Source organism: Theobroma cacao, chromosome 3 (assembly GCF_053813885.1).
Source record: "Theobroma cacao isolate CCN51 chromosome 3, ASM5381388v1, whole genome shotgun sequence".
NCBI lineage: Eukaryota > Viridiplantae > Streptophyta > Magnoliopsida > Malvales > Malvaceae > Theobroma > Theobroma cacao.
Genome location: NC_142641.1, coordinates 7,675,477 through 7,788,044, shown reverse-complemented (window position 1 = coordinate 7,788,044; position 112,568 = coordinate 7,675,477). Strand labels below are relative to the sequence as shown.

Sequence of the window (112,568 nt, the reverse complement as noted above, 5' to 3'; positions counted from 1 at the left end):
TATTTAAACTTTTTAAAATAATTCATGAATTATTTCAAGCATTATGTCTTTATATTAATAAGAATAGATGGTATTTTTATGAAAAAAAAAAAAAAAAAAAAAAAAACTAGAGACAAATAGGTGTTTTAATTCTGAGATTAGAAACGAAGACAATATGTTGGTAATTGTATTCCTCGGTAGTAAAGTAATAGATCCTTTTTAGAGCAATATACAGCAAATTATATTCCACGAGTTGATTACGCTGTGAGAAGGCTTTTGAGCAGTGAGCTCATCCATGGCTATGTAAAAGTGAAGAATTCCTCAAGCATCACCCCTTTAGACAGACAATGCAGGTGGAACCCAAGCTATGAGCGCTTTTATTACACCTTGGGCCTTTTGTTTCTATAAGTCCCCAGTGGACAAATTTAGAGAAAATGTGAATACAACTTTAGAAAACTTTTGAAACGTCAAATGGAGGAAGGAATCAGCACTTTCTTTGTCAAAATAAATAAAAGGAAATAGACTTCACCTAAGTGAAAAAGAAAAGCGCAAGTGAAGTTGAACAATGTATGATCATTTTTTAAAAAAGTTTTAAAATTATTTAAGAATTTTTTGAATATTTTTTTATTCTTTTATTACGTTTAATTAAATTTATGTTTTTTTTTTATTTTATGTCAAATAAATTTGTATGATCAACGGTTGACTAATTATAATTGTCATTTTATACTATTTAATTCTGACGTAAATAGTAAAAAATGTGATATGATCATGTCATAATACCACATCAACATCTATTATGAAATGTCAACATGTCATAATATAGAATGATAAGTGGCATTTTCTCTAACAAAAGTTTGTGAATTATTAGTTATAAAGATTTGTTTGACTCAAATAAAAATATAAAAATTTAATTAAATCTAACAAAAAAATAAAAATTTATTTAAATTATTCAACATGTCTAGAAAGGAGGGCATGTTACTCCTTACAGCGATTCGATCAAAATAAGTAATAGAAGAAAAGGAAAGAAACAAGCCTAAGTTTAATTTTGATTTTGTGGTTGCATTTCATTTAGTTGGATTGCCGAGCAAATTATCTTTCTTGAGCACATTTTTTCCTTATCTGGTGCCACAATATCCATTCATATACATTTCCTGGACTGGAACAGTGGAATTTGGTCAACGGCAGCACATTCCTCTCTTACAATAAGAATAGTAAATAGTAATGAAGCTTGTGAATGAATGAAAGAGATGATGGAATATTGAGAAGCAAATCCATTAGCTATGGGGTGTGGGGTAGGAATAACCACCTCAGCTAACTTCATTTCTTTTCCCTAACAAGCCAAACAAAGGGTGCAAGACATGCGAAATATTTCCAGTTTTTCTTTGTCTTTGCCAGAAATGAAAATGTAGTCACAACATGATTGCCACCGGATTCTTCTAATTTATTCTCACAAGTAATTCTTCAGTCTCTCAATAATTTTCTTTTATGGGTTTGGACCCTTAAATGCTGATGGGCGTTGAGCCTAGACTATAAGAAACCTACAAGAGAAGAGAAGAGAAGAGGCAACCGACAGTGGAAAAAGTTAGAATAATATAATAGGCATAGCTTTCCAACCAAAGGTGTCTCCTAACAGCTAATATCTCCCCATGGCCTTTAATTGAACAAAACTAATTTTGTATTATTTTCTTTCATTTGGTTTTGTTGTTGGTCTAACCACATTCTCCATTCTTTTATATCTCAACGGTAATTTGCACTTAAATTAAAGCCTTGAATATGCTGCCTCACCTTGCCATCTGTCTCTGAGTATCAAATCTTTCGTTTTCTTTCTTTCATCAATCATTTTCATTCATCGGTGGCTTGGAAATTATTATATTATGGTTAGGTTAGGTCATAGCTGGTCCTACCTTGAGATTGAAACTACTACAATATTATTCCCATCAAAGGATCAACCAATACTCCATGCTTTAAATATGCCTGCATTGCCACTTGCTCCTTTGAACAACGAATATCCATCAAGGGAATTTCTTATACCATAACTAGAGGGTGGCACATGCGTATATCTGATCAAAGAAGCATTAGGATAAATTTTTATTTGATAGTGATTAAAATAATATATGTAGAAATAATGGTGTCATGATCATTTCTTTTGCAAAAAGATATCTTGTTTCTTAATTTAGTATGAACAATCAAAATAAAATAGAAAGAGCAGCGACCAATTTATAAATGAAAGCAAGAAAACATTTAAGTTTATTAGATAATTTCAGAAATGAACTATATGATTAATTTACTTTAAAGAATTGAAAATAGCATTAAAGAAAAATATAATAAATTATATAACTTTCTAATTTGTAAATAGCAGTTAAGTTAGAGTCAATTTTTTTGGCAATACGCTAAGGATTGGAAGAGGTTGTAATTTTTTTTTTTTTTTGGTTAGCATTGTATTGGCAATTTTTTAACTAAGTTGACCTTTTGATTATGTTAAATGATCAAACTGGTTGTGAAAAAATAATGGATCTTGTTAATAAAAAAAATGAAGAGATTAGAACCGGGGAAGAATTATAGATTTCTTAATTATAGATTAGTCTCTTCTTATGTTAACGGGGAAGAATGATGTTCTTTTTAGAACCGGACGATCATAAATGAAGGAACCGAACATCGATCCATTAACGAAAATGAAGGATTATGTAGAAATAATATAAATAATCTCCAACATTAAAACAAATATATGACATAAGTTCGTTAATACATTTAGGATAAAATATTTCGGCAGTACGTTTCAAACTTATTTCCATATATATATATAGATATTTAACCTTTTTTTTGCAACAATACATAAATAAAAATAAAAGGTTACTGCAAAAAAAGTATGAAAACAATAAACGTAGCAAACTCATCAAAAACAAAAGAATACTTCATGACTATGAGAATACAGATGTTGACTATATTTATTTGAAATATAAAAACAAAAAAAAAAAAAAACAAAAGAATTAGAGAAAGACAGTAATAATAAGCATCATGATTATCGGTAAAACAATAAAAAGATATTTATCCCAAAAATAAGAAACACGTAAAATTACAACAGTCCGCAAAAATCAGAGAAAGCAAGAGAGCAAAACAAAATCATTTCCAAAACAATAAGAAGAGAAGAAATAAAGCAAAGAACAAAGCACCCAAACACAAAAAGACTTGAATAAAAAAGTGAGAGAGAATCGTAGAAGACTAAAAAGGTCATTCAAAATCCAACAAACACGTAATACTTGGACAAAGGAAAACGAATATTAGATACAGTCATAAAAAAATTATTAATTTTAATGATGAAACATTATTTTTCATTTTAATTGACCCTTAAAAATATTAAAATCGAGTTCAGAACCAACAAGAAAAAGAAGAAACGAAGAGAAAACTCAAATCAAAACACAGGAAAACAACCCTGCAAATCACACAAAGCAAGAAACTGAAAGAAAACCATGAGAAGAAAGCAAACAAAAAGAAAAGAAAAGTTTTAGAATAGAGCAAAGAAAGAAATAAACGAAGAAGATAAAGAAAAAACAATCTAGAATCGAGTAACAAAAGAGTTCTGGAATTGGTAAAAAAGGGAAAATACAACAATGTCGTAGACAAAATATTAAAAATCCAAAAGCACCTTAACCAAAACATATGAAAAGAGCCAACAAGCCCTTCAAACTCCAATAAAGACCAAAGAAGCCAACAAAACATCTCCAGGAATCGGGCTGGTCAAATTGCATCCAAACTCGTTGAACTCGAACCGCCCAAGGCTCTCGAAACGCCCTCCAAATCCTCAAATTGGAAAGCAATGTGGCCTTCATTCAGCAACCCACGTGGCAAGCAATATAGAGCCTTCCAAAACAGCTCCTTTCCATCCCAATTAAGTGCCATTAGGAGTGCCAAATGTCAACCAATTGCCCCCTTCAAGGGAGACTTTTAATAAATAGGTATAGATAATACAAATTATATATATATATATAAATTTATGCACCCTCAATAAAGTTTTTAAACTTTAAAAGTTATATGAAGATATTATAATATGTTTTTTTATTTAAAAAGAAATAAAAGTAGAATACTTGAGTCAAAATAATGCGTAGAAATAAAGTTATCGTAACATAGCTTAATAAAATTGAAGCACTGCCCCGAAAAGGTTCCTTGAGAAGCATCATACTAATAGGATATTGAAATACCACATTCATAAGAAAATTCGCTAAACGATTGGATTCGCGATATACATAAATGATACCGATTTGTCATTTCTCTTTTAAAAGATTTTTAATAATCAAAATCAAATCTGAATTAATATTTGGCTCATATGTTTCCATTTGAATCACCTGTGCAATGATTTTATCATCCATAGCCAAGATCATCTTATGGCATTCCTCATCCTATGTCATCAATAATCCTCATAACAATTTTCGAATTTGACCAAGAAACTGCATTTTCAATTCCTAAAGTAGAGACACCTCTCGTAGTAGATTGATGGCATGAAGGTCAATCAGCTCCATCAATGTTGAGTTGCAAACCAATCTTGAGGCGACAGAGACCATCCGATCAACAACTCCACGCTGGGATCTATTGACACCAGTACTTGTAGGTTAAACTTGTTCAAATTAAATTTATTACTAAAATATTAATAACAATTTTTAATTAATATTTTAAAATTAAAATTAAATAAAATATTTTTTATTAATATAATAATATCTCAAACCCAAAATACCATGTCTACCATTTGACTCCAAGCCGAGATGAACCGGTCCATTGTCAAGAATGCAAGACTTTTATGCCAATAATTTAATAAAATCTATTTTTAAAATGGAAGTTAACCCAAAATTTTGTCAACTTGAAAATGGATAAAAATAAATTGGTACATAAAAGGTCGTAATCAAAAAGCCTAAAAATCTTATTTATTAGCATTGGTTGATAGGTTTTTTATTTGTCAGTATCCATCTTTTTTCCCAAAAGATTAATGCTTGTTTAGCTTGACTTTTTTTTTTTAACTTATCTATTTCTTAAAAGCAAAAACCAAGCTAAACAGGATTTTGAGAAGCTCTTAAAATAAAAAAGTAACTTTTTTTAAAGAATAATTTTTTTAAAAAAAAGAAAGCTTAAAGAAAAGCTTCAGATAGGAGCTTTCTCTTCTTTCTTTCTTTTTTTAAATACATCAACTTTTAAAAAAATATCCTTTCTAAATTGATCTCCCTCTCCTTTCCCTTCCTCTGCAAATCATCTTTCTCCAACGCAAATTGCAATTTCCCTCTCCTTTATTTTTCTCTATAAAAACTATTAAAAAAAACAAAAAATTAGTAACAGAATAACAAAATCTGAGATTTTTTTATTCTTACAAAGATTAAGAGAAAATAAAACTTAAAATTCAAAGCTGCATTCAGATATTATTTAAAGGTTTTTCTTTTTTGTTTTTGTATGAATTTTTTTAATTTTAACATTTGAAATCGTATATAAGTTTGAAACAGACTTGCTCTGTTTTGATTTATTATGTAATTGAAGATGGCATCAATACCCTTTAGGATAATTTTAACAAAAATTAAAACTTATATAATTTATTTTATCAAATAGCTTACCAAATAGTTTTAGCATAATTTTAAAAGTTATTATTTTTCATAAAAGGTTCATAATAATTTTTAAGTTAAAAAAATTTAGGCCAAATAGGCACTACTTTATGTGGTAACTAATTAATATCAATTTTTCTAATGAAGGGTCCAAAGTCAAAACACATAATACAACTTTCTGGTAAAGAAAAAGATGAGCATAATTTTTAGGATCCAATTGCCAAAGGAAGTTACTTTATTTAGGGTAAAGCAAATTTTTAGATATAATGCTTGAAAAAACTTTTTAATTATTTAAAAAAGATTTAAAAATTTTTATTTTTTATTATGTTTAATCAAATTTCAACATTTTTATTTCAATTAGTCGACCATTAATTGTAAAATCTTATTTGGTCTAAAATAAGAATACTACAGTTTGATTAAATGTAACAAAAAAATTTTATTTGAATATTTTTGTATAGTTTATAATTTTTTTTGAATATTATGCTAAAATCTTTTCTAACATCTAAGCACAATTGAATGTAATCCATTTTCATCTCATAAAATTCATTGAATTTATTTCAAGATTTGAAGTGGAGATTGTGGAATCAAAGCTCAAACTTTAAAATGAGTTAAATAAATGAAAGAAGAGACAACAACGAGAAGCAGGAAACCATAATCCGGGGGTCCGCAAGTGGGGACTTGGAATGGAGCCTCTTCCCCGACAATGGATGCAGCAATCAATCAATAATAAAATAATAGTACACTATAACTGTTTTTCCTCCTACTCTCTCACTACTTCCTTTTTTTTTCTATACTTTTCTATCTTCAATGGTAACCATTCACCACGAAGCCAATATTGTTCACCACTCCAAAATCTAATCTTTGCAAAGGCCCCTCTGAAAAAGGATAAAAGGGTTGATGAGTATAAAAGAGTGAAGACTCAAATGTGTACCATAATGTATTTTCAATGTTTAAAATTAAATAAATATATAGTTAGGGTTTTGAGGTGTCCAAAGGTTGAGCTGTCGAGAGATGAAGTTAGCCAATTTTTATTGAGAGGTCAAAGATAAAGATAAATAAGAGTTAAAAAATTTTAAAACTAATATATTAAACTTAACTAACAATCAAAATATTCATAATAAATAATAATTTTATATAACATGTAAATAAAAAAGAATAAAAAAAGAAAGACTTACAATAATTTTTTAGAAAAGTTGTACTCGACTATATTTCTTATATTCAAATTCATCAATTATTGATTGTATACTAAAAAGGCTAGCAATGTCTTTCGTAATATAAACTATTAAATAATCTGCAAGAAACTCATCATCTATTTTGTTCTTGAATCTTATTTTCACAATTTTCATTACTAAAGAGACTCTTTATAGTTGCTGCAGAAACTGAATGAGTCAAAACAAGGCCAATTAATCTATCAATCAAGATTAATAAAAAAATGATGCATTAATGAAATTTTAAGTAAGTGTAACACTATAATTTATATTCAAGAATTACATAATAATTTTTTAATTTTTAAAGACTAAAAATATAAAAAATATAATCACATAACAGAAAAAAAAAAAGAAAAACATGGCAAATAGAATATTGAACCCACATAACAAAAAGAAAGAAGAACATAGTTGAGGGTTTATAGAAATTTGGAGAAGAAAATCTATGGAAACTTATAACATATGAGCAAACAAAATAGAAATGAAAAAAATAAACAAATATAAATAATAATAATATAAATAGAAAGACAAAGACAAAAGAAAAATTTTACCTCATCTTAATTTAATTTCACACATTGGTGGTGAGTGGTTCTTGTCTTTTGTTATCCAAACTGACAAGTTCATAAATTTCTCTTGAAGAATGAAGTATGTTTTGATGGTGAATTATAGAGAAAAGAGTAAAGTAAAAATGAAAGGATAAAAGAGAATAGAAAGAGGAAAAAAAAGAGGGAAAAAGAGGCGTGGAAAAACTTAAAAGTTTAGGTAAAATTGAGTGAGGCTTGTGAGATCATTTTATTATTCTTTATTTTTCTTAATTATTAAATAAATAAATTATTTTAAAAAAGCATTAAAAGAAAAAATATATAATAAATAAAAGATTTTAAAAATTTTAGGGGCACAGCCCCTCATAAAAATGCTACCATCTACCACTAGAGTTGTCCACCTAAGCCTAAAGTCTCGACTCGAGACTATTATTATTTTCTAAATAAAATGTTTTTGTTTTATTTTAATTTTAAAATATTCAAATTACAAAATATAAAATAAACAAGTGGATCAAACTCAAGCCTCGATTTGGGTTTTTGAAGTGTTATAAATTGGCACAAGTTTATCCATAGAGACCTTAAAAGTCTAACATGGACGACAATGGGTAGGTATTTCACACCTTGCGCCAACCCCAATCTTATCACCATATAATATAATCTTGGATTTTACATTAGGGAAAATGGGTAATTTGACCCAAGCATAATTTCTTTTTTTTTTCTTAGTGAGCTTAAATAAATACTTTAGTAAAAGTAGCTCACAAGTCCCTATATTATAGGTTTTTTCGTTAATTTAGTCTCTTTACCCAAAAACTAGTTAATTTAGTCAATGTACTTTGAGATTTTGTGCAATTGAGTCCTTCTTCCTAATTTCGTCCAAATTGACCGTCAGTAGTGTGATATGATAGAGGAACAGAACTAGGTAAAGGGACTCAATTGCACAAAATCTTAGAGTATAGGAACTAAATTCATTAATTTTGGATAGAAGGAAAAAATTGATGAAAAACTTATAATATAGAGATTTATGGGGTACTTTGACCTAAATACCTCATATTTGGAATATTCAAATTTTATTTTTTGGAAACTTATGTTATACTTTGTTAAAGGTATTTGGAGACTAAAAAGAAAGAAAACACAAAAGGAGGACTTTTTCATAAAAGGTAAAATCGTAATTTTCTCTACAAAGACAAAATGGTAATTTTGACAAACCTAACATCTTCCATTCACCAATGGCATATTGGTAAATCTTTACAAAACTTCCTACTAGTGAAAAATGTGTAAATTTTGAGGATTTCTTCATTAGGGCAAAATTATAATTTTTCTAAAAACCCTTCATATTCCCTTGAAAAATCCTAATAGCCCTAAAACCTTCATTTTCTTTCTTTGTCCTCCCTTTATTGCTTCCCCTTCATCTTCCTCACTATGTCTTTCTTCCATTTTCATTCCTTCATCATTTATTAACCAAATTTCATGTTCTTGTGTTCTTTCTTCATGGTTTCTTTTCTTCTTTCATCTCCACACTAAATCTTCTCAAAAAAAAAAAAAGCCTCTTTCATCCCATTTTTGTGTTAGTCGAAATTCTTAGAGAGAGAAATTCTCTCTTTCTTCAAATTTTTTATTTCTTTCTTAAAAATCTCTTTCTCTTCCATCCAATTTCAATATTTTGGCTTCAATTTCAAGTTTGATTAAGGTGAGAGAAAAACCCCAATTTTGATTTTTAATTTAGGGTTTAATTGCAATAATTATTTAAATTCTAACAATTAAATGGTTTGTTGATGGTTGGATTTTAAATTAAGCTCACCCACGAGCTCCCCAAAGTAAGTTGACTTGAAATTGGTGTAATTGAGGTTATGAGTTTGAGTTTTAGAGTAGACTTAGGAGCTGAGTTTAGTTGAATTGATACTTGTATGACGGATATTGGGGATTTTGTATAAAAAGGATTAATTAGGTTGAATTAGAGGCTAGGTTGTGAAATTGAGTAGAATTACTTTATGGGTTTTCTAAATTAGAATTATGTATGGTTAAATTGAGATGGTTGTGATGGACCTGCATATTTTAGGTTCCACTAAGGTTCCATAACTCAATTTGGTTGCTAATTGTTGTAGATTGAAGTTGGCCAAGAGGAATTCCAACAAGTTGTCAATTGATATGTGTTTTCAAACCTATTTTGATATGTTAAACATGTATATTTTGAATGCCAATCATGATATGGAAATATTGTTAAACACATGATTTATAAATTCTTATGAAATTTCCATACATGTTTTTAAGTTATTTTCTACAATTTCAATTCATGTTTGTGTTGGGATTCGACCTCATAATCAAACATGAAATTAATCATGAAATTAAAAACTATAACACAGTGGAAAAATAAACTAGCATTTAATCAAAGAAATAGCCAAATCCTACAGCATCAATGTTTGTGTCTTTTCATGTCATTTTTAAAGTAATTATGAACATGCATAAGTTTAAGAGTTACATACCTTGCTTTAGATATCATAATCAAGAGCTAATTAAATCCAAAAGGCTTGTGATGAAGTAAGAAACTCGAAAAGAGAAAAAGACAATCTAAAATCCTACAATTGAAATCTTTGCTTCTTCATCTTTAGGATTTGTCAAATTTTCAACCACTCAAGTGTTTGGCCTCTAACAGTAATTCACACGGTGACCGAATAAGACCTTTTCAATGGTAGGATTTTACTTGTACTAGCAAGTTTTGTTTCTAAAACAACAAGACTAAAAGTTCTTGTCGAATCTTATTTCTGTCAAACAAAGAAAACTATTTTTCTTTTCTTATTTTTATGAAACGGCTAAGAAGTGGTTGAAGGCTTAAAGTTTTAGTTGGCTAACATAACATATTTATATAGCCAAACTAAGTTGTAACCCTAGATACAACAGTTGTATTTTTATTCAATTAAGTCTTTGTGAACTTAATTAATTGTTTCACTTTATTTTGGTCTGTTTCAATTAAGTCCAACTTAATTAAGTTCTAAACCGCTTGCTAGCAAAAGTTACAGTGATAGTCATGTGTGGTGTAGAGAGAGAACACATGACTAAAGCCCAAAGTTGTTGTCGATTTTATCACGCAAGTGTGCGTATTGTAACAAGTAATATAATAGTAAGTAGAGAATCGAATCCAACAGAGAATTGTACCAACTTTTGCTAAATACTAAAATTAATACACCTTAATCTTATTCAAACAACCGAATTAAATTGATTAATGAAAGGCAAAACTAAAACCAAATAATAACTAAATCAATTCTAAAAGTTGATGGGCAAAACTTCACTAGAAAAATTTAACTAATAAAAAGCTGAAGATTACAATATCCTTCAACACTTCATCTGAAACTTGTTTCTTTCTCTAAACTTACTTCAATGGATTGAGTTGCTAACCTAGAGTCCCAATTTATTTATAAGTCTTTGTTGAAATTCTTATAAAAATATCTCTCCCAATTAATTTACTATATGTTTATGCAAATTCAATTGAAGAAAAATTTATTAAGTTTGTGTTATAATCTTGGCTACGTGCGACACATAAGTATATGTCTATCTTATATATAAATTAAATCATATATCAACTAAGTGAATTTGAACACATGTTATTCCATTCATGACCTAATCTAAACTCCTTTCATCAAGTTGTATTTAGATATCCAAATTAATCTAATCGGTGATCAAGTAACTAGAAGCATTAAACACAAAATTGGAATAAACAACTCTTATTCCATTGATCATAAGCAAAAAAGAGATGAAGTATTCAAATTAGATGTTCAGTTCAATCATAATCATAGAAAAAATAAATTAGTTCATAATATCTATTGAAACATCATCCAAATATAATCAACCATCAATCCAAGTCAAAAAAAGTGAGAAAAGAACAAAAGTTGAAAGAGAAACTAATATTGAAGCTTTCGAATCTCCATTCTTCTTTGATTTTCCTTTACTTTCTTCTTTTGTTGACAGCTTCTTTTTCTCTAGAAAAGTTGCTACGAATACCTCTTTTGAATCCCTTGAAAAAGCCCCGTTGAATATCTTTCAAAAGCCCAGAATTTTAAAATTTTGTACAGGTAGAATTTTATGGTGATGGCACGGTGCAGCGGTTTTCCCCGTTAGGTGTTGCGATGTCCTACTCATGGATGACAATATGGTGCCATTCTTCTTTCAAGTGCCTAGGCCTTTCTTTAGCACAACTGCGACACTCTCTTCTTTGGTCTATGTATACAGCCCTGCTGCCTTGTGGCGTCACGACCTTGGCTCTCATGTGCTACCTTGTGTAGACTTAACTACAACTTTTCCTTTTGCAATGCAATTTTCTCCTTGATCTGATCTGAATTGGGTAAAATGGTAAACATAAAAGTTGAAACCTTATCTCTTAGATTTTTAATGGCTCAAGAATCACGTTAATTGGACTTCTAGAGTGCAAGTTATGCTCGAAATACTGAAACATGTACAAAAGATGCACTTAGCCATACTTGTATATTTCATCACCAATTAAGGCCTTTTCATTTGAGAATCTTCAAAAACAAAAAACTAAATTAGTAGTAGCTAAACTTAAGACAATTTAACATAAAATTAAACTAAACAACTTGAATTAAATTGACTTGACATGATTTAAACTAAATTAAGAAAATTGACTAAAACTACCTAAATCCGAACCTAACAATCAAGAACTTAGCTATTTTAGTACCCAAAATGTGGCAAATAACTCTATGTAATAGAGTTATCAGAAGTTCCCTCACTTATTATTATTACACATATCATCGGTCACTATATGTACCGAATTATTAAAAATGTTAACTTAATGAATCAAGTAACAAGAACATCTAAGAAGGGGGGTGAATTAGATTTTAAAACTTTTGGAGGTCCTAAAGTAATATAGTCAACTATGGAGAAGCTCTAGTCAACTATGGTTGTGTTTCTCCTTAGTAAAACCTTTTCAAAAACTATTTAAACAATTGTATAGTTGACTATAAAGGCTTGATAGTCAACCTTAGATCATAAACTTGTTTTGAAAGCTCATAAGAAGAATTTCAAAGAAGACTATGATGAATATGCAAATTTTAGTTGAGTCTACTCAATCAAACATAAGCAAATGATCACTTGTAAAAAACTTAAAATATTTTCAAATGTAACAAGAATAATCTTAAGAAATATGTTTCGAGATATCTTTTCAACAAGAAGTGAATAAGTAAGGATAACAAAATGGTTTTTAACAAAGAAGCAAACCAAAATGTAAAGAGTATAAATCTAGACATAAGCAATTTATGAAATGGGTTTTCTTGAAATCAAGTGCAATAATTCAAGGTAAAAATAAAGGTGAAGACATAAGAAAATTTATAGAGGTTCGACTTTCTCAAATGCCTACATCCTCTCCCTTAGCAAGTTAAGGAGTTTCAAATCCACTCAAGGAAATGTGCTTTTTAACAAGATCGAGCATTAAACCTTTACAATGGCTTTTTCTTAGAGCAATCACAACCCTTACAAATGCCTTTTAACAGGAGCAAGCACAACCCATAGTTTTTAACAAGCTCAACCACAAACCTTTCAAATACTTTTTAACAAAAGCAAGCACAACCCATGGTTTTTAATGGGTTCAACAGCAAACCTTGCAAAGGCCTTTTAGTGGGAGCAAGCAAAACCCATGGATTTTAACGGGCTCAACCACAAACCAACACTAACTTTTCAAGGATAAGTTAGAACCTTTACAAAGAATAGCAAAAGTGCCTCTAAAAGGTGGATTTTTCTAGTTTGGTACAATAGTGGAAGAATGCCTAACAATGGATAAAAAGATTGGAGTGTAAGCACAAAGAAGCTTTAGCTCAAGTAGGCTTAGTTTTGCTTGGTTTTCTCTATTTTCTTTTCAAGACCATGATTTTCAATATTTTAACCCTTTTCTTTCTTCTTCCTCACCTTGAAATGCTTCCAAATGGTCCTTTTTATAGTTAAAGAAGCCTTGGTGTTGTTGGTGGTGATTAAAGCAAGAAACTAGTCATTTTCCTTTTGAATTTTATGTACAACGGTCATTTCTAGTTGAGTATGAAGTTTTTTAGTCGATCCACTTTCAACAAGCTTGTATTTTTGACAACAGAGCTTGGAGGGTCAACTATAACTTTGTCAAGGTCAACTATGGCTTTTCAAATCCTTGATTTTTTCTTGTCTTCTATCTCAGGGTCAACTATAGCTTTGTTAAGGTTGACTGTGGCTTCATATTTTTGTGATTTTTCATCCATCTTGACACAAGGTCGACAATGGAGCTTATAGGATCGACTATGCCTTCTATACTTCATAATTTTCAACCATTCTTCAATCATTCTGCCATTGGATCAATTTGCCTTGCTTTAAGATCGATGCTTACCTTTGGATCTTCAATTTCTTTATCAATTCAGCATGTAACTTTGGCCATATCTTTCTTGTGATCAAATGTTGAGTTGAGAATAAGCTTCTTAGTTTGAAACAACTTTGATGTTGTGAAGATCAATGAGTTTCTCATCTCGTGCACCTATCTTGCGACTTAGACATCTCAAGCGTGAACATTAGAAAGATTAAAAGCACTCATACAACTAAATCATACTGGCTCGTAACTTCAAGAATTCATGCAATTAAAGCTATTAAGCTTGTAATCATATAAGAACAAATGTATGAAAGTTAGTCATTTCAAGAACTTGTCAAAGGTCACTCTAGTAGAGCAAATGCAAATTTGAATCATTTTGTGATAATCAAAACTATACTAATTTTCAAGCTAACATGAATGATTCTAGATAGTTGCGGCTATCATCTTAGTCTCAAGTTGGGTACCCTTGGATTATCTGTTTGTTTCTAATGATCTTCTTGAGTAGTCTTTACACGAAATGTAAAAAGGTATTAAATTGAAATTTTAGTCTTTGAAATGATTTCTTATGTGAATTTAATTTGAGTTCAAAGTTGGTTCTTCATTGGTTTTTATGCTTGAATGAAGTCTCAAACTTGAGTATTATGCATAATGCATGTTAATTTTCTTAAAGGAATCAAATCTAGAAAGTTTGAATCCAAAAATCTTGTTTTTATCTAAAATTCAAGAAAAGTACGAATGAGGTATCAATACCTTTGAAGTAGGTATCAATACCTAACAAGCATAATGCCCATAAGGCATTTCTAGACATGAAGTATCGATACCTCATACTTAGATGTCGATAATTGTCGAGCAAAATGACCCAAGAGGTATTCTGGACAAGAAATATTGATACCTACTTTTGTTTTTCTCAAAAATACTTTGTTTGAAACATCTTTTCATACCGAATCATTTGCTACTTCAAATTACTTTTCTATTGGGTTTATAAGCTTTTGAACCCATCAAAATGACTTAGCAAAATATTGTTTTCACTTGTTTTATGCATAGATCATGAATCATTTTGCTATCTTAAAATATACTCCATTTTGACTAAGCATTTCCTACAAATGTTTTGCTATTTCAAATGTTGAAAATGAAGAGGTTTACATTTACTACAATTTATTTATATGACACGTTAATATTACACACTTACATTGTTTAGTAATGCTTTCTATAACAAAACTCATGCTTATGGCTTGTCTCCCCTCCCATGTCTATTCACTGGGTTTTTATAACTCACACATGTAAATTCTATTTTGTTTTCAAATTAATATAGTGATTGACTCTTCATTCTTAGAGGACTCTCCAACCATATCTTGGTAGGTGTCTATTGTGGCATTCAGTAGGCGTCACTAGTTATCTACGAGTCTGCTTTATTGTCCATGTCTGTTTATATTTTGTATTTGGTAAAGTGTGGAGTACACTGTTATTTAGCCATGAGATGGCATATATAATGAGTTTACCTATTTTCTTATATTTGAGCACACAATTGTGTATTTACTTATCTTACGAGATATGGATAATGCTTAATGAAATATATTTATATATGTATGATGAGTTGCTACTCTTATTATTTTGTTATTGTATTCACATCTATTTGTCTATTTCTGATACTTGCTTGAGTTTAGTGGGCTTGCCTGCTTGGTCATTGCACCAATCATGGCTTGGGACTGAGTCGTAACATTATAGTTTAAATACATTGGGAAAATGTTGAAGATACTGCATTCCCTCTAGCTCCTAACACTAACTCACTTAATTTGGTGGTGTAGGCAAAACATCTTTGTCAAGAATATATATCAAGGATGGGGTATTTCAACCTAATTAGACAAGCACATCCTTTTTTTTTTTTTTTTTCTGATTGACTAACAACTCAATTAGCAACCTTGTTGGATTTTCGATTCAAATATTGCACTTTCACATCTTCAAACTTTTTGAAAAAACCTTTAATGTTTGTTATCATATGTAAAATTCTCCATTCTGAGCAATGCTTGTTTGGTTGAAAACTCCTATAAATAATTTTAAAATCAATCTCCATAATAACTTTTTGAAAGTTTTCCTTTAGAACAAGTTGAACTCCCTCATTCATTGCTTGTCACAACATAAATTCGGGGCCATAATTGGCACAATGGTATCGATGGGAGTGACCTTATTAACCCATGCAAGCCTGAGATGAACGAAATAATCTAAATACTTATACGAGCATCATAGGAATACTCACTATGGAATCGTACATCAAACATGCATGAACATATTATATCACAAAGGAATATATCATATTAATTTGCATGCTCACGTGCTTAGAATGCAAAAGCAACACATATCAAAATAACAAGTATGGGCCATCTTGTGACAAATACAAGTGTAGCCATACCATGGCATATCTCAAATACAAGTGATTTAATACAAGACATAAATATTATCTTATCTATGATAATCAATCAGAAATGATCAAACCAAATAAGACTAGCAGAGTACGACTTGAAATAAAAGGGGCTGATGCCTACTGGATGCCTTACTAAACACTTATCAATATTGACTGTGGAAACAGCTCTTGCCAAGAACAATAGACCAAGCCAACTACTGATTTGCAACAACAAATGCATCTTACATGTCTAAGTTATAAATAACTCTGTGAGTAGATACGGGGAGGGGTAACAAGCTAAATGAGAGAGTGTTTATCAAAGATACTTTTAAATAATGTAAGTAATCCATTTCAAACAATATCAAAGTTTGCCTTTTAACCATAAAAAATGTCCAAAGAGTTTGGGAATTCAATCCTCCAGCAAAATAAAACATCCCAAGGTGCGAGTTATGTGTCAAGGATGATTAATTATTCAAGAGATCTTCAATCTTCGTCTCGATGGATACAAACTCATTTAAAATGATTTTATATGGTTTTGTTGAAAGTCCATTCGTAAGGCTTTGAAATGAGAATAGTAGTTTGCAAAATGCTCAAGTATTTCCAAGAAAACAAATAATAAATATCGGGTTTAAAAGCTTTGCAGTAGATGTTGAGGAAAATAAAGGTTTAGTTTCAAAAATGACATAATATCATTACCTTTAGAAAACCCCTGAAGAAAACTAATGGATATAAAAAATAATATAATCCATACTAAATTGAATAAATCAACTCTAAACACTAGAGTCACAGTAAATACCCAGTCCGAAGATCAAGGTCAAGACAAATACCAAATCCAAATGCCAAAATCGAAATAAATACCAAACTCGAGTAGCTAGGTCAAAACAATTGCCAAATTTAAAGACCGAAATCTAAACAAATACCAAATCCAAAGTCCAAAGTCGAGACAATGTCAATTTTAGAGTCCAAAATCAAAACAAATACTGAATCCTAATTCCATAGTGTCAAATGTCATTTCAAATAGATCGTGGAGTGCTAAATAGCACCAAGTGGTTGCATACATGATATTCATCAACTATATATCAAAAGAGGTAGTATTGTATCAACTAACAATCGTATATCAAAAGGGTAGGACTCCATTAACTACCCAATCAAAGTTAATCATTGTGCACAATGGCTAGTCGCTAATGCCACTAGCTACAGGTTCGTAACTCGAGTAAGCTCCACTAAAACATTTTGTGTTATATTTCTAAATATTCAAATGTTCGTTTCCAAATGAAAGGTTCCATCCATTCACCATCTAAGATCAAAGGGTTTCGAAATATAACTAATCAAAGTATCTAAAGAACAATTCCAAACAAAAGGTGAATTCAATCATCAACAAGATCAAAGTTCAAAACAAAGACCAAATCAAAGTCGTTAATCATGAAGACAAATTGACCCAATGCTAGGTTTATGCAAAACTAGTCATTTTTCATTCTAAATTTTCAAATCATTAATAATCCAATTAACCACAAGAAAATATCAATTTTAAGGCATCAAACATTTGAAAGGTTTGTTCCTCGTGCTTAAATCTAAATATGTAACAACATATTTACATAATATACTTAGATTTCATAAACAAGCTTAAAACTATCGTTCACATCGCAAAGTTGATTAAAATACATTTTAATGCGAGGTGTAGAATAAACATGCTTAATTATGTCAAAACAAATTAAAAATGCCATATATACCCACCTCTAGGAGAATGCCTTTTTCCTCTTAGCATCATTTGTTGAAAGCTTAACTTCTTCAAAAAACTCAAACTACTCCCATAGTACCTCAAATTATGTTTAATCATTAATATTTTCAACAACCCATGAAAATTTAATAATACATTAAATACCCATTTCTAGCTCTATTTAATCTTCACTTATTTCTAATAACTTTCATCAATCTTCCATCCAAACCTCATACACATTAACTAAAGAACTTACTTTACCTATTTTTCCTCCTTGTTGAGCTTCTAGTGGAAGGATCTAGCCAAATCTTGAAAATCTAGAAAAAGTTTCTAGCTTTTAGAGAAAGAAGATAAAAAAAAAAAAACAAGTTTTAGGAGTGAAAATCCTTACCTTTAGCACTTAGAATCCAAGGTTTTTTAATGATGGGATTTTGTGGGTCTTGAAAGGAGTGAAATTTTAGAGAAAATGGGTGAAAGAACAAAGAGAAGTGATATAAATGAGTGAGTCTTTGGTTTTAGGGCTTTTAAGCCCATTTAAGGATATCTGGGCACTCTAGGGTCAACCCTAGACCAAAATGTTTGCATTTCTGCCAGTTTTCCTTCACTGGATCGACCTTAGATCAAATTGTATGAATTTTCTCTATTTTTCCTTCATAGGGCCGACCTTTTATGCATTGGGGTTGACTTTTCAAGTCCAGGCTTGTAAACATTATTCCTTTTAAAGCCTAATTCCATTCTAACTCCTTTACACCACCTCCATAACCTTTAGTTGTGAATTTTCAACGATGAAATTAAGGTTTTTGGCTAGTCCTTACATTTCTTAAGCTCACCAAGTTAACTAGTTAATTTATCCAAGTAATGAAAATTACTAGTTTCACATTGCTTTAGCTTCAGCTTCAGTTTTTAGAGTTGAAAAAGCTTTTACTTTTTTTGTTGGTCCCAAAGAGCGTGCTAGAGGGGAGGTGAATAGCACTTTTGAAATGACATTAAAATTCCTTCCACGTAAAAGGCTGATTAACAGAATTTGAAAATGGAAGTTTAAGGCTTGTTGTAGGAATGATTTAAATGCTAAGAGTAAGAAAAAAATAAAAGAAGATAGATAAAAACACGATGATTTATAGTGGTTCGGTCCTCTTGACCTACATCCACTACCTTGATCTCCCAATCAAGGATTTTCAAACCAATTCACTAAAATCAGTGAAATTCCCAAGCTTTCATCAAGCTTTTACAATAGCTTTTTACAGGCTCAGCCATAACCTTTAAAAATGGTTTTTCATGGGATCAACCAAAATCCAAAATTAACTTTTCTAAGGCTAAGTTAGAACCCACCACAACAACCAAGCTAACCCAAGCTTGATCAACCCTTTAGAGTGTTTCTCACACTCTAAGTAAACAGAAAATAGAGAAAAGATGAAGTACAGTTGATCACCTAGCTGATCTAAGATGTACAAAGTTAAGCTCAAACACTTTTTCAAAGGATAGGAGTGAAATACAAGTGTAAAGAGAAGGTTTTTGGTCTTCTAACCTCAAAATCATTATAGATGGCTTCTCTATCTTGTTTTTGACTATTGGAGAGGCTTTAAATACTTGCAAAATCAATTTTAGCTGTTGAAGACAGAAAATAGTCGTTTTTAGCAGTTATTTTGTCCTTTTGTGCTGAAATTCAAATTTTCTGACTGTGTGCTCTTAATTGACTAAGTGTGTTTCTTAGTCGATTAAGTCATCTTTGTCTCTGAACTCAATTTTTGGCAGTAAGCTCTTGGTTGACTAACAATGCTTCTTAGTCAATTAAGTTTTTTATATCTCGTAATCCAGATTTCTGGCAATAAGCTCTTAGTTGACTAACGATACTTCTTAGTCGACTAAGTCTTCTTTGTTTCTGAACCAGCCACCTCCATTTTTGAGTTTTAGTTGGCCAACTCCCTTAATTATTTGACTAAGTGGCTTCTATTTGTATTCAGCACCCGCTTGACTGATTAAATCTTGTGTTAACTAGTTAAGACTAATCTGTCTTCATTTAAGCTTTTTCTTCTTTGCTTGTTTAACCAACTAACCCATTGTGCAACTAAACAAACATCTTTGACTTGCTTTCATATATAAAATATATTAATGAACAATATAATTAGACATCAATGAATGGAAATATTTTGCTATCATCAAAAACATAGAGTCAACATTCTCTATTTCTTATTTTTGATGATAACAAAACACTCATAGATTAAGAGTACAATGTCTATGTTCAATATGAATGCTTCAAATCTTTGTGTGTAATGAGTTGCTCCCCTTTAGTCAATGCATCTAGTTTTCTTTACATAATATTCAACAAAACCAAAACTGAGCATCACACATAAATTAAACATGAAGACCTATTTAACTATATTTAACTTAGTCTTCTTTTCTCTCCTTTTTCTTTTTCATCATTAAACAAGATATTCAAAACTCCCCCTTAATGAGTGCATCAAGATTTTCCTTTAATCTTTAAATCAAACTTTAATGAATGAGAATCATAAGCACTCATACACCTAAGTAATACAAGCTTATAGATATAGTTCAATAACTTCAAGAGTCAAGCTTGTGTCTATGTAAGAACAAATGTATGGGAGTTAAATCATTTCAAGAAATTGTCAAAGATTACTCAAATAATGTTCAAGCAAATTTGATCATTTTTTCATAATCAAACTATAATAATTTTAAAGCTAACATTTTTTCAAATTCTGCTATCAATTTGCCATGACTCTTTCTCACCATAATCACAATTGCAACTGTTGTTTAAGAGTTGTTAAAAGCTCCATTAACATTCACTTTTTCACAATCATTCTTTGATTTTTTCATTCTCATTTTTTACTAAATTTTGTTTAGTTATCTTCAAAGCATCCTTTTATAGGATTACCTCCCAAAATTTAGCTACAACCCTTATAATTCTATCTACCTTCTTCCTCCCATCAAGCATCTTGCTTTCAAAACTAGCTTTGCATCTTTCTTTCCATATATGCCAACAAGTAAATGAAACTGGTATAGGCAAGAACATTCTTTCCTCATTACTCATCATTTCCATCTTCATAACTTTTTGTATTTACTATTGTCGGTTTAATACATATAAGTGCATGTAGCCATACAAGTAATATAAAGGTAAGTTAAGTACCATTTCCCACAAACATTTGCACCTATTCTTACTAAGTATTAACTTTATAATAACTGTTATCCTATCCAAGCACTCGATTTTGAATGATTGATTAAGCTAAAAATTATTATTAAAACTAAGTAAATAAAAAAGAATAGAATTTCACTAAGAAAAATATTAATTCAAAAACCTAGGATTATGGTATCTCTCAAAATTTCATCTGAATTTAATCATTCTCCTTAACTTAAATTAATGGGATATATGGCTAACCTAAAATCCATATTATGTATAAGTCTATGTCGAGATCTTTTACACATACCTTTTCAAAACTAACTCCATATGTCTATGTAAATTAATTAGAAACTGTTCATTGCATTTGTGTTCTAATGTGGCTGCCTAAGGTATTTAAGTATATGTCTATCCTAAATACAAAATTATCACCTAATTCTAAAGTGAATTGAACTTAGGCTATTCAAAACAATGATTTATTTTAAACTCCCTCTGTCGAGTTACATTTGAGACCCAATACATTTCAACTAGTGATCAAGTAGTGAAAAGTAATAAGTACATAATTGAATAAACCATACAAAATCCATTAATACTAAGCAAAGAGAAATCATATATTCAAACTACATAATGAAATAACCCATAATCCTATAAAACAAATTTAGTTCATCATTTTTTCTACAGCAAATATAACCATTTCAAAAGAAAAGATCATTTTTATAGAAAAAGAACAAGAAAGAAATGAAAAAAAAAAAAGAATATCAAAGCCTCTTTCGATTCTCGATCTTTGGTTGCCTTCGATTTCTTCTCATTTCTTTTGTTGGAGAGCTCTTTTCTTTTCTCTAAAAAACTACCGTTTGTTCACTCTAAGTCTTACCCATTCAGCTACTGAAAATCACATATTTATAGCCTCCAAAAAGCCCTAAAAATTCAATTCCCAAATAGTTGAATCCTATATAAACACGTCAAGCCATGGCGACTTTGCTTCTTAGGTGCCGCGACGCTCCACACTTGGATATTTTTTTAGTGTTTTCCAATCAGTGTCGCAACCTTCCTCCATGGGTGTTGCAACGTTGAGCTCTTGGGATTTAGTATGGGAGTAGTGCTGCTTCCCTTGGGCACTACGACCTTGAGTCTTGCAAGGCCGCAGTGCTGCTCTTTGTGCTGCCTTGGCGTAAATAGTTGCAGTACCTCATCTTGAAATGCGATTTTCTCCTATGTCAAGGATGCTCTGGGTGAAATGATAAACATAAACTTTGTAAGTCTGCCTCTTAGCTTTCCTAGGGTCTAAGAATCACATTGATTGAATCTCTGTAGCTTAAGTTATGTCCGAATTACAACAACATGTTCAATGAAAATATGCACTTAGTTTCCATTGCATAGTTCATCACCATTTAACTTTATGCATTTGAAAACCTACAAACACAAGGATTAATTAGCATTGGCTTAAAATAGGACTTTCAACTTGAAAATAAACTAGAATTACTTGAATTAAACTAAGTTAACATGCTTTAAACTAATTAACTAAAAACATAAAAACTTTTTAAAAACTACTTAAAACACAAGGACTTAGCTACATTAATATCCCAAAATATGACCAAAAAAATCCATATAATAGAGCTATCATTTACCTATCAAAAGTTGTAACTGTTGTGTTTTCCACCTTGTAACAACAATTCATATTGGACAGCAGTGGCAGATTTAAAATGTTAATCAAGGGCGGTTACCATTTTAATAAAAAAAAATCACAAATAAATGAGATATCAAATTATGATGCATATATATACCAAAAATACAGTGCTTTCTTTAGGATTGAGGGACCAGCATTAAGGGAAAGAAAGGAAGTGAGGCGTTAAGACCTTAATGGAAAGAGAAGAATTAAGGCGTTAAAGGAAAGTTTAATATTTTGTATTGTACATAACATTTTGTATAGTGATGTTTAAACTTGGGCTCAAGCATAAAAGTGTTTTTGGCTCAGAGTTTGGCTTGTCATATTGTACATAATATGTTGTATAGTGATATTTAAAATTAAATAAATATCTTAAAATATTAATTTAAAATATATTTTAACAATGAATCTTTAAATTTCAATGAATCTTTAAATTTAAAAAAATTAAAAAAAATTCAAGAGGGTCCATTACCCCCTTTTCCCCTATTAAATCCCCTAAAAATATATAAAATATATAATATATATAACACTAGCTAACAAAAATTCAAAATGGGTCCACTGCCCTTCCTTCTTGCTCTTATGCAAATCTGCCCTTATTGAACGCATAGGACTTGAGCTCACCTTTCTCTTTTATAGATTTAGTAAAGTTGCCATAACATTTAAACAAGCTCTAGAAAGAAATTTCTCATTTTATATCATTTTCTAAACTTCCATATCAATAATATGAGATGTGGATGGTCTTGTTATGCTTTCCTTGCTAACACACTCTTCAAATAGTGATAACATGAGTTAATATTGTAGATAACATATGTTGTGTAAGACCATATGATTCTATCAAGTCCACCCTCTTGACGAATTGGAATTTATGGGATAACCATTCTATTTTCTACAAAACATATCATTTTGAATTTGTTGGTCTTGAAATGAGTGCTAGAGGGGGGTTGAATAACACTTAAAATTATTTTAAAGGATAGCTCTTGAAATTTAAAATCCGTTTGGAGGATATAAGATGGATGGATCGAAAACTAGTTAAGGTTAGCAAACACCAATTAAAGAGAGTTTAAGAGAAGTGGACAAAATACAATATGTATAGTGGTTCGGTTGGTTTGATCCACCTAACCTACATCCAATATCTTGATCTTCCTAATCAAGGATTTTCAAGTAAAATAAGTGGAATTAACAGCTTCCATTAAGCTTTTACAAGGTGAGCTTCTAAGTCATGCTCCAACTTTTTTACAACAAGTCCTAAGCTTACCCTAACTTAGACTACCCTTTAAAGAGCCCTGCACACTCTAAGTAAACAAGAAATAAAAGATAAAATGAGGCACAAATGATCACCTAACTGATTTAAGTTGTACAAGCTTCCGCTCAAACACTTGAATAAAGATTGGAGTGGAATACGAGTGTAAAAGATAAGGTTTTTGCTTTTCTAAGCTCTTTCAAAATCTTTGGAACTTCCCCCAACTCTTTATGACCGTTAGAGATGCTTTAAATTCTTGAAAAATCACTTCTGGTCGTTGGAGACAGAAACTAGCTGTACAAAAAGTTTTGGGCAGTTATTTTGTCTTTTAGTGGTTAAATTCAAATCTGCTAACAGTGTTTCATTAACCAGTTAAAGACAAACTTTAACCCATTAAGCTTTCTTTAACTTTCAAATTGTTTCACTATGTTAACTAGTTAACAGCAGGTTTAACTAATTAATAACTTTCTATTTTCAAACAACTTTAAATATTATTTTTCATCAATCATTCTGTTTTGCACTCAATATATTCTTAATCAGTTATGCCTTTTGTTAACCGATTAAGGCTTTTCTTCTTTCCTTTGATGTAATGCCATGTATAACCTTGACTGATTAAGGCTTCATGTTAACTAGTTAACATTACACTGGTTTGACTGATTAAGGCTTCATGTTAACTAGTTAACATTATTCTGACTTTATTTAGTCCTTTGTTCTTTGCTCATTTAACTAATTAACCATTCTTATAACACAACAAGCTTCTTAACTTGCTTTCAAACAACAATTCTATTAATGGATTTAAACTTTGTCCTACACACCTAAATAATGTAATTAGACATCATAGAATGAGAAATGTTTTGTTATCATAGAAAAAAAAATATGGAGTCAACATTCTCTCCAATTTTTGATCATGACAAAATACTCCTAGATTAAGAGTATAATGTCTATGTATTCTTTATATGTATGTGCAGTTAAGGGATTACTTCCCCTTAATATGTGCATATAACATTAACCACATATGTGCAGAGATTTATGAACAATCATCAACAATAGATATAACATGACCAATACAGGAATTGTTCAAAAACGATTAACCACATATGTGCAAAGATTTATGAACAATCATCAACTGTAGATATAACATGACCACTCAAGCAAATGTTCAAAAACAAACACAAAATAATTGAAATGACAATAGATAAACACATTACATTACATCTTATTTCTTCTCCAATCTTCACCCTCTTTTTGTCATCATTTAAAAATATATTCAAAACTCTCTCTTAATGAGTGCATCAGAAATATAGCAACAATAAACATTCAATTTCAATAAAGTCATAAGCTACATTAAACACTCAATTTTGGTACACACAATAGAATATTTGACCATAATAGCTAAACGTTTAACCATAACCACAATCTTAGTTCCTTTTCCCATTTTTTGTCTTTATCAAAAGAGGGGTAAAAAGTAAAACAGGGTTAATTCAAACATGATGCAAAAGGAGAATGGATAAATGATATAATCACTTTAAAGCATATTCTCACTCCCCTTTAAACAAATAAGTTTCCAATTGTTAAAACACCAATTGTTATGAGAGAAATCATGAGCCTAAAATGGATGAGTATTTAAGTCTATATTCAACATGTTTATCTAATACTCAAGTATTCATGGAACTAGATAAGTATGAGCATTTAAATAGATGTTCAATATATGCATCAAATACTCAAATTTTCACGAAATATTTACAAAGTAGTTCCTAAGCGTGTCTAAAGTATCATTAGTCATCAAGCATCGTTCTCAATAGTTATAAAATATTATCAATAATTTTCTAATTCATATATGAAAATAGCAACTAAAAGAGAAATTACAAAAAAAATCATCAATGAGCATTCTTAATTACCATTAAATATTTCTTTAGCAAGCATTCCAAGAAATATTCTCCAAATCATGAATGAAATTATCAACTCAAGAAGAATTTTCACATCAAAAAAATATTATTATTTTAATAAAGCATTAACAAAGCATTTTGCATTTATTGCAATCATGTAAAAGAATACTATGATCAAGTAAGCATAAACATGAATCAATTCTTTATTCTTGAGGTGTTGGTTTTTCTTTAGTCTAGAGCTTTCTGCTTTCAAAGAATCAATTCTTTATTCTTGGGAAGTTAGTTCTTTTTGTGTAAGAATCAATTCTTTCTTCTCTAAATATCAGTTCTTAGCTTCAAGACCCAACATCTACCTTTCCAAGAATTAATTCTTTGTGCATGCAAGAATCAACTTCTTGGCTATTAGAATCGATTCTTAAGCTTCCAAAAGCTTGTCTAAGTATTCCATTTTGCAAGAATTGATGTTTCCTTTTCAGCAATTGATTCCTCTTGCTTGAACTTAAGATTCAAAATGTATAAAATAAATTTCCTTTCACAAAACAACTTCAAATACAAGTTCAAATGTTAATCAAGTAAGGAAACATAAAAACACATCAAAAGCATTCAAGAATCACTCAAGTTTCAAGGATCACTTAGACAAGAAATTTTGATCATTTTTTGTCATGTCAAAACTTTAATCATTTTCGAGCTATTAAAGCTAACATAATCCCTTGCTAGCACATTAAACAGCTTAGCAATCCCACTATAACGTAAGGATTCACAAAATCATTGTGTAGATGATCATTAGAGGCTATGCATTTAGACAACTTTTATTTGCAAAAACCAAACTCTATAAAAAGACTTTATAAAGGTTGATTAGTGTTATTAGGACAAGAAATCCAACTTTTCTTTGCTCTTAAGGTAATGATCAGATCATACCTTTAATATATTATATTATAAATCATCCAAAATTCAATGAAAGTGACCTTAGGAGGAGAGTCGGTTCCTAGTTTCAATTTCGCTATGTTCTTATATTCATATTTATTGTATTTTTGTTTCAACTATTGATATGGCATGATTAAACCCATTTCCCAATACTTGAAAAGTATTTTTCATAGTGAATTTAAAACTCTTAAGCTTGCTAAGGGAAAGTATGTAGGCAAATGAAAAAATCGAACCTCTACAAATATACTTGTGTCTTCATTTTTGTAATTGTTTTGATTTGCTGCACTTTATTCCAAGAAAACCATTTTCATAAATTACTTGAAGTTTTCACTTACACTTTTCACTTCTTAGTTAAGCTTTCTCATACCATTTTAGCTTATTTCTTGTTGAAAAGATTTCTTGAAAATGGTTCTTGTTTATGTTTTCATTGGTTTGTCTTCAAAGTCATGTTAATCATTTCAAATGTGATTTTAGCTTATATTAGATTGTGTAGACTTGCTTATAATTGGCATATTCATCAAATTTTTCCTTGGAATTTATTTTATAAGACTTGAAAGCTAGTTTCTAGTCTAGGAACAACTATAGAGTCATTATAGTTGACTAGTGGGTTGTTCTAATAGCTTTAAAGAGGTTTTTTCAAGAGGAATCACTAGCATAATCGACTAGGGATCTTTCATAGACGACTACAGCACTCTGTTTTAAGTTTGAAATATTTGTTAAAGTCTAACTCACCCCTCTCTGGGACATTCTAGTTACTTATTTATTAAGCTAGCATTTCTAATAGTATCGACACTTGTTCAACAAAATAATTTAGGAAGGCATTTTGGACAAAAGGTATCGATACGTTTACCTAAGGTATCAAACCTTGAAAGCAGAAAGCATTATACTTGAAAAGTATCAATACCTTGGATATAGTTATTGATACTTAGCTATAAACTTGATGATTTCTACTTTATTAGAAGGGTTTTGAGCTCCATTATGTTTAGATTATCTCTCTTAATACTTAAGAGGTTTTGTTGGACACTGTAATGTCCGAAGGTTGAAAAGTGTGGTTGATTGAGCGTCGGTCGAGGATTGTGCATATTTATTTAAAATGGTATTTGCAAATACTCCTCATTTTAGTTTATGCCCCCTCCCTATTTCTGCTCACTGAGATTTTATATCTCACCAAACATAAAATCTTCCTTGTTTCAAATCAATAGACCATTGATTAACATTGTTGGAAAGTCATCCTTCCATCCCCTCTTTGGAAGGTGGTTGTTGAGGCTCCCATTTGGTTAAAGTGCTCCCCTAATGGTCGAGTCTTTTGCTGTCAAATGTTTATACTTGATATAGTATTTGGTATTAGCCAATGTATGGCTTGAGATTTTGGTGATTTATAACTACAAATTTATATTGTCGGTTAAGTACAATCAAGTTGGATTGTTTTGAATCTTAAATGTTATCAATGAGATATTTTGATATAATTATAATATCTGTATACATGTACATGATGAGATATGTCTCTCTTGTTTGGATTAAGTGGTACTACAAATGGACTGTTTGAAAGCTTACTTGGGTCTAATGGACTATATTTGTGTGGATCATTGCGTTGGTCATGTCCCCAGGAATGGGATGTGACACCAAGTGAGTAAAATTACAGAAGTCACCAATGATAATGATATGGACTACAAAGCTAGTGATGATACATGGTTAGAATCTAAGAGGAATAAGATTGAAATTGGCAGGAAATAGAATAAATCATAATTGGAGAAATAATTGAGTTTAAATGAGCTTGATGCAACAATCGATGGTAATGACTTTGATGTTCTCATTTGGTGGAAATTCAATAGTGAAAGGTATTCTATCTTTGCCTTACTAACTCATGATGTATTAATGATTCCCACATCCATGGTTGGTTTGGAGTCAAGTTTTAACACTGATGGTCATGTGCTTGATGCATGTAGGAGTTCTTTACTAAGCTTGTGCAAGACCTTATTTATGCTCAAGATTGACTACGTGGATTTTCCCACCTGAATGACATGGAGAATGATTTAGTAGAGCTTGAGAAAATTGATCTTAGTAAGTATGTTATCTATACCATCATTTTGTTTTTCTTGATTCAATTGTTATTGCTTTATTTCTTTTAGCTTCTTGTTTAAGGCTTATTTTATGTTATTTGTGTTTATGTATTTTTTTTTTTTTTTGAAAAGGTGTGTTTATGTATTTTAGATTTGTCAAAAATTGCATTGGACCATGTAACTAATCAGTAAGAGAGAGGTGTATTGATTTTGAGGTAATGTTAGATAATATGAATATTTTAGCTTGTTTTAACTAAAATTTTATACTAATTTGATTTTATTTTTCTCAACATTTTAGAAGAATGTGCAGAAAGCCATGGGTGGAGGTCCATCTTTGAAGACTATTGTTGATTTGTTGGTTGTTAGAATCTTTGAAGACTATTGTTAGTTGTTGGAATTTTAATATTATTGTTGGAATTTCTTGAAATGTTGGAATTTTAAGACTATTGTTGTTGGAATTTCTTTATTATTGAAATGTTAGATTGAATTTTAAGTAGGTTGAATTTGTTTTAGAATATTGTTGAATTTGCTTAAAATATTGTTAAATGTTGTTGAATTTGTTCAAAATGTTGTTGAATTTACTTGAGTATGTTAAAATTTATATTTAGGGGTGTGCAAATTCAAATCAAACTAAATAATCGAATCGAATCGAATTGAGTTTGGTTTTCTCAATTCAATTAGTTTGATATTCGATTATTTCTGTTAATTAAGTTCAGTTAGAATGGTTTAATGGTTCGCTCTTTGATTTGAAATTTTCTCAACCGAAGTAACTAAACCAATCGAAGTGAGTAATACTTATATAATGAGGAGTAATTTGGGGTTTTCCTAGCTTAAGGAATTAAAGAAAATATTTTTCATATGCAATGTCTAAAATCAAAATATATAATATTAACTCCATATTTTCTGTTGACAATGCCTTAATTAAAGGAAACAGTTATAATAAGAGTGAACACCGTGTGTATACATTTACTTGAAGAAGATATGTAAGACTTGAGTTCAAAAAACAAAAAAAAATTCTTTATTTCTTCATTCTTTATTATTCAATTAAAAAACAAAATAAAAGAAAATCTCACCATGGGATCCAATAAGAAAATGTCACATCCTCATATTTTTTCCCTCCATCTTCATTAATCAAACAAAACTAACCGAAGTAGTTCGATGTTCGATTTTTGGTTACTACAACTACTTTGGTTTGGTTTCGATTTTTTTAGAGGAGGATTTCGGTTTTTTTGATTTTGAGATTTTTAGAATCGATTTTAGCAAACTAACTGTTTGCACACCCCTATTTATATGTACATGTATTGAAATAAACTTAGGTAAAATGTTAGGCAAAAAGGTTGTTGAAATTCAGTTTTTAGAAACCGATTGAACTCACGGAAATAGTTCGATGTTTGATTTTTTCGATTAATGATACTAGTTCAATCTGGTTCGATTTTTCTAAAAAGAAAGTTCAATTTTTTTTTTTTTTAAATTTTTTAACACCAAACTCATTGAAATAACTATTTACATAACTCTTCTCCCGTCAAGACTCTCCAAAAAAGAATCTAACAATACTGCTTGAATCTTTTGCTACCCTGCAATTTTTCGTGACCCAAATCTCAAATGGATCGAGAGAATTCAAGAAAAATTCTTGGACTGATTTTATTTTGGAAACCCCAAACTACCACAACCAGACTTAAAAAATTGGATTAGAAAGTTGAAAAGGGTTGAATTAGACTGTTAAAGAAAAAGGGAAATTTGGGTGAAGAACAAGAAAAAATTTAGAAGAAATAATTTGATTTTGTATGTGTGAGTTAATTTGATTTGTGGAATAGAAATAATGACGAAACACATGTGAAGCAAGAGAAGAAAAAAAATAAAGAACTTAGATTCTCAAATCGTAGAGTGCGACACCCTCACAATTAGAGAGAGAAAAAAGACCCCACCAAATCAAATTTCTACACGACTTTAATTCCAAAGATTCTTCACTTTTCTCATCTTTCCCAAACCGTTGAACTATTGTGTAACTACTTATACCATTAATTTCGAAGTCATTTTTAGTTTTTTTTATTTGTTTAATTTTTGGTATTAATAATATTTTTATTTTATTATTTACGATTTCTTTACATAATGTGAATTTATGTCGTATACCTTTTTTTATTTTTTTTAATGATATATAGAAAAAAGTCAATTTGAAGTTGGATAAAAATTAGAAAATTCCTAGTAGCTAGAGGAATGGTGATATATTTGAAAAGTTATTATGAAAATTAGACTAATTAAGTGTATAAAATTTCTAGTAGAGTTAAGAACAGTGATGTAGAGAAATGTGCTTTGTTTATGAGTTGATAAAAGCTTATAATTTTGAAATTTTGTTATTTATATTGGTATATTGCTTGCACATATATACACACATTATATTCTTTTTATTTTGGTAAATAAAATAAAATTTTATGTATGAAAAAAAGACCCAATATAAAATGTAATTTTAGTTTGACATCCCAAAACTGAAATGCCCAAATCCTTTATTGATTAGTTAGATGAATTTAACATAAACATATAACAAAATTCATACATGGTGAGACTTGAATTTGAGATGAGATCAATATTTCATTTTTCTTTTTTATTATTGAAATTTTTTTCTTTTTGCTTTTAAAATCAAATGGGACTTTTGAAATTATAAGAAGTGGTAATAATGGCTGAAATTATAAGATTGAAAAATGTAACTTGCCCCCTTTTTTTTTCTTTTAGCCTACTAAATTGCCCTTTATTTACAACTAAAAGAAAATGTAACTTTAGGCTTTAGACTGTAGTGGAGCCGGATGCTCATGTTCCCCACCCCCAACCATAATGGCTTTGCGAAAACCGAAATTTGGGTAAATTACTTTTAAGGCCATCCACCTTAATTCTTTGACCAACATCACTTGCCAAATAATGCAACGTCGGAGTGCTCCATATGCACTCTTTCTATTTATCGCCTATTTGCTTTTACCTTAATTAATATATTACTTTTTTTATTATTATTTTTAACTTGTTACCAACATGGTATGCAACTGCTTTAATAAAACAAATGAAATACCTTTTTTATAATATTTTAATGATTAAAAACTCAATTCTAAATAAAAAATCTCAAAGTTGAATATTAAAAATAGTAATTAGGTTTGTGATATAAAATAAATTAATTATTTTCGATTATGTGTTTTTTGTGTTGAGGAAGATAAAAGTGTTATAAACTCATATTTTTAATTCAAAAAACATACTTATTCGATAAAAAAAATTACTTACAAACCTAATATCTACCTTATCTTTTTGACAAAAAGATCCGAACTTATCTATTAACGAGTTACATATAGAATATGCATCCGAGTATTTAGTTTATTAATTGATATATTATTACTTGCTCAAAAAGTAAAGTTGAAATCTCTTTTTCCAAATTAAAAAAAAAAGTTACATATAAAACATGTCAATTTTTATTTATTCAGAAAAAGAAAAAGTGTCGATTGAATATGTAGTTATGTACATGTAGTTCCTTATAATATCATTCTTTAGCCAATTAAAAAAAAACTTAATGCTGATTTTAATTTCTAGTTACATAGATTCTAACAATTAATTAAAAATTGTCAATGAAAAAGTTGAGAGTACATTAATTTGCTTAATTGGTGCTATTTCTATTTAATTTCACTTCTTTCCTTTTTGTAAAAATCCTTATTTATTTGTTTGTTTACCATTTTTTAGCAGAAGTGAGCTAAAAGGCAGAACCAAACCCTGTGCTGACCAAAACCCAACGTATCATAATGCAACAAGTTTGATTAATAAAATTACGTCATTAATCTTTAAATTTTATCTAGAATTAATTCTTATACAATAATTTATAAGTCCTCTCACTTTTTAAAATTAATAAAATCATGTTCATCATAAACAGTTTCCAAATTTTTACATTATTTATGTTGACACGGTACTTAATAGTATTATCATAACATTAAATTTGATGACGTGATATCTAAAAATAATAAAATAATTATTATACATAATTAAATGTTGATCTTGAGTTTTAGTTTTGGATCTTAAATGCCACATTATCATATTCAATATTATGTCAACACAATCAAATATCATGTTAGTATAGATAAAGGAAAAATTTTAATACCGTTATTTGATTGGATTGAAATTATCAATTTTAAAGAGTACAAAAACTTACACCTAAACATTTGTAATGTGTGATTTCCTAGTTGAAAAGTATGAATTAGAATTTCCTTTTTCAAAAAAAAATAAAGACTTAATTTTAACAAATTATTCCATCAAGAAAATCCATCACTTGTTCTTGGAATTTCTAGTGGGACGGGGAGGGGAGGGGTTGAACATAATAAACACACAGTGCTACATTTCCAAATTAAGAAAGGGCAGCCAAAATAAAACTCCCCGTACAGAACAATAAAATATACTGAAAAGGAAAAAACCATACCCACTAACTCAGCCGCATTGAAAAATGCTTTTATTTATTTATTCATAGCCAAAATAAATAAATAAATAAAACAACTTAATTAAAATATTATTTAGCATTTAGAAAATAAAAAGACAAGAAAAATATCAAAGGCAAAAACAAACAAAAAGCAGAGAGGAAACCCGGTTGACCCAGCCAGCAACCAGCTAGGGTTTGCCTTTGTCTACATTCTCTCTCTCTCTCTCTCTCTCTCGCCCTTTGTATTCCTTTCCTTGCCATCACCACTCACCCACTCTTCACCAATCCACACAGAAAAAATGCTCTCGCATTAACACTTCCTCTTCTCCTTTCTTTTCTTTTCTTTTCTTTTCTTTTCTTCTTCTCCTCTCTCTTTCTTTCTCTCTCTCTCTCTCTCTCTCTCCCTCTGGAGTCTGTACCCTCAATGCCTCCGGGTTAAACAAGAGAACAAAACAGGGGTACAATCCACCCTTCATTATCCGCATTATCAAATCCTTATCTTCCTTGTCTTGAGCAAAACACAAACAACGGCAACCAACAAGAAAATGCAAACCCAATTTTTTGTCATTGCCATTCTTTTCTTTGTCCTAGTCCAGGTAACCAAACCAGATCTTGCCACCGACAGAGCAGCGCTTTTGGCGCTTCGCTCCTCGGTCGGAGGCCGAACCCTGTTCTGGAACATCTCCAACCAGAGTCCATGCTTGTGGGCTGGGGTCAGGTGCGAGCGGAACCGCGTCACAGTGCTTAGGCTACCTGGTGTAGCACTCTCTGGCCAACTCCCACTCGGCATTTTCGGGAACTTGACTGAACTGCGCACTCTGAGTCTCCGTCTCAACTCCTTAACCGGACAACTCCCTTCGGATCTTTCTCTCTGTGAAAATCTCCGAAACCTTTACTTGCAAGGGAATCGTTTTTCGGGTGAGATCCCGGAGTTCCTGTTTGGCCTTCATGATTTAGTGAGGCTAAATCTTGGCGTTAATAATTTTTCTGGGGAAATCTCTGTTGGGTTCAACAATTTGACAAGGTTAAGAACTTTGCTTCTTGATAGCAACAGTCTTTCTGGGTCGGTACCTGATTTGAGTTCTTTGCAAAATCTTGATCAGTTTAATGTGTCAAATAATTTGTTGAACGGGTCTATACCAAAGGAGTTACAGAAATATGGGTCCAGTGCTTTTCTGGGAAATTTGCTTTGTGGACAGCCACTTGACAAGGCTTGCCCTGCTACTGCTGCTGTTGGCAATGCAAGTGAGCCTGCCAATCCAACGGATGAGAATCAACAAGAGAAAAAGAAGAAAAGCAAGTTGTCTGGGGGTGCCATTGCAGGTATTGTGATTGGATCTGTGCTGGGATTTCTATTGATTGTTATGATTTTGATGATTTTATGTAGAAAGAAGAGTAGCAAGAAAACGAGGTCAATTGACATTGCTTCGATTAAAAATCAAGAGTTGGAGATTCCTGGGGAGAAATCAGGTGGGGAAATGGAGAATGGTGGGTATGGAAATGGGTTTTCGGTGGCGGCAGCAGCAGCAGCGGCCATGGTGGGTGGTGGTGGAGTGAAAGGAGGTGAAACCAATGGGGCCGGAGCTAAGAAGCTGGTTTTCTTTGGGAATGCGGGGAGAGTGTTCGATTTGGAGGATTTGTTGAGAGCTTCTGCTGAGGTTTTAGGTAAAGGAACGTTTGGAACAGCGTATAAAGCAGTGTTGGAAGGAGGAAATGCAGTGGCTGTTAAGAGGCTTAAGGATGTGACTATTTCTGAGAGGGAATTCAAGGATAGGATTGAAGGGGTTGGAGCTATGGATCATCAAAATTTGGTCCCTCTCCGAGCTTACTATTTTAGCAGGGATGAGAAGCTCCTTGTCTATGATTACATGCCCATGGGAAGCTTATCTGCACTTTTGCATGGTGAGCAATTTTTTTGTTTTATTCAGAGCAGTCCCTTTTGGATCATTTATTGCTTTTCTTTTTGCAGATTTTATGTTGGTGAATGGTTGTTATCATTTCCATTCGATGATTACTGAGTCTTTTTTGTGTTTCTACCTTTTTTTTTTATTCTCTTATTTGTTGTGGTTTAGCTCTTAGACTCAAATCCTTTTTGAAGATAATCATGAACTGCACTCCACTATAGTTCTTTTATCATTTAAACACCGATTAAATAGGTTGCTTAAATGAGTGGAATTTAAAGTATATCTGCATTGCTTCTTTAGAACATACTCAATTTCATATAGTATTCATTCTTCTTAGGTCAATGATGTTGCATCGGTCTTGTCCTTCTGCCATTTACCTCTCTCTTTTTTGAGCAGAATTTATCTTTTAATCAAGTGTTTGTCATCATTTTTCAGCTATTTCTGGAGATTCCATCATATTCTCTGGAGTGATAGTGCTGTATGTAGGTTTAATTTTTCTTTCATTATTCTCACTTTTTTAACTTGTGGGATTTAGGGAACAAAGGAGCAGGAAGGACTCCACTGAACTGGGACATTAGATCTGGAATTGCTCTTGGAGCTGCCCGTGGAATTGAATACCTGCACTCTCAAGGTCCTAACGTGTCTCATGGAAACATAAAATCGTCAAATATCCTCCTCACAAAGTCCTATGATGCTCGAGTTTCTGATTTTGGGCTAGCACACCTTGTAGGGCCTTCCTCAACTCCCAATAGAGTGGCTGGATACCGAGCACCAGAGGTGACTGACCCCCGCAAAGTATCTCAAAAGGCTGATGTTTACAGCTTTGGTGTGTTGCTTTTGGAGCTATTAACTGGGAAAGCCCCCACGCACTCGGTCTTGAATGAGGAAGGAATAGACCTCCCAAGATGGGTGCAGTCTGTTGTTCGGGAGGAATGGACTTCTGAGGTTTTTGATCTTGAGCTCCTCAGGTATCAGAATGTGGAGGAAGAGATGGTTCAACTCTTGCAACTTGCTGTAGATTGTGCTGCTCAGTACCCTGATAGACGCCCCTCCATGTCTCAAGTGACAATGCGAATTGAGGAACTACGTCGTTCCAGTTTGCCAGAACAACTGGATGCACAGCCTGATAAGGTCAGTGATGCAGCTGACTCTCGATAAGTTAGCTCAGGCCGACCACCATACCGTATTCTCCTATTGCTACATGGGTTATCCCTCGCCCTGCTCTATTGTGTCCATAATTAGCATGTTAAGTTTGGTGGCGGTCTTGTTGTATGCTGGACCTCCGTCTAATGTTCCTTTATTAGGTGCCAACTGGGTTTTATCGTTTTCTTTTCCCCCCCTAATTCCCCATTGTACCAGTTCTTTTCTTTTCCATTTTCATTTATACTTTGAGGTGGATACCTTTCCACATGTTCTTGTTGGGTGGATTGGGTGGATCTTGGTGGTTGTAATTATTACTTTTGCTTTTACTTTTCTCAGCTTTTTTGCTTTTGATGCAACTTTTGATCTGTTTAGACCTGGCTGTTTTTTGTTGCTTTAAAAGGTCGGTTGTGATGTCTCTAGTAAACACGAGATTTGCCATTGTTAACAAGAAATTACCAAGGGAATACACATGGTTAAGTAAAGAATGGTGAGAGAATAAAGGAGTGTTGATATTTATGGGTGGGAATGTCATATGGGGTTGTTGAGAGGTGAGAAAGGAGTATGTGACAGTGATGATGATGATGGAAGCTTTATGGTGGACCAAACTGCAAGAAAAGCAAGCTCTCATTCTCAAATGGTGGTCCTAATTGTCTGTCTTATCACCCATTTTGATGCCTAAAACTTTGTTGGCATCCAAAGCCTAGATGAAGAGTGGGAGTCATCGAAGAAGTAGCAGAGAGTTATCCATACTACATTACCCTAACCATTCTTCCCAACATGGAATCCTTTGTCCTATTCACTGTCTTTCTTCCAAAGGGGTTTTGACTTAACATGAATACAAAAATTGGGCACTCCTACTACACCATGGACCAATAATTGTTATCTACCAACGGATGGACTCTTTTTATGTCCCTTGTTCGGACCAGAATTTCTCAAGTATGACAGAATGCAATGTCTTACAAATATTTCATTGTTATAAATATTTTTTTGAATATCTATTTATTTTATCTACATCTAAATTTGATATAAATTAGATTGGATTAGAATCTAATCCATCTAATCTTTAAGTGTTATTTTCATTTTGTAAATTCTATCAAAATAAGAGAGTTATTTACCTATAAATAGGTCTCCTCAATTCATTTGTATATATACACTTCAATAATATCTCTTTTTCTCCCTAAATACTTTCTTTCTTCTTTTTAATTGTTCTTTCAGTTATCTTTATTTATTCTTTTAAGTTATTTTTCATAAAACGTTATCAGTACGATCCTCTCTAATCTCTCAAGTTTTGAAATTATTTTGTTTCATCATTTTCAAGCTTCAAAAGGATTTCAATGATTCAGTTTTGATTTATAGTTTTAGCAAATCAGGTAAGTGTTGCTAGTACTTTGTTTTCATCATCTCAAAGCTTTAAAAGGATTTCAATGATTGGTCTTTAATTTTTTGTTGTAACAAAATCAGGTAAATGATTTGATATCTCTTTAGTATTTCTATTTTCTTAAAATCAACCTGAATATGAATTTTACTATCATATAATACATATTATATTCTATCTCTTAATTGAAAAGTGAATTTGCTATTATATAGCTATTAATGAAAAATCATAATGTCCATTCCTTGAAGTGAATGTGACAAACGAGTTACTAATAAAACAAATTATAAATTTGTTCATTTTCTGAAGTGAATACGACATCATTTAATAATTATGATCATGGTCATAAATCTATCTATTCCCTGAAGTGAATGCCACATTATTTAATAATTATAATCATGGATATCGAAGAGGCCGTTATAATAATTTACACTATCACTATTTTAATTCTAATTATAATTTTACCACCAAAAGTGGATAATAATTTTACTATCAGAATTTAAGGATAATTTTGCCATCAGAAGTGGATGGACAATTTACCACCAAAAGTGGATGAATGTCGTAACCTACTAAAAATGTATAATCCACCAGTAGTGGATAACCCATCACATGTGGATCACCCACCAAAAGTGGATATATACTTGTAACCTACCACAAATAGATGAATACTTTCAACGCACAAAAAGTAGATGGATACCTTAAACCACTAACCCACTAGAAGTGGATAATCAATCAAAAAGTGGATGAATACTTGTAACCCACAAGAAGTGGATAAATAATGAAAAGAATAAAAGAAATATAGAAAACGTATTGTTATTGATGTGGCATGAAAAATCATTGATCACGTACCTATTGTACGTCTTAAATTTTATCAAGCATCACTGAAAATTAAAACATCTTGTAATAATTTTAATCATGGCCAAGTTGGTATAGCACATCGAGATATTTGTCCATATTGAAAAAAGAATTGATTACATGATTGGTAATAGAAATCTCTGAGAATGAACTTAATTGTAATTGGTATATTTAGTATAACTATATTATGAAGATACTTTAATATTTTTCATTATATTTAAATGATATGTTCTTATTATGTATTTTAATTTTATATTTACTATTCTTTTATGTTAACTTGCAAGTTTCTTATTGTATATATTTTTTTATTGAAGAAAATATAGATATTGATCTTGTTGGATCTAAGATCAATAATGTAAATATATGTCTAGCAGATATTGCTATAACACACACTATATTTAAAGACAAGAAATATTTTTCCTACTTGACAACGAAAAAAAAAGCCAAAGTCAATTAAATATCTAGTAGTCTAAAATTAATTGAAGGCTCCAGAAGAGCTAATATTTGTTTATTAGACTACTAGATAATTCAATATCTGGTAGTCTAAAATTAATAGAGAATGTATTATTTTCTATTAAGTCTCAAAAAAGTTTATTAAGTTTTAAAGATATTTGTTTGAATAGATATCATATTGAGACAACGAATGAAAGAGACACTTAATACTTCTATATTACAATTATATCAAGTAGAAAGTGTGTATTGAAAGAAAAAAAATTACTCACTTTGTTCTCAGAATTAAACTATACAAATATTAGAATAATTGAAACTTATAGTAAACTAGAAGTTTACTAATGATTTTAATGTTTGGCATGATCGGTTGGACCATCCCGGATCAATAATGATGCAAAAAAAAAAAAGATTCAAAATTTATCATCCATTGAAAAACCAGAAGATGTTTCAATCTAATGAATTTATGTGTTGCTTGCTCTGAAGGCAAATAAATTATAAGGCTACCACCAACAAAAGTTGGGACTAAATTTTCTACGTTTTTGAATAATATTCAAGGTTATATGTGGATTCATACATCCATATTATGAACCATTTAGATATTTTATGATTTTAATCGATGCATCGACTAGATGGTCACATGTGTGCTTGTTATAGCTTGCAATTTAGCATTTGCAATCATTCATTTGCAAGCACATTTTCCTGGTTATGTAATCAAGATTATTTGTCTTGATAATGCTGGTGGATATACATCTCAAGCCTTTAATATTGCATATTAGTTGGAATAACTATTGAACAACATATTGCTTATGTTTATACACAAATGGTTTAGCAGAATTATTTATTAAACACTTCCAACTGATTGCAAGCTTATGAAATTCAAACTCCCAATGTTGACTTGGGGGCATGCCATTTTGGATGCAGCAGCATTTGTATGCATCAGGCCAAACGAGTTATTATAAATTCTCTCTATACAATTGGTTTATAGTCAGGAATCAAATATTTTCCATCTATGAATTTTTTGAATGTGCGGTATATGTTTCAATTGCTCTACCATAACGCATAAAGATGCGTTAGGAATATATGTTGGATACAAATATCCATTTGTAATTAAATATTTAGAATTATCAATAGGAGATTTATTCATGACAAAGTCTGTCAATTGTTATTTTGATGAAACAATTTTTCCAATATTAGGGGGAGAAAATAAGCAACTGAAAGAAGAAATTTCTTACAGTAAATTATCATTATCTAGTTTTGATCCTTGCACAAAACAATATGAACTTGAAGTTCAAAAGATAATTATTTTGCAAAATATAGTAAATCAGTTGTCAAACGTATTTACTGACCTAAAGGGAATAACTAAATCTTATATACCAGTTGCAAATGCTCCTATTAGCATTTATGTCCCTGTAAGACAAGGCACTCTAGAAGCGTGGAAATCAATTGGTTCCAAAGATAAAATCCTCAAAAAAAAAAAGGAGCAAATATTTAAGATGGTCAGAAAGAGAAAGTAGAAACTCTAAAAGAGACCCTTGACATAATTGAGAAAAATTTCAGAAGAAATTCAGGTACCTGAAATCATTAAAAATGAAAAGATCTCAATCAATTATGTCATGATGGAAAAAGATGGAACCAGTAAATAAACATCGACGATATTTTGTATATAATATAGAGCTCACTATTATGAAAGAAAAATGAGGATCTTTAACTTATATAAATTATTGGCCAATGTGGAAAGACGTAATCAAAGTGAAATTGAATTTAATTGCAAAATGTGAAGTTTTTGGACCTGTAGTCCGTACATCAAATGATGTAAAACTAATGAGATATAAATGGGTATTTGTGCGAAGACGAAATTAGAAAAATGAGATTATGAGATATAACGCACGGCTTATCGCACAATGTTTTACCCAAAGATCTGGTATTAAATATGAAAAAAGATATTCTCTGTGGTGGACACAATTATAATTATATATTAACTAGTTTGGCAATAAATGAGAAAATGAAAATGCGTCTAATAAGTGTAGCTACAATCTATTCATATGGCTCATTTGATATCGATATCTATATGAAAATCCTTGAAGGATTTAAGTTGCCTGAAGTACAAAATTTGAATTCCCAAGAAATTTATTTAATTAAATTAAATAAATTTTTATATGGATTAAAGCAATCCAGACACATGTGGTATAATCCCCTTAGTGCAAATTTGTTGAAATAAGTCTATAGTAATAATCCTATATGCCCATGTATTTTATAAAAGGGTTTAGATATAAATTTATTATAATTGTTATTTATGTTGATGACTTGAACATTATTGAAACTCTTGAAGAGTTATTAAAAGCCGTTGATTACTTAAAAAGAGAATTTGAGATGAAAGACCTTGGAAAAAATAAAGTTTTGTTTGGGTCTTTAGATTGAACACTTGGCAAATAAAATTTTTATCCATCAATCAAATTATATCACAAAATGCTAAAACGATTTTATATGGAGAAAGCATATCCGTTGAGTTCACTAATGGTTGTAAGGTCATTAGATGTGAAAAAAGATCTTTTCCGATCTTGTGAGGATAATAAAGAACTTCTTCGTCTTGAAGTACCGTATCTTATTGAAATTGGAGTACTAACGTATCTTGCTAGCAATACATAACTTGATATATCAATTGTTGTTAATTTATTAGCAAGATAAAGTTCTTCTCCAACTTGAAGACATTGGAATGGAATTAAACATATACTTTGATATCTTCGAGAACAATGGATATAGGCTTATATTATTCAAATGCATCAAAATAAAATTTTATTCGTTATGTAGATGCAGGATATTTATTTGATCCACACAAAACTCGATCTCAGACAGGTTATTTGTTCACATATGAAGGTATGACTATTTCATGGCATTTTATAAAGCAAACTATAGTTGTTATTTCTTCTAGCCATGCAGAAATTTTAGCAACTCATGAGCAAGTCGTGAATGTGTCTGGTTAAGATCTATAACTTAACATAGTCGAGAAACGTGTGACATGTCAACCAAGAAGAAAATTTCAACAATGTTATATGAGGATAATACTGCTTGCATAGCACAGCTAAAGGAATGATATATTAAAGGCGATCGAACAAAACACATAGTTCGCCAAAAATTCTTCTTCACTCATGATCTCCAAGAAATTGGTGAAACTAGTGTTTAACAAATTCAGTCAAGTGACAATTTAGCATATTTGTTCACTAAAGTCCTTTTTACTGTAACATTTGAAAAGTTGGAATGTATCATTTTAAATATCTCTATAATGCAGTCATCAAGGGAGTAAAATACGCACTGTACTCTTTTCCTTCATCAAGGTTTTTCCCACTGGGTTTTTCTTGATAAGGTTTTTAACGAGGTAATATTTCATAAGCGTATTCGAGAAAAGAATTATGTACTTTTTTTCCTTCACTCGGATTTTTTCCTATGAGGTTTTTTCTTTGCAAGGTTTTAACGAAGTATATTCTTAATACAATGGATATTCAAGGGGAGTGTTATGAATATTTTTGTGAATATCCATTTATTCTATCTATATCTAGATTTGATGTAAATTAGATTGGATTAAGATTTAATCCATTTAATCTGTAAGTGTTATCTTTATCTTGTAAATTCTATCAAGATAAAGGAGTTATTTGCCTATAAATAGGCCCCTCAGTTTATTTGTATATATACACTTCAATAATATCTCTTTTTTCCCATAAATATTGTTTTTCTTCTCTTTAATTGTTCTTTCAGTTATCTTTATTTATTCTTTTAAATTATTTTTCATAATATCCATTAATTTTTTTATTTCTTATTCAAATCTATACCCAAACATTTTAGATACGATCCCTTAAATATCCATATGCATTAAATATATTTAATTAAAACATATTTAAAATAATTATATTATTAACAAAAATCAAATTTAAAATCATATTTAGAACAATTAATGAATTTTATCAAGTATTACATTAATTATAAGAATTTTATAAACAAAAAATAATATATAAAGTTAAAATTTAATAGTAAAAATTATTGTTTATAATTGAGTTTGGATAATTAGCATCTTAATATCATTTCTCAAATCTTACCAGAAATCATGACAGGTGGTAGCTTTACTATCCAAACTATACCCGAACTCGATTATAAGATACCCATTGATATCCTTAAGAATAACGAGAAAAGAGAAACGTATTGGTGGAATGAAAATTTTTAGTGGATAATGTAGACAGTTTTTTTTAATAATATAAAAATAATAATAAATAATAAATAAAATTAAAAAATTAAAAAAAAAGAAAAAAAAAGGAAAAAAAAATAGAGAGGCGTGGTCTCCATTGTCAAACCGCCTTCAGAGCATTCAATGCTCCCTCGGGCAGTTGGGATTTGGGATCATTTTCGGTGAATTTTTTTACGTGAAGGCCACCCATCCAGAATTCATGCTGAGAAGAGCATGATTGCCTTTCTGATTGTCCAAAGATTTGGACAATCGAGTTCTATAAGAACCCTAAAAACTCTTGTTCAAAAGAGGGGAAAGAGGAGATTTTTTGAACAGTAAAGAAATGATCTAGAAAACTGAATCTTTCAAAAAAAAAAACACAAAAACCATCAACAAAAATCCCTAGCTTTCTAGCAACCATTCTACCTTAGCCACAATAATAAAAAAAATCAAAAAAATATGTATATAATGAAAAATGAGAGAAGTAAAGTAGCTTAGTTTTAAGATTTTTTTCGTTTGGGTTTTTAGGAGTAGATTTTTAGAGGGTTTTGGTGGTTGGATGGTCGATTAAAAGAGCGAAGAAGTTTAGGGAGCTTTGCTGCTGGTTTAAACGAGAGATTGGAAGCTTAGTTGCTGCCAAAAGGAGAAAAAAGAGAGACCGATAATATGAGTGAGAGAGCTGATGAGAGAGCAGAAAAATGGAGTTCTTAGAGAAAGGGTAGAATAGGCTGTGGAAGAGAGAAAAGAAAAAAGTAAAAATCAACTTGTATAGTTAGAGAAAGGGTTTCCAAACGACGTCACATTGGCTGGAGAAGGAAGGGCTTTTCCTTTTCTTCCAAGTGGTGCAGCAAGAGCAGACTTGTCTTCAATGCACCATACGGTGCGTTTCACGAGGCTTGGGCACTTGGAAGTGGAGCAGACCGGTACTGCCCCTTGGAGGTAGAGTAAGCTTGTAGTTTACTTTGGAAAGATCAGTTTTTGGACATTTGGTTAGAGCCCATCAAACCAAAGGTCTTTGGTCTTGTTTTGGCCCGCTAGGTAATGGACCTTTTCCTTAAATGTTGACTTGACTTATTCTTGGGTTTGGCATTTTCTTGTTTGCATGTTTATGATTTTTCCCTTTGTTTAGAAATTATGCAATAGTTTCCATTTTTTTAATATATTTACACATATGTGTTATAAGCACAAGATAAAATTTTGAAATATCATGAGTCATAAAAAAATAGACCAAGTAAGATAATAATAATAAAATATATAACCACATAGAAAGGAATTAAATAAATAGAGGAGAAAATATATCTAATAAGAATAAATTAAGTATATAATAAATAAAAAATACATGATGTAAATATAATTATTATAAAAAATGAAATCATTATTTTGAGTGACCCGATAATAGAATTTCACTTAAAAAAGCAAAGAGTTGTCTTTTTCGAGTGGATTTCTTAGGTGTTGAGTTTGAGACGGATTTTCACCGAAGCGTCGGGATAAATCCGAACTCTATGCTCCAATACCCATTAACTCAAATAATCATTGTTAAAAAATAATATATATTAGAATAAATAATAATCAATGGTAATAAATATATGAACAAGGTAATAAGTCATCCTAAATTATTAAACATATTGTTGCATGAATTACGAACCAGCTAACTTAATAAATGCGTTCATATAGAAATCATCATTTTATCTTGTCATCGCATGCCACGTTTATCCTGTTAACGGGGCGGGAATACCGATGATGAGATATCCATTTGGAACACAAGAAGTCACAATTCTAAGTGAATTTCCTTAGGTTAAGATTTCGATTAAGACTCCACCAGTACGATGGAAGGGTCTTAATTTGGAATTGCGATGTTCCTAATCTTAAATAAATAAAAACTATACATACTTACTGACCAATTAATCACAATATACAAACAAAAGAAATAAGGAATTAATGGTAATAAGAAATTCGGTAATAATAATAATAATACAAAAAAAGAATGGATAATATACATATAAATAAGTAACAATTATGAAATTAAAAAAAAACTTGGTCTAAAAATATGATTTTGGAAAATTTCATACAGCAAAATAAATAAGCACTTATATGGCAAAGTACATAACGAAATAAAAATGGAACAATAAGTAAATATAAGATATTTAGTCACAGTATATATGCTCATAAGAAGGAACAAACATTAGAATTACAAGTGCATCATGTACCATGGTTGCACTGTTAAATGTCATGGCATATAGATATATTCTGTATACTGGTATTAACTTCGATGATGAGACTTTTCGAGGAAGCTTGCGAAGGCGAATTCCTCCAGTAAACTCCCTAAGGGATCCCACTAGTATGATGGGAGGGTTCAAAGAAATATTTTTAATAAAAAGCTTTTACCTGTATTAGGATTTACATTTATGAAAACACTGTTTTTTCACTCACAAACTATTATTCCGATGATGGGATTTACTCGTTAAACTCGCGAAGGTGAGTCTTCCAGGTAATTCTCTAGGTGAAAGGATATCTTCGGATCCCACCAGCATGATGAGTGGATTTTATGCCATGCATTTCACAATTTGCATCACCGGGTACGTCACAATAAAATAAAAGATTAAAAATAAAAAAAAATAAATATAATAAAAATAAAAATAAATAAATAATAATTAAGGAAAATATAAAAATAAAATCAACAGGGTAAGATAATATATGATTAAATGGTACCGTTCGTGGAACGGGCGTCATAGGGATGCTAATCCTTCATTGTGCGTAAGCGTACTCTCCGAACCCAACTCTAAATAAAATACATAGACCAGTTCATCGTTTTGTCGACGAATCTAAAATCAATTCAGGATTTCATCAAACATAACCAATTTAATAAGTGACCAATTGTACCTAAGTAAAAAAGATTGGTGGCAACTCCCCAAATTTTCTCACATCTAACGGTCGGATTTCTGGACCCGCACGTTACGACAGATAAATAATGGAGTTAGTGTTGTTTTAGTAGGTCAGGTTGTAGCCACAACACCGAAAGTATTTTATCTTGCATTTTAGTTAATGTTGTATTCAATTTTTGGTAAACGAATTGATCCATCTTACTTTACACAAACTTATATGTATGTCTTCTACAAATAAAATACCAAATTGTTACATTTAGTCCTTTTATTATTATCATCATCTGTGTCAACTTTCAAACATTGTTAATATCGGTTTAATTGTTAATCTCGTTAAGATTTTTTCATTAAATATGCTGACATAATGTTAACTATGTTAATTGATATTCGATGTGGCGTTTATCACGTTGGTTGATGTCAAGGTGGAATTGATTAAAAATAAATTTTAATTTTTTAAAATTTTAAATTTAAAAATATTATAAAATAGAATAATTTATATTTTTATTTAAAATATAAATATTTTTTATAAATTCTAAAAAATAAATATGGAATAATTTTGTATTTTTTTTAAAAAATCTAAAATAACCAACTAAATTTTTAATTTTAAAAATTCTGAAAGATTAAGAAAATTATTTATTTTATAAAATTCTAAAAAATTTAAAGAAAACCAAAAAATAATGTTTATCACTTGAAATTTAAAAAACAGAAATAATTTTAAATTTAAAAAAAGCATAGGACGGTTTTTTATTTTTAGAAATTTTAAAAATTAGAAAATAAGTTTAAATTGTTTAAAAATTCTGAAAAGAAAAGAAAAGAAATATTTTTTATTTTTATTAAATTATGAAAATAAAAAATATATTTAAAATTTTTGGAAAAATAAAAGTATTCTTTTTTATTTTCAGGATTTTTTTAAATTTTAAAAAATATTTCTTCCTTTTGAATGTTTCATAATTTTTTAAAAAATAAAAAAATTATCTATTTACTTTCAGATATTTCCATAAAAAGTTAATTTTGGTTTTTTAATTTTTAATTTTTGAATTTTTAATAAAATAAAAAAATGATTTCCATTTCATATTTTTTAAGAATTTAATAACAATAACAATATTTTTAATTTTCAAAATTATTAACAAATAAAAATAAAAAAATAATTTCTAATTAACATCATGTCAACACAACTAATATGACATCATCATAAAAAATATTACATCATAATCATTTCAGCATAAGTCAACATAATCAACATAACCTCATCAATTCCGTCAACATCGATCAAAATAAACAAATACCACATCAACATATTTAGCAAGAACTCTAACAATATTAACGATTGAATCAAGATTAATAATTTTTTAAAGAAGAGAGATTTATTTTGTGCAAATAATAATAGAGAGAGAGATTTTAAGTCCAAAATGCTGATATAGTTTGAGGACTAAATTGAAAATTCAGCTTATTTATTATGTTAATTTCCATCAATGAGTTGAGCAATTTCAAACATAAATCTGCATGATAGAGAGAGGGTGCAAGGCTTTCGGCTAATTGGTAAGGCTGGGCTGGACCATCCAGTGGACGTTGAGATGCAAACTAGTATCCACTTTATGTCTTCTTTTTTTTTTTTTTTTTCATTTTTATAAAAATAGGATTAATATATTTTCCTGATCCAGTCATTGGATTAGATACCCTATTTATATAAATTATGCATGTCAAATTGTAAGTTAATCCAACATGTCTGATTATATTATTTTGACAGCTGTAAAATCTTAACGGTTAAATATATATATAAATATGTATATATTTCGAAAAAAGACAATACTTTCAATTAATGTGAATAAGTATCTCATTTATTTGAAACTTTACATAGACCGCGGTTGGTGGAACTAAGAGCCAAATAATTCAATATCAATATTTTACATAATTTGGCTGATTTCATTGTCGTACTTAAATATCAAATTGATTAAATATTTTTAAAAAATCAACTTGAATCGGTCAAACATAGCAAAGAATCAAACCGATCAAACATTGAATTGGTTCAATCAATTCGATTTTGAATCAAAAGGATCAAAATTTTATCACTCTTTTTTTGTAAAGTACAATATTAAAATTTATAAATTTCATCTATAATTATAAAATATACAAATAATCTAAATATAAAGAAAACATAACATTTATCCTCACTTAGCTGAAAATTTTAAAATCGAAAACCGACCAAATAAATAAATTAGATTAAACTTTTTAAACAATAGATTCAATAAACCAATTAAACCGAACCGTTTTACTCAAATCGTATTAAATTCGATTGAATAATTAGCCTAATCCAATTCTACATATATATGAGTATGATTGCAAAAATTAAATTTAACGATAATAGCAAAGAGAATCTATTTTCTTACACCTGCTTTCATCACAGAATAAAGATCTTGTAATTAACCAATATTATATACAAGTTAGAAATAAAGAGAAAGAAAAATGTGCTTTTATATTTTTATTGGCTTTTAAAGTAAATAATAAAATGATCATTTGTGTCATATTTATTACTTTTAAATAAAATTAAAATAAATTAAAGTTCGGATTAACTTATCAACTCATTCGATTCTATTTCGAACCTTTCGAGTTTGAGTCAATTTAGGTACGAGTTATTTAGTGAAAAAAAAAAAAACAATTCCTGTATCCACATGCTATATAAATTTCTATATACAGTAAGAACTTCATATGCTAATAACTAACTTAAAATCAAACTGTAAAACCATCTTAATGTGCCTACCTTACCAACTGGAAAAGGTCAATGCTTTGCAAAGAGAGATGAGTGACAAGAGACTATGCAAATAAATAGAGGTGGTAATTGCAACAACAGAAGCAATTTATATTTCATTCCATCAGATATTTGACTAAAAAGTACAATCTTACAACTTATACAATGGCCTAATGCTGTGACTCAATAGAACAGGTATAATGGCAAAACTTTTGAGAGCCAAATATTAAATGCAAAATTTAAGGCCATCTAATGTTATGTAGTGATTACAACTCCCATTTTCCAACCTGCCAAGGCACAATTATAACTTCTTGGAAGCATTGGACCATTCTTAAAACAGCCAAAAAACACTTTTGAATTGATCATAAGGGATGTGTTTTCATTGCTCTCAAGACTATGCAGAAAAAAACACATCAATAAAAAATCACAAATTACACCACTGGCCAAAACACCAGAAACCAACACTGTGGCATGTAAATTTAGGGTACACTAAGGTCCTCAGGATCTAAGCAGCTGCACAGTAAATTTGAAATCCCAGAGTGTAGACTTGTTACCTATAAAAAGGCACATCCCGAAGCAGTTTGAATCCCAAGTTTTCTTCTATCTCTGCAAGGGTGAAAACACCATATCAACTTACTTTACGGTACAATATATTTATTCAAAGAAAACACAAGTTGTAGAGACTTCAAATGACATACATGTACAGGGTATACAAACAACACAGGTGATGAGGCTCCTTAAATATGCCAAATCAATCTAATGTCAAAAAACCAAGCTCTCACAAAGAAGAGGAGCGTCCTATGCATTAGAATTTGCTGGATGATCATCCTTCCAACCTTTAGAAAGCAGGTCGTAATTAATTGATGCAAGCTGGGAGAGATTCTAACAACCACAATGAAAAAGAGAGTCAGGAAATAGCAACAAAACTTGATCAAGAAAAACTAAATACAAAAATATTACAGTCCAGAGGAGAAGCACAATGACCATCAAATTGATGCGGCTAAGTTGTAAATTGACACAAACCACCATACAGCTTTAAATCAATCATAACTACAATAATAACAGCGTATTGCAGAACATGATACATTGTTGCTTACTATATTTATCTATTAAGAATGTTGCAAACTGTCCTTCATATGGAGGCCAAGATGAACATTTTTAACAAGCCCACTATACTTTATGTGGGCATGTATAAGTATACATATGACAAAATGCTGGAGGAAGGCAACATCAATAGGACAAAAAATAAATAGAAAGAAAGGAATTTGAAAACTTAAAAATAAAATCAAAAAACTAAAATCTGTCTCTAAGTGCCATGCTAGCAACAATTAAAAGCAACTAAAGCACTTAAATCCAAACCAAAACAAAAATTCCTGATGCATTCTTACTAGGTAAAAGAATACCTTAAATGAGAAATTACTGAAAGAATAATTGACAGATGAACCAGACTCAAATTCAGCCAGGCCTCCACATTCATCTCCCTGTTTCATTTTTGTTCAACAGAAAGTCAACACCACATATCATAGATAATCATCATTTAGGAAACTGCAAATTTCTAGGGTTAAGATACCACTTCATCTTGGCGGTTGCTCAGGCAACTACTACTGCCGCTTAAGCTGTCAGCATCACTGGAATCATCAAACTCACTACCAGGATATGCATGGTCATCTGAAGTATTCCATGAGTAGCGACTTGTAAAGTAACTGGTATCAAGTGCACTCTCTGAAGTGGGAACAAAAGCAGCCTGTAAAATGTGCAAAAGCATGGTTGAGTAAATATAAGACTCTTTAAAAAAGTTAGATAGTGCAGAATTCATAATTGATGGAAAGACATTCACACCTTTTGCCTCGCAAGGGTGTCCCAATTGATATCTTTGAAGAATACATGCTGCTTCACCTGTATTACAATTTTATCATTAGTAATTCAAACATTTAAGGCAATTATGAAAACCATATACCCAAAGATATAAAAAAAAGGAAAAAACCCAAAACTTGTACTCATATTAAGAACCATTATCACCTCTGATGCTCCTCTGGCTCCAAGTCTCTGATGGGGATCTTCTGTCAAGAGTCTGGAAATTGAATATATTAAGCAACTTTTGAGTCGAAAGCGAGGCACTTGAAGCAAGAAAAATACTCAAATGAAAAGAGCATTAAACTAAGAGACTCCTAAAACACATTTAAGCTTGATACTAGTGACCTTGAAGAACCCTTGGTTAAAACATCTTGATGCAGTTTATTTTATTGAGAAAATATTTACAAAGTTAAGGAATTCATGTTGCCAAACGCAAGGCCCAGCAAAACTCAAAAAATTAAAAGTTTTCTTTTTTAAAAGAAAAAGAGCATTAATGGTGTTAAACACACAAGGTCCTTAACATATGAAGTTATTAAAGACTGTAAAATCGATCATAGGAACATAATATCTAGCGTATGGTCAGTTTATAAAGATACCAATGGAATCTATAGATGGTCTTCAAAATGCAGAACGTAGAAACTTCTAGAAAAGCAAAATTATAGAGGAATACAGAATAAAGGTTTCATCAAATATCATGTGCGATAGCAATAGCAAAAATTAAGATGACGCAGCAGTATTTCACTGCATCAGTCACAGACATGAAGAATCGAACACGACACAAGTACATATCTTCTGTAATGTAGATATGTCCCCATCACAAACATGAAAGCAACAATTCCAAACATACGGGGATGCATCTATACACATCTGTGCACACACATTGTTATCATAATAAGATTTATATTTTCTCAACATTGTTCACAGCTTTATTTTATCAGTCTACAGGACTGAAACCTCTCTTTTAGTAAAGCCATAAAGCAAATAAAGTACAGCTCTCTTTGCAAACCATTCATGCACCAGAAAATGCTGTCATAGACAACATAACAACGTTATGCCCATGAAATAATGTTATATGAAACTACTTGGTCTCATTCTTTTCATTACAACTGTCATTTATTTCAACATGCATAAAATTCTCTTGAAATACCAATACCACATAAAAAAACAAACAAATTTCTTACCGATCAATTAGATCTTTTGCTTCCAGGCTCATTTCTTCAGATACCCGTGGCCAAGGTATTTTACGGTTGAGAATATTATCAAATATTGTCTAAAACCAAAATGTGGAAGAAAGTAATGTAAGAATGAGATATATGGCACACCAACAATTTTAGCAGCATTTTAAAGAAAAAAGTTTAAAAAGAAAACATTCTTTAAAGAATTTTAACAGCTACATCCAGGTAAAATAAGATTCAAATGAACTATAAGGGGTGAACCTTATTGTTATATATAGCAATGCACCATGCCACCTACTAATTAAATTTGACTTTAGAATTTTCTCAAAAACAGAAAAGAAAATGAAACCCATAGCGCAACATCAATATTAAAGTATCCACGTATTTTGAACAAATAAAAAGATTAGCAAGTTTCCTGCTAGGCCAAGAGTACAGAGTAGCAAAACTAACTGGAAAGTGAGTAAATGCACCACGATAACTGTGCAGTTTTAACTAAGTCAAACAATACATATAACCTATAATTGTCCAAGGTGCAAGAAAAGCCCAACATTATATTATGTTTTCAACATATTTCTATTATTGCCTTGGCAGTTTCTATCCCTGCCAAGAAAGTAAAATCTGGCCCCAAACTCAGAAATCATACCCATCAATTGATACAAGGCTTATGTCTTCCAATTCACCCATTAACACAACAAAATTATAAACGTAATAGCACTGAGCATGGTGATTGGGTGTTAGTCAAAGATATGATTGATTTCCTATCCTTATTGAAAAGCATCAACCAGACACCTAACAACAACTCCAGTCACTAATTTAGAAATAGTTTCAGTTTTCCAACACCTCGTTTTCAATGCAATCTGGATTAAAAGAAACTCATCATTAGGTGGAAATTAAAATTTAAGAACTGAATAAAGAGAAGAGGAGATATAGAGATCTAAAAGTACAAAGTAGGAAAGATAACTATAATCTAACAGTGTAACCCCACATTCATATATTGAGAGCACTATAAATCTCAAACAATCATCTGGGAAAAAAAAAGTTGATATACTTCAAATAATAGACCAACAGAATAAGAGTACAGAAAAAAAAAAAAAAAAAGCACGTGTTGAAGAGAAATAAAATGCATAACAAGAAATAGTCAAAGGAAGCAGAACAATCAGTACTAAGAAGAACTAGAACGCATAGAATCAAGATATAACCTGTGGATGCTCTGCATTGAATGGTGGAATGCCAACAATCAGTTCAAACAAAATGACACCCACAGACCACCAATCCGCCGTTGCACCTGAGGAAAATTGAATGTTACAGTGAACTTACTGCTTTCAAATATTAATCAGCAACCAATAAGTTTTGAAATGCATAAGCTTATCAGGTAGAAACAAAGACGTAGACATTAATCAGCAACCAATAAGTTTTGAGCTATTTATAACCAAGATATCAATCACAAAATCTATTATTTAACTAAAAAATTTGGATCCAAGTTGCTTAAGCTCTAGGGGCATATGCTTTTCAGGTTGACCAAATTTTAATCTAACTTGACCTTTAAGACAAACAGATGATGAAAAGATAATTAAAGCACCTTAAATTAAAAAGGGCTATACAAACCATGTCCTGTTCCCAAAAGAATCTCTGGTGCCAGATAGTCGGGTGTACCCACAGCAGAACGTTTCTTCCGCCTCTCTTGCTGATGCTCAGATGCAGATAATTGAGGCTGCTCATCATCAAGAAGAGATGTTCCGCTAACTGCTGGACCAGATAAGTCATCAGTGCTGTTGATGAGACCAACCTTTGAAAGCCCAAAATCTGTCAACTGCTCAAATGGAAAATTTTACTATAAGTTTAAAAGGGGATATTAAAAAAAAAATGAAAGGTCCAAAATTTAATACCAAAGAAGTAATCTTGATGCCACATTCCTGTTAAGGTACACTCATTTGCTTAACAAACTATCATCTTGTAGGCATATGTAGGTATTCCCTTGACCACTCAATAACATCTCACATTTTAACATGATGAGTTTTTTTCCCTACTCAGCCAATACTGTAAAACACACACCTCATCTTGCCATTGTGATCTCAATAAATTTCATAAATTATGACAAAACAATAGAAGATATTTTGCATTACGACTCTCATTAAGTAATAAATAGAAAGATGATATTTTGCTTCCATCCAAAAGAAAAAAGATTACAACTGTAAATAACTGTGCAGTTAGAACTTCCAAAAACAACAGACTAACAATAATCAAGCAATGTATATCTCCTAATATCTGGCAAAAGAAGGGAATCAAGGAAGGTCATATTAACTGTTACCTTGATATGACCATCATGTGCAATTAACAAATTATCAGGCTTCAAATCACGATGAACCACATGGAGAGAATGTAAATATTCCAAGGCAAGCACCTGTAAGAATATGTATATACAAATATATACTTTACATAACAAAGAAAGAGAATTCTACTAATATAACCCAAGATATTTATAAGGAAAATATTAAACCAAAACTTACAACTTCCGCTATGTATACACGAGCAACCTCTTCGTCCAAGCAGCCTAAATTTCTCAATAACGAATACAAATCTCCTCCATTTAAATACTCCATCACAAGATACAAGTTCTCACGGCAAGTGAATGAATAGAAGAATCGAACCTGATACAGCACATTAATTTAATAGTATGAAAACAAGTTCTCAAGGAAGGTAAATTCTTTGCAAACTAGACCCGCTCACCACAAATGGGTTGCGAACTGAAATCAAAATATCACGCTCTGCCAATATACTTTCAACTGCATTCTTGCGAATCATATCTGCCTTCTTTAGAACCTGTACCAAACAGCATAAACATGTTTTTAATTCAAAAAATTGATTCCCCTTCATCTCTCAGCGACAAGCTAACTACAGAGAACAATGAAACTGATATGAGGAACCCAAACATGATACGAGAAAATTTAGAGGGATGTCACAATAAAACGAAAGCAAGATATGCCTTTAACACAAACGAGACTTATATGCTAACTCATACAGTATTAAAATATAAAACACAGCCCTCCTTAAGAACAGGATATAGAAATTAGGTAAAAAGGCTTCAACAAAGCAAATCAAGAGAGAAAGCAGGAAATTTAAAATAAAATTAAACTAAAAAATTTCCCTGGGCTTTGCTTTTTTTTTTTTTCTCATTTTAAAAATATTTCTATGAATTTTTATATTTGGTATTTTTGCGCCGATTACTTTAGATTATAACCTTTTCTAGAGAAAATATATAATTAAAAAAGAAGAAACAGAGGGAAATGAAAAATGAGAAAAAAATTGAATAAAACAATTTTCCCAATTTTTTTCATTTATTTTTATTTAATTTTCTGTTCTTTCTGCCTTATCTTTTTCTTTCTTTTACCCAAAAACTTAGAACCTTTTTACTCAACTTTAAAAATATACAAATTGATAGACCCAATGTGTACACTTGATAATATACTTTTTTCTAAAATAATATTAAATCATAACTGTTTTTTGGAAAACATTTAAGAAAAAAAAGGCAAGAAAAATAAAAAATGGAGGAGAAAAAGGATAAACTAAGAAAAAGATCCAACACATTCATCCACTAAAAGGTCCAAAATCATGTTTGCTTACTAAACACACAATGCACCGAAAAAAAAAAAAAAAAAGCCCAAAACCCTTTTTTTGCATTTTTTCTTATTCTTTCTCTTTTCTTTGCCTTATTTTTATCTTTAAAATACACATTGATCACTCCAATGTTATAGTTGGTGTTTCTTTCAAATTAATATAAATTATGATCTATTTAAGCAAATATCGGAAAAAGGAGGGAAGAATAATTTTTTTTTTTTTCTTCTTCCTCTCTCTTCTTTCTTTTTCTCTCCCTCTGTCTCTTTCTCTGACAAACAAAAAAACTAAGATAAACAAATACTTAAAATGGCAGAAATGGGCACAGAAAATGGAAAAAATTGGACAAATTGACCTCGAGATTTTGAAATACCAGGGGTACCCAGAAACTTAATTCAATAGGTAGTATATAAATAATGCACACTTAAAGAGAAGAATGCAACTTGACTTAGCAGTTTTTATAAAACGATTTACTAAAAATCAAGTTCTTGAAGCATAAATCTCTTCCCAACTTGATTCGCTAGAACACATTTTTGGCTAATCCAGATCACAGTTCCATAGAGAGTTACCAAATTTGGTAAAATCTCTTGATATACATTCAGGAATGAAAGAAATGAAAAGTTTCTAAGAAAGGAAAAGTGCCCTGATAGCATCATAACACTAAAGTTACCTTTTAAGTAATTACACTTTCACATGATGTAAACACCATAAGAACCAACAAATATGAAACAAACCAATGATAAGCATCTAAAAGATTAATACACTACTGCTTCATAAAAAAGGATTAAGAGAGTAACATAAACTGATTTTAGAAATAATTTAAAAAAATATTATATTCATTAAGGAAAAAGAGTTTAGGGAAAGAAAATCAAACTCAGGTACCTTTATTGCAAAAAGATCCCCTGTTGTTCTCTTTTTAGCTAAGAAAACACGCCCAAATGCTCCACGACTAATTGGTTTTATTATCTCAAAATCATCTATGGTGGTACGGTCCCTAGATGAATGATTAGGGCTAGTTCTCAAACTACGAACCACATCATCCTCTAAAGGAGCATCCTCATCAATGACAGTACTTGTTATATCAACCTTTTCATCATCCACTAGCTCACAAAGCTGCAAATACTTCTCCCTACATTTTAAAATTGATTACTAAATAAGAAAAGAACAACAAACTCAATAAGAACCTTTTACTCAAAGTTCAAATTCTTTCCACAAGATTGTTCAGCAAAGTTTTCATCATAAGCTAAAATTTACTTTCCTTAGTGTATCTACTGCATACTTTATAATCTTAAAAATAACCAGGAGCAACATACTGACCTAATCAGCTTCTCAATACGCGCCCCAAATGTTTCTACTGTAAGTGCATCAAATTTTCTGCGGTCTATGACAAGTCTCAACTCCTCAAGAAAAGATAGTAAAAATGGCATGGAATGATCATCAACCAATGGCGTATTTGCTACACATCTTGCAATATCAGCTAGTTCATTCATCTGCATGATCCAAAAGAAATTAAGACTTAATACTGCCATAGTAAAACCAATATACACCACTGCCAGCTAGATTTTAACAAGCAACAACTTAGGACGACAAAACCCATACTCTTCAAAGCAGATAAATAATGCATCTGCACCGTATAAACTGGCTCCTACTGTCTAAACTATCTGTATGAGTACTATTAGCAATCTAATGCAGGTACATAGCAGCCTTCTATTGACAACAACTGAATTGAAATAAATTCCAGTTGACTTACAACAAAGGCAACAACTATGCCTTTCATATGATTAAATTTAACGTAAACAACCAAAAAGAAGAATAGAACAAGGAGAGGAGGAATGCTGGGCATGGAGGAAAGGTCAAGGAAAAACTATAAATTGGTAAAAGTAAACATAAAAAAGCATACCAGTTGTATTGGCCATATAAAAGTACATAGCAATCAAAGCATGTAATTCAACAGCTCTAAAAGCAGGCAAGTCTTTCAGAATTGAAAACTGGGCAAAATAATACCTGTGGAAGATCCTCTTGCTCAGAAAAAGCACCCTTGCCTGACAATAACAAGTCTATCTGACTAGTCCTTGGTGTCAATAAAGGAGATCTAGGAGTCATGCTTCCTGCAGATGATGTTGTCATTCCTTGATCAGACTTAGGACCAAAGCGAGTTTTACACGACATGGAAGGCAAACCCTTAAGGTCATCCATAAAAACTGAATTATCCGCTTCAGGAAAACAATCAAGCATGTCTTCTGAACCTCTCCTGGACCAATCACTTAGTTTAGGAGATAGAACATCAGATTCTTCAGTCACACTTGAATTTGATACTTTAGCACCATCTGGGCTCCCAACGTGTTGGATGTCCTTATTAGCAAAGGAGTCTGTCATCTTCTCCAGCGTTTCAGCAATTCTTACAAGACGTTCATCAACACTTAAGCCCTTCTGATCACATCGATCAGCTACTGCACATATTCTTGAGTGATCTTCCACATTCGAGGTGGCCACCTCCTCCTCGCAAATGCGGCATATTATAGAACTTTCTTCAGAAACATTTGGTTGATCTCCCCAGTAACCCCAAGAAACTTTGTGTTGATGCTTAGAAGAATGTTCTTGTGATTCTTTTGCAGGAGGAAGCTCCTGAAGCTTCATAGCAGCCAGATCTACATCGGAAGCTCCTCTCCTTTTCAAGGTTTCAATCTTATTATCATTCTGCTCCTTGGAAGCAATGACTTCCTTTGGACCTTTTTTGGCAGGAGATGGGAGTTTCTTCCAAGAAGCTATCCTGTCTCTGCTTGCAGGAGACTCCAAGTTCTTTGGAGTGTCATCAGTAGGAGCAATTAAACCTCCTGGCAGTACAACATGGTCCCTCTTCCAATCCAAGGCATGCTGCTCCTGACTATAAGCTTTCTTAGACGAAGCTGCCTTTGAAGACTTTGACCCCTTTGATGCACTCAGACTTTTTGCTTCTCTTAGGACACCTGAAGAAGTTCTCTTATCTACAGGATGCAGAATTCTAGATTGGCGAAGTTGTATCACAGGTTCATCTTCAGCCAACCCACTTTCTTTGTGGAACTGCAACAATCTTGTACACCTTGTGAGAATGAAAAGCATCTTGGTATAAAGCTGCTTAAGCGTGCCTGGAGGAAGTTCTTGACGCTTATCATCTAACTCCTGAACAATGCCTTCACACTGAAGCCAAAACTCTCCAGGTGGTGTCATAGCACAGCTTCGAGCCAGAACCAGCAAATCCTCAATAGTTTCCTGCCACTCGGGATGACTTTCAGCATTTTTTTCAAGAATTCCAACAAGATCTGCGGCAAAAATAGCCAGATCAGCGTTCACTTCCTCCTTTGCTTTGTCAAATTTTGCCCGAATCGCAATCAAGATCTCCTGCACAAAACAGAAATCTAATTAGGAACACATAACAACAAGAAAATAGGTCACAAGATATAGGATTAGAGTACCTCCAAGTTGTTTAATCGTCGAGGTTTCCAAAGTGGAAAGGGTCGTACACCTTTGGAATTTAATTCATGGGAAAAGCTCTTAATATCAGCAGGAAACCTCTTTCGAGGCCCACTTGTAACACGAAGAATAGCTTGGAAACGGGGCGATTCAGACTCCTTTGGATTTTCACAATCATATGAAGTCTGGGAAGGCAAATATTCATATAATCAGTAACACCAGCACAAGTTTAATGCTAAAAATGCCAATAAAGGGCAGTTACGAAGTAATAATTAACAGCTAGGAGAAGATCAATGAAAATGCTATTGTACCTCTGGCGTACAAAAATCTGAACTTTTTAAGCCTCCAGAATGGCCCCATGATGACTCGTTTTGCCCTGGTAACAGTATTCAAGGAAGCAAAGCAACTTTTGAGAGAAAAAACATAACAATTACCAGCAAGCCTTCAGGAAATTGAACCATTTCCAAATTAACCAGAATTCCAAAAAAAAAAAACAGTAGTTTATACCCTACAAGTCTTCTAAAATAGACAATTCTATCCTAGTTAAAACAGAAAGGATGGAGAATTGGAGAGAAATTTTGCAGCTCAAACAAATGCATAAGCATCCTACATCAACATCAGACATGCAATTCATATGTAAAGCAGTGCGATCTTTGTTTATGACATTAGAAAGGAAGAAGATGGTAAATAGAATAGCCTTGACACTTTTTAAACCAAGTTATAAGCTTAGCAGCCACAACTTTATAGATCATTTCAGAGTCCATACTTAGTTCAGATAAGCTATGATGGGGCTGTGACAGTAAATACTCAAAAAAGTATTTTACATAAGAAGCATGAATAGCATTTCTAATAACTAACAATTAGGACAGAGCAATAAGAGAAAAAGAAAAATTACGACTCATATCCAAAAAAATTTTATCACCTTCTTCGAAACAGTTTGGTTACCAAACATACATAAACCTGGAAAAAAAGAAGGGGGAAACCAGCAAAAGAAAAGGAAAAAATATGCCATGTTAAGCTACAGAATAACAAGCATCACAAGCATATCGGCATCTGCGGGAAACATCCATGGTTCTCCAAACTTTTATCACTCATCCCTCATCTTTACTTCTACTAATCACCCATCCACAATTGGCCTTTCTACTTTTTGAGCTTTTCACTTTTCAAGATGATTTGTCCAGAATTCAAGACAAATATGAAATCTTACAGAAACTCCTGTTTAGACGCAGCAAGCAGAGACAAAGTTAAAAGGCCTATCAGACTCCAAAAAAATCTAAAAATTCGATCAATAGGATGACATGTACCACATTTCTTCATTCAACATGATATATCTAGCCAGTGTGAGCAGAACTGACCATATCATGCACTTTCACAAATTCATTTTCAAATTTAAAGAACTGTTTCCCTCAGCAAATATCTGAGTATTAACTGATGAGCGAAATGATACTTCACAGAAATCATTTTTGAAATCACATACCTTTCCATTTGGAATCCATCAGCTGCACCTAATAGCACAATTTTGATTTTTTTTAAATATAATTAACAAAAACTTGAATATAGATATTTTCATTACATAAAACATTAAGGGTAAATTACCCCCACTCACTTTGGGTTTGATCATAATTCACTTTCGGTCCATTAATATTGAAAATGGACACTTCGCCCCAAAACAATATGTTGCAGAGACATAAATCTCGTCATACTCCACCATTTGAGTTTCCATTTACTTAATGATGTAGCATGAATTTTGTACCTATTTTACCCTTCTAGCATCAAAGAAACAACCTGTAATCAGAATCACACTGAGTGAAATCGCTCTCTAACTCAATAACCAGGCAAAAGCAAAAACATGGTCTCTCAGTCTCTCTCTCCCTAACTCCTCTAGCTTGAAGGTTCCGCTACTTCCACTTTTTTTTAATAAGAGGTCTAAATATAAAAGTTCCTTGGAACAAAATTTCAGTCAAAATTATTGATAAATGTTTGGGTCCTAACCCACTCTACGAGATCCAGAGGAAACTTGTCCAACCTGTCACCGTTGTAGAGAGAGCTTGAAGGTTCTGCCTCTTCCACTTATAAGCACCAGAGGAAACTTGTCCAGTCTGCTGCCACCATAGACTCCTCTAGTGGTGTTACCTCCTCATCCTCTCTTGTCTGGATAAGTTGACCAACAGCCATTTTCCCAGTTTCTACTCAAAAGCACATTCCATAGCTGCAATGGAAGTTCACTGATAACAGGTTCAACCTTTCAAAAAGATATCAGAAGCTTCTCAATTGATGGAAATCCTATACGTGGAGATAGATTATGAGATCACCCGCCCAATGGAGCTATTATTTGAAAAGTTCCAGCAACAAGATAAAAGTCCCAAGATTCCTGACTTTACAGGTTGAGGAACATCCCTTTCTCTTTTAAGCAAAACTCTAACAAACTCATCTGAGCTTGAATGCCCATCACGAATTGGAGTCAAACACATGGAAAATGATCTCACCAACATTATCTGGAAGTGATATGCCACAGACATGAGATGCTGTTTTCCAGGTGATAATTAGACGTGGCAGAGGAGGAGGTTTCATAGGAGGTGGAGCAACTAATGCAATAACATCATCATGGTTAGATGAAAAAAATAAATACCAAAGGCTGGATTTGCTTTTCAAGCCAAGCTCTCTAACATGCTTTCTAAATCTTATTCACTATCTGAAACCGAGGGATGAGATACAATAGCAAAAGTGTTCCTTAGCTTTTTCATTGTTGGAATTGTATTGTCATTGGTTGCAGTTCATTGTTTATACTAGTGGAGCAAACTTTTTCCCTTGAAAGGTAGCTCTGTTATCTTAGTCAGAACAGTTCCTTTTGGTACTACAAAACCATCCTGCCTACTTCATTAATCATGTAAACCCGGAACTCTAACTTGTTCACCTGATATATTATCCTGCACTTACTAAATCTGAGCATAGATAAGAGAGTGTTTCTTGTATAGCAATAGTTGCCTTTTTTTTTTTTTACAGCAAGAGCTTTAAGTATATTTCAATGATTCTCTGGGTGAATGAAATGTCAACTAATCTGTAAGTGATATAAAAGAATCAATTGTCTGTTTTCATATAGAAAGAAAAGATTGAGATGGGATAGGAGCAAGCAGTACGTGACAGCTAGGGGAGCAGCTGTCAGACTGCAAGCTCAAAATCACATGAAGGCAAGGGAAAGAATAGAGATATGGCATTTTAATCATTTTATAAAATCCATTAACAGCGTTTGGGGTTCTAAGGCAGAGTGTCCATTTCCAATACTAATGGACCCCAAGTGAATTATGGTCAAACCCCAAGAGGGTGGGGGTTATTTACCTAATATTTAAACTCCAACTCTCTGCAACACAGCAACTGCTAATTGTCCAAGAAAAATGCATAAGTATGGTAAAAGTAAATCTTATAATCTGATCCACTCGGTGTCCTTTATCACCACATATTGTATGTCAGATCAGAGACTACTATCAAACCCTGTGGAAAGGATAACCCACTTGAAAGCACCTTTTATGTCTCAAACCACACAAATCACCCCTCTCTTCCCAATGCCAAAAAGAGGATAGGAGAGAGAGATGGGGGTTTAGAACTTCACACTATTTGCTTTTAGCAATTTCATCTGTGCTAGAGAGTAAAATTCTTAAACCTCATGCCTCTTACAAAGTTTAATAAGGCTCAATAAATATGCATTATGTTTGTGTTAAAGTTAAGCTTCCTTTTCATTCTGCCTCGCCTCCTAGCTACACCTATTTGATCAATGCAAGAACAGCTCAGAGCTAAACAATTGATGTGGAATAAACAAACTGTTTCCAGCATTCTATCCACCAACTAGTCATTGAACAGGGAAATCCAAAATTAAGTCCCAGAATAGAGGGTAACCAAAAATAAGAATCTATTACTATAAAGCAACAGCTCTGCCATTAAAAATTAAGTCCCAGAATAGAGGGTAACCAAAAATAAGAATCTATTACTATAAAGCAACAGCTCTGCCATTAAAAATCATCAATGGCATAATCGAAACAATAACAATTATACAAGAAACAGTAATAAATCAAAGTAAGAGCAGTACCAGCTTCGGAGGATGATTCCCCATTCTGCAACCGAGACTTCCCCTGCACACTAGGACTCTGCTCTCTTGAGTGCCACCCACCACCACCACTCCCAGTCGACATACTATCCGAATTGCTCGCATTATCAAGCGAACTCTCTTGCAACAACCTCTGATTCAAACCGTCTTTCTTCCCAGAACCCGATTTCCCTGAACTACCATCGCCACCAACGCTACTTGAACCTCCAGGCCTGGACAAGTTACTGGCTCCAAGCACAGAAGCCGCCGCACTTTTCTCCCCTCTGAAACTGAAAAAGCTCTCCTGCGGCAAGGGGCCGGACCGGGTTTTTATCCTATTCAACCCCAAGGAAGAGGCGAGAATTGGCGACACAGAGGAGGGCCCGTCCTTGGCATCGGGCTTCTTGGAGGTAGAAGAAGAGGGCTTGGCAGCTGGGGTTTGGGGTTGGGGTTCTTTGGCTTTGAGGTTCAAGCGTCTGAGTCCATCTTTGACTTGGGTTTGCTTGCAAGCTACGGGACTGAAAGGGGAGGTGGAATTGGGGATCTGCTGGGAGTCAGGCTTTGAGGTTGAAGCTTTGGGTTTTTTCTTGTCGGATCGGATCGGGGAATTGGAAGTGGATCGAGGGCTATTGGATCCATCAGAATCCGATTTCTTTGAAGAGGAAAAGAAGAGCTTGTTTTTGAACACCATTTTTGTCCTGTTTGCTTCAGCATAAGGATTGGATGAAGGGAAGCAGCCACTAAATGATTCCTGCACCCAGTCCAGCCATCCGTTGTTCCATTTTATGGTCTTTAAATTTCTGTATAAGCTTACTTAACTTGACGCTGGAAGCAAAGAAGAAAGCGTTGAAGAGGCGGGGGATTTTTGCTAAGAGGGACGGGGGACGGGGGACGGGAGAGGTTGAAGCCTTTCAAGGGAAAGAGCGAAGAAGCGAATGCGACTTCAAAGTGGCAAATGTGCATATGGAAGAACAAACTACGACTTTTAAACGTCAAAGTTAAATGGTTGAAAAAACAGAAAAGATCAAGTCAATTCTTCTTTCTTTTTCTTTTTTTTTTTTGAAGGTTAGGTAATTCTGTCCTAAAGTTTTTTCATTTTAATTTAAAAACTTAATTAACTGATTTTAAGTATAATATTTCAAAAAAAGTCAAACTATTCACGAAAATTCTAATAAATTCTTATTTATTTGGAACTAAATAAATCTTTATTACTAATAATTTACTTATTATTTTCATATCATGTGATATACTGGCATATTATAATAGATATTGACATGATATGTTTTTTATGTGATATAATGACATGATGTTACATGTCATTTTGTAACTTTCACGTGATATAAAAATGATAAGTGACATTTTAATTTATGACAGTTAATTAATCGTTAATCATAAAAACATATTTACTCCAAAATAAAAATACATAGATTTATTTGAATTTTTTAAAAATAATCTATAAATTTTTTAAAGTATTATGTCTTGATTTTACTAAGTTGAATTTATTTTTTAAATAAAAATTAAAAACAAAAATAATTAATAATTATTTTTACAAAATTAACATTTTGAGTATTATTTTTAAAAAAATAGTAATAAGTAAACTTATTACATGTTTATGTATTTGAAAGTAATGAAAACTAACTTTAAGGTACATGTACTTTTTGTATCAACTTCATAAATTTGTTAAATAAGTTTTTTAAAGAAGTTTTTTTTATAAATGGGCTCTACGCATAAGGCATTTTTGAAAATAGACATCTCCATAATTTTAACTATTTTTAGCTAAGAGAATTAAAATTAAAAAAAAAATTATCCTTAATGAAATTGTGTTTGGCTCCGCTCCTCAACACGAAACCTATTAATGGGTCAAGTATGTTTATAAAGTGTGTAACTCCTTAGTTCTCATCGATAGACCGTACATTTCCATACATAGAATACTATCAAAAGCATTCCTTACCAGTTCAACTTTCAAGCATTTCTCGCAATGGTGGAAGCATTTTGGAGTGATTATTATTCGCATAAAGGTAGTTCACATATTAAGCAATGAGAGGAAGTTCACATTACGCGGAGAAAGGTATAATATATTTTTATTTTATTTTGAACTATGTGGTCAAATGTTTTTAGGGCTATTGTTATTCTTCATATTTTTCATTTATGGTTTTTGAGCATAAACGTATGCATATTGCTTATTCATATTGATATTCTTGTTGTTTGAAATTGTTGAATATAAACATGAAGTTGGTATTGTTGGTTGTTTTTGGGTCGATAAGTGATAGGGCATGCGTGACTAGTTGATATGTATGCATTTTCACCCTTTGATAGGAATTGGGTTTAGGGTTTAGGTATTGAGTGACTAAGGGCTTGCGTACGTGGTTGACACCTTATGCATGACTGGATTTTGGCATGGTGTCACTTAGGGTGTGCGTGATTGCATTAGGCACTGCGTTTAGGGTTTAACATTGTGTGATTGGTTGACATGTCATTGCATGACTAGTTGATAGGTCATTGCGTGAATATGGTTCAGGCATGGCATCACTTAATATGTGTGTGATTAGTTTAGTTGTTCTTAGCATTGCGTAACTTGTTGATAGATCATTGCGTGACTTATTGATAAGGCATTGTGTGACTATTTTTTGTATGAAATTACGCAAGTGCTATAACTGTATGAAATTTATCTGTGTGGAATTCCATGATCGACATTGCGTTCATTCTGTATTATTTTGGGTCAACTATAATGCTTTAATATGTATATGTTGATTTACTTAATAATTCATGCTCAACACATGCATTAATTATTTTGTTTCAGGGTTGTCTAAAAACAGTTTAAATTATCGTAAGGGTCATTTTTGGAGTGAGCTTATGAGGAAGGCTATTTCTCATAAATTCCTCTTGTTTTTTTAATCTACAATGATCGTATTAGCTAAAATGGAAATGTTATATGTTTTATGTTGTAGATGACCAGCACAGGAACATAGCAAGATAATGTGAAATCTTTGCTTTGTGTGCCGAGGCATCGGTGGGGGTTCAACGCTAGCATTAACATCCACTGTAAGTGGTCGCATCTGCATGTGATACGTGAGATGCTGCGCAAAGTAAATGAGTTGGAAGCCTTGAAGAGAACATGCTTTGGGCATATGATGGACGTTGAATCTGAGAAGAGTTTATTTTGCGCCAGTCTCATGCACAACCTAATATTAAGCAAAATCAATGAACCCAGTGCCATCGAGGGTGAGTTATGGTTTTCCATAGGCAAAACAAAGGCTCAGTTCTCGAAGAGGGAGTTTTACTTGGTAACAGGATTGAAGTTTGGTACCCTATCGGCCCTTATTGTCAATCCCTACAAGACTGTCCTCAGAGGAATTCACCAACGATATTGTGGACCAGGGAACGAGGTGAAGATACAACAAGTTTTAGAGATGTTCAAAGGAAGACAATTTTAGTAGGAGGTAGATATGACCAAGATGGCCCTCGTCTTGATCGCGAGCAATGTTTTATTCGATCAAGACTACAGACTATCAGTGATTCCATGGTTGTTGTCGTTGGTCGAGAACATCAACGGCTGGAATGCATTCTCATGGGGCACATACATTTAGAGTCTAACCGTCGATTACTTGATGAGGGGTTTCAAACCTCTAGCGGTGGGAGTAGTAGAGAAGAAACATTACCATCTCTACGGATTTATATAGGCGTTTCACATAGTGTGCCATACTCTAATGTTTATCATTATTCTTTTCGCATAAGATTTCAGTAGAAGGCAGATGTGACCAAGATGGCCTCGTCTTGATTGCGAGCAATGCTTAATTCGATCAAGACTACAAACTATCAGTGATTTCATGGTTGTTATCGTTGGTCGAGAACATCGACGGTTGGAATGCATTCTCATGGGGCACATACATTTAGAGTCTAACCATCGATTACTTGATAAGGGGTTTTCAAACCTCTAGCGGTGGGAGTAGTAGAGAAGAAACATTACCATATCTACGGATTTATATAGGCATTTCACATAGTGTGTCATACTCTAATGTTTTTCATTATTCTTTTAGCATAAGATTTTATGAAGTGAGTAAAATGTTTTACAATTGATGTGCAATTTTGGGCGTTTGAAGCAATTCTTAATATCCGAAGCTTGTTTAGAAAACAGTACTAATCTAGACAAGTGGGCGCAAGAATGTTGAAATGGCACTGTCATGAGAGGCCTATAGGCTTCCACATCAATATTGCAAGTTTGGAAAGAAAAGGCAAGGTAAGTAAAGAACCATATTTTTTATTTTATTTAATTTTATTTTTTTGTCATAAGGTAGCTAGGGTTCAACCCAATGGCAATGTATGTTTTAGTGTAGTTATGCGCAGTCGGGAACTTAGAGCCAACTGCGAAAAAGATGTTGACCGCATATTAGGCTGACATTGAAGTAAATATCTCTGAGGGGCAATAATACGTTCCATTATGGAAGTTAGAGGGTCAATTAGAATTCGTTCCCCAGTAAAAGAGGAAGATAATGGACCGCAAACAAAAAAGTACAGTAAGATGAGGCGTTAAGTAGAGTTGCACCATGGACGTGGAAGTCCATGCCCAGTTCGTTGCTACTAAGGCTCCTAGTGCTGTTAAGTCTCTTGATTCTCGTCTTGCTACTTCTTATGCTGCTTTTCCTATTGCTCTTTCTCCTACTTCTCATGTTGCTCTTAATGCTGCTTCTACTCATGCTGCTCCCGATGCCACTATTCCCACTGCTTCTTATGTTGCTACTCTTGTTGCTCTTATAGTGACTCCTCACACTGCTCCTCCTGCTTTTGCTACTGCCTCTAGTGATGCTCCTCATGCTCAAGCGCACAACTCGTTGTTGCGTCTTCAAATGACTACAAGCTTTAAGCGAAAGATGCAACAGATGCAGACATAGTGGAAGAAGGATCTATAGTCAATGCAGACGAAGATGCAAATGGACATGCAAATGCAGATGCAATTGTTGTTGATGGAGGCTGAGCGAGACATGCAGATGCATATGCATGCAATTAAGTTAGAGATCCAACGAGCAACGCAGTTGGAGATCCAATGGGTGATGCAACTATAGATGTAGTCATTGTATTTAGATATCTAACAATTATTGCAAAAGTTGGAGGATTAGATTGTCGGTCGGTTGATTGATTGTTATGAGGTAAGAGCATCTATCTTTTTTCATTGCGTGAGTTATAATATGTACAATGTATACATTGTTTTAATGTGTTTGATTTTTTTCACTTTGTAAAGTCGGTCAATGGGTGACGAGGATGGTGCACGCAACAAAGAAGGCAACTGTACTAGGGTTGATCTTGACGAGGTAAGTGGCATAAATCAGGTCCAACTACAACTTCCTCACATCCTACTCTTATCCCAACTCCACCAAAGGCCCTTCAACATTGTCAACGCACACCTTCTCCTGAGGTTCCACCTCCACCTCTAGTCGAAGAGGCACCTCATCCTGCAAGTAGTCTAACTACAACTTCCTTGCATCCTATTTGTGCCCCAACTCCACTAAAGGCCCTCTAATATGGTCAGATCACACTTTCTTCTAAGACTCCACCTCCACTTTCACCTAGGGATGTCAACGAGTACCTTATTATAGAGTACCCGCAGATACTCGACCCGATTACACCTGTTTGGGGTACTCAATAAATGGGTTCAGGTAGTGATTTCACTACCTAAATTAGGTTCGGGTATCAATCTTTGGGTACCGGTTACCCAACCTAATTATGTAATATTCGGGTTTCGCGGGTACTCGCCTCGAACCTAATTATAATACCCGTGTATATATTTTTTATTATTTAAATAACTGAATAAAATTGATCCACTTTGTTGCTAATTTGATTCGAACCTAAGTAAGGAAGAAAAGCACCCAAAGTTTGTACCATCTTGACAAACAATTTCTTTTGTTAAATGTAGACAAATATATTAAAAATATAGTTAGTTAAATTATTAATGTGATGACATTAATATATATAAATAATTAAATTATCAGATTATTAATTATGTTTAAATAATATGAATATCATATCATATTATATTACAAAGGAATATAATTACTATTATATATATTTTTAATAAAAATGTATTTACTTTTTATTTTGTATTAAGATTACAAAAATTATAACTTATAATATATATACTTAAAGAGAGTCTTTGAGTTTAGAATAGTTTTGGAATCTAACTATTTTTTTAATTTCATGTAATTAAAGACAAACTCATATAGTTAATTAAATTAATTCATTAAACTATGATTATTAATTAACTTGGAATGTTTTTAAATATATATACGTTATATATATTGAGTTCATTTATAAGAAATATAATTAGTATATTATATATATACTAATACTTTTAGTATATATATACTTTAAATATAAATATATTTATTTTTTATTTTGTGTTAACATTATAAAAATTATAACTTATAAAATTATTAATTGTAATATATATATATATACACTTTATAGTATATAACTTGTAATGTCTTTTAACACATATACTTTATATTATATATTATGTTCATTTATAAAGAATATAATTACTATTATATAAATTAATTACTAAATAATATATATACATTTGTTTATATAAATTTATAATATATAAACTTAATTATCTAAAAAGAAGTTGTGAATTAGAATAGTTTTAAAACTTAGCTATTTTTTTAAATTTCATGTAACTAAGGACAAATTCATATAATTAATTAAATTAATTAATAAAATAATGATTATTAATTAAATTATAATTTCTTTTAATATCTATACTTTATATACATTGGGTTCATTTATAAAGAATATAATTACTATTTTGTATATACACTCTAATACTTTTAATATATATACTTTAAATATAAATATATTTATTTTTTATTTTGTGTTAATATTATAAAAATTATAACTTATAAAATTATTAATTGTAATATATATATACACTTTATAGTATATAACTTGTAATGTCTTTTAACACATACACTTTATATTATATATTATGTTCATTTATAAAGAATATAATTACTAATGTATAAATTAATTACTAAATAATATATATACCTTTGTTTATATAAATTTATAATATATAAACTTAATTATCTAAAAAGAAGTTGTGAGATTTGAATAGTTTTGAAACTTAGCTATTTTTGTTAAATTTCAAGTAACTAAGGACAAATTCATAAAATTAATTAAATTAATTAATGAAATTATGATTATTAATTAAATTGTAATGTCTTTTAATATCTATACTTTATATAAATTGGATTCATTTATAAAAAATATAATTACTGTTTTGTATATACACTATAATACTTTTAATATATATTTTAAATATATTTATTTATTTTTTATTTTATGTTAACATTATAAAAATTATAATTTATAAAATTATAAAATTCATATAACAGAATTTGTTTTCTTTGCTTATTAGAAAAAGACTGTTAACTTACTTCACAATTTCCTAATCCAAATGTTTATGTAATTGATGTTCAAAAACAAGAGAGAAAGATTAAAAACCTTAGCCACGCCTTTCTTTTCTTTATTTTTCCTCTTCTAGTCGTTCCTTCAGTCCTTGGTCTTCCCCAGCTGCTGTGCTCCTTCTTCTTTCTTTTCTCCCCAGCCACAGCCACACCCCACGCTCCTTCAATCCCTTTTTTTCCCCAACTACCACGCTTCTTTTTCTTTCTTTTCTCCCCAACCACAGCCACGCCCTATAGCCCCATGCTCTTTCAGTCCTTTTTCTTCCCCAGTTGCCACGCTCCTTCTTCTTTCTTTTCTCCCCAACCACTACTACGCCTCACGCTCCTGCAATCCTTTTTTTTCCTCAGTTACCACGCTCATTCTTCTTTCTTTTCTCTTTAACCACAGCCACGCCTTGTCACCCCATGCTCCTTTAATCCTTTTTCTTCCCCAATTGCCACGCTCCTTCTTCTTTCTTTTCTCCCTAGCAACAGCCACACCCCACGCTCCTTTAGTCCTTTTTCTTCCCCAGCTAGAGCAAGAACTCTTTTCCTCGTATCAACCCCTTAACTGGTATGACTTTCTTTTACAAGTTATCAACTATTTTGTTGCTGTGGTGCGCAAGGATGTTTGTGCTATGGCCATTTGTAAACCATTTAGGGGATATGAATATGCAAAATTTTTTATTCTGTTCTAAGGGTGTCAACCATTCTAAGAATAACTATAAGAAGGAAGTTGAAAAATGATTTAAATACATTTTGTTCTATGACTTGCCAAGAAAGAACAAATGGGACAGCAGACTATAACTTGTGATAATATTGGGACCTTAGATCTATTCAAGTGTTTCCTTGATTAGAGACATGGAATCAAAACCTAAAATATGCAATTAGCTGTAACAACAAAAGCATGATAACATTGAATTCAATATGTCGCAGGGCTGTATTTTTTTTTTCAAAATTGATTTAGACATTAATTTTGTTATTTTTATTTTTTAGGTTTTTTGAAAAATGGACGCAATTGACAAATGTGATGATAGTTGTAACACCCCTTCTCCTTGTTAGTCGCCAAGAAGACCCATTGATAAGGCAAAGGGTCACTTGATGTAAATTAAAGTATCAAAGAGCGATTACGGGTGAAAAGAATATTTTAAAATAAAATATTATTTTATGAATAAAATAATATTAAAATATTAATAATTTATTAATTAAGGGAATCAGTCTGAAGAAGGATTATATGATCAATTTAAGTGGGGGAGAAGAAGAACGAATGAATTTTTGGAGATAAATGACGTAAGTGAAACCCGCATGTTTGTATTAAAATTGAGCTAGCGTGGGTGAGTAAATATTTAAATATTATGTTGATACTGCGTTGAAATGCAACTTCGCTATTTTGATTGTATACGTATAAAGGAAGAAAGATAGAAAGAAATGAGAATTTTAAAACGTGTCGGAAGGATCCAATTATAAAAGAAGAAAGTTTGGAGGGTTATACGATAAATAAAGAAAAGTTAAGGGTTATGTGTAATTTTAATATTTGGAGGCTAATGAGATATTATTGAATGATATGGTGGCATTAAAAGGAAAATGTATGTGAAATGATACGTAAATTAAATGGATGGGATAAATAAAGAAAGAGAACTAAGGAGATAAAAAAAAAAAAAAGAATGGAGGTGACGGATGGGAATGATACTTTAAAGGTTGGCCATGAGCTTTAAAACATAAATAGATGAGGAAAAGTCAAAGGAAGGCATGGGTTCATGGGCTAGCCGCCCATGTGACCAAATAGAGAGAAGGATAAGATTAAATAATAAAGAATAAAGAAAGTAAAGAAATGAAATGAAGGTGGTAGGGGTCGGCTAAATTAGTGAGTAAAGTGAGGAGTGAAAGAGAGATAAAAGAGATGAAAGGGAAAAGGAAAGAAAAGTCAAGAAATAAGGAGAAGAAGTTATGGAGGGGCCGGCCAAAAGAAATAAAAGAAGAAGAAAAAGAAAGAGAGAGAGAGAGGAAGAATAGCGTGTCGGAAGAGAAGGAAGGGAGAGAAGAAAAAGAAAAAGAAAGAAAAATAAGAAGAAAATGAAGGTGACTGGCGGTAAGAGAGAGAAGAGAGGAATCCGGCTTATGAGAGAGAAACAAAGAGTTGGTGCTGCCGGTTTAAAGAGAAAAAGGAAAGGAGGAAGTGATGTTGATTTTAAGGGGAAAAGTTTTTGGGTGCACCGTCGGTTGGAGAGGAAAGGCAAAAAGGGGTTGTTTGTCTCCGACATTGGGGGAGGAAGAGTAAAGATGGAACCTGAACCATGTGAGAGAAAGAACGGGTGAGAGAGTATAAACATGGAATTTTCATTTTAGTGAAAAGGTAACATAAACGTAAGAAGAGGGAAAGAGAAGAAAAAAAGAGAAAAACGAGCAGAAGAGAAAAAAATAAACGGGAAAGAAAGGTAAGAAAATAATAAAATATATAATAATAATGTTAGAATAAAATAAGATATATAGATATATTAATTAAGTGGGTTTCAATATTTAAGAAAAATAAGTAAAGGTGGTGCACTGTGGCTACAGGTCAGAGGAAATTACGAGCGATCGGCAAGAAGGAATAAGTAGATATGTTTTTGAATTAATAGCGATGTAGTGTCCCGCTATTCTGAGGTGAGTAGGGGGTGTCAATTTTAAAATTTTCGTAAATATATACTTATACGTATGATTTATTTTAAATATGAAAATTATAGATAGCATGTGCTGGTAGCAATCTTAGAAAATTGTGGTTGCAAATTACGTTTAGAAATCGTTTTAAATATATATATGTATAAATTATATGTAAAGTGCTTTGAAAAAACGAGAAACAAGCCTTTCGCACTGTTTTTCCTCAAAATATGTGCCTTATATTTGTGCAGTGTGCACTCATGGTTATATTGCTTATTGAACATGCAAATTATTGTTTTGAAATTCATGTATAAATATATTTTGAGAAAATGATAGATTTTATCATACTCTGTGTCGAATGCTTTGGAAATAATTTTGAGACGAGCTTTTAAAAACATAACACAATTGCAAAATGGTTTTACAAACAGAGAGATTTGAGAGTAGGTCGATTGTCACTTCGGTTAAGTGTGACCCTCATGCACGAGTGAGCTCTAGCTAGAGAACCTTCGGATCACCGACGGGAGGTTAGGCCTGGTGGGGACCATGGCCTGTGATATTTGTATGCGTCGCTAGGCCACCAGATGATTATGTGGTTGTGAATGCTTGATTTCTCCGATGTCTACCAACATCGTTGAGACTGCCATGGCATGTGGGATCTGGTGGAGCGAGGCTCCCGGATGTTATTACATGGTAGTGGGACCATGGATTTTATTTGATTTCCTAGTCGAGACAAAAATCTCTTTGGGTTCTCAGACTCTTATTTCTTGCATGGTGAAAACGAAATTACACGATTTTCTGCAGTTCTCCCTGGTTTTACTATTATATGAATTTTACCCTCGTATGCAAGGCGATTTGCAAATTGTGTATAAACCTGGTTATTATTTGGTTTCGCGGGAGCTTGCCTAACTTTATTGATTTAATTTGAGTATTACATGAGATAATTTTGATTGCAGAGATCTTTTACGAACACGAGGTTTAAAATGATATTTTACTAATTTAATTTGAAAATGGTTATTAACTTTCTCGTTGCACAAAAGTTTACTTACTTGACTTGATATACATTATGTTTGATTATGACTTACAAGAGATTCTTGATATTTTCTTATATATATATATATAAGGCACAAATCTCCGTTTGAATTAAATATCTTTATCTACTCTTGAAATTTTTATTATTCAAAATCTTTACCTTATTGCTTGTTTCCCATCTATCCTCTGCTCACGGAGCCAATGATCACTGAGTCTGTGAGACTCATCCCCTTATTTCTCTTTTACAGATAGTGATCAGCTAGCGAGCTATTCATCGGCATTATGGTCCATCGCGATGTAAGTAAAGCATCTTCTAGCAACCTATTCCAAGTCGCTCCACTATTAAAGGTTGGGTCAATTATAGTATATTCAGTTATGGAAACAAACACTTGGGTACAACATAGACATACTTATGTGATGATGGAATACAATGTATCGAGAATATTTATTATTAATAAAATTGTGATGATTACGAAATTGTCCAATGAATGTGTTATAGTTGATCATTGATATCTGTGAAGGCTTGTTCGAGACTTGATGGGTTCTCTCGAAAGTCTCGAATGCTGGTAGCGGTTGAGGAGGGGTCGTTACAATAGTGTTAATTATAATTGCAATAAGACACTCTCTCAATCGTCAGCATATGTAAGGTCAAGTTCACAACAAGTAACTTTAATTGAGCCTTCTAGAACTCCTACTAGTGGTAGTCAACCTTTGATCTCGCCTACTAAAAGTAAACCTCCATTGTATAGTTCAAGTACCAAACGTCGTTGCAAATTAACTTCGGAGGTTTGGAATCATTTTGAAAAGAAAGATATCGATGGGGACAATGTGGCAATTTGTAATTATTGTAAAGCTATTCATAAGGCCAATAGCAAAAATGGAGCAAAAGCTTTGAAAAATCACATGAATACTTGTGTAAGGAGAAAAAATTCAAGCATTGAACAATGCTTTGAAAAGCAAAAGCAACTTGGCATAGATACACAAGTTGATGGGAAGGTTCAGATTAGAAATTACACATTTGATCAAGACATTTCAAGACATGAGTTGACTTGTGCTATAATCTTGCATGAGTATCCGCTTTCTATTGTTTCTCATGTTGGTTTTAAGAAGTTTGTTGCTAGTCTTCAACCCTTGTTTAAGATGGTTTCTCGTAATACAATTAAAGAGGACATTCACAAGATTTATTGCTCAAAGAAATCCAAGCCACAACAGGGGTTTGAGAAGTTAAAAAGTCAAATAACAATCACGACGGATATGTGGACTTTAAATCCAAAGAAAGGTTACATGTCCGTCACTGCTTATTATATTGATGAATCTTAGGAGTTGCAAAGCTATATCTTAAGGTAAGCAATTTTCATTCTAATTCTTTAAATTGTGTTATGTTATAGATTAATAGTTTTATGAAAAAAATTTAAGCAAATTCATTAATATTATTTTGTAAACATGTAGATTTGTATATGTCCGAACACCTCACACAATGGATGTTCTTGCTTAAGAAATGATGAATGCTTTGACTGAATGGTATATAGAGAGCAAACTCTCTACTATCACTGTGGATAATTACAGCTCCAATGATGGTATGATTTCTATCCTAGTGAATAACTTGGGTTCTGAACTTTTACTTGATGAAAAAATTCTTCACATGAGATGTTGTGCACATATATTGAATCTTGTTGCTAGAAATGGATTATCTGTGATTGAAGATGTGATTGAAAATGTTCATGATAGTGTAGTATATTGGTCAGCTAGTCCATCTAGATTGGAAAAATTTGAAGAAGTGGCTCGTCAAGCTAAAGTGTCATATTCTAAAAAGTTGAGTCTAGATTGTAGAACTAAATGGAATTCAACTTATGTGATGTTTCAAACTGCTATAAAATACAAAGATCTCTTCCCTAAGTTGAAGCTTAAAGACAAAGGTTACTCTTGTGTGCCTAGTGAACAAGATTGGGAGAGAGCAAAAAATATTGTTGACAAGTTGGAAATGTTTTATGATCACACTAATTTGTTTTCTGAGATAGAGTATCTTATTGCAAATTGTTTTTTTGTCAAACTTTGTAAACTTCGAATTGCAATTATGAATTAGATGTGCTCTGATGATGTGACAATTAGTGCAATGGCAAAGAAAATGTTTGATAAGTTTGAAAAATATTGGAAGGATATTCATATTGTGCTAGCTGTGGCGATTATCTTGGATCCTAGGTATAAAATGAAGGTGGTTGAGGATTTTTTTCCTAAAATTTATGGTGGTGCTGTAAATTATGAGAATGAAAAAGTTAGGAAAACTTGCTATGATTTACTTCAAGAATACCAAAGTAAATCCACTGATCTAAAACTAGAGTCTTCTTAGAGTTCCTTAGCAACAACATTTGATGAATCACTTGAACCAGATGAATGTATGTTGTATGAATTTCTTAATTCTTCTACTGATGGGCATGTGAAGTTAGAATTGGATCATTATTTGGAAGACAAAGTTTTTCCATTTACTAAAACGTTTGATATTTTGATTTGGTGGAAGACAAAAGGGATAAAGTATCCCACTTTGCAAATGATTGCCAGAGATTTTCTTGCTCTTTTTATTTCTACAATTGCATCTGAGTCAGCCTTTAGCACTGGTGGGAGAGTGGTGATTGACCATCAAAGTAAGCTTAAACCATACACTTCAGAGGCATTGATGTGCGCTCAAAATTGGTTGAGGAATGAAACGAAAGGTAAATAAACTCATTATATTTTTATTTCATTTGTTTTCTTTAAAAAATTATCTATTATCCTAAGTGATATATATATTCTTATTTTTTTTATTTGTGTAGGATCATGTATAACAATTGAAGATTCAACTACCGCACTTGTTGACACTTACATGGAAAAAGATGATTGAATTGTTCATGGGCTTGCCTTATTATCAATTTGTAATGTTGTGTAACTAGTTGTTTGGGTATTTATTTTAGTTATTTAAGTTTATGTTGTTGTTGTTTGGATATATGTGTTTAGTTATTTAAGTTTATGTTATTTGTTTGGATCTTTGTGTTTAGTTATTTAAGTTTATATTGTTATTTGGATCTTTGTGTATAGTTATTTAAGTTTATATCGTTGTATGGATATTTGTTTTCAAGTTATTTAAGTTTATGTTTAAGATCTTTATTTTTGATTATTTAGATTTAAATTTTATTATTTTTGTTTTTATTAATTTAATTAGTAGTTAATTTTATGAAATACGTAGAGAAATATTATTGTATATGTATAACGGTTTGGGCAATTGGGTACCCATGAAGAAGATTTTAATAATTTTTTAATCTAATTGAGTTTTTAAATGGGTTAGGGTAATTATAGGGCAGTAAAAATGTAATAGGGTTAGGGTTAGGGTTAGGGTAGTAACTTTTAAAATTAGTCAGGTAATTAATAGGATTAGGGTAGTTGATTTTTTATAGGATTAGAGTTTGGGTATCTCGAAATTATAGGGTACCCTATCGTTGACATCCCTACTTTCACCTCCACCTTAGGTCAAAGATACACGTGTGAGCATAACCGGCAAATACCTTCGAAGCCCATAAATTAACCTACTATTAGTCTAGCACAAAGTGAAAGATGATTTGAAGGATAGATACGAGTCCTTCATGAAAAACAAGCAAGCCAAGTAAAATGATAGCAGTGTGCGATATTAAGGTTAACAATTCTAAATTATTGATTCTATAAACCTTTTGACGTGGGTATTATTTATGTAATGTTAACATTTCGAGCATTGAAAGGCAAGAGGACCTTGATTTTTTCTAACGATTAGAGATGCAAAGTGAGTTGTTGGACAACCAACACATTGATGCATCCATCAGCATCATGTATAAGTGGGCGCGCGAACAGCATCCACAACTCTACAAGTAGAGAATATGCATTGTTGACAACTACTTCTATGTAAGTATATTTTAATGAGATGTAATTATTAAAATGTATGGGGTGTGTATTAGTTCTTGGCATTTAACTATCATGCGTAACTTAATTGACAGCTTATTTTACTGAGTTTGAGTAAAGAAATGTGGCCTCCCTCGACCAATAAGACATTGAAGCCGACTAAGGCGGTATTGCTAGAACATGTGCTTGAATATGAGAAGGGTGGGACTCCTCTGTGAGGTTTGCCATGGCACGAGGTTGACTTAATTCTCGTACCATGCCTTCTCGAAGGCCACTAGGTGGTAGTGCACATCAACTTGCTGAAATGGAGTATGACGTTAGTCGACTCATCGTACAGGCAAACAGATGCAATGAAGTCTGACTTGCGTGATAAGCAGATGGGTCCACTAACAACATTGTTTCCCATTATATCCCACCAAGACGGGTACTTTGTCAGCTCACGTCGTCAAAAGCGACTTTTTACGTGGATGAGGAATAAGTTAAATGAAAAAACCTTGACATAACAATATTCGCACTTTTGTGGAGATTGGGTTATCGCTTCATTGCAGTGGTTGATCAATTTGGAGGATCACACCCTGGAGGCAAACGCCATAGACAGCCTTCGAAAAAGTTTTGCCCTTGAGATTTTTACACATAGTGACTTGTTAATATTTTTAATTTTTTTACTTTTTTCCTAATAAGTAATGTACAATTGTTGTGTATTATCTCCAAATTATTCTTTATTGTATCATTTACAAATTATTCTTTTTTGTATCATTTAACAAAGAGAAAGGCAATAAGAATAGTTCTGTATTCATTGATGTTATAAGCAAATGGGCCCAATAACAACATTGTTTTTTTTTCTTATTCATATCTTAAATTCTATTAGTATTTTATGCAATTTACATACCAAAGTTCATGAGTTTACATATGTCAACCCCATGACTTTATAAACTATATGACATGTTGAATTGAATTACATGACATAAGGATGTAATGCAATGTAATGCACGCACTAGTCGATACCATGGGGGCATTGCATGAATGGGGTATAGTCATAGCGTGACATATGCATTGCGTGAATGGTGTGTATCAAATCGCGTGACTAGTTGATATTGAATTGTGTGACTAGTTGATATTGAATTGTGTGATTAGTTGATATAAAATCGCATGACTAGTTGATATGGAATCTAGTGACTAGTTGATATGGAATCGAGTGACTAGGTGATATGGAATCATGTGACTAGTTAATATGGAATCACGTGACTAGTTAATATGGAATCGCGTGACTATTTGGAATTGCGTGACTAGTTGATATGGAATCGCGTGAGTAGTTAATACAGAATCGCGTGACTAGTTAATATGGAATTGTGTGACTATTTGATATGGTATTGCATGACTCATTTATTGTGTGTCATGTTCTTTGAAGCAAGGTAAGGCAATTATGATACACAATATCAAACCATAACCCGACCCTAAGAATCATCATAACATAATATTAAGTTGAATACCCTAAACCCTTAGCTAGAAGTATGAGTAAACACATGAAAGTTAAACCACATATAGCCCAAAAAAAAAACACCAATATACCATAAATTGTTTAGCAAACAAATTACAGTATCCCTAAACCAATTGACAATTCGTTCATCCTTAATCACAAAAAGTGAATCTTGATTTGCAATGCTTGACTCGGCTAGAACCAATGCAACTGATTTCCCTTTTCTCTAAGATTCATGTAGGAGAAACTCATCTCTGTCTGTTTCTTTAAGTCGCACTTCTACTGCCCGATCAGTTGTATCTAATCTTTGCATTAAAAGATTCTCAACATTCTGTATCTTCAATTCCGATGTCCACATTCTATCAGTTTGCTTAGTGAGTTTCTCATTAATCCTTAAAAGCATATTATACATCAGATCATTCGAAATAAGATCTGGAATAACTCTAAATGGAATAGTGGATGGAGTACCATGGGCAAGATGAATTGGGCTACCTTTGACAGAGTTGAATGACTCATCAACACTCATCTCATATCACATTTTAAAAGGAATCCAATAAAGAGATTACAAGGCCTGGACTGGTCCAATCAGCTAGATAAATATTACTCCAAATCCCTTTCTTTTTAACAAAAGCTGATATGATGTTTCCGTATGGTAGAGTCATCTCATCCCGTAGGGCGACTCCTTTCGTTCTGATGATCATATATTGTGCAATATTCACACCCAACTAGGTTCCAATTGATTCCATCATCTACAGGTCCTCAACGCTAACATGTCTTAAACAACTGATCCTTCCTTGTAATATGGACACTAAAAAATTATGTACTAGCCTAGCTTTTGCAGATTGCAAATGACGAGTAGAACATGAATTTGTCGTGAATGGTTTTGTTCTTTTTGTCACTATGGCCCACATGCCTGGTAGCCCATAAAATGGGGAGAAGTCTATCATGTCCCTCTATGTACTTCATTTTCAAAAGCTTCCCAATATAGAATGCAGACACTGTAAACTCTATTCCTTCGAAAAACACGTTTAAAACATATGGATTAAAATCACGAGGATTTTCAAATTCATTTTTACTCCGGCATATGGTAGAGTAAAATTCCCTAACAAGAGTCGGGCTATAATCCATTTTTAGAAAAGTACTTAGCTCCTTAAGTTTACCCATGTCAAAAAATGTATTTAAGTCATGCTCTCTATGTATTCCTTAAAGCTTTCCCAATCTACCACTTTTTCGCACGATATGATGGCATTCTCCATTACCCTATACCTAGCAGCATGTGCGTTGTTCCTAAACCGTGAGGATAAGGACAGAGCATTACCTTGTTCAATGGAAAAACCAATTGATGCAGTAAGCAATTCAAGTGCCAATTTCCCTTTTTTCTTTAAGTGTGGAGTAGAGTATTCATCATCACGCTTAATTTCGTGGACACTGTCACTAATATTGGGTGTGCGAGAAGATACGGCTATTGATTTCTATTATGTAGGAGGGTTCGGGTTTAAGGTTTAAACTTACAGCTAAAGATAGGTTTAAGAGATTTTCATTGAATTATGGGTTAGGGTTTAGGGTATGAAGGAAACCAAGAGACAAAACAACAACATTTTGAATAAAAAGAAAAGAATTAACTGAGCTAGCAGAAATGCAGTGTTTTGTATAGCAATTTTTTAAATTTTAGTTTAGTTAGTTAACACAGTAATCATGTCCATTCTCTCTCTTACTTTACTGTTAATCACTTTGTATATAAACAGCTTTTTTGGCCCATTATTCAAGGAGAGAAAACCCTGAATTTCATACAAGATAGGTGAATTACGCTACGCATGATTCGTTGTTCATGTGTTGCATGACCTAATTTTAGGCATTGCATGACCCCATCTTAGGCACGTTACTCATTCGAATAGCGTGATTCCTTATTAGAAATTGTGTGACTAGCTATTATGTATAGCAGCCCAACTCTTAAGACTAGAGGCGGATAAGGGGGGGCTAGTAGGGGCCCAGCCCCCCAACAATTTTTAAAATTTTATAATTTATTTGTATTTTTTAAAAATTTTATAATTTTACCCCTCTAATAATTTTTAAATTTTGATAAGTTGTCTTTACTTTTTAGAAATTTTATAATTTTGCCCATACAAAAAGTTTAAAATTTTTCTAACATATTTTTATTTTTTTTTTGAACTTTTATAATTTAACCCCTACAATAATTTTTTGTTTAGTGACATATCCCACAATAGTTAGTCAACAACTAATTTTAATAGGACTAAAACAAAACCAATTGCATTTTCAAAAAACAATTATAAAATCAATTGCAATAGAATTATTTTCAAACCCCACTTCATCAAAAGCTCACAACCACTATTTGCTCTATTTTATTTTTAACAAATGTTGTAGAAACAAAAAGAAAATCATTTTTTACACTTGTATTTACGTATTTTATCTTTAATATTTTCAACTTTAAATTTTTTCTTTATTTAATAATTTTCACTTGATCATTTTGATTTAAGATTTACCGTCTTGTTATTTTTTGTTGAAAGTAATTTGATTAAGTACCTAAGGTTAGTTATTTGTATGATTTTTAGGATTTATTTGTATAATTTTCATATGAGTTTTTTTTGTCTAAGTTGTTTTATATAATTGTCAAACATTGAATTTTTAGTATGACTGTTTAATTTATAAACATTTTTTCAATTTTTTGTTCCCCCAAACGTAAAATTCTAACTCCGCCACTGCTTAAGATAGTTAATGGTGTTTAAAGAATTGCATATTGCGTGAACCGACGTCCTCAACTGCATTGCATGACTTAGACCATATCTTGTTGGCCTTCATCTATGATTCGAAAGCAAGATCAATGGTAGACTGTACAGTTGAATTTTACACAACCAAGCCAAGTCTCTTACTAAAAAGTTTGTGATGAGTAAACATACAATGATAAAATGTATCTACACTTTTTGAGCTATGTGACACATTAAAGAAGCCGAGAATATCAAAAGTTCACTTCCTTATTGACAGATTGACCCATCATGTCTATCCTAAAACAAATTTCCCCTATAATTTATGCCATACTAAATCTATTGTGGTTTTATTTAATTGTTTACAAAGATAAACAAATTATGAAGGAGTACAATGCATTTGATGAACCCACAATATTATCTTCAGAGGCATACATCTTTATGCTGGTTATTGTCAGATGTCAAAGTATCATCTCTAGACTCGGTCAAACTCAAGTTCAAATAGTATTATTCAATGCAAATCGTAATGGTCGGTTGGAAACAATCTTGAACAACTAACGTCTGAGGAGCCATTGTCTTCAAGTATGACACCTAAAACATCCTCAGAGTTTCTAATTAACATTGGATAACTGTTTCATGTGTGCTAGGTTTGTTATTGAACATGCCTTGGGTCGTTGTCGTTGTTGTCATTGAGCCGTCGACTGAGTAGACGATGTTTCCAGATTTGTCAATGGACCTGCAAACAGAGTCCGACAATTTTGTCTATTATGACTATAGCTCTTGCATTGTGAACATCTACGTCATCAACTGCCTTCCCCAGTTGATAGAATCTTGTTCTTCCTAGATCTTCCCACTTGACCTCACCAAGTTTGTGGCAAAATGACAATTTGTTGAACATTATGGAGGATGTCCTACTCACTAGGATGACCAACCGAGCAAATAGGAACTGCATAGCCCTCCACCCAAGACTGAGTCCTGTAATAGTCCAAGCAGAATTCAATAGTTGAATGTTTGCACTTACTGCCACGACAATGAAATCACAGTTAGCGAACAACGTAAAATTTCAATTCATCACACACAAAATAAGAAAACATGAATATTCATACATTATTTCTGCCATGGCATGCATGTAAGGGAGTAGATAGATTTGGAACTCACCGCATGAACATGTCTTGGTGGACAGGTTGACGACTCTATCCTTAGTCTCGCCTATAACTTGGAACTCCACTCGATTGATTGGTTATGTGAAAAAGCGACATGCTTCATTGAACCGTGTGCTCAATAAATCGGTATCCTAAGGGTTGAGGGTGTGGTCAAATTCAATGCCTCATTGTGCTAGTCATGGAATCAACGTTGGAACATGCCTCTGATGCACTCGATCAAGACAGTTATTAGCATTTTTCTTGCCTACCTCATACAGGAGTTAATACACTCCACAATGTTAGATGTCATGAACTTGTAGCGCCTTACCGGTGACCGTGCAAGTGCCCATCTCTTAGAGTGTAATATCATAAGGCATTCATAAGCAGGTTTGCAAAGTTGTTTCAATTTATTCATATGTCTGTTAAAATCGGTGAGCCTGTAACAGTTTGCAACCAGGGTGATAATTGCAGCAGCATTTTCGCTTGAACATGTTTTTAACGTTTTTCCCTAAGTGGTAATTGCATTGATTGTGGTACACATCGTCGTATAGTTTCTCAACTGCATTCTTAATGCCAAGATGCTTATCAGAAATGAACATTGCATTTTCAGGAGAACTAATCGCATGACACAATTAGGTAAGAAACCACAACCAAGACTTTTCGTCCTCTATGTGGCTAATGCCAAATGCAATTAGGTATATCTACTCATTTGCATCTTTGCATACCGCAACGAACAGAATACCCTTGAATTTACTTTTCAGATGTGTGGCATCGATAGCAACTACAAGCCGCATTACAGCACTGAACTCTCGGATACATGCCCCAAATGTCCAGAAACAATATTTGAATCGTTGTTCCCCATCCGTATCAACAACCGTGACAGTACCAGGATTTTCAAGTTCCAACATATGGAAATACAAAGGGAAGAGTTAGAATGACTTGGAGACCAAAAATAATACTCTCTACATACACCTTCACTTGCCAAGCCTTACCATATATGCATTGCAATTCTCACTTGCGATTAATCTCTTTCATTATTTCCTTAGGTCTCAATGGGGTTACATTATTTTCTTGCAGCTTGGTGGAGATAAGCTCACTAATTAACCTCGCACTCGTAGTTGGGTACTCGCCTTGCAAACCATCAATGGTACATGTGTGTACCTTCTAAAACGTTTGAACTTGCCAATATTCTCCCTCAAGTAACTTTGTTGCATGCAAACCAAACTGCGTGCCTTTTCCTTACAAGCAACCTCCAAATGAACGTGACATGACTTTTTAACTTTAATCTCAAAATACTCTTTTAGTGCCAATATGCTCAAAGTTCGTTTCAAATGGACCTTCTATGGAAACATTTTTCTGTTGCTCCTAATAATATGTGCTAGAGGGGGGTGAATAACACAATTTGGCTCTTTCAAAGATTGTCTCTAAGTGTAGAAAAAGTGAGACAAATGAAGGAAAGAAAATGAAACAAGAACAGAGTAAACAAGATAGTAGAATTTAGAGTGGTTCGGTCCAAGACCTACATCTACTACCTTGATTATCCAACCAAGGATTTTTCAAACAATACACTAGAAACCAGTAAAATTCACAAGTTTTCACCAAGCTTTACAATGGCTTTTACTAGGCTTAGCCAAAACCTTTCACAATGATTTTTACCGGGATCAACCAAAACCCAATACCTAACTTTTTGAGGCTAAGTTAGAACCTTAACACATTCAAGCAAACCTAGCTTGAAACAACCACTTAGAGTGACTCCCTCACTCTAAGAATACAAGAAGAGAAGTAAAAGAAAGTACCTATGATCACAAGTTTATCTAAATGGTACAAGGTTGAGTGTAGAGTACAAATACAAAGGATGGGCATTTAAGTGCAGTGAGGCGAAGAGAATATTTTTTTATTTTTTAACTCTTAATGACTCAAATCTTTTCCAAAACTTCCAAAAATGCTTTCTAACTGTTGAAAAACCCTTTTATACCTGGAGAAACATCTCTGATGGGAGTTTGACAATTTTCTAGCTGTTGAAGACAGTTGGGAGTCAATTCTAGCTGTTACTCTGTCTTTTAGTGCAGATTTCAAACTTGCAGGCAGAATGTTCTTAGTCGACTAACCAATATCTTAGTCGACTAAGTCGTCTCTGTTTTCTGCTTCCTGTATCTGGTAGTTCTGGCAGTGTGCACTTAGTCGACTAATCCATTTATTGGTCGACTAAGTTGGTTCTATCTTCAAGTCCAGATTTTGGCAGTAGCTTCTTAGTCGACTAACCTTTATCTTGGTTGACTAAGTTGGTTCTGTTTCTCAATATTCTTTAGCTCGCCATTTCTCCAATTTAAATTTTAGTCAACCAACATTATTTATTATTTAACTAAAAACTTTCCTCTTAGTTGATCAATCATTTTTCTTCATTTTCATGATTCTTGATATATACATTTGAAAGGTTGATTTATTATTTCCATATGACTTTTTGTCCTGCACACTTAGATAGAAATGTTAGACACAAATGAAATGGGAATGTTTTATTATCATCAAAAACTAATTGAGCCAACATTTTCCATGATATAAGTGGTCGTCCATTGATCTAGACTCCTTAGTCACAATTGTTTGTAAAGATATCATATCTACCCTCAGAATAATCCATTAATGAGATACCCTTGTATTTATCCTCTCTTGATCACTATCATTAAGCGAACGAATCCTGTTCACAAGTATGATGGGATTGTCATAAATAGGGTCAGCACCCTCAACATCTTCTAATTCAACAATTGTGGCATGGTCATCGCTTTGAACCTCTTCTAATACAATAATTATGGCATGTTCTATACTGCCATCTGCATGATTGCAATCCGGAATGTCGTTGTGCTCACCCTTGTCGTCCTCTGAATAGTCATCATGTCTGCCAATGTAATCATCTTCACAATCGTCCTGTAACTCATCGTTCTAATCCGCAATGTCGTCCTCTTCAACATCATCTTCAATTTGATAAAATGCATTGTCATCACTCACAACCATCACAGTGTCATTTACGAATGATAATGGACCCATTGCATTTCTGAGTCATGGTTGCATTTGTTGCAAAGTACCAAGTATTTTGTTCAATGCACATTCTGATCGAAATTGTGTAAACATCATTTGCAAACACCTCATTTGTGTACCGGGCTGCTCAAACTCATAAGGATATGTCAAAGGTGATTGCCATGGTTGTTTGTTAGGAAATGCATGGTGTGGTATTTTAGAATAATTAACATTTTGTTGTAGGTGATTACTGTGTTAGACACCATGTTCATGTGGAATATCATTTGCATTTCGTGCCTTAACTATCACAAACACAACAATTGCTCTCTCATCTAACAGAATACTTACACATTTTCATCGTCCTTAATAACTGGGTGCGAAACCCCTACGGCATGACTAAGCAATGCATTTAGCTCGATTTTGTTATTATGTGAGTTGGCCCCAACAACCTCTTCAACCACCTTCACAGGGCTCGAAAATGACAAATCACTCCCAACACCCCTCACTCGAGTCTCACCACCCTTGTAAGTGTCATCCACCCAATGACCACCATATGTAATCATAAACTTCACATTTAGTAGGCTGTTGAAATTTAACAGAAAATAAGTGTCATAATCAGTCAATTTATCAAAAATTACCCCTCAGTGCATAAAAACCACTTACACAATGCCTAAGTCATGGAATAACATAAATTCAGTCTCGCAATGTCTAATACATATTCACACAATGCCTAAAAACTAATGAAGAAATGCCTCAAAATAAAATATGCATTGCATAAGTCGCAAATCCCCAATCTCACAATACTTAATAATAAGTCACTCAATGCCTAATATCTGCTCACGTTATGCCAAAATAACCAGTCACATATTGGCTCAACGTTACGCAATACCTAATAACTAATCATGCAATATCTAAAAAGTAGTCAAGAAATGTCTCAAAACAATATATGCATTGCACAATTCAAGTAGCGCCTATAAGCCAGTCTTGCAATATCTAATAATAAGTCACTCAATGCCTAATATCCACTCATGTTATGCCAACATAAATAGTCACGTATTGGCCCAATGTCATGGAATACATAACAATAAGTCACGGAATACATAAAAACTAGTCACGCAATGCCTAAAAAGTAGCCACGAAATGTCTCAAAACAAGATATGCATTGTACAATTCACACAACGCCTATAAGCCAGTCTCGCAATACCTAATAATAAGTCACTCAATGCCTAATATCCACTCACATTATGCTAACATAATCAGTCATGTATTTGTCCAACGCCACGCAATATATAACAACCAGTCACACAATATCAAAAAAGCAGTCAAGAAATGTCTCAAAACAAGATATGCATTGCACAATTCACGCAGTGCCTATAAGCCAATCCGCAATACCTAATAATAAGTCATGCAATGCCTCACATCCACTCACGTTATGCAAAAATACTTAGTCACGAATTAGCCCTACGTCACACAATACATAAAAACCAATCACGAAATACATAACAACTAGACACGCAATGCCTAATATCTATTCATACAATGCATAATATCCATTCACACAATGCATAATATCCATTCACTTAATGCCTACAAATAAAATAATATTCCAACTTTTGTCATCATACCTTTACTTCTCTTATATAAATAGAAAATTAAGAAATTAGGGTAAGTAACCAAGTTATTCAGCATAATAGAAATTAAAGGCAGTAACTCATTTTATGAAAAATATGTGATAAATCAATATTTTATTCATTAGTTAAAAAAAATCAGATGATACAACATATGAACCATGGTTCATTTTTTCCTAATCTTATCTATTATTTCATAAATTTTAGCTAGAATCTTGTTGTTGCCTAGAATTTCTGTCTCCAGAACTTTTGTCCTCACCAGCTACTTATCCATCAACCCACGCATGTCCTTTTCCATATTCTCAATTTGGTCCATCAACTTGACCAAATATGTTGCAACATTTTCGAGGATATCTTCCACTTCAGCAGCAACCCCTTTCCCAGTTTCGCTTTTGGAACGTTTAAAAGCCATGAGAATTTTGAGATTTTCCTTCAAATGATTTTGATTAAAATGGATAATAGTTCTATCTATTTATAAGCATGAATGCTTACTCTTGGAAGAGTATTCAATGGTTTTAGGCTTATTTCTTATGAATATGGTTAGTTTGTAAATCGATGCATTAAGTGCTTTAAAGAAAATTTCAGAGTTCTATGTTAACGAAATCTGAACGATTTTCTACACCAATATAAACAGGAATTAAGAGGGCTAAATTAGGTATTAAACATTCCTAATTCTCTTTTAATTTTATAGAACTTGTTATTAAAGGGGCTGAATTAGTAGATAATCAGCTTCAACATTAGGTAGATAAAGCAACGTAATTATTAAAAACCAGTCATGCAATACTTACAAACTAGTCAAACAATTCCTAAAACGTCATCACGTAATGCACAACTCACGCAATTCCTAAAATCTAGTCTCGCAATGCCTCCTATCTAGTCTTACATTGTCTAATATTCAGCCACATAATGCCAAATAAACAGGTTACGATTCCTAATAATCATTCATGTAATACCTGTAGACACCCATTCAAAATCAACCAAAAATAAAATAAAAATAAAAAAGGAAAGAAAAGAAAACAAGGAGAAGACTGAGCGTGTACTCAGCCCCCTCTCTTTAGTCCTTCATTACGGGGCACTTAAGTCTCTTGGAAAGTAACCGGATTTTGGGGAATAGTTACCTTCGGCAATTAGCCCCCATTCACGCCAGAGTCTTGTGAAATCATGCTTAGAAGAGCATGATTTCATCGCTGGATTATCGAAATTTTTGGACAATCTAGCTCTTAAAAGGAGGCCTCAGATAGATTTAAAAGGAGGGAATCCACAACAACTAAGGAGCCAAAGAAAACATTTCAAAAAAAAATCCATATTCTTCAAACAACAGCAACCTGCAAATAAAAAAAATCGAAGTTCTAGCAACCAACTACCCTAACCACCAAAAATCAAAAAAAAAAAAAAAGGAAAAGCTAAAGAAAGGAAAGATCTTATGCGATTTGGCGGGCTAAAAGAAAGAGGGCGATTTCTGGGTTGTCGTCGACTTGGAGAGATTTAGAAAGCCTTTGGGCAGTTGGCGGTAAAGAGAGAAGAGCTTGATTTGGGCAACGAAAGAAAGAGAGACCGGTGGGTAGCCAAAGAGAGAGGAAGTCGTTGACATAAGGGAGAGAAGAAGGAGAAAAGAAGGGTGAAAATAGTGTCGTGACACCAGATTCGACGACGATGGAGATTTGGCCGATGAAAGGATCGATTTTAGAGAGAATGGAGAGCATTTAGGAGTTGAGAGAAAAAGAAAAATGAGACTTTTAGAGAGAAGGGAGAGACTGACCGATTAGAGAGAGAAAGTGAAGAGGGAAGGGTAAAAAAGGGGTTTTTATACCCAAGTATAAGAGAGCCAAATAGCATCGTTTTAGGGGAGTGGGGAACTGAAAAGGTTAAGGCCTAAACGGCGCCGTCTAGAGCAGTGTCACAAGCACCAAACGGTGCGTCTCGAAGAGCAGTATTGCAGGCTTGCTGAGTAGATTTCGTGGTGCAATTTTAGGCCTTCTGTGGGTCATTGATTTTGGCTAATCTGAGCCCGAAAAGGTATAATTCTCCCTGGATTTGAGCTTGTTTTAATTGATTTTGAATCTAGCCCATTTTACTCAAATTAAATGTAATTTTAGCTTAATTTTAAGATCGAAGATAAATAAAAAAAATAACAACAAGACATGATGTAAATATAATATATATATAAAAAAAAACAACATGATACAAATATAAAAATTATAAGAAAAATGAAATGACTATTTGAGATATTTTACCTAAAAGGGGCAAAGAGTTGCCTCTTTCTGTTGGATTTCTTAGGTGCGGAGTTCAAAGCGAATTTTCATCGAAGCGTCGGGATAAATCCAAATTCTATACTCCGATACCCATTAATCCGAATAATTGTTGTTTAAAATAATATACATCAAATAATAATAATAATAATAATAATAATAATAATAATAATAATAAATATATAAATAAGGTAATAAATCACCTTAAATTATTAAACATGTTATTATTACTAACCAATTAATTAATAAGCGCGATCATGTAGACATCATTATTTTATAATGTCATAGCATGCCACATTCATCTTATTAATGCGGTGAGAATTCTGATGATGGGATTTCCTCAAAAAGCTTGTAGAGATGAGTTCTTCCCGAGATATCCTTAGGTGAGAAAAACTTCGAGATTTCACCAAAACGTTAGGATAGTCTACGAATGGCTTTCCAATAAACGATTGTTGATCCCATTATTAAAAAAAATTGAATAAATCATAACATCATTCTACGATCACATCATGTGCATCTGTGAACCGAATAAAATATTCAATTAGCTAACATAATTTAATATAGAAATAAAATCAAGGTAGGCTACAATAGGATAATTTAATATTAAATGATACCGTTCGCGAAACGGGCGCCACGGAGGTGCTAACCTTTCTCCGTGCGTAATCGCACTCCCGAACCGATCTCTAAAAAATGTAGACCATTTCTCGTTCTTTCGATGGACCTAAAATTAATTTAGAACTTCGTCGATTAGAATCAGATTAATAGGTGGCCAATCACACCTAAAATAAAAAGGATTGGTGGCGACTCCTAGATATTTTATTTTCGCCCGCGTATAGCAGTAGGGTTCTCGGACTCCGCACGTTACGACAGATTGGCTACTCCACTCGGGAAATCTAAGAGTTGAGCCATAATTAATCATAAGTTATCTTAGGCCTTAAATAATTTAATATTTTCCTTAAGCTTGGGCATTTGCTTTTACTATTATTTGTTGCATTTATTGTTTCGATTATTGTTATTGCCATTTAATAATTGCGGGGAATTTAGGATAGAGGGAGTGTGAGATTATTGGTCTGAGGTCGGTATATTCCTTCTCACACATGACACATCTTGCACCATGCATAAGCCTTCTACCTAGGCTTTGTCCTTAATTAGGAGGCGGTTAAATAGCTACGCTCTTGTGAGGTGATAACCTCCGCATGGGCTAGTGAAAACTCCTACTCAAATCGAACCTAGTCCGTTTAAAGCTTGTAATGGGTTAGGACCGAGGTGCCTTGCTAGTCCATGTGGACGACAGTGAGGAGAGATTTGGGAACCTTCAGCTCCCTTTTCGACCCAAATCCAGCATATAAAATGCCCTTAGTAGCCTTTACCAATGTAGAGCTTCACCCGTGAGAGAATACCCTCTAATTAGGTACACATAAAGGAATGATCATATTCTCCCTTACCCTAATCTTTTCTCCGTAAAATAATGAAGGTATCTCGCGTATCCATGTTATTAATTAATTTAGAATTACTCTTGATTTTTCTTGTATATACTAACTTAAACTTGTTGCCATTTTTGCATATGCATATTTGCATCATACTTTTGCATATAGGAAAAGTATTTGTCACTTGACAACTATTGACGAAGTAGCTCCAATTGCATCCATGGAGTCATCATGGCCACCTTTAAGCTACGACAGAATATATGAAGTGACTCAGCACATGGCGAGTACCCAACAAAGTGAGGGGGATTGCTTGGCAAAAGATCATGTTTCACTGCTACCTGATAGAGTCCACCTCGACCTAAAGCAGAATGATTTCACATATTTGCTTAACATATGGGAAAGGTGGGGGGCCACGACTCGAGCAAATTTCTATAAGAGATATGGCCACATAGCCCGACTCCTTAGGGTCCAGATTGATGAACAGTTGTTGAAGGCCATTGTTCAATTCTGGGATCCGTCATATAGGTGTTTTGTGTTCAATGAGGTGGATATGGTCCCAACAATCGAAGAGTACTCAGCTCTCCTTCAAATTGATCTTGACAATCCGGATAAAATATATTGGAGAGGACAAAAGATCAGACACAGGCGAAAGTTAGCCAAGATGATGGGTATTACCCCGGGGGAAGTTGACCAAAACCTAAGGAAAAAAGGGGACAATGAATGTATCCCATGGAGTTTTCTACGTAGCTATATCATGAAGCATCAGGACACTGAGCAAGGACAGCTTGTGATGGCCTTAGGAATTTATGGGTTAGTGATTTTTCCCAAAGTTTTGGGGCATATAGAGGTCGAAATTATAGATTTCTTCGAGCAAGTTACCAATAAAGCCAACCCTTCACCTTTTATTCTAGTAGAAACTCTCAGATTATTAAATTATTGTCGGAGAAAAGGGGAAGGACGATTTGTGGGATGCACACAACTTCTTTCCATTTGGATAGTGAGTCACTTTGAGTGTAAGGTCAAGAGGTTCAAAAAGCCATTTCATCCGCAAAGTGCCTCTATAAAAGAATTTTGTGAGAGTGAATGGCTAGAAAATAGGACTAAGGAGCAATGGATCTCTAAGTTTCGAAAACTCATGAGCGTGGAAGCAATGTGGAGAGCTCCGTGGATGCCTCGTTGCCCAGTCTTGTACAAATGCAAAGATGAACCTTGGGTGCCTGTAATGGGGCCATGGGGAGCAATCAGCTACGCCCTAATCATGGTGAGAAGACAGTTTGGGTCAGAGCAGTTTGTGCCGATGACACACCGACTCAACACTTTGAAGTTTACCTATGGAGAGCCAAGTTTTCTGAAAATGATTGAGGGGATTACGCGAGCTTGGAAGAAAACCAACCGAGTCGACCAAGGGAGGTACACTGATGAAGTAACTACTGGATATTAGGTATGGCATGCTCGACGAGTTAAGGATGTGGTATACCCAAAAGAAGATGCACCTCGTGGCCCAATCGATCCAGAACCCCGAGATGCTTTGCTCGAAAGTGAGTTGGCTCGAAAAAAGTCTGAAGCTGAAAACGCTAATTGGAAACAACGATACAAAGATCTCCAAAAAAGGGGTGAGAAGATGAATATGAAAGCGACCGAACAAAGAAGGAAAATTCAAAAAATAGAACGTGATTGGGAAAAGAAGTATGAGAGCCTGAATAACGAGTTTTCTGCCACAACCAATGAACTTCGAAGGGAAATACAAGTGAGAGAAAGTCGAGGCAATGAGCTTCAAACGTAGAATGATGGATTAAGAAACCAAGTGTGGTTCCAGCAAGAATCCATTCAATTGCTAAGACAAGAGTATGAAGAGCTTAACGGGGTTATGGGAACATATCAAGGAGAGTATGATCGCCTCAAGCAAGAAAACACCCGGATTCGAGAGTGGGGTGAATCCTACAAACAACCTTACATGGAGAAACATGACCAAATGGATTACTTGCTTAGGCAAATGAGGGAGGTGGCTTGTAAGGCAAGAAGCATGGCTAGGAAGACAGACGTATTAAGGAGCCAGGTCTTTTCAACTGGGAAACAAGAGCAACAGTTGATTAAGCATCTAGATGAAGTGTATAGCCATTACGATAAAATTGGTGAATATTTCTAGATATAAAATATGACCCTTGAATTGTAACTAAAGACAATATCGTATGCAATGGACTACTTTGTTGATGGGTGTTATGTGACAAATACTTTTAGTACATGATCATTCATTTATACATGCACAAACCCCTATTTCATGATAATATGTGTTTTTACCGATAAATAAAGATAATGGGTGCCTTTTTTTCATCTCATTCATGCACTAAAAATGCATCTAATTCATGTTTATGATTTAAAAATAAGGATTTCAAGATAAATCGACAACCTAAACTCGATGACCAGCGTGTTCATAATACGCGTCGACGAGTAAGAATCATGGAAGAAGAACAAAATGAGCAAATTGATAGAATGGAACAAGCTCAAGTAGAAATGAGAGAGCAGTTAGCAAAGATGATGGAATTGATGATGAATTTGAGTAAAGGAAACAGAGTAGCCGAAAAGTCAGCTCTGCTAGAAAACCCACCTTATCCCCCGAGATTCACTCCACCCCACGCCCAACTTTTCCAAGGGTCCACCCTCAGGCGACATCATCTGGTTATTACAATATGTTACCCCCGATGAGCCATCAACCAACTCATGGGCAATTTAGATTGAATTCTGGGACAAATCCTGCTGAACCAATACACGTCCCAGATTTAGACGATCCAAAAGAGAAAGAGAAATTAAGAAAGGATTCATCACAAGTTAGAGAAAATGAGAAAGTCTAAAAAAAGTACAATCTGTTGGAAGAGCGTTTTCGCGTTATGGAATGAGTGGATAGGTTCGGAACCATGGATACAGTTGAGTTATTCTTGGTTCCCGACGTGGTAATCCCTCCCAAATTTAAAGTGCTAGAGTTTGAAAAATATGATGGGACAAAATGCCCAATGGCGTATATTACCATGTACTGCCGGAATATGGCTGCACACTCACATGATGATAAGTTGTTAATTCATTTTTTTCAAGACAGCCTAACTAGATCAGCAGCCAGATGGTATGTGCAACTTGATCTGAGTCACATCAAAACTTGGAAGGATTTGGCTAGAGCCTTCGTGGCACAATACAAACATGTTGCTGAATTAGCCCCTAATCACTTATCACTTCAGACCATGGAAAAGAAGGCTGGTGAGAGTTTCAAGGAATATGCCAAGAGATGGAGAGATATAGCAGCACAAGTCCAACCACCTTTAACAAATAAGGAGATGATTGTATTATTTTTAAATACGCTCAAGGAACCTTTCTATGAACGGTTGATTGGCAACGCCACAAAAAATTCTACAGATCTAGTCTTTTCAGGGGAGATAATTGAAGAGGCAATCAAGAATGGAAAAATCGAAGGGAACGAAACTGCTAACTCCAAGAGAGGGACCACATTCAAGAAAAAGGAAGCGGATATACAAGCAGTTGCTTATACCAGCCCACAAACCCATAATTTCAACCCTTACGATCCATATCCTCCATATCCACTTTCCTATCTAAATATAGGCAACGTTCCCTAAAATCTCTATGTCTATTAGCCTGCCCCACAACTAGTCTTTCAAACTAATGCCCTCCAACAAACACCAGCATCGAAACCCACATCTTCGACCAACACCTCTAGTAACACTCAAAAGGGATCCAAAACCACTCAAGGAAAAACCCAGTTTGATCCCATCCCAATTTCTTACATTGCTCTATTACCGCAATTGATTGAAAATCGACTCCTTGCCCGTACCCCTATAAAACCACTTAAACCTCCTTTTTCAAAGTGGTACGACCAAAATGCTCAATGTGATTATCATTTTGGGGTTCAAGAGCACTCTACAGAAAATTGCACTGCCTTAAAACATAAAGTCTAAGCACTTATTAGGGCAGGACTTTTAAATTTTGCTAAAAAAGACAGTTCAAATGTCGACGGGAATCCTTTGCCTAACCATGGAAGGCTGACAGTGAACGCCATAAATGAAGAGATGACTCGAAGGGTGAAAAGGAGTGTCGATGTCACGACCCGGTACTCCCCTCGAGCCCGTGACAACCGTCGCGGTATCCCGGTAGACACTCATTGCCCAAAATGTCAACTCGAAACCCCGCAAGGCTTCACTATCAGTTTTTTTGTTCCCTTGTGAGCAACCATTGTCAAATATCATGTTCTAAAAGATTTTAAGCTGTTTCCAACTTTAAACAAATAAAATATTAATTTTTCGTCTCATAGGGGTATTTTGGTCATTTTTCTCAAAAATTTCGAAACTGGCTAAAATGTAATATACAAGTACAAAACACATAATTCATATTCAAAATGAGTTTAAAAGTCTAAAATCTTCATTTAAAACGAAATTATGGTTATTTGAATATAATAAAAAAATAAAAGAAATATTAAGTAAAATATTCTATTTTCTTATAAAACAATATTTATAGAGTTATACGTGAATAATTTTTATAGCATAAAAGCTAAATAAATTTATACATACTTAAATACAGTAAGCCAAAATATTTAATTTAATTTACAATAACAAGAGTGCCCCCGAATAAACAAAAGTAAAGAGGACTGTGAACCTACGGTTTGGAAAATGCAGATCCCACTGTAGTCCTCAATGAAATTAGCTATCTACAGTCTATACTGAACCTGAAATGGGTGGAAAGGAGGGTGGTGAGATTATAAAATCCCAATGAGTAAACAGACATCATCATAAACATCTAGAGTTGAGTACATGGAGACAATAAAGTAAATCATCATAAACTAGGTTATAGCATTAGAACACATTTTGTTCAAAACACGTAAAGAGGCTTATGAATCTCATAAAAATCTAGGCTTGTGCCATAAATCCATTCTCGGGGACACCTTGGCAGAGGCACCCTACCGAGACCGCCAAGGCTATTAAAATTCACATTTCACATAAATCATGTTTTTGTTTTGAAAACATAGCCGTTCCTTGGCGTTGGCTGAGTTCCCCCTCACGTGGTGGTTTAGTGTGAAGTGAACCCTAAACTTTATCCCAGAAAATACCCTACGTGCCTCTCCGTTCGAGGTAAGAATATAATGGGGTTTACCATGCCCCTCTAAAAGGCTAGTCCATAGAAACCCCCTACTGCAGTGATTAATTAATATATAATCCACCATATAATAAAACTCAATAACATGATATGGAAATTTTGTAATTCGCAGTTTTTCAAGGCAACCAAACAATTCGCATTTCAATACAATTACCAACTAGCCAATCATGCTCGATTTATCATAAGCCAGTCAATTTAAACAATCAAATTGCCACAATTAACAGTCTTCGTGTACTCTATTTTTCAAAATCATTATTAATTTCAAAACAATTTATAAATTAATTTCATTGAAACTCATTTATTCATAAAACATGAAAATTTACCTTTTTAAGCTCCTTTTTCCATAGAATTCATGAAAGCATCTAAAAACCACCCTAGATAATTAAAATGACAGTAAGTTTACTCACAATGTCTAGAATGCAGACATTCGAAGCACTCTGTCTACTGGTCCTCGGATGCAATTTTCTTGCCTTTATCGGAGGACTCACCACCTTGACACAGTAAAAATCGAGAATTTCACCAAGTTGGTACTAAATCAAAATTAAACTAATTTCGACTACCAATGCATGATATGGAATGCAAAAATGCACTGGTAACTATCTAACCTCAGTATTGGCCTAATTCGTCTTATCACCCGATTAAATTCCTAACGCGTCCGTTTAAACTCCAATTTAATTCTTTTCAATTTCTATACCTCAATTGCACCCAAATTAACTTAATGTCCCTCAGTGTGGTGCAAATTATCAGTCTCAACAGCAAATTACGAAAATACCCCTAGTGGGTAAAAATTCGTATTTTGGCTCCGAAAATTCTCATTATTTTTCTAGGCTCATAATTCATCATTTCTTAACCAATTCTACTACAATAAAAATCAAACTCATCCTCACTCAATACATGGAAAATTCAGCCATTAATGGTTGTGGGAGAAAATAAATTCTTTTCTTGTTGTTTTGTTTCTAAATATGCTAAACTAACTAAAAACACTAACATAAATTAAAATCAAATAAATCCAACAACTTTCTCTCTGCTAACCCATTTTGATCAGCCAACAATTCATCATAAAAACATGCAATTTAAGCATGGAAAATGAAGAGAAATGCTTAAGGAAAATAGATTTCAAGCTTAAGTTGAAAAATCCTACCTTTTTCATTTGTTTTCCTTAATTTTCCACACTTTTTCTCTTGAAATTCCTCACCTAGGTTTTGTTTTTCCTTTCTTTCCCTCTCTTCCTTGCTTGGCCGAATATTTGGGGAATAATGGGCTGATTTGTGCTGATTTTTAAGTTAAATAATAAAATATCCTAAGCTTGACATGTGGCATTTTTTAATTGCTTCATTTTTAAAATTTTTAAAATTTAAGCATTTTATCTCCACCACATGATTAGTCAAGGGTCAACGATGAAGATAAAGGAAGACCATGTGCTGGAAAAAATATCCTGATGGTGGAAAATTATAATTTTGCCCCTGGGGTGGTAAAATTACCATTTTACCCTTTTACTCCAAATTATACCAAAATTAAAATTTTTCACTTCTAAACCTCAAATCATACTCCAATAAGTCAAATTATACTCCAATAAGTCAAATGGGGTCAAAAAAATCTTTTTTAAAATTCTCATTTTGTCCCCAGGTGGCAAATGACCATTTTACCCCTAGTTAGTGAAAATTTCGATTTGACTCTAAATTGATCCTCAAACTCCAAATTACCATTTTAAGTCATCCATGAACTGTGAAACTCTTAATCTCACCTTAAAATTCCTATTTGATCTAGTTCGAGGATTAAATAAACTTTGTTGTACCTTTAAGTACAATACCGACTTTTGTAATTTTTTTTTTCGGGACTCTCCTAGCATGCAATCATGTTATCATCACATGTATGTCATGAATAGTATTTTATAAGGTCGGGCTTTACAGTCGATGAGATTCAAAAGCCAATGGATAGAGTGTTTGAAGCATTGTTCAAAATAAACATCATCACTCCAAAATTAGTAGACACAAAGGAATTGGGGCATGATCTCACTCATTCCTGCAAATTTCATTTGGGGGTCGTTGGACATTCCATTCAAAATTGCGATGACTTTCGTCATAAGTTGCAAGAATTGATGGATTTGTCAGTAATCGAGTTTTATGTAGAAGGTGAAGAGGATCTGGTTGGAACCATAAATGAGGAGCCGCTAACTGAAGTGGCATCAAATTCATCCGACTTGTCCAAACCTAAACCTCTCACCATCTTTTATGAAGGAAACAAGAGTCCGATGAATGATACATCCATTACTATTGTCAGAAATGGTATCACCATTAAAATTCCCAGCTCGTTCCCGTACAAGAGTAAGAAGGTTGTTCCTTGGAATTATGAATGTAATATCTTAGGTACGGCCTCCCTTACTTCCATGTATCTTCTGCAGATCTAACCGGCGTGGGAGGTATAACGCGAAGTGGGCGATGTTATTCTCCTAAGATAACATAAAGGGTTGAAAAAGGAAAGTCCAAACAGGGAGAAGGTCCGAAAAAAGCAAGTACCTTTCTCAAGGACCAAACCACCGAACCTGCAGTCGCTCCGAACAACGAGGTTAAAAGGCTTGTCATGGAGAAAGAAGCAGGTGAATTTCTCAAATTTATCAAGCATAGTGAATATAGTGTAGTGGAGCAATTGACAAGAATGCCCGCTCATATTTCATTGTTATCCTTACTCTTGAATTCGGAAGCAGACAAGATTACATTACTCAAAGTCTTGAATCAAGCTTACGTGGCTCATGACATATCGATGAAAAAGTTGGACCATATAGTGGGAAACATCACAGTGGGGAACTTCATTGCCTTTAATGATGAAGAAATTTCGTTAGGAGGAAGAGGGAATAACAAGGCTCTCCACATAACCATCAGATGCAAGGACCATGCCATACCCAGAGTATTGATTGACAATGGTTCGACCTTGAATGTCATGCCTCGTTCATTATTAACAAGGTTGCCGATCGAATGACTTATATGAAGGCCAGTCACATGATAGTGATAGCATTTGATGGAACTAAAAAAGAAGTGATAAGTGATATAGATATACTAATGAAGATCGGTCCCTGCATGCTTGATGTCCAATTTCAGGTGATGGACATATTCCCATCTTATAACTATCTATTAGGACGCCCGTGGATTCATATGGCAAGAGTTGTACTGTCTTTTTTGCATCAAAAGGTAAAATTCACAATTGAAGGCCAATTGATAAGCATCTCTGCGGAAGAAGATATACTAGCCATCTAATCCTTATCTACTCCCTATGTAGAAGCGACGAAAGAAGTCCTTGAATGCTCATTCAGATCTTTTGAATTTGTTAATGCTACTTAAATGGGAGAAGGGGTAGTGATACCAACTCCTCACTTGTCGGCAGCAACTAAAATAGAGGTTAAACAGACAGTGGGAAGAGGATCTCGTGCTGGTTTGGGGTTAAGTAAGAATTTATAAGGAATTAACTGTCTTTTGATTCTGATCAAGAATGAGGAAAGGTTTGGTTTGGGGTACAAACCTGCCAAAGAAAAGAGGAAGAAATTTGTAGCCCAAAAGAAAATTAAGAGGATGGTTCAGTTCGAGGGAAAGGAAGAAGAATTGGAGAAAAAGACAATTTCGTACCTATATGAGACTTTTCGCTCTGCAAGTTATATTCACCCCAAAGCACCGATAAAGGGCAATCGGGTTCTGCAGATGTTTTATGAGCTATCAATCCATATGATTAAAGATTAAGAACCTAACTAGAAGGTCCCTGTGGTGTATCCAGTACTGCTTGGAGAGGAACTAATCAATTGGACAGCCACGGAGTTGCCCGTCATCTTTAAGTCTTTGGAAATGTAATGAACGATTTTACCTCAATGCCTATGCCCAAGGGCATTAGGAGTAATTTCTTGTTTAAATATGGCTTTTTGTTACCTTAATCATTTAAATAAATGACAAAGCATGATGTGTTTCATAATTCATCAACCTTTTCGCATATTTCCTTTCATTTATTCTTTCAATCAATAAATTCTTACCTATACATGTGTCCAATTTTACCTATTTGCAGGTCTTTAAATAATGAACACGAAGACAATCTAGAGAACAATTTGAATTTTGATTTCGAGAAAGTTTCGAATGTTGATGAATTGAAAAATGAAGAGGAAGTGGATGACTATGACCTACCCCCTGATTTGTCAAGATTGTTAGAATAGGAGGAAAGGGAGATTTTACCTCATCAGGAACTCACAGAAACGATTAACTTGGGAAGTGGAAGAAGCTGAATGGGTCCGCTCTCGCCAAGAGCAGCTGAATCTCATTGAAGAAAATAGACTTGCCACCCTATGTCGTGGTCAAATGTATCAACGACGGATGATACGGGCATATGAGAAAAAAGTTCGCCCTAGGCAGTTTCGAGAAGGAGAGTTGGTTCTCAAGAGAATACTCCTTAATCAAATTGATTTTTGGGGAAAGTGGACGTCAAATTGGGAAGGACCATATGTGGTAAAGAATGCTTTTTTGGGAGGAGCTTTAATTTTGGATGACATGGACGAGGAAGATCTGCCTAATCCGATAAATGCATATGCAATGAAGAAGTACTATGCTTTAAAAAATAAAATAAATAAACAAATATAAATAAAAAAGGAAGGGGGTTTATGTTAAAAACCTGAAAAGGGTAACTCGTACCTAAATGAGGAGGCTCACGTTGAAAACCCAAAAAGAGCGGTTTGAGGTCAAAAGGCAGGAATTTGGAATGAAATTGTCAGCCCAAGTGGAGTACAAGAGTGAGGTAAAAATACACTATGAATGGAGCTCCACAATTTCACAAAACAAGGGGAGTTATAAGGTCTGCAACCTACAGATTTGCTCAAGGCATCAATCAAGGACAATTTTTGAAATCGAAAATCATATTGTTTTCTCTGAATGGTCCGAGTGTTCATTACTTAAAAAGATCTAATGTTTGCTCTGTAAACTCTCTATTCCTTGAATTATTCAAACTCTCATATATGAAACTCTCATTTTCTTCTTTATTTCAACCTTCTTGTTCTTTACCATCCCATGATTCCACATGATGATTGTCATAGAAATGAATGATGACTAGTAAAAGAAGGAAACTAATTAAGCAGGAAATTACACTCATTGTTCAGCAAAAGACTTAATGATGAAGAAAAAGAATGGCAGAGCTTTAAACTTGAGCAAAAAGTCAAATGTCAAAAAGAAAGGGTACTTAGGAAAAATTCGGAGTTACCTAAAGTAACCAAAAGGAAAGTAAACAGGCAAAAATGATCGAAAGCTGCAGTGAAAAATTAGATGAAGCATGAGAAGGGTCTTGAAACCTTAATGAATCATAAACATGAAAGCATTCTATTATTTCAATCATGCATACATGCCTAGCCATGCACATGGTCATTTTCAAAACAAGAAACCAAAATTAATTCAACGTCCCAAGCTCTGAAAATAGGAATCCACATGATCTAATATGTTGAAGTCGTAAAACTTTGATATAAGGATTTGAATTTTTCATTGTGAAGTTAATCCAATTAAGTTGAATCTGTTTTAAGATAGGTTGAACCTAGATCAAGTTTAGGAATTTCAATTTTTGAATCAAACCTGTTTTAAGATAGGTCGAGCCTAGATCAAGTCTAGGAATGTCAATTTTTTTTAAAATCGAATCTATTTTGAGATAGGTCGAGCTTAGATAAAATCTAAGAATTTCAATATTTGAATCGAACCTGTTTTGAGATAAGTCGAACCTAGATTAAGTCTAGGAATTTTAATTTTTGAATCGAACCTATTTTAAAATAGGTCGAACCTAGATCAAGTCTAGGAATACCAATTTTTTAAATTGAACCTGTTTTAAGATAGGTCGAGCCAAAATTAAGTCTAGAAATTTCAATTTTTAAATCGAACTTGTCGTGGGATAGGTCGTACTTAAAATTTTCATTTTTTTTGAACCCAGGTCAAGTTTAGGGATTTCATTTTCAAACTTGTTTCAAAGTAGGTCAAGCCTAGATTGAATTGCTCAAATCAAACTTGCCTCAAGATAAGCTGAATGCGATGTTTATGTCTTTGCACTATTCTTGATTCTCAAGAATGTGCAAAGAGGGACAATTGTAGACACCCATTCAAAATCAACCAAAAATAAAAATAAAAATAAAAAAAGAAAGAAAAGAAAACAGGGAGAAAACTGAGCGTGTACTCAGCCCCCATCTCCGGTCCTTCATTACGGGGCACTTAAGTCCCCTAAAAAGTAGTCGAATTTTGGGGAATAGTTACCTCCGGCAATTAGCCCCCATTCATGCCAAAGTCTTGTGAAATCATGCTCATGAGAGCATGATTTCATCGCTGGATTGTCAAAATTTTTGGACAATCCAGCTCTTAAAAGAGAGCCTCGGATATATTTAAAATGGGGGGAATCCACAACAACTAGGGAGCTAGAGAAAACATTTCAAAAAAAAAAATCCATCTTCTTCAAACAACAGCAACCTGCAAATAAAAAAAACTTAAGTTCTAGCAACCAACTACCCTAACCACAAAAAATCAAACAAAAAAAAAAAAGAAAGGCCAAAGAAGGGAGAGATCTGATGCGATTTGGCAAGCAAAAGGAGAGAGGGCAATTTCTGGGTTATCACCGACTTAGAGAGATCTAGAAAGCCTTTGAGTAGTCGGCAACAAAGAGAGAAGAGCCAGATTTGGGCAACGAGAGAGAGAGAGACCGATGGGCAGCCAGAGAAAGAGGAAGTAGTCGGCGTAAGGGAGAGAAGAAGGAGAAAAAAAAGGGTGAAAATAGCGTCGCAACATCAGATCCGATGACAATGAAGATCTGACGGACGAAAGGATCAATTTTAGAGAGAAGGGAGAACATTTAGGAGTTGAGAGAAAGAGAAAATGAGACTTTTAGAGAGAATAGAGAGAGTGATCGACTTGAGAGAGAAAGTGAAGAAAGAAGGGTAAAAAAGGGGTTTTTATACCCAAGTATAAGAGAGCCAAACGACACCGTTTTAAGGGAGTGGGGAACTAAAAAGGTTAAGGCCTAAATGGCACTGTATAGAGCAGTGTCACAAGCACCAAATAGTGCATCTCAAAGAGCAGTATTGTAGGCTTGCTGAGCAGATTTCGTGGTGCAATTTTGGGCCTTCTGTGGGTCATTGATTTAGGCTAATCTGAGCCCGAAAAGGTACAATTCTCCCTGGATTTGAGCTTGTTTTAATTGATTTTGAATCTAGCCCATTTTACTCAAATTAAATGTAATTTTAGCTTAATTTTAATATCGATGATAAATAAAAAAAATAACAACAATACATGATGTAAATATAATATATATATATATATATAAAACAACATGATACAAATATAAAAATTATAAGAAAAATGAAATGACTATTTGAGAGATTCTACCTAAAAGGGGCAAAGAGTTGCCTCTTATGCTGGATTTCTTAGGTGCGGAGTTCGAAGCGGATTTTCATCAAAGCGTCGGGATAAATCCGAATTCTATACTCCAATACCCATTAGTCCGAATAATTGTTGTTTAAAATAATATACATCAAAAATTAATAATAATAACAAATAATAATAATAATAATAATAAATAATAAATATATAAATAAGGTAATAAATCACCTTAAATTATTAAGCATGTTATTATTACTAACCAACTAATTAATAAGCGCGGTCATGTAGATATCATCATTTTATACTATCATAGCATGCCACATTCATCTTATTAATGGGGTGAGAATTCCGATGATGGTATTTCCTCGTAGAGCTTATAGAGACGAGTTCTTTCCGAGATATCCCTAGATGAGGAAAACTTCAAGATTTCACCAAAGCGTTGGGATGGTCCACGAATGGTTTTCCAATAAACAATTGTTGACCCCATTACTAAAAAAAATTGAATAAATCATAACATCGTTCTACGATCGCATCATGTGCATCTGTGAACCGAATAAAAGATTGAATTAGCTAACATAATAAAGCATTAATTAATAAGTGAGGATTAAGAAAACATAGAAATAAAATCAAGGTAGGCTACAATAGGATAATTTAATATTAAGTGGTACCGTTCGCGGAACGGGCGCCATGGAAATGCTAACCTTCCTCCATGCGTAACCGCACTCTCGAACTCATCTCTAAAAAATGTAGATCAGTTCTCGTTCTTTCAATGGACCTAAAATTAATTTAGGACTTCGTCGATTAGAATCGGATTAATAGGTGGTCAATCACACCTAAAATAAAAAGGATTGGTGGCGACTCCTAGATATTTTATTTTCGCCAGCATCTAGCGGTCGGGTTCCCAAACTCCGCACGTTACGACAGATTGGTGACTCCACTGGGGAGATCTGAGAGTCGAGCCATAATTAATCATAAGTTATCTTAGGCCTTAAATAATTTAATGTTTTCCTTAATCTTGGGCATTTGCTTTTACTATTATTTGTTGCATTTATTGTTTCGATTATTGCTATTGCCATTTAATAATTACGGGGAATTTAGGATAGAGGGAGTGTGAGATTATTGGTTCGAGGTCAGTATATTCTTTCTCACACACGACACGTCTTGCGCCATGCATAAGCCTTCTACTCGAGCCTTGTCCTTAATTAAGAGGGGGTTAAGTAGCTACGCTCTCCTGAGGTGATAACCTCCACATGGGCTAGTGAAAACTCCCACTCAGATCGAACCTAGTCCGTTTGAAGTTTGTAATGGGTGATGACTGAGGGGCCTTGCTAGTCCATGTGGACGATAATGAGGAGCAATTTGGGAACCTTTAGCTCCCTTTTTACCCAAATTCAGCATATAAAATGCCACATGAACAAGCTGTCCAACATAATAATCACCTAAATCAAATTTATACTACTTCACACAAATCACACCATGCAGTCCCTAACTAACAATAATCGCAATCACTATTGACACATGCACATGAGTTTCAACAACCTGACACACACATTAGGTGTTTGCAAATGCTATCTACATAGTTTCGATCAGCATTTGCATCAAACCAAATACTTCGTTCTTGCCAACAAATGCATCCGTCATTCGAGATTGCAGTGGGTCCATTGCTATTCTCAAACGACATTATGACGATCGTGAGTGATGACGATTTACAATTATGTTGGAGGGCATAAGACTGTTCAGAGGAGGATAGAGGTGACGATAATGACATTTTAGATTACAATCATGTGGATGAAGGTACAAAACATGCCACAATTGTTGTTTTAGAAGAAGTTCAATGCGATGACCTTATTTACAACAACCCTATCACTGGTGACAAAGAGATTCGTTCGCCCGATTACAATGATAAGGAAAAGGTAAATGCAAGGGTATCTCATCAATGGATTATTTTGAGCATAGATATGATCTCCTTCCAAACAGTTGCCACCGAGAAGTCTAAATCAACCTATGACCACTTATCTCGAGGAAAAGTGTTTCACTCTAAGGCCAAATTGAGATAAGCTTTGAACACGTTGGCACTAAAAAAGCATTTTAAGTTTAGAATGAAAGAGTCATGTCATGCTCGTTTTGAGGTTACATGTAAATACAAGGCATGCAAGTTTGTTGTGCATGCAACAAAGTTGCCTAACGGACATTATTAGCAAGTTCGCATGTTCCACAAGGTACATAAGGGTACTATTGATGGTTTGCAAGGTGGATATTGAACAACGATGCAAGGTTAATTGGTGAACTTTTGTCCCCCAGGTTGCAAGAAAATAATGTGACACCATTGACACCTAAGGAAATAATGGAAGAGATGAATCATAAGTGGGGATTGCAATGTTTTTATGGTAAAGCCTGGCAAGCAAAGGACTATGCAAAGAGTCTTGTTTTCCGTCCTTCGGAGGAGTCATTTCAACTGCTACGTTGGTATTTTCATTTGTTGGAATGTGAAAATCTCGATACAATCACAGTTGTGGCTATCGATTAGGCACAACAATTCTAATATTGTTTCTAGGCATACGAGGCATGTATTTGGGGGTTCAGTGCTATAATGCGGCTTGTAGGTGCTATTAATGCCACACATCTGAAAGGCAAATCAAGGGTATTTTATTTGTTGTCATTTGCAAATACACGAACGAACAGATATATCTAATTACATTTGGCATTGGCCACGTTGAAGATGAAAAGTCATGGTTGTAGTTTCTTACCCAATTGCATTGTGCGATTAGTTGTCCTAAAAATGCAATGTTCATTTTTAATTAGCATATTGGCATTAAGAACGTAGTTGAAAAAGTGTACCACGACATGCACCATAGTTTATGTGATTACCATTTGGGAAAAAATGTAAAAAAATAGGTTCAAGCACAAAGACGTTGCAGCGATTTTCACCCTTGCAACCAATTGTTACAGGGTAGCCGATTTCAATAGACATATGAAGTAACTGAAATAGATTTGCAAGGATGCTTATGACCACTTTATGAAATTATGCTCTAAAAGATGGGCACGTTCACCATCACTAGTAAAGCGCTACAAACTCATGACATCCAACATTGCGGAGTGTATTAACTCATGTCTGAGTCAGGTAAGAAAAATGCTAATCACCGTCTTGATCAAGTGTATTAGAGGCATGTTCCAACGTTGGTTCCATGAACAACACAAAGAGGCTCTTAATTTGACCATACCCCTCAGCCCTTGGGCTACCGATCTGTTGAACACACGATTCAATAAAGCATGTCACTTTTCTGCACAAGCAATCAATCAAATAGAGTTCCAAGTTATAGGTGAGAATACTTGTCCACCAAGACGTGTTCATGTGGGGAGTTCCAGACTGATCTACTCCCCTACAGCCATGCCATGGCAGTAATAAGGTATGAATATCCATGTTTCTTATTGCTTTGTAAATGAATTGAACTTTTATATTGTTCCTTAACTTTGAGTTCATTGTCTTTACAGTAAGTGCAAACGTATAGCTATTGAATTCTGCTCAAATTATTACAAGGCTTGATATTATATGGAAGGTTATGTTGATCCCATTCGTTTCAGTTGGGCATCCCAGTGACTGAAAAACCCCCCTGATATGAAACAAATTGTCGTTTTGCCACCACCTTAGAAAGGTCAAGAAAGAAGACTTGAAAGGAGAAAGATTCCATCGACTAGGGAAAGTAATCAACAATGGAGATGTTCACAATGCAAGAGCTACAATCATAATAGACAAAATTGCCCAACGCCATTTATAGCTCCATCAACAAATTCGACACCATCTTCTAGTCAGTCGGTGCCTCAACGACGATGACAACCGAAAACATGTTCAACTTGTAGACAACCAGGGCACACAAGCAACATCTATCCAAGGAGAATGACAAACTTTAAGATTGTATAGGGTCTCGTAGATGAAGACAAAGGCTTCTCCGAATAAAGTGTATCACGTATACCATGATTTGTATGTTGATTAATTACTGGAGCTAGAATGCTCCTGTTATGATATTTTGATCATCATCTATGAACTTGATGTTTATCCTAGTATGTATGGTCCATTGTCATTGACAAATTAAACGTCTAACATCATTGTTAATTACTTTTTAGTACACATTTGTTAATTAGTTTCCTTATGTCTCATTAATGCTTAATATGATCAATGACATGCATTCTGAAATTATAAAACCCTTTGCCATTGATAAAAGCATGAATTGTCAAGTGACATGGCCTTCCTATTGATAAAAGCATATGGTAATTAATTCCTAAACTATAAAAGAAAATGAGAAAAAAAAAAGAAGAAAGCATGCTGTTATATATTTCCATTATTTTCAAGAAAAATCATTCTCTTTTGTTTCTTGGGGAAGCTAACTTTTGATAGAAATGATTAATTTTAGAATAGAGGATGAGAATGTTGATGGGAGGAATACCATTATAAGCTTTTGTCAATTTGCTTCACTTAATATGGGAAGAAATTGCCAATTTCTCAATTTCTTTTTTATGATTTTGCTTATTATGTTGATGATTCAAGTCAACAAACATTTAATTTAAGCGTTGAAAAGCCTTCAATTGCAAGTAAATAATGTTCAATACAATTCAATGCTAGATGTGAGGTCATGCAATTAAAGGTAGGATGTGGGGTCACTCAATGCCTAAAATGCCTTAAAACTAGTCACGCAATGCCTAAGTCACACAATACTTAATAACTAGTCACACAATGCCTAATATCCAATCACACAATGCTTAAAAAACTGTCACACAATGCCTTATCAACCACTTACATAATGCCTAATTAACCAGTCAAGCAATATCGTTATGCTATACTCATGCTTAGTTCTGGATTGTAAATTGTGTAATCTATTTACAAAATATATGATTTCCATAATTGTAAAGCTATACGTAATTCAAAAGTTTATAACTCAATGGTTTGGAGCAATAATAAACAGAATTACTTTACAAACTTAAGTCTGAATCGAAAAAATAAACAAAGTTACTTTGCATGTTGTGATGAATCTATCTCAATACTGTTAGCAAAAATCTCTAGTGCATATATTTTCCTAAGCTCTTTAATGGCATCCTTCCTCAATGTCATGTCACACATATCGATCAGCCATTCCATTGCAATGATTACCTAGTCCCCACAACTGTTTCTATTTTCTTGTTCTGGGGTTGAACAATTTAATTGCTAGCTCATCCATATCCAAGGTCATGTTCTACGACAGAGCGCTCTATCAAAGTAACCGGACTTGTGGAATATAAAGGGAATCAGTGCTATTAGGGGATGCATATGATCCTCATGCAATGGGGACTTTATTGCATCCAAACGAATGTAGTGCCCATACAAATCCTTATAAGTGGTAGTGTTTCTTCTAAGACGTCCCCACTAGGGAACTTGGAAACCTCTCAATATGTAGTCTACGATCAAACTCCACACAAAGGTACCCCATGGGAACACATTTCACTTGTCGATGTTCTCAACCAGCAACAATAGCCATGATCATCGATCTTTTGTAGTTGTGTTCGCATAAAATATTATTCGCGATCAAGAGTAAGGCTATCTTTGTTGTGTCTTTGTCTTGATCAAACTAGCCTCTCTCAACTCTATCTAAGACATCTTGGAGCTTCACTTGGTTTTCCACTCCTTAGTATCTCTGGTGAATTCCTCCAAGGATGACCTTGTAAAGACATTAGATAACATCCGGCATGGGGCCAAACTTCAATCCTATCACTAAGCAGACCTCACATTTGGAGAAACACGCCTTGGTATTGCCTTTGGTAAACCATAACTCACCTTCAATGGCACGAGTTCATCGATTTTGCACAGCAATAGGTTGTGCACGAGACTGGTGCAGAATAAGCTCTTTTTTGATTCTTCATCCATCAGCTTCTCAAAGCACATTCTCTTCACTACCACCAACTCATTTTTTTCCATAGCGCCTAGCGTATGACATGTAGTTACGTCCATTTACAATGGATGTTAATGCCATTGTTGAAGCCCCACTTGTCCCTTGGAACATGAAGCAAAGCTTCAAGGTATCCCTGCTCTGTTCTAGCTATATGCAATAAAAAACAGATAACATAGCCATTTAGCAAACATGATCAAGGAAGATTAAAAAACAAGAACTAGTTTTTACTACCTTTGCATACATAAAAGAAAATAAATGAAGCATGTGTGAAACATGACTTATTAAGTAACAAAATAGATACATAATACAAGCATTAAAGTTGAGCAAAAAACAACAAACTTTAATATTCAAGCAATGCCCTAAAAATCAATCACGTAATGCTTACAAATCAGTCACGCAATGCCTACATGCTAGTTACGAAATACCCTAAAACCAATCACTCGATACTCTATTAAGTAGTCAAACAATACCTAAAAACTAGTAACGCAATGCCGTACAAACCAGTCATGCAATGCCTTATCAACTAGTCACATAATGCCTAAGTAACGCAATGCCTATCAACCAATCATGCAATGCCTAAAACTAGTCACGCAATGCTTAAAAACCAGTCACGTAATGCCCCAAAAACCAATGATGTAATACCCTAAAAACTAGTCACGCAATACCTAAAAATCGGTCATGCAATGCCTACATACCAGTCATGTAATGCCCTAAACACTAGTTACGCAATGCCTTATCAACCAATCACGTAATGCTTAAAAATCAGTCAAGCAATACTCTATTAACCAATCACGCAATGCTTAAAACCCCTAACCCTAATGCCTAAAACTAGTCATGCATACCTTATTAACCAATCACACATGACCTATAAACGTTTGACCCAAAAACCACCAAAACTACCAAAATCAACAACTTTAAACAACACACCATATTCCATTTAACAAAATAATCAACGAATATGCCTACCGGGTGAAGAATGCTTAAAATGCTCAAAGGTTTTTCTTTGTGTATCAAAAACCACTCCAAGATGTTCAAAACGCTCAAAGGTTTTTCTTCCTAGCGAGGAATGCTCCGAAGATGAGTGGTTTAGTAAGGAAAGCTCAAAAGATATGGATCGGTTTAAAGCGTGGACCTAAACATATGGGTCAGCTTCATGAAGGGTAATTTTAACCAAAATTAATTTCTCTTAACTAAAAACAATTATAATTATGGAGAGCGTTATTTTTAAAAACACTTTGTGTATGAAGGGTATTTTTGAAAAGAATCTTTTTTTTAAATCCATTAATACTAGTGATTTTAGTTGGACGAAAATGTTAGCTATTAGGAAAGCTTATGTGTTCTTTTCTGATTATGTTTGGATTGTAAACAATCGTCTTGTGCTTGAATGTGATTTATGAAATGCTGTAAAATAGGTTAATGAACCATGCTGTATCCCATGGAGATTTAGGAAGTATTAAAGAAAAAAGTGACAAGCTGAAAGGTAGTTCATGTAATGAGTGAACGGAACGATGAAACTGATATTGTGGCAAATGAGGGAGTTAATAGAAAGGTGAGTTTTCTCGAAATTGTATACGAGTGATTTTCCTTAATTGCTCCATGTTTGTGAATTTGCTCTACCATCATTTTTGCTAGCCTTTTGTAACTAATTATTAGAATCAAAGATAGTTAACCAAATAGCTCGTAGTTGAGTCTTTTAACTTCTATTTCCTCATCACCAACAAATCTTGTGGAGATTTGCAAAAGATTCTTGGCAACTCACAATCCAAAGTTTATATTATTAAATTTTAAAAAAATTAAATTATATATTTTATTAAAATTAAGTAAGTTAATTTGGTAGTGCCAAAAAGACAAATATTATAGTTCATAAAATAATATAATAAAGTGGGTTAGATCTCTAATTTCATATGTGAGTTTAGGAGGTCTCTATAAGAAATTGTAAATGTTAGAATGAGTAGGACTAAAGATTCACTATACAAAAGTAAAGTTAGGTCTCTTCTTCTGTTCACAAAAACATTAAAATTCTCACTCATTGAAGAGTTAATTGATCAAGGATGAGAAATATCCTAGTGCACTAAATTCTTTGATCAGTATTATTTTCGCCCTCAAATCATGGATTAAGAATAAAGTATGTTTTTGTATTTTAAATCCTAACTATGGTAGATCTTGAATTGGTATAAATGAATTATACATAAAATTTGACAATTGATATCAAAGTCTAGTTAAGATTTAAAAACCTAAAAAATTATATATTAATTACATCAATCATGACTACATGTTAAGATCTTATTTAGTTTTGAATTTGTATATTTACACCATTAAAATTAATAATTTTCTTATGAATAGTGCAGTTAAATTTTTAGATGGCTTAATTGATGATATATTAACGAGCATATAATTATTTGATTGTATTATATCTATGCAATTGAATGAAATCATGTTTGAGAAAATTGACATTTTTCAAAAGCCATGGGTATCAATAATTTGAAACCAATTACAACTTGATTTTAAGTAATTCTTATTAAATTACTTTGGGATTATTGTTTCTTGATAAGTTCAGATTGTTATGAAGGCCATAATGCTTTACTAATCGGACAGATTTCATCAAATTAGGCACTACAATGTTAGGATTTTATACTCAAGGATTTAGGTCTTCAAATT

The 112,568-nt window shown here is 33.1% G+C and overlaps 4 protein-coding genes across 5 annotated transcripts; 3 read left to right on the top strand and 1 right to left on the bottom strand.

The window, feature by feature from the left end:
- Positions 1 to 33,244: 33,244 nt before the first annotated feature.
- RLK902 (receptor-like kinase 902) lies at positions 33,245 to 36,468 on the top strand. Its single transcript, XM_007036848.3, has 2 exons — positions 33,245 to 34,988; positions 35,526 to 36,468. The coding sequence occupies exons 1-2, from the start codon at positions 33,632 to 33,634 to the stop codon at positions 36,146 to 36,148; spliced, it is 1,980 nt and encodes a 659-aa protein (XP_007036910.3). The 5' UTR covers positions 33,245 to 33,631; the 3' UTR covers positions 36,149 to 36,468.
- A 12,270-nt stretch (positions 36,469 to 48,738) lies between these two features.
- LOC18604387 (Protein kinase superfamily protein) lies at positions 48,739 to 63,782 on the bottom strand. 2 transcript variants are annotated; one of them, XM_018117908.2, is made up of 18 exons: positions 62,821 to 63,782; positions 59,051 to 59,115; positions 58,742 to 58,924; positions 57,294 to 58,667; positions 56,607 to 56,779; positions 56,172 to 56,418; positions 54,405 to 54,497; positions 54,185 to 54,325; positions 53,986 to 54,078; positions 53,283 to 53,487; positions 52,877 to 52,962; positions 51,684 to 51,772; positions 50,668 to 50,719; positions 50,488 to 50,544; positions 50,219 to 50,392; positions 50,052 to 50,129; positions 49,347 to 49,530; positions 48,739 to 49,254 (listed from the first exon to the last, which is right to left on the bottom strand). In XM_018117908.2, exons 1-17 carry the CDS (start codon positions 63,506 to 63,508, stop codon positions 49,447 to 49,449), a joined length of 3,882 nt encoding a protein of 1,293 aa, XP_017973397.2. In that variant the 5' UTR covers positions 63,509 to 63,782; the 3' UTR covers positions 48,739 to 49,254; positions 49,347 to 49,446. The 2 variants fall into 2 exon arrangements, with proteins under 2 accessions (XP_017973397.2, XP_017973398.2); XM_018117909.2 differs by having other exon boundaries at positions 50,222 to 50,392.
- Positions 63,783 to 75,420: 11,638 nt separating this feature from the next.
- Positions 75,421 to 76,005, top strand: LOC148763545 (zinc finger BED domain-containing protein RICESLEEPER 2-like). The gene has a single exon (XM_088804577.1). It carries the CDS (start codon positions 75,421 to 75,423, stop codon positions 76,003 to 76,005), a length of 585 nt encoding a protein of 194 aa, XP_088660703.1.
- An 18,381-nt stretch (positions 76,006 to 94,386) lies between these two features.
- On the top strand, positions 94,387 to 95,094 carry LOC148763544 (uncharacterized). The gene has a single exon (XM_088804576.1). It carries the CDS (start codon positions 94,387 to 94,389, stop codon positions 95,092 to 95,094), a length of 708 nt encoding a protein of 235 aa, XP_088660702.1.
- Positions 95,095 to 112,568: the final 17,474 nt, after the last annotated feature.

Bases quoted from the DNA above. Each gene is read 5' to 3' on its own strand.
- RLK902 (XM_007036848.3), top strand. From the start codon at position 33,632: ATGCAAACCCAATTTTTTGTCATTGCCATTCTTTTCTTTGTCCTAGTC. The intron at 34,989-35,525 runs GTGAGCAATTTT...TGTGGGATTTAG, and splicing joins CTTATCTGCACTTTTGCATG to GGAACAAAGGAGCAGGAAGG.
- LOC18604387 (XM_018117908.2), bottom strand. From the start codon at position 63,508: ATGGTGTTCAAAAACAAGCTCTTCTTTTCCTCTTCAAAGAAATCGGAT. The intron at 58,925-59,050 runs GTACAATAGCAT...TTGCCTTCCCAG, and splicing joins CAGATTTTTGTACGCCAGAG to ACTTCATATGATTGTGAAAA. The intron at 56,419-56,606 runs GTCAGTATGTTG...TTTAAAATGTAG, and splicing joins CGTATTGAGAAGCTGATTAG to GGAGAAGTATTTGCAGCTTT.
- LOC148763545 (XM_088804577.1), top strand. From the start codon at position 75,421: ATGATGAATGCTTTGACTGAATGGTATATAGAGAGCAAACTCTCTACT.
- LOC148763544 (XM_088804576.1), top strand. From the start codon at position 94,387: ATGGATACAGTTGAGTTATTCTTGGTTCCCGACGTGGTAATCCCTCCC.